General features: G+C 40.6%; 2 protein-coding genes across 2 annotated transcripts in view; both read left to right on the forward strand.

Moving 5' to 3' along the window:
• Window positions 1–957: 957 nt before the first annotated feature.
• SYNPR (synaptoporin) lies at window positions 958–110943 on the forward strand. The gene is made up of 6 exons (XM_087431683.1): window positions 958–1025; window positions 1906–1915; window positions 5643–5800; window positions 64925–65123; window positions 103813–104004; window positions 109243–110943. Exons 1-6 carry the CDS (start codon window positions 958–960, stop codon window positions 109498–109500), a joined length of 885 nt encoding a protein of 294 aa, XP_087287809.1. The 3' UTR covers window positions 109501–110943.
• A 31858-nt stretch (window positions 110944–142801) lies between these two features.
• The window catches only part of SNTN (sentan, cilia apical structure protein), a 15269-nt gene continuing 13891 nt past the window's right edge, over window positions 142802–144179 (forward strand). The window contains exon 1 of the mRNA XM_004419886.2: window positions 142802–142914. Coding sequence (XP_004419943.1) covers window positions 142817–142914 — 98 coding nt within the window. The 5' untranslated portion in view covers window positions 142802–142816. The remainder of the gene's footprint in view (window positions 142915–144179) is intronic.

The following is a 144179-nucleotide window of genomic DNA, read 5'->3' on the forward strand; positions in this document are numbered from 1 at the left end:
TTGCAGAGTCAGCCTCAGACGGAGGTCTTTCTCTCTAGTCCCTCTCTTTCATCTTTCTACACCCCACACATCCGGTCTCCTCAGGCTTTCTTCCCTCCTTAGACTTCCAGGACCCACCTCCAGTTCTCATTCCATCTTGGCTGCATAACAGAGTTTTCCCATCTTTTCCATCTTCCAGAAGGAAGTCTGTCTTAGGAATCAGCATTAGTCTTGCAGAGCCAAGCATCGACAAGACACACAAACCTTCCTCTTGCTAGGATTAACGGGCCTTAGAGCAACAGTCGTCAATCTAAGGAAGTTTGTGTCTCTCTCTCTCTCTTTTTTTATTTATTTTTTTGTGAGTGAGATCAGCCCTGAGCTAATATCCATGCTAATCCTTCTCTTTTTGCTGAGGAAGACCAGTTCTGAGCTAACATCTATTGCCAATCCTCCTCCTTTTTTTTCCCCCAAAGCCCCAGTAGATAGTTGTATGTCATAGTTGCACATCCTGCTAGTTGCTGTATGTGGGACGTGGCCTCAGCATGGCCGGAGAAGGGAGAAGCGGTGCGTCAGTGTGCGCCCGGGATCCGAACCCTGGCCGCCAGGAGCGGAGCACGCGCACTTAACCGCTAAGTCGCTGGGCTGGCCCCAGAAGTTTGTGTCTCTTTACAGCATCTTCCAAGATCCTCCTGCTAAAATCCTCCCCCCATCAAGGTGAAAAGAGGAAGGAAAGAAGGGAGGGAGGGAGGGAGGAAGGGAGGGAGGGAGAGAGAGAGAAGGAAAGAGAGAAGGAGGGAGAGAAGGAAGGGAGGAAGGAAGGAAAGGAGGGAGGATGGAAGGGAGGAAGGAAGGGGAGATTAAAGGGAGGGAGGGAGAGAGAGAAGGAAGGAGAGAGGGAGGAGAAAGAGAAAACAAAGCACCAGTCCTGCTTGGCTAGTGAGCTTGCAGGTATGTGTTTGTGAGACACTCAGGGGAAACATGGAGAACCTCAGACAACTAAAGCACCATGGTGCATTTCTGAGCGAAGAAGACTGGACCATTTGTCGGTCAGCAACTTCTACCAGGTGGTCAGAGATTGTTCTTCCTGTTGTTCTAGAGCTAATTAGAATGCTGATACAGGGAGTCTAGAGACCAGGATTCTATTTCCAATTCTGCTCTAGCTGATTTGGGGCAAGTGAATTTTCCTCTCTAGTTCCCAGTTTCTTCAATAGTGTAGTAGTGGGCCGGCCCCGTGGCCTAGTGGTTAAGTTTGGCATGCTCTACTTCAGTGGCCCAGGTTCAGTTCCCGGGCACAGGCCTACACCACTCATTGGCGGCCATGCTGTGGTGGCGACCCACATACAAAATAGAGGAAGATTGGCACAGGTGTTAGCTCAGGGCCAATCTTCCTCAGTAAAAAAAAAAAAAATAGTGTAGTAGTAATAGCAGTAATAGTACTAGCAGGAGAGGGAGAGGGAGAAGCAGACACCTGAACGTTTATTGAGGGCTGTGAGCCTGATGCTTTACATGTGTTCTCTCAGCTAATGTACGCAGAATCATGTGAGGGAAAAACTATTATTCTCAACCTCTTTCACCATCCAGCTGCCGCCTTGACCTTCCACTGGCTCCTTGAACTTGTCAAGCTTTTCTTCTCTTGGGGCTTTCACTTAAGCTGTTCCCTCAGGGCACTTCCCTCCACCCACAACCCCCCCCCTTTTGCTTCCTGTCATTCATCCTCAAGGTCTTAGCTTAAATATGACATCCTCAGGTATAACTCCCTGTCTAGAATAGCTTCCCCTCAAAACACTTAACATAATTTGTCATTATTTCATTTGTATGTTCTTTGAGTTTCTGTCTCTCCCATCCAGCCTTAAGCTCTGTAGTGGGCAGGGACCTTCTTTATCTTTGTCTTTTCTCTGACTTTTTTATGTTTCTGTTCCCCACCAGCTGGCACCTGGTAAGTACACCATTAAACATCTGCTGAATGAACCAGTGAATTAGCCCTGATTTAATAGATGTAGGAACTGCGGTTCGGAGAAGTTAAATAACTTGGTCAGTGTCAGACAGCTAGGATTGGACTCAAGCTCGGGTCTGTCTGACTCCAGAACTGCCCCGCTCTGCCACCTGGGGTGGAGCGGCTGGGCGGGCTAATGGAGGGGGATCGGTGGGAGGATTTCCAGAGTTCCCCCCCCACTCTACGTGTCTCTGCCACACCAAGAGAATTTTGACCCTCCGAAGAGCTTTCAGCCCCTCTCTCCACTGGGTCTTGATGTATTCTCATTCTAGGGCCAGGACCCTACCTGATAGACTCTGAAGGAGTTGATTTCACTGTCCCAAACATGAAATCAACCATCCCTGTGATACGTTATTCACTCAGCAGGATCTGACTCTTCCGGTGTTATACAGACGTTATCTGTTTAATTCTCATCAAACCCATACAAATTTGATATTGGTCACACAGTATGATTTCCCTTTAATCAATGAGGACTATGAGGAAGGGAGAAACTTAACCAGAAAGCCCATAAATATCATATTTAACTCGAATACAATGTCTTTTGTTTTCAGAGCTCAATAGAAGTTAGAAAAATTAGTAGTGTGTGTGGTTTCAATAGTCTAATACCTTCCTTCCATGCATCTCACATTTTGAACTAGTTATATACGTAATTACCATTCCATCTTAAGTTCATTACATGGTAGTGTTAATAATACCTTGCTGTATTTAAAGCACTTTAATATAAGATGAAAAACCAAGGGTGGTTTCTTTATAGCCGTTAAGCACCGAAATTAACAAGATTCGTCTTTATGCCCATCAACTCTAACTTTATACATTTTAATGTTTCAAGGAATTTTTTTAAATGCAACTGTTTGAAGTCATTATGCTATTCTGCCACATCTTTAATATAGGAGTAGTAAGCTTCATACACACACATATATACAAATGCACACACACACGCAACATTGTTGTCAAGAGGAGATATGATTGCATATGTTAAGTCCCTCAATACCTGGCCCACAGTAGGTACTTACTAATGGCTACAGTGGACAGTTCCTCCTTACCTTCATGTGTACAAGGGCTGATTACACACTTAGGACTCTTGCCCCAGAGAAGTGCACATGTGTAAATACCACACAAATCTCTGCAGGAATTGGGGGGGAGGGGCTACACATAAACACATACTCCATCTCATTTAATTCCCTCAATGATTCCAGAAGGTACAGAAGATATCTCTGTTTTACAGGTGAGGAAGCTTGGACAGGGGGAGGGCCATGTCCACAGCTGTAGCAAGGCTTTGGGCTCCATTACTCCATTCTTTCTTCTGGAAGAAGTCTTAGCAAAGGCGCTATCATGACATGATGCAAAGGGCCAAGACATCCAGTGTTATATAGTGAAACCTAGATTTAAGCATTGAACAATTAAAATCACTTCCTTCTGTTCCTGCCAATACTAAGAGCTGACAGAAAGAGAGCATTTGGTCATGAGTGGTGAGCAACTCCACGCCACAGGGATAAAGAGCAGGTTCCCTTCAGTCCTGGTGTTCTGTGTGCATCACCCCCAGATTGCGGAGTGGGTTGGAGTAGCTTCTGATGCCTCCTCAAGTGCCAGCAGTGAGTCAAACTAGGAGGAAAAGCAAACAAAGCAAAAAAGATCAGTTTCTCTGGAGTGCTCGGCTGTTGGGTCACTGGGGCTGATGTTCGTATAGATTTAGCTAGGGAGTAAGTCTAAATTTCCTATTTTATGGCCTGGAACATCTTACCAAGGAGCTCATCCACATCTATGTACAGTAACATTTATTCATTAACATTTATTGAGTGCTTATTCTATGCCAGGGTCTGTTCTAAATGCTTTACACACATTAACGCTTACTCTTATTACATCAACTATATCTTTTGGTCAGGCTGTTTCCATTTTTAAAATACTGGTTTTTAAAACTAATAACAAAACTGCAATACACACACAAAAATGGTCCAAAAAATATTGCTTTCCCTGTGAAGGTTTTATCATTAACCAGTCTTTTCCTATTAAAGTTAAATAGCCAATCGAGACACACAGCTCTGAGGCTCTTCTTCCACCGCTAAGACCGAGGTGGCAGGTGTTATGGATAATATTCCTTTCACCTTCTGAACTTTCTGAACGGACTTGGTGACACTGCCAGCTCCAGCCGCCTTCTTGCCCATAGCAACTCTCTGCCTCATATCTTGAATAGCAAAATGACCCAGAGGAGTTATCAACGCTATTTTCCTATAAGGAAAGCAAGGCATGGGGAAATTAAGCATCCTTCCCAAGGTCACATTCCAGAGCCCATGCACTTAACCCTTATGCAATAATTCCCCTCATTATGCAAAGTGAGCTAATGTTCCTAATAGGGACCTTAAGCTACTGCAAGAAGCTGAATTCCAAAATTAAAACAAAATAAATGGGAGTATTACAGCACGGGTTAGTGTTAAGTGCTCTTGGTTGACTTTCTTGGGAAATGAACAGGAAATTCTCTTGAATTTAGCCAAACTAAGTGGACAAAGTCTGGCGTTCGCTTACTTCCCATCTTAGGCCATCCCCATCCTCCCAGATGTATCTTCTTTCTTGAAGACTTCTCTGAATTCCTGCTCCTAATTTTCACTATCTGATTCCCACAGATCCATGTTCTACACGAGGATAGACTGTGACGTTAATTGGGAACCAGTGGAACCTTTTAATAGCTGACTTAGAAAGAGCAACTAACACAGAGATGTAACTACTAAGGGGAGTTTGAGCCTGACATATACTGAGATCTTGTGCTCTGAAATAGCATCTCTTAGATACTCACCTGTTCTTCCTCCACCGTTTAGCTCTAAAATTCTCTGACTATGCCTTTTTAAAAATCTATATTATTCCAAAAGATAAAACATGTTTATTGCAGAAAATTTGTTGTTAGGGCCGTGGAGTCCATTCTGACTCCTAGCGACCCTGTGTACAGCAGAGCGGAACCTTGCCTGGTCTTTTTGAGCCATCCTCTCACCTTCCAGCACTGTACCAGACAATGCTCTGCTGCTGTTCATAGAGTTTGCACAGCCCATTTTTTCAGAAGTGTGTGGCCAGGTCCTTCTTCCTGCTCTGTCTTAGTCTGAAGCTCTACTGAAACCTGTCCACCATGGATGACCCTGCTGGCATTTGAAATAGCAGTGGCATAACTTCCAGCATCACAGCAACATACAGCTGCCCCAGTATGACAACCCACAGACGGGTGGTGTGGTTCCCTAATTGGGAAACGAACTCGGGCCACAGCAGTGAGAGCGCCAAATCTTAACCACTAGACCACCAGGGCTAGGCATTGCAGAAAATATAGATAAACAAAAAGAAGAAAGCAAGGAGACACCCCAAATTCTTCCCACTGGGAGACATCCATCATTAATACTTTGGTGTGTAGCTTTCCAGACCCTTTGATGTGAGATTATATGTCTACCTTCTGAGGCATGGCAGCTCTTTACACACTCAAACACAGTTATTTTGTCCTTGTGTTTAATATTTCTCCAGGCATAGTTACTCCAGCTTGCCAGACACCACCTCCCTAGTCCCCACCATCATCCCAGCCTTCATCTTCCGGCCTGAACCAAATATGATGCCACATTTCAGAAGAACAATAACCTCTGTCAATCCAGACACTAAGCTCCTATAGATATATCTCATTAGATCAACATCATTCTAATAGCTGCCTTTGCTTTTGTTTCTTTGTTCTCCACAGCTTTTTGCAATCTTTGCATTTGCAACATGCGGTGGCTATTCTGGAGGCCTGCGGCTGAGTGTGGACTGTGTCAACAAGACGGAAAGTAACCTCAGCATTGACATAGCGTTCGCCTACCCATTCAGGTAGGGAATGGTGGTTCGTGCTTGCTGGCCTGACAGAGAAGGCACTTTCTTTTTCCTGTGGTTTCTCAAAAAATAATGCAGTCTCCCAGGGACTTCTGAGTAAACAGAAAGGATTCTACCTGAGCCCACAAAATACCCGAACAAGAAAAATGCCCACCTACCACTGCACCCTGGGAGGATTTATGAGTTGTACCTTCAAACCACAATTGACTTTCCTCCAAAAAAAATGCTACAAATGGCCCAGTACTGGGGGCTATCAATACAGAGACCTCAGTTATACAATTTCTTCCTCCCCATCCATATTTCCAATCTTAACGTCTCCCAAATTCTCTCTAGAATTAGTGTCACCTCTAATTTCATATCGACTATGCAATCTTGGCTGATAATGTATTTAATAGTATTATTATCTTTTTTTTTTGAGGAAGATCAGCCCTGAGCTAACATCCATGCTAATCCTCCTCTTTTTGCTGAGGAAGACCGGCTCTGAGCTAACGTCTATTGCCAATCCTCCTCCTTTCTATTCCCCAAGCCCCAGTAGATAGTTGTATGTCGTAGTTGCACAGCCTTCTAGTTGCTGTATGTGGGACGCGGCCTCAGCATGGCCAGAGAAGCGGTGGGTCGGTGTGTGCCCGGTTTCTGAACCCGGGCCGCCAGTAGCAGAGCGCGCGCACTTAACCGCTAAGTCACGGGGCTGGCCCAATAGTATTAATATCTAATATTGTTTCCATGTGCCAAATACTGTACTTGGCTGTTTACTTGTTTCATCTCATTTAGTCATCACAATGACTCTTATGAGGAGAGTACAATTACCATCACTATTTACAAAAGGGGAAACTGAGGCACTGATATGTTTGCCCACATTCCCTCAGCCAGCAAGTGGCAGAGTCAGGGTTTGAGCCCACCTGGGTTGAGCCCAGGGCTCACATCTCCAAAACTATACTTAAATTGCTTGAGATGATTCTTTCAGTCTCTTTATAAATTCACTCTGAAAGATAATACCTTATCTTTATCTGTGCCCTGTCTCTAAAATGATGACTGGATACCTACTGGGGCTTATCCCAAATCGGACATCTTGTGATTCTGATCCATATACCCAAAGAGGATTAATCAAATTTAATTTTAAAATAATTCATTTCTGTAAAACTGCCAAACACTTGGCACCAAATAACTGGTGTGATTTTTTTTTTTTTTGGTGGGGAAGATTAGCCCTGAGCTAACATCTGTGCCCATCTTCCTCTACTTTATATGTGGGACATCTGCCACAGCATGGCCTGAGGAGCGGTGCGTAGGTCCATGCGTGGGATCTGAACCCACGAACCCCAGGCCACCCAAGTGGAGTGTGCAAACTTAACCACTATGCCACCAGGCCAGCGCCTGGTGTGATTTTTGGAAATGACTTTCAACATAATGTTTGGCGTCTTATTAATATAGTCTTTTGTTCACTTCAATGTAACAAACATTTATTGAGTAATCACCTTGTGCCAGACATGGTGCTGGCTTTGGAGTTACAGAGAAAAGTAGAAATTGACCCCTAAAAACTTTACTTAAATAGGCAAGAACAGTGTTTTCCAAATCTTTCCCATGGAGTCCTAGATATTTAATATTTCTAAGAAGAAAAGAAGGAAGGAAGAAAAGAAGGAAGAAGGGAGAGAGGAAGGGAGAGAGAATTTAAAAATTATATGATCAAATAAGTTTAAGAAATACTTCTAAGCACTTTGCTCTTCTGATATACATTTTGAATCACCAAGAGAAACACAATGTTTGACCACAAAAACTCTCACTGAACATCTCAGAGGATTTGTATATCATGAAACACAGCTTTAATATATGGATTTAGCGAACTTTTCCTAGTCCAAAACAAAAGTGCCTCGGTTCATAATGAATGAATCACAGGAAAGTGGCTTTTATACTAATATACTGAAGAGTTTCTAAGTTGCAAACCCTCTGCTCAAGTAGATACTCTCCTAACTAAGTAATAAAACAGTCCAAAGCTCAGAAATATTAAGCATAGAATCCTTGGTAATTTTGTAATAAGAGCTTCCTGTGCTGGTGAAAATGGGGGTGGGGGTCCTGGGCACCACCCTTCTTCTGAAAGTTCTGGATGAACTCCTTAGCTTTAATGGAGAATGGCCAAGACAATGTGTACTCATTGATCAACATGTTGGCTCTAGGATAGGAGAGAAGAATCATCAATGGCTGGGATCTAGGATAAGAGATAAGAATTGTCAATGGCTGGGGTCTGAGGTAAGAGATAAGAATCCTCAATGGCTGGGATCTAGGATAGGAGATAAGAAATGGCAATGGCTGGGCAGCAAGGGTGGGATGCTTAGTAACATTATTCATGAAATTGTAAGGCCTGCATTGCCTTCTACAATGGTTTCCCACCAAGAGATGTGGCAGGAGCAGAGGACTTGAAGGTCAATGCCTTAAGATTTGAAGAGCAGCACGTCACTAAACATTGAGCACAAGCCTCTCTGTCTGTTTCTCAAACTGGAAGAGAGCAATCAAGAGACCTGCCTAGACAAGAAACCAGTGCGTGAGTTAGAGTGAGGATGGTGAGCAGGGTAATATTTAATTTGATGCAATCCTTGGCTAAGTGTACAATTTGAAAAGACCCTTCAAGCAAACAGTTTCCAGCATTGGGCTTCTTCATTTTCTTCCCAAGGCATATTACTGGCCCAATTAAAGGCAAGTGAAGAAATTGGATAAAACGTTTATTTCCATCTCTAAGTATAGTGGCCCGCTCATTTGAAAGATTTTTACTTGGGTTCTGAAACAAAGAGGAGCAACCACTCTTTTTTTCAGTAGCAGAACTTTTATTCCAAATATTACCTGGCTCAGAAGCTCTGCATATAAAACAGATATGAGTCATTGAGAAAGTTGAAGCAGGGGAGGAAAGGAGCTTGAAGCATCCAGCTGGTCCTCCACAGCCCTCTCCCTGCCACACACAGTGCCCATCCCCTGCTGTGCAGCCCCCATAACATCTCCTCAGAACCTTAGGTCTCCTAGAAGCAACTTAAAAACCACTGTTCTGAAAGAAAGCAAGAAAGCTCTTGCCACTCTGCTTACCACATCTATACAACATTTACTGTCTACTGTTAAGGAATCACGATTAGCCTACCCATCCCACAGAATGTCTTGCACTTTTGTCCCATTAATGTCCATCTAGGAGGACATACCACTCCAAAAAGGCTCCATTTTACTAGAGCTGCAATTTCAATGGTTCATTTGGATACTTTAAAATGTTGTGCAATTATCTTCTTGGGAAGGATTTCAATAGTAAGAAACCACATCTAGAATTTATACGGATTATTTTGAAGTCATTTGTTTTAGAAGAAGTTGGGTAAGCCAGATGTTAGTGATGTAAATCATTAAAAAGTTATTTTCTCCTAAAACTTCATAAGCCAATGCCAATGATTTGATCATAATCTTAGAAATAAAATAACTGCATTCACCAGCTTCTAACTATTCAATTTATTGCAAACACAAGGATGACAATAAACTCTAATGCCAAGTCATTTCAACAAAAACAAATAGTCTGTAAATGACAGATCAAAGAAAGCTACTTATCTTTCTTATCAGATTATAAGATGTAGGATAATGTCAATTTAGAAAATGCTAGATAATTTACAAAACATTCATGTACTGCTTCTGATAAATATGCCAAAGTGTGTAACTCCTTTACATCACCACATGTACGTATTTTTGACTCATACTTATATCAAAAGGAACTTACATTCAGTAATGTATCATTTTACTGTGGAAATAAAACATTTGTCTCCTGACCTTCCTTTTGATTTGTGATTAAAATGAACAAGTAATATTTTGCTGTTTTCTCATCTACTATAATGTGCTAATCTGGAAAAAATTTATTTGATAATTTGGGGGGGTTCTGGATTCAATATTTTTAGCACTTCTTTTATACACAGAAGTGTGAAGTAGAGTTTCTTATTTTAAGGAATTTAATATATTTGGAGAAAGCCTACTCAAAGAATGCCAGCTAACGCTTCGCATTTATACACGATGCATGTCAGATGAAAGACAGAGGAGGTCAGAGTAGAGAGTTTGGGGGCTATCAGAACAAATGTTTTCATAACAAAGGTTAGTTTTGAAGGATGAGAGTGAGGAATGAATGAATAGATATGCAAATATTTATTGCAAGCCTATAACGTGCCAAGCACTGTGCTAGCCACTTTCATGTGTATTATATCATGCAATCATTACACCAACTCTGTGAAGGTTACTATTATTCTGATTGAGAAGACTGAGCTGAGAGAAATTCAGTCAACATCACGTTGAAAATCAAATCCAGACTTTTGGATTTCATATATTCTACTAATAAATTTCATATATTCTACTAATTTGAGTAAACACTCAAGAAGGCAATGTTCAGGCAGTTTGAAACACAATGAGTAGAGCAAAAAATTATGGCGGAGAAAAGTCATAAATAAAATTAGAAAGGTGGTTTTTGGAAAGTTTTTAGAAGACTTTGCATTTACAAGTGATTGAATAGGGAAAAGAAGTTAAAGATGATAAAAAGAGACTAATAAGGAAAACCATTTTGACACAGAGAGTATAAATTTGGATTTGATGGTGCAGAGTGTGAGGTGTTTTCTATTAGGAAGTTTTATGCTAAACTCAGTGTAAGAAGAGAGAGGTGACCCTTGAATGGAGCTGTAAGAGTCATCTTCATGGAAAGAAAAGTTAAGTCCTGGAAGAAGAGAAGGTCACCAAGAGAGTGGAAGAATGGGAGCACAGGGCTAAGCTGTGGGGGAGGCCCACACTTAAAAGAAATGAAGGAGAGGAGTGACTGAGAGACCTAGAAGAACCAAATGGAGAAGAGGTGGGACAATCGGGAAAGTGTAGGCTTCACAAAAGTAAGAAAACTTCATGCATGGTACCACTCAGCACTTCAAAGAAGCAGAGGAGTGAAAACTAAGAAAAGGCCAATGGATATAAGTTAATGGTGGTTATTAAGGACTTTCGTGAGATATTTCAGTAGGAAAGAAAGCATTCCAGGCTGTTAGATAATGGGAAATAGAATTCGGTATATTTTCCCTCAGACAAGCAAAATGTAAAATTCTAAGGACTCTAACCATCTTACCTTAAGCCTGCATGAGATGATGTTTGTGGAGAAAGAAACCAAGTTTGTTAATGAGCTTCTTATAGAGAAGGTGTTCACCTCTTGCTTCTTGAAGTAAATAAACTCATTTGATGATATGGAGATAAACTTGTCACCTTGGCTAGATGATAATAAAGGTTTCCAGTATAACAGAAGATTCATAATGGAAAATAAGTTATGTCACTTCCAGGTCTTGAGACCCCCATCAGGATAAAAAATATTAAGTTTTCTGTCAATTTCAGCCATGGAATTAGTAATCACTGCTTTAGATAATTACCAAGATTGTCCCTGATTAATTTATCCTAAAGAAATAACTAGAGATATAAGAAAGAAGTGTGTACAAAGGTATTTATTATTGAATTATTTTAAATACTGCAAAATTAGAAACAACTTATATGCCCCCAAACAGGGAATTGGTTAGATAAATTGTGGTATAGCCATAAAATGAAATGCTAGGCAGCCATTAAAGGTCATTTTCTCAAATAACATTTAAAGATATGTGAAATTCTCCCAGCATTGTATTAGGTGAGAAAGAAAAAGATTATATGTATGTGATGATTCCAATTTTGTTTTATTTTATGCTACCGGGCTGTAGCAGATACTTCCGTTTCTGCCCATACATCCTAGTCCCTCACCATTCACACCTACACCTTTTACTGCAAGCCCCTATGACTGTTAAAGGACTTTCTCTAGCCACAGGAACTTGCTTGGTCAATATGCATGGCAGGCCAGAAATGCTGGGGAGTTAATGTCTCCTGGAGCAACTCGCATCCAATGACAAATGTGAGTTGGAGGATAAATATCCCAGCTTCCTCGCCGCTTACGGGTTACAACTTTAAGGCATGTTCCATACAATTTCCCATAGGTATCCAGCAGGATAACTTCACCCACAGTGGAAACCTAGTCATTAACACACCTTTTATTATCTTTACATTTCCTGCCTCAATTCTCCACTGCCCTATTGGTATTACCAGAGATGAATTCTCCAAAAGCAAATTGCACTCAAATCTTGATCTCAGGGTCTGCTTCTGGGAAATTCAACCTCAGAAGCTAGCATTGCTTGAATTACCAACATTAAAGAAAATGGATGGATGAATGCATAGGTGAATGGATGGATGGATGGATGAATGGGTGAGTGGGTGGATAGATGGATGGAAGGACACATGATAGATAGATAGATAGATAGATAGATAGATAGATAGATAGATAGATAGATGGATAGATAGATAGATGGATAGATAGATAGATAGGTGGATAGATAGATATTCCTATTCCTGTTGCTCTAAATCATGTTATATAATGTTGTGCATGTGAAAACCAGTGTGGTTGGAAATCAATACTTTCAGTTTAGAACATCTCCTCTTGTGGTTTTCAGTTTAGGTCTCATATATGAAGCCACAGTTGGTTTTCTCTATCCACGGTATTGTAGCATATGTGGTAGGTCTTTTCCAATTGACAGTCACAGTAGCATGTGCTTCAACCTTAGTTTCAGATTTTCTGAAAATAGATGATTGCTCAGATTTTGGAGACACTCTATGGGGCCTGCAAAAGAAATTTTGTGTAAGACGTGGTCTATATTTTAAGTCAGTCCATCCTAAATATATTCCTCAAATTTGGTGATTAACCATACAGCCTTTCTCATGGGATACCCAAACAACAAAAACTAAATCATATTTATAGAGATTATGTCATGCTCATTGCATCAAAATGTTAATTTATTTCTAGGTGGTGAGATTATGCATGAATCAAATATTCTTTTTTCACTTGTCCACATTTTCCAGATTTTCTAAAATAAGCTTTTAAGACGTTTTATACTGTTAATCTACTGAGGCAACATAGTGTAGTTTGAAGTCTAGAGACAGATGCCTGGGTTCAAACCCCACTTTGTTACTTACTAGCTGGGTGATGTTGGGAAAATTGCTTACCATTTCTGTTCTTTATCTGTAAAACAGAGACAATGTTACCTATTTCATAGCAGTTTTGTATTAAATGAGTCATATATGCAAAATGCTTGCAGGCCTGGCATTCAATGAGTTCTCTTTCAGTATATTATTTTTACTTTCATAATTAAGAAAGGGTAATCAAAAATAAAGAGCTAAAAAAGATAATTATCCAGGTTAATCAGAAAAATTACCCTCAAGAGAACAAAATAACCCCTTTATTATGTTATATTTTACCCAGAATGGAAGCATCCCCAACCCTCTCTATCCCAATAGGCAAACATTAAAAGGTGTGCACATATTTAACTGTCTCACATTTATTAACTTGCTTTTAGCTCTTTTCTTTAAAGAATTCGACAAGGGGTCTTCTGTATTGAGGGAAGGGCCAGCTGGAGCTGCTTAGCTGGGCACTGCTGCATGAGCACCGTTCTCCTCTTCATGACTATAGCCACTTGCTCTGCAATTCCCCCACTCCTGTTGGGCATGTGGGGACAAGCAGTGGTAGATACCAAGAAACTGTGGAGTTTGGGCCATTATCTAGTAATGCTAGCTTTGTCAGAGGGGATAGCATTTTTCCCCTACGATCCATACCCTAGAGCAGTGGTGCTAAACAATTTTATTTTTTTTTACCATAAAGGCCAATTTGGGGAAAATGAAAGTGTTAAGGGCTGCAATTTTTTATATCTTATGTTCAGGAAATGCTGCATTTGCAATTACATTTAAGCATTCATTTATTGTCTCTCATTACCTAAGGGTTTCACTCTTTTTGGCTAAAATGTCAGAAACTTTATAACTACAGTACTTCATTTTAGTGTTGTGCCTTAAAATAAATTTTGAGTGTGATGAGACCTGGTGGTTCTATGGGGCAGAGAGTTGGGAGATTTGAAGGTGGTGTAGCCAAAAGGTTAATGGTGGCTCTCCAGCCAAACCTGCAGCTTCAAATCCAAGCTCTGCCATCTAGCGGATGGGCAAGTTATAACCTTCCTGGGCCTAGGTTTCCTTATTGTAAGAAGGAAATACTTTAAGAAGGAAACGGTTGACCCTTCAATTAGGTCATACAAGTTATTTGTGTAACACAGAGTCTGGCACACATCAAGTGTTCACTGAATTGTATCATCCTTGTTTTTGATATTATTAATAGTATTATTAATAGAATCTAGTGCAAGGAACTAGCACCAAAGTACACCTATGGACCAATGACAAGGACAGCCCTCTTTGGAGATTTCTGCGATGAAGAGAGGAGCTACCATTTGTAGAGAATGTCTGCAGGGATCACAGAAAACATGGTACAATGGCTGCTGACATGAAATGGGTTAAATGAAAAAATTAGTGAATGACAAATTAACTTGCTCCACCCCCATCCCACTGTTCCCCTCCCAACCTGTATAACTGATAGATCGGAACACTTATGTTGCAGCACTTGCCCAAAAGGAGAGTGGTAGTGGGGAATTAGATAGAAGGATGTCTTAGTTTAGGTTCTCCCAGAAGCACATCCTGAGACAAGGATTTGTAGTTTCCTTGATCCCTGGAAGCACCAGTAAGGAATGGGAAGTGAGACAGGGAAGGGAAGAAAGCCAATAAAGAGTGGATTAGTGAGCAAGGTACCACCGTGGACAACTTGGGTGACTGAGACTTCTAGGAAATCGTGGATAACGTGCTTCAGAGTAATTCCATGAGGCAAGTGTGGAAGCTGGAGTAATTATCCACCAACTGCTGTTGGCCCTTGGTCAAAAGCTGCTCCTGCAGGTGTGAACCCCCTGGCACTGCATGCTGACCACACATGCACGTGCAGCCCAAGAAAGCTTTCAGGCAGAGATCTTGGATGCTTGCATTAGAAGGCCATCATTGTATACAGACGTGGTGAGTACCAGAGAGATACAGCGGGCGACCGATGGCCTCTAATACAATGGAGGGACTCTTTAATCATCTTTCATAGATCTGTGAATGACCTCATGTTGTATCATTTATTCGTTCTCTCAATAAATATTTGTTGATTACCTACAGTGTACAAGGCCCTGAACTATATAGGCATTTGGTAAGTATTAGTCAGTAAAGTGGACAGAGCCCCCTCCCTTGTAAAATTTACAGTTGTACAGGGATGGGAGGAAGACAGTAAAGAATTAGACAAAGAACACACACACACACACACACACACACTTACAGTAGTGGTAATTTCTAAGAAGTAAGTGAACATTGTACAGAGATGCAAAATAAGTGTCAGTGGGCGTAGAGAGGGTTAAAGGACACTTATTTATATGGAACAATCCAGAAGGGCCTCCCTGAGGAGATAGCATTTAAACCAGTCTAAAGAGAAGAGGAAAGAATGTTCTAGGCAAAGGGAACAGCATGGGCAATGCTGAGAGGAAATTAAGAAGATAAAGGGCTAGCGGGAGAAGCCATGCTATTTTGGGTTAGCTGGATGGGGGACTTCTCCCTGAAGAAGTGATGTTGGAGTTGCAGACCTGCAAGAATTAAGAGGAAGGGAGAGAGAGAGAGAGGGCATGCACACTGCGTACCTGAGGGGTATATTCCAGGGAAGGAGAAGAGCAAGTGCAGAGGCCTGATGTCCGAGCTTGGGGAGAGTCTGAGAACCAGCAAGGAAACCAGTGTTGCTGGGTTGGAATGAGGAGGAGGGAGGGAGGCAGGAGATGAAGTTGAAGAAGCAGGCAGAAGCTGCATCGTGCAGGGTCTTGTGGAATAATGTCAGGAATTTGGATTTTATACTGAGTGGGATAGGAAGCCATTGGAGTCTTTGAGCAGTGGAGCCGTGCAATTTATGTTTTAAAGATCTTTCTTGAGGCTGTGAAAATAGGTAGACTTAAGGGAGCATGGGGCAGGGGTAAAGTCAGAGAGGCCAGTTAGGAGACAGCTGCAGCCCTCCAGGGAATTGATGGTGGTGGCTTGGACAAAGGTGGAGGCAGTGGCGAGGGGAGGGCGGGGTATGTAGCATGTCATATTTGCATGGTCATCCACACCTCACCTCCTATGGAAATTTGCATCTACAACCCAGCCCTCTTTGTCAGCTTTTTCCATCACTTTTGCCAGTGATGTTGGGTAGCACTTGGGTAGACCTATGGCTACCTATGGGGAGCACCTTCAATATTTTAAGTTTCTTGTCCCTGACATTGGCTTTTGGGCACCCCTTGGGGCCACTAGTTTTTCAACACTGCCTGAGGGCATCAACCAGGACAATCAAAACACAGGTAGGCAGGAAGCTGACCTAACTCAAACAGAAACCTACATGATTCCATTGAGACATGTTTGTGAATGCATTTCTGAAAGCAATAAGAAATTTATGAAGTAGATCATAATTCCACTTTGTGGAATATGGTTTTAAACAAGACATTGCCAGTATCATTCAGGATCTAGTCAAGAAAAGAGAGCTCATGCCAGGTAGACAGGGGTGGGTAGACAGGGCTTGGATGATTGGAAAGGGGAGCAAGAGGCAATGCAGAGGTTAGCGACTGGGGGAAGCCACCACCATCCCTAAGGCTAGAGCAGGGGTTGGCAATATAAGGCCCTTGAGCCAAATCCAGCCAGCCCACTGCCTGTTTTTATAGGGTTCATGAGATGAGTGGTTTTTATATTTTTAAATGATTACATTTTAAATATTATATAAGTACCTACAAAATATCCTTGGTTTTGCCTATTGGCCCATAAAGCCTAAAGTATTGAGTATCTGTCCCTTTAAAGATTTTATTTATTTATTTTTTCCCCCCAAAGCCCCAGTAGACAGTTGTATGTCATAGCTGCACATCCTTCCAGTCGCTGTATGTGGGACTCGGCCTCAGGATGGACGGAGAAGTGGCGCCTCGGTGCACGCCCGGGATCCGAACCCGGGCCACCAGCATCGGAGCGCGCGCACCCAACCACCAAGCCACGGGGCCAGCCCCGTATCTGTCCCTTTAAAAAAAAAAAGTTTACTGACCCCTGAGCAAGAGGCACAAAGGGAGGAGGTGGTCTTATGAGAGCACAGGATGGGGCCTGCGAGGCAGAAGCTGGGACCATGGACAGAGGAGGCGTCCAGAAGGAGCATGGACCAAGACAGAGATGCAGCCACTGCTGGAGATGCTACCCGGGCAGCAAGGGAAAGAGGGGGAGAGGTGCCCTGGCTTCTCCCTTGCTTCTGCCCTTCAGTCTCCCACCAGAGCTTCCCATTGGCCAAACCTAACCGGAGGCCAGTTGGTAAGGAGATCAGGCCCCTGACATACAGAACAGAACAGAGGAGGCGCAGGGCATGGAATCGAAAACAAACAGGCAACGACTAGCACAGAGTTCCTCTCTGAACCTCAGTTTCCTCTTCTACAAAATGAGAAAACTGATTGAAGCTTCCCTAAGAGAGAATTAGACCTCTAATTCTATGAAAATAGAAATACATTGAATTCCTTTTCAGGGAAACAGCTGTACTTGACCTTGGCCAGGAACCCTGAAAGTGCCCCAGCCACTGCTGCTTCAGAGAGAGCAGAAGGAAAGGTAAAAATTCGATGAAGTTACTTTATACAAGTCTCTTTCTTTCAACCTCACAAGGTTTGCACTGATATTTGTCCTATTTAGGTAAAAATCTGAACAGGCTTTTAAAGACCAGGATTGGGGCATTTATTGAAAATGATTGTAGGTTGTGTAATCAAGGCTGTTGTTTCTGTTGAGCACCCATAGGGAGGTGACAAGCGGCAGAGATTAAATCAGTGTACGCTGAGGGAGCCTTTTGTGTAGTTCCCGGTCTCTCTGTGTGTAATTTTATAGAGCGGGCATGGGGGAGTGTTGTGGGCAGAACCTCATTACCTGGGAGAAGCTCTACAGTCTAGAAGAATGCAAACATTGCTTTTTTCAAAGTTATAAAAATAAGTTCTAGTTCTTCCTTTCATCTGTTTTCTTTCTTGGAATTGGAGAGAGAGAGAGAGAAACTAACTTTGAGTTGCCTAGAAAAGGACAAAGGAATTCAGCTATAATAACAGCCCAGGATGTCAAAAGGAAACATCCTACTCATCTATGTGTATGTCCTGTCCCTTGAAAATGTTAGGTGCCTGCTCCACGGTCCCATTAACCTCCATCTCTGCCTCCTTCTCTTCCGGAACCAGAGAAAGGTTAGAACATTCTTTGTGTCCCCTGGAGCTAGCAAGCAGTTGGCCAGAAGTCACACAATATACTCTACGAGGTCAAGCTGGTGTCAATTGAGTGGTGGAGACCTGTGTTGCCTCTCCTTCCCCACCCCTATCCCTGACAGGATGGCATTTAGTGAGCCACGAGATGAAACGAATTCTCTGGGGGCCACGAGGTCAAATGAAACAGAGGCGAGTGCTCAAGCTGCCTGCTTGCCAGATGCTCCACAGTCAGAACTGAACAGTAAAAGCCTCAGGGCCTGGGGCGTCAGAAGTGACAACCGTAAGGCTGAGATTCACATTCCTGATTCCCCTTGCAGGATCCAGCTGTGGGAATTCAGAGCCTGGACAAGAGTTAGGACTTTAGACTCTCTCTCAATGTGAGGTTTGGGGACCCCCTACCTGCATCCGTATCCTGTAGAAAGCTTGTAAAAAACGGAGATCCCAAGATCCTACCCCAGACCTACCTAATCAGCATTACCGCCAGTGGGGCCCAGGATTGGCATTTACTGAGTCCCCGAGTGATCCTTAGACACTCGGAAATGGGAGAACTGCTGACCTAAGGAGAAGTTGGTAGAGCTTCAATTTGCAACGGCCTGATATTTTGTGTTTGAACATTGATAGATTTTTTCTAAATATTCAAGATTATACTTTGGTTTAAGCAAACACTTGCCTTATTTTTTATACTTAACATGATAAAATAGAAAAAGTACCATGAATAAGCAAATGGGTGTTTCTATTTTCTGTTATTCCCAAATTTTCTGTTGTGTCATATATTCCTCTTAGAATGAAAAACAATAAACAATGAAAAAGCAAATGGTAATTTAAATTTGGTAGTAATGGGAAAACTGTAGCAATTTCACTACCCCCCCATAATGTACTTTTGAGCATGTCCCCCCAAAAAAGGCTGAAGGGCTAGTTGCCTTTCTCCCCTAAGCCAAGTGGAAATGAGGATAGAAATCAGAAAGTAGGATGGATATGTTAATTCTTTTATTTTATATATGTATGTGTGCGTATATACACACATACATATGTATAATATATATATAAAATCATTGACAATTATTGGTATGGTTATTATTCCCTTGATTGTTACAACAAAACTGTAACAGAGGCAGAGCTGGGATATTTCTATTCCCCTTTGCACAGATCAGCACACAAAGACTTAAACTTTATTCAAGGACACACAGCTAGTAAATGTCAAACCTGGAAACTTATCCAAATCTTCTGACTTCCATGGTTGTCTCAATGGAGTTGTTTACTGCCACCGCGAACTCACTTCTAACAGTGATGATGATGACAAGATGATGTTGAAGATGATGATGGTGATTTATTGATAATTTTATCATATAAGAGGAACTGTGCAATGCATATCACACACATTATACCCTAACATCCCTATGAGATAGTAGTCTGAACTCCACTTGACAGGTGAGAAAACTAAGGCTCATTGAGGTTGAATGACTTGCTCAGGGTCACACAGCTGATAAGTGGCAAGGGTGGACTGACTATCTGGGTTTATCTGGGTTTGGCTTACCTCGAAGACCATGCTCTTCACTATCACTGTAAAGAGCAGCACTGTAAAACGATGTTCTTGAGTAGACAAACCCCCACAATTGTAGAGCCTCCTTTTTTCACTCCTAGATTTATAGCCTGCTCCCCACAGACAGGCAAGCTGGGCAGGCGAGAGGGATTTAGGGAATGGTTCTCAGGGACACCGTGTTCCTTGGGACTCAGAATTACTGGCATTTACTTTCCAGTTGATTTCCCAAGTCCAGGAATAAACTGTGAAGAAAAAACAATTCCAGGCTGGAGCTGTAATGATCACCCTTTTTCCTTTTTGCAACTGGCTAGAATTTGAAATAAATGAGCTGTTGCTGATAAAGTTTGTAGAACTTTTTACTTTTTTATTTTGAAAGATTCTGTGCCAAAGTAGCAGCTGTCACTTGGAGGCTAAATGTGAAGGAGTCACATAAATGACAGGGTTTTCTAAGAATAAAGTTGTTCCAAAGGGCTTAGTGCTATGGCAGATTCTCATTTCCCTGGCAAAGGGGTGGATTGCGGCGGGAAGCAGGAGATGAGGAGTTGAGAGTTCCCAGATAATAATCATGGGACTTGAACATCTTTGATTACAATGAAGGATCTTTAGTTATAACATTCTCTAAGTCTAGCACTGCGATATCAGAAATAAGTGGACAGTGCAGAGAACCACTTTTCCTAAGTGCGGAGTTTGGACTTCTTCCAAGATGTACTTGATTAGCTTTTGGAATCTTTAGAAATTAGCTGAGAATTATGCTCAAAAACCTCTACATTCGTGTTTTTTTTTTTTTTTTGGCATACCTAACAGGGGTTTCGTTTTTCCATTCTTTCTTCCATCGTCTTACATACCATCATCTAAGACAGTTAAACCTTCTGTTGTTTATAACCACATCTTAAAATATCTTTTTGTTATTAGAAAAAGGAACGCATTTTCTTTTCTGTTCTATAAATACCCATTGTACAGAAGTGAATGAAGTAGAATATCAGCATCTCCCTTAATGTAACTTCTCAGAGAGAGTCGCTATCAAGAGTTTTGATGTATATCATTTCAGGCTTTTTGTTTGCGTGTACTCATTTTTTATGCAAACTGATTCTGGCATAAATATTATTTTGCAAATTAATTCTTATTTTAAATAAAAAGCAACTGTAAATATCTTTCCATGTCAGCCCTTCTAGATCTACCACATTTTTGGCCTCATAGTTCTACCGTAATTTATTAAGCCAATCACCTGTTGATGGACATTTAGGTTGTTTCAGTTTTTCACTATTACAAACAATGTTACAATTAACACAGTTTTATAACTTCATTTGTAAGGTAAGTTCCTGGGGCAAAAGGTATACAAGCCTTACATTTTTATCAATTTTGCCAAATTCCTCTCCAGAAAGCAATTTATCTGCCCACTAGGAGGATATGATTGTGTCTGGTTCTCCACATTCTTCCCAATATGGAATACTATAAGTGCACTTATTTAATTATTAGTGAGGATAAGCACATTGTTATATAATTATTAGACATTTGCATTCCTGGCAAAAATATTGGAAGAACAGTATGCTCATCTTTCTTTGTATCTGATCCCTGGCATATGTTCCTTATCACTTCCCCCCACACCAGTTGCTTTATTATATCAGCATTCTTCAGGATACTCCTATGAGATTTACTAATTAATGCAACAAACATTCAGTGTGGTGCCAGGCACTGTGCCTATCAGTAACAACAATTTAAAAGTGAAAAGAAAATAGATTCTCTTCATGGAGTTTAGTCCTTTAAAAGAATACTCGACATTGATGAAATTGAGACATGGAGAGGTTACGTGCCTCATCCAGGACCCACAGCAAATCTTCAATTACACTGGAATTTGCGCTAATGTCCCTGAAATCCTTACCCAATACGACCATCACACAGAGTCACAGTGCAGATAATTAGAGTTAAGGCCCTATTAATCTTTCCTAATAATAAGGAGGTCTATAACAAATTGCTTCAATTAACAGATTAATATTTACACAGTGTGATAGAACTTTTTAAGAATTCATATATCAAATTAATGTACATCGTGGTGCTCATCTTAACAAACCCTCATTAAATGTTGGCATTGAAAACAGTCTGCCCAATAGTGGTTGCAAAGAGAACTCGTTTACCAATCCCTGTTCCCTTACAGATATAAAAATTTCATGAAAGAGTTTGTCTTTAGGGTTCATTTTTAAGAATTTATTCTTATTTATCTCTATGTTTAGTTTATTGCTTGCCAAAATAAGAAGGGACTGGTTTCTCCTGTGTTTTCACAAGTCACCACAAGCAATTGTTTAGAGAGAGTAAATGCTACAGATAATGAACCATTAAATGTGATTTTTTTGTCTTTTTAAGCCATCATCTTAGACTGACATGAACTTCACCATTTCCAAACTTGAAAGTACTTCTCTGATTACCATGGTCTTTAGAGGTGGAATTTGGTCCCTCTGCAGAGTGAATGTTCTCTAAAGAATGATGAAGTTTAATGTTTTCTTTATGCAGATAAAAAATGTAAAGCATAAATATCTCCTATTGGAACAAACAGTGCCATTGAAGAAAATGAATGTAAATGCCTTATGTTGTGCAAGACTAAATGAAAATGTAATGTGAATTACTTTCTAGCTCAGGCTCATCACTAGTGCCCAGATGACTGTGTTTCTGTAGTTTTAAAAATCACTTCAATTTTCAACCAAATGCCGCTAGCCAAATAAACAGTGTGTCTCTAGCACTTTTTATAATGCTCTCTGGAAGGAAAATACAGACAGTATGAAAAAAAGCAAAGCACACTCAGCTCTTCTTTCAGAGTCTCACTGTACATCACCAGGAGTCCTCAGAGACTTGTTGAACTTTTGAACTTGTCCATTCACTCATTTGATCCATAAATGGGTGCCAAGCATGTAACCAGATGAGTATAGGGTGCTTGCTCTCTGCTACAGATCCAGCCCATGCTCAGCCATGTTTGGGTCCTAGAGGCCTCGCCCGTCTTAGCTGATTGGATGATGGCTAGGCACCAAATTATTAGTTGGTCAGCAATCTATGAATTGTTGCTGGCACAAAGAGAGGCTCATTTGTTCATTTAGCACATTTTTTGAATGCCTGCTCTGTGCAAGGAACTGTTCATGGTGCTGAAGATCCAGTGGAGAACAAGATAGATTGGGTCTCTGGAACTCAACAGTGTAGTGACAGAGAAAGGAAACAAGCAAAAGACCAAGGTAATGTCAGATAATAACAGGTGCAGTGACAAAAATTAAACAGTGATGTGATGGAGAATAACTGGAAAGGAGGTAGGCAAGGAAGTGCCTCTTAGGAGGGGACATTTGAGCTGTGATCTGAATGATGAGAAGGATGAACCCTGTGAAGATCTGGAGAAGAGATTCACACAGATGGAACAGCAAGTGCAAAGGGGGGAGGGGACGTGGTGCAGTAAAGGAACAGATAGAAGAACAGTGCAGTGAGGACACCGTGGATAACGAGAGAGTGGAGTGCAGTGAGGCAGGCAGGGGCCGATATCAGATAGGGCCTCATGGGCCGTGTAAGTCATTCGAGTTTTAGTCTAGATGCAATGAGAATCCTTTGCTTAAAACTAGGGAAGTGACACTATCTTATTTACATATTTTAAGAATTATTTTAGCTACTGTGTGAAAAATATATTTTTCAATGAGACAAGGAGAACTGTTAAATGACTACTAGTTAATCTAGGCAAGAGATGACGGTGGCTTAAATTAGGGTTTTAGTGATTGGGAGCGAGAAAACTGGAAAGATTTAGAATGTATTTAAAGGTTTGGTCCACAGAACTGGCTAATTGGAAGGATACATGGGAAGAAGGTAAAGCAAAGAAAGAATGGAGGTTAGGGTCCCAAGAACTGGGAGGATGGTGGTGGGAGGTCGGTGGGACGTGGATCAATTGTTCTATATTGGACATGTAAAATTGAGATACTTAGATGCAATCGTTGTTTGTTTGTTTTTTAAAACAAATGAGTGACTGACCTGTTGTAGAAAGCTATGGTAGACCAATCAGATTCCCTATTTAAGGAATTTGCTTTAAGAAGCTGGAAGAGGGAGGGAATTGCAGAAGGTCGCAGATGAGATGCAGTTAAAGCCAGAGAGGCCATGAAAAGCTCTCTATGAGCCAAAATATCCAGAAACTCTGAATCAAAAAGGAAGCCCGTTGGAGGAAGGAGAGTTTAGCCTTCGAGAAATAAAGACATCTCAAGGAGCCGTCGGGGTGCATGTCTCTGCAGGGAGATGGGAGGTAAATTGTTGATTCCTAGAGCTGCCTCTGTCTTTCTTACTTGTAGTTCTGTCCATATGTGTCCTTCCAAAAATAGGCTCTTTTCTTGATGTAACTTAAGTCGATCTCTGTTGCTTTCTAATAAACTCACCTAACTGAAATAAATACCTTGGCATACTAAGGACCACAAAAATGTGTCTTGAAGATCAATGCTTGAAGAAAAACAATTTTTAATTAGTAACTGAAAAGAAGAGTGGGAGAGACTTCCGTGGACATCCTGAAAGCTGCCTTGGGGACTTTCAGGTCAATGGCAAAGGTTCTGTATAGCATCTGATAGTATTTCTAAATGTTTGTCTTATCACTGTCGCCCACATTACTCTTACACTCAGCCGTGATGAGGCTCTTTTGTGGCTCATGTGGACAGAAGGTTGTGGTAGAAGGGATAGAAATGAGCAGGACAGCATAGGGAGATTTCTGAGATGATCAAGAAAAAGGTGAAAGATAGAAAAGGGAGATTATTAAAGAGATTGTGTGTGAGTGAAAGACAGTAACTGAACTGGGCATGGAAGGAGGAAGAGAGAATGTGCTGGACATACTCTAAATGATCAGTGATAACAGCTCCCATTTACTGAGCTCCCTCTCTGTTCCAGAACTGTGCCAAGTTCATGTGTGCTTTACACACATGTAATTTTCACAATTAAAAACACTATTAGTCCCATTTATAAATGAGAAGACCGAGACTCGGAAGTTGTGTTAGGTTGAACTATACGAAATTGCCATTTTCATAGATCAAAAGTAGGTGAATATTGACAGTATCATGTGGTTCAACCTAATACCTTGCTCAAGCGTGCAGAACTCATAAATTTTGGAATGTGGTTTCAAATGCAACTATATCTGGCTCCAAAACACTAATTCTTTCCCCTACTCTTCACACTTGTCCACAATAATACTGGAGGGAAGTAAAAAGTGTTGTGGGAGAAGCATGCATCAGACAGGACCCCATCTGGCCATGATGGTAGCCCCACGGGGAGGAATGATGGATAGCTTTTCAGAGCAACACTAATTATTTGAATGCGTAGGTTTTTTTCTATGTCTGCTATTTGTAGCTTAAAATTTGTCAACATTAAATACTTTACGTGTATATAAAAAAGTTAATCCATATACTGAAGTCCATTTCTACAATAGCATGCTTATATTGTAATGTGATTTAGATATAAGATAGGCATTTTAACCTCCCCTTACCCTACAAAAGCATGGTTTTATCAGTTATCATTAGTTGGCATCTTTATGCAAATTACTCCATCCCAATTGGCTCTAAGTTTCAGTCAACAACATTCTAACAACGAGATGAGTCAATCGATGACGTTAATGTTTTGTGAAGGGCCTTTTTTATAGATCTTTCTGTTGATTTTTATATTTTAATGTCCTTGAAGCTGAGCTGAAAGCTCTATCCATCAATAAATGTACCTCCATCTGTTGTTCTGGGCTTATTTGTCATTCTTTCTGGATATTAAGGCAGCACAGAGATTATTCCTGTACGCATTTTTGCCCTCAATCTCAGACCCTGCTTCCTCTTCCTTCCTTCTTTCCTTCCTTCCTTCCTTCCTTCCTTCTTTCCTTCCTTCCTTCTTTCCTTCCTCCCTCTTCCTTTTTTCCTCTTCCTGATTCAGCCCTGTAGAGCAAATCTGTGAGAGGAATTACTGATTGGCCATGAGCCCCAATACCCCGAATAGGCAGTGGGAAAGGCCCAAGGCTGCTGATGGAGGAGACATGCTTGTTTCCACATTTGCAACTCCCAACTCTCAGCAGTGTGCCCTCATAGCAAATATCTGTAAATTGCATACCACAAAATTTCCTGAATGTCCTTTTGCAAATATTTTAAGCAAAACTGCTTTGTCACCACTAGGTGGATAAGTTAGACCAGTGATCCCCAAAATGGTTTTTGAGAAACATTAGTCCTATGAAATGCTCTTCAAAAAAAGGATTCACACTATCTCAAAGAGATATCTGCATTCCCATGTTCATGCAGCATATTCACAATGTCTAAGGCATGGAAACATTGACAGATGAATGGATAAAGGAAATGTGCTATAAATGTATATATGTATATACACACACACACAATGGAATATTATTCATCCATAAAAAAGAAGGAAATCCTGCCATTTGCGACAACACCGATGGACCTTGAGGGCGTTATGCTAAGTGAAATAAATCAGACAGAGAAAGACAAATACTGTATGATCTCATCTATGTGTAGAATCTAAAAAAGCTGAACTTATAGAAACAGAGAGTAGAATGGTGGTTGCCAGGGGATGGGGGTGGAGTAAATGGGGACATTTTGGTACAAACTTTCAGTTATAAGATGAGTAAGTTCTTGAGATCGAATATACAGCATGGTGACTATAGTCAGCAATACCGCACTGAATACTTAAAAGGTGCTAAGTGAGTAGATCTTAAATATTCTCACCACCCACACACAAAAAAGGTAATTATGTGAGGTGATGGACGTGTTAGCTAAACTTATTGTAGTAATCATTTTGCAATATATATGTGTATCAAATCATCATGTTGTACACCTTGAACTTACACAATGTTATAAGTCAATTATATCTCAATATAGCTTGAAAAATAAATAAATAAGAAGAAATAGGAAAAAATTAAGTATTCAAATACTGTTGAGAAACACTATTTACTGGCCATCTTTACAATGTACACTGGAATAGTAAAGGCTCTGAGAACTCTTGCAGTAGAGAAATCTGTTTATCTTCATTAACCTAGTGTTTCTCAAGCTCATTTGATCATAGAACCTTTTCTTAAAATATAATATCTATTAACATCACATAACTAGTCTTCCATAGAACACACTTTGGAAATGTTGAGTTAGACGTTGGCAAATTTTCGTTCTAACTGCAATAAAAGAGCTATGTTTCTTAAAAGAATCATGTCAAAATAAAAATTAAAAGCTTCCATGCTGCTTCAGAGGCGTTTTCTTTCCAATTTGTGGATCAGTCTTTGATGGGGGTGGAAATGATGTTTTATGGGTTAACACTTTCAAATCTGTTATGTCCATTCATCAATCAATACATATATATTGATCACTAAATAGGATGGCCTGACTTAGACAATGGCAATGCTGAGAGAGATGGATAAATATCTAAGAGGTATTAAGTGACTGATGTGATAGAAGTGTTGATCAAATGGAAACGGAGGGGGAGGAAAGGGTCAAGAATGGCTCCTGGAATTTTATCTTGGGGACTAAGTAATTAGCAGATTATAAATTGGAGGTGTGTCTTAAGCATGCTCCATTTTCCTTGATTATAAATAGATCATTCATGAGTATGCAGCCAGAAAAAATTTACTAATGAGTCGCATTCCCAGTCTCATGCCCCAACACCTCACCCATGAGAAAGCACTAGGCATTGCCTGCTTTGTTTGCTCCCTTCCCCTACTCTCTGAAGAGAGAAAGTACAGAATCTGAGTGGTGACCAAGATGGTTGGGATAAAACAACATGGATGAGCTTGGGCTCTTCTGAGGCAGTCAAATAAATGTTTCCCAAGAATAAGAGAAGATTGGAAGTTGTAATAAGAGTTGCTATTGTAGAACCCATTTAATGCTTAAGATAATCTATAATGATTGGGATTCTAAGTAAGCTACACTCCATTATATACGACAGTGACGAGCACTGGGCCATGAGAACTTCAGTTTTATAGATAATGAGCCAATTCCAAGGAGGCTGCAACTCAAATGCCAACAGTGCCGTGCAAGTACCATTGATGCTGAAACAGACAGGGTATAAAAACGCCACAGTGCAAAAGGAATGAATAGACAGCCACTGCCACTCAACTCAAGGAAGAACTGGCCTCAGAAAGCATGGGACCCTCACCGACAGATGCTAAAAACAGTGCAGGAAAGTTGGAGGAGAAACTGGATATTTGCATAATTTCAAGGTATCGCTCCTAAGATATTTATAAATTACAAGGGAAAAATAATAACTTTACAATGGAGAGACCCTGCAGACACCACCTTAACCAAGTGACCAAGGCTAACACCACCAGGATTAAGACATATTGACATCATGGACCACTTGATTTGATGCTCTGAGATCACAAAATTGCTTCTGTGATCTTCTTGATACAAGTGCATAACTTCAATCTAATAATGAGAAAAATTCAGGCAAACCCAAAATGAGACATTCTGTGAAGTAATTGACTAGTACTTATCAGAAGTGCCGGGCCGGCCCTGTGGCTTGGTGGTTAAGTGCGCGCGCTGCGATGCTGGTGGCCCGGGTTCGGATCCCAGGTGCGCATCGAGGCACCACTTCTCCGTTCATCCTGAGGCCGAGTCCCACATACAGCAACTAGAAGGATGTGCAGCTACGAAGTACAACTACCCACTGGGGCTTTGGGGGGAAAAAATAAAATAAATAAAATCTTTAAAAAAAAAAAAAAAAAAAAAAAGAAGTGCCACAGTCATCAGTATAAGACCAGGAAAAACTAGGAACTGTCACAAATTGAAGGAGACTAAAGAGGCTTAGTGCAATGTGGGATCCTAGATCATATTCTGGGACAGAAAAATGACATTAAGAGGAAAGCTGTTGAAATTTGAATAAGGTCTGTAGTTCAGTTAAAAGTATTGTGAGATATTAACATTAGGGGAAGCTAGGGGAAGGATATACACGAACTCTCTATACTATTTTTTGCAAATTTTCTGTCAGTCTAAAATTAGTTTATAATAAAAAGTTAAAAAGATAAGAATAGCAGAAAAACAAAGAAAAAGAAATGATGAGATTTAGAAATTCCAACACAGCACTGACCTATAGAAATACAGTGTGAGCCATGAATATGAGTCACATATGTCATTTTAAATTTTCTAGTAGCCAAATTAAAGAAAGTAAAAAGAAATGGGTGAAATTAATTTTAATGATATCAAAAATACTATGATTTCAACATGTAATCAGTATAGAAAATTACTAATAAGCTCTTTTACATTCTTTTTTGCCCTAAGTCCTCAAAATCCACTCTCAGTTCAGACTAGCCACTTTTCAAACTCTGAATAGCCACATGTGGCTAGTGGCTACCATATTGGACAGCAAAGCTCCACCACTAAGACACATTCTCTACGCATCTTTTATGTCTGCTTCTTTCTACAAGAGTTTTGTTCTTTCCTCCTGTAGACTCCTCCTTCCTTCCTTCCTTCCCTCATTCATGAGCATTAATATATTCCAGGCATTGTTCCATGTACAAAACTGACAAAAATTCTCAACTTCCTGGAGCTCCCATTCTCAAGAGGGAGTGATTGACATGACCAGTAGCTATAGTAAATGAGTAAATTATACAGTAAGTGGGTAAGGGCTGTGGGGTTGGAGGGACAAGGCTAGGTGAGGTGACTGAGATATGCTAGGGGTAGGAAAGCTAGAAGAGGCAGGTCCAAAATTCGAACCCAGATCACTTATAGCTGGTTTATTCCATTCTTTAGTTTCAACAGACTCTTGAATGGAGAGAAAAATGGGAAAGTAAAAACAATGCCCTGCTTTTACTTATTTGGTACTTCATAGTACTTAATAGGGTCAAGTTTATCTCAGCCATAGACAATGACACTGGACTGCCATTTCAGGTGTCTGGTATAAAGGAGGTGATAGCATTCTGAACAGCCAGCCTCCAGCTAAACAAAGCAGAAATATGAATGAACTACCTTGCGAGGACAAGGATATCTCAGCAGAAAACAGAGGGATTTGAAATTATGCAACCCACTGCAATTTCTTGACTTGAATCTCAAAAGATTTGATCAATAAAGTCTGATTCTTTCTTTCCTTGAAATTTGAATAATTACCTACAGCCTGGTAAATTTAATATGTTTAAAAAGTTGATTACTTCTCTCTAGAGGTAATTTTGTTTATTCTCCTTGTAATAGAGTATGTAGTTCCTTGTTTGTTTTTTAAACCTCTGGTTAGTAATAACTACTCATTGAAATACCTCCCAATCTCAGTTCCATACACTCTTGGATATGAGAAAAGAGTGGCAGCCAGGAATAAGTGTATGTAACCCCCATCTCTGCTTTTTGGAGTCTGAAATACCTTAAACGGGTTAAAAGGCAGGAGGTGCAACAGAAAGAGAGAAAGTGTGTGTGTGTGTATGTTCGTCCTGCATCTGATTATGCGAGGTGTTTGTTGGAATGCAGATTCTTGGACCTGGCCCCAGATCTCAGATTCCAAATCTTTATGGGGTGGAGCCTGAGAATCTGGTAATTTAATAAGGTTCCTAAGTGATTCTTATGCCCTTTGGGTATTGAGAACCATGGGCCCTGGCACCAGAAAGGCCCAGATTTGCATCCTGATGCTTCTGCTCACTGGCTGGGGTGCTTAGAGGGTCTTTTCGAAGGAAGTGACACTGAACTGCCCCCTGCATATTGGTGGGTTCTCTGTCTATAAGGCCTTGTAACAAAAGAAGACAAGGGAATTCCGATCCAGCATACTACATCCCACTGTGCCGGCTCCAGCAGGAGAATTCTTCAGAGCTCTTAATTGTGATGTTTTAAGAAACTGTTCTCTTCCTATTCTTTTAATGCAGTTGGAATCGAGGCTGCTTTTGTCTTTTTGTTTTGCTAAGGGAAATGTGGGCACTTGTTTCTGTTCCTTTTCTTTTCACTTAGGTTCCTGTAATGCACATATTTATAATCCAAGGAGGCAAGAAAGAGAATTAGGACAAACTTGTGCTTTGAAGGCCTGCCATGTGGACCTGGATGGGGACATGTCAGGCCTACAAAGATGAGCCAGCAAGTCCTTTGTTTGTCGCTCTGGGTGTAGGTCTTTTATCATCTGTGGTCCCATCTAAATAGCTTTTCTTAAACCATAAAGCATGTTATCAGAGCCTAAGAAGCAATTTGTAATTATGGGCTCTTGAGTGGACTCATGTACTATTTAAAAGCACCAAATGAAAGAAACTTACGAGGTTTCTGCTGCTTAACCTAGACCTTAGAGCCCTGGATGAACTTACTTTTTATCTTATAGTCTCTTATTTTTTCTTCATTTCTAAAATTACAAAAGTAATACATGTCGTTGTACAATATTTACACAATACAATTAGTCAGAGATGAAAGCTACCCCATACTGATGACTCCACTTATATTTCTTGCTATTCTTTCTAGATATTTCTAGACATTTTCTAGACATAAACATATATGATACACATACACACGCACAGATAGGACTCTTTAAATTGTAAATGAGAGAAACCCAATTCAAAAATGTTTTAAACAAATGGCAGAAATCTCTTGGCTTACATAATCATACTGAAGTGAGGTATATTAGCTTCAGGAATGGCCAGATCCAGGGGATCCAACAGGGTAGTTTCTCTTTCTCTCATCTCTCTATTTCATGGCACTGCCTCATTTTTTCCTTCTCTGTTGGTTTTCTCCATGCGTTGGGAAGGATAGCTATCTATAGACCTGGATTTACTCCAGATTTGGGACAGAATAATGTCCCCTCATCCCCCCAAAAAATGTCCACATTGTAATTCCCAGAACCTGTAAATATGTTGCTTGACATGACAAGGAAGAATTAAGATTGCAGATGGAATTAAAGGTGTTAATCAACGGACCTTGAAGTGGGGCTATTATCCTGGATTATCTGGGTGGGCCTAAAGTAATCACAAGGGTCCTTAATAGTGAAAGAGGAAGGCAGAAGAGTTAGAGTCAGAGAAAGATGTGACGATGGAAGCAAGGTCAGAGCGATGTAACGTGGGAAAGACTCAAACTGCTGTTGCTGGATTTGAAGATGGAGGAATGGGGCCATAAGCCATAGAAAACTAATGCAGGGCCCAAAAGACAAGAGACTTTTCTCCTCAAAATCCAAATTTTAAAAATCCTTGGAAGGCTTCTCACTAGCCTAGCTTGGTTTTCAACCCAGTCTCCATCCCCATCACCGTGGTTAACAGAAGAGGATACTATAATTGTCTAGATCTGAATACTCTTTATGGCAGGGAAAGGGGAACAAGAGACTGTGAGAAATGTGGTGAGAAATATCCCAAGCAGAGAGCTAGGAATCTGATTTTTTTTTTATCAGTAAAGCACTCTCCCCCCACCTCCAAAAAAAGGCAATAAGGCATGCAGGTATAATCAAAGTACATGCTTGTGTTTTTCTCATCTGGCTTCTGACGTGTATGAATCACGTCAGAAAGTTCATTGGGCCAGAAAGTTCATGCTTGGTAATTGGCAGCTGTGTTTTAACTACAGGCTTGAATATTTTGGGGGAAAAAAAAAGAGAGCAGATGTTCAGATGCCTGTTTTCGGGATGGGTAGTGTATCACCGCACATCTTTAAACCTGCTGAAGGAGACAGAGCAAGTCATGGAAAGGCATGGAAAATGGAGCAACTCCAAGAAATCTCTGGATAGTATACCTGCTAGAGCAAAGTAGACAGCCCGTCTTTGGCTTTTGGCTTTCCAGCACCTAAAGGTCCTCGGCTCCTGCCTCTCCCTCTTGTGGATTTCCCTTGTCTCATCTAGACAGGGAGACACATTGTCTCTTGTATCCTTCAAGGATGCGCATGCCACCTCCCTTCTTTCTACCCTGGGAAGAGCCTCAAGGGAACAGATCACAGATCTTACTAAATTAGAATAATGTAGGATGAGGCTATTTGGGGCCAGTATTTGAGTGAGGAAGTAAACCAGTGTTATCAAGAATTGGATCAACCAAGAACTGCAGGTTCTCAAATTAACTTTTTTTTATTTTAGTGTTTCCTCTGAACCCCTGTTAAATAACCTTCCACTCTTAGGACGCCTGAGAGTTGCTCTTCTGATAGCCTCTGATGTGCTTGTTTTCTCAGTGCATTTAATTTGATCACGGGGCAGGAGCTGGCAATCCTCTAAGGCCTCCCCCAAGAACATATGTCTGTGATGTGTGTTTAATGTTTCCCTCTGTTACAGAGATAAATGCCATCAGTAATTCTGATTGGCAGGCCCAATGTTTAAGGCTTTTGGAATTATGTGAGTCTCAGGGTCATGGGAATTTTTCTATGTTCATAGGAATTCAAGTATTTACAAAGCATAATTAAATGGATTAATCATGTGGGGTTCTAGAAACAATATGGTTTTGTTAAATTTTCCAGCAGCTTTCCCTTCCTCCATTTCTACTAGTCTCATCATTCTTTCTTTTCTCCCTTCTCTCTCTTTTCGATTTATGATTTTTGCTTTTAGCCCTCAAAATCTCTATGAGCTTATTATATCTCAGACTTTGCACCGAATTTCCCATTTGACCGCTCTCGTTACTGCCCCTCTGTTGTTTTCATCTCCTCCGTATCTAAAGGCCCCCTCATGCTTCTTTGATTAAATGTCCCACTCTTGTCATTGTCCTCCTCACTTTGCTTAATTAGATAATATCTGAGACAGCTTTGAAGACACTAGGTGCTGTCCCAGTGCTAAATGGGATTGTTATAATTATTATCTTGAAGCCTCGCATCACCATAATCAGCTTCTTCTCGCTTATTCTTTTCTCTCTCCTAGTCGGCTGGGTATGAATAATGAAAGCAGTCTTTCCTTAAATGGAAAAATAGAAATGTAGCTGAGTTCTTTTCCCCAAGTTGCCTGTTAATGGAAATTGAGGCATATCCATGTGCTTTTGGCCTGGGAAAAGGAACAGGGAAGGTTAAGACATGACAATGTGTATTGTGAATGACCTCTGTTTTTATTATCAAGCCAATGCAAAATTGTTGTAGAGAATTTGGATAATTCAGAAAAGCACACAGATGAAAAGACATATCACATGTGTTTTCACCTTCCAAATTTTGTGTGTATGTATATAGATATTATATTCATATTAATCTATTCTCACACACAAAGAAGGGTCAACCCGAACATAATGTTTTCTAACTTACAACTTAAATAATGGTCTGCGGACATTTAAATTAAATTTTCTTCACATCATGGTGAGTACAGAATTCCTCTCACACGTATGGATCACAACTTACTTAACCAGTCCCCTATAGGTGAACAATTAGTTGGTTTCCAATCAACAATTAGTCCAACAATTAATTGGGCTGATATAAATAATGCTGCAGTCAACATCCTTTACACATAGCCATGATGGTTTTTTAAAAAAATAATTATTTCCTCAGCAGAAGTTTCTGAAGTTAAATTTGCTGTTCAAAGATAGAAATTTTAGTGAGCATTGGGTATTCAGAAAGACACCCAGAAGACTGACCTATCTCACGCTACCAATCTTGGTTTGGGTTGCATGAGGACAGCCCGCATCGGCAAGGCTCTTTCTCAGTCTTGGCGCGTCTTGGAAAACTAACAGTGAATTGGTCTTCTTTCCGTCTGGACATGCTTTGGAAATGCTGGATGGGTTCTTACAGTGGTTTGAAAGAATGTTCTGGGGTTCTCTGTGACTCATCAGCAAGGTCCTGTATCTCTGGGACATCAGTTTGTATCAGGGACAAGTTTTTCATATTAAAAGGACTGCCCACTGGAAACAGTAACCTGGGTTTTATGACAAATCAGAAGAGAAATTCTGAAGAAGGAAGAAAGAATACTAATGCTTATTGACCACCTTTAGAGTGCTGACACTGTATCCTCTTGACAATCTTGCAAGATAGGTAAGGTCGCACCTTCATTCTATTTGAGCTAGATTCAAATCCGTGTCTACCTGATGCCAAAGACCATGGCCTCTTCTTCCCTCTGGAACTCAGTTTTGCAACTTCTCAGAGCAGAGTTCCAAAAGCCACGATTAGTCTGCCTCTACCTCAGCTCTATTTACCTTCTGTCAATGTTTCTTTCTTTTTAAATATCAATTTGGAATGCACTTGCCTTGCCAAGTGTTTGAAAACAACTTTTCTCTTGTTTTACAAGTTCATGTTTGCATTAGAATCCTTGATGTATCAAAGTATTCTTCTCTCTCTTTACCTAAAAATGTAATATATATTCATGAAGCCTTTGAATAGTGTTGTATATGGGATGTCATTTAACATGCCTCACAAAGTCTGTTTTTAAAAGTGAGACCTGCTTGTTCAAGGAAGTTAACGTTCTAACTCAAAGGGAACATAACCTGTGGGCTTCAGAGTGATCTATCTCCATGTGGTATCGACCGAATGCTTAAGGAGAATTCTGACATCTCCAGATTCAGATTTTTACAAACCGAAGAGTGGACTGGCTGAGCTTATATCCACAAACTGAGGACTCTAGCAAAGATGAGGACAATACAGCAGAAGCGTTATAAGCCCTGACAGACAGCTTTAGAACCAATCTTACCTCTAGGTCTCAGTTTCCTTTTCTGTATAGTGGAGAGACACTAATGGGGGCTTACTCGGAGAATCGCTGTTATGGTTAAATGAGCTATTGTGCTTTCAAGTGCTTAGCAGAGTGTTTGGCACATGAGTTCGATCTCAGTGGATGATCATGGAGGAAAAGATATTTTAAGAAGCAGAAAAAACCATACATTAAGTGAATTTGTACTAGAAAAGCATAAAAGGGATGTAAGAACTGACTCTCTTAATGTAAAAATCAAAGATAGTATCCCCTTTTTTCCTTATTATTTAAAGTGCTAGGAAGAATCCAGAATTACTTCATAAGCTTAATTTTAATGAATTACAGCCGAAATTCTTTACTTCTTTTGGAACCATGTTCTCTCCCTCTATTTGATAATCTGCTAAGGCTTTGAATTCTCCATAAAAATATGCACATTCGCATCACATTGTGCAATTTCAGGGACTCCTGTCTATTCCAGGTTAAAACTGCCCCAAAACATAGAGGTTGTAGGACACACTTTTATTTATCTAAACAAGGTCAGAAGGGAGAGGTTATGGCCAATTCAGGGCTCCACTTGGGTATATCCAACCCCAAAGCCAGAGATCCTAATCATTGCCATCTGCTGGATACGCTTTCTGCCCTGGAGCACTCATAATGTAGAAAGGAAGACCAACAGGGAAATAAGTAAGTGTGGCAAGGGTGACAATAAGTGTGTGTACTGAAGGGAATGATTTCATGATACAGGCTGGGGAAGGAGGGCTGCCAACATCACAAGAACAACAACTATGTAGGCTGATTTCACAAGTGCAGCAGTGGCCCCAGAGTCATTCCAAATCTTGGGGGATTCTATGCACCATGTGGCATACATTATGTCCAAATCTAAGTCTCAGATCAGAGGTAATTCAAAGAATCACCCATGTCCTCTCCCACTAAGTCCATCCCCTGTCTCCATCTGAGAGTGATGGAGCAGGGGAGTGTAGGTAAATGGAAACTTATCAGGAGACATACATTGACCCTTTGCTTGGCAAGTTTTAGCTTATCTCTAATATTCTATAATACCTATGATACCCATGCCAAGCCTTGAAATTCCTGCCTTATTGATTCCAAATATTCTGAGAAGGGAACAGACACACTCCACCTCACACACACAGCCTTGTTTATGGAGGACTCAAACTGTGTCCCAGGCCTGGAGACCAAAGGGTTCTAATTGAGACAAGCAAGAAAGGGAAGGAACTAAGGAAATGGCCTGGCCATTCAGTGATGCTTGAGTGAATGTGGGAGCAAAATTAGAGCAATTTCTTCTCTTCCAAGCTCATTGCTAATTCCATTAGCATTAGACCACCACTGCTTAGTATTTTCCCTTAGATACACCTGAATTCAAATCATAGCCCAACACCTGTCAGCTTTGGGCAAGTCACCTAACCTCTGTGAATACTGAGTTAACATGTACTGAGTGCCAAATATATATATGGTACTGTCCACTAAAACTAAGTGTTTTACATATGTGGACTCAGCCCACACTCACAACAACTCTGTGAAGAAGGAATTATTATTATTACCATTGGATATTGCTCAGGGTCACAGAGCAAGTGGGTGGAACTTGAAATGGAGGCAAGCTATCCAGCCCCAAAGCCAGAACCCTCACTCACAGGCCATGGGGCTTCCAGAACAGCACGTCAATTTCAACATCTGTAAAAATGGGATGATGCTGACCATTCTGCAGGGTAATAGTAGGGTTAAACAAGATTGGATTTGGCGATCATTGAATAGTAGGGTCCCTTTCCATGAAGGAATCCTTTTGGAAGAATATACAGGTGTGGGAGAAGTCAAGTTGGCCACAGAAAGTGCATTGTCACACACCACTGACCACAGCAAGTGAATCCACCCTCTATATCAACAGTGCTTTTTATCTGTTCTTTTTCTCATCTTCCTGCCTTCTGTTTTCTTCTCTTCTATACCACTGCCTTGTGACTGTTCAAATGGGTTAGAATGATGGCATTTCATTTCCTTGTGGTCTTCATTTCTGGCTATGCTGATCACTGTTAGTCAACAAATGACTTGGCTTTTTCAAAACTGCCTGGGTTGATATGTTTCATTTCAATTGCAATATGTTCTTTTAAAGGTTAATGATCAGAAACCATTGTTGGAAAGTCAAAAATGCACTCAGAGGCAGAGAACCAATACAGTTTTGTTCATTGCTTTAATTATTGTGTGTGTGTGCTTAGGTTTTTTGGATTGCTGTTATTCTTGTTGAAAGGAATTGAATGCACAAAAGTAACTCTTCAACAAACATTGTTTGAGCCCTGGTTTTGTGCATAGTGCAGGGCTAGCACCGATCAAGGAGACAGGGACTCCCAGATAAATCAGACATGGAACTAGTCTTCAGAGTAAGGGCAGGTGGTGGAGGGAGATGATAGGCTGAGAAAGATACATAAGACAAAGAGAGCTACTGTCTGTTAGAAAGATGAAGGAATAGACTGTGGTAGTTTAGAGAGGAGAGAGGTTGCTTCCATCTGGAATGATCATGGAAAGCTTCCTGAAGGTGGTAGCAATTAAATAGGACCTTGAAGGACATAGAGAGTCTAGACTAGGGTATAGTAAACCAGAAAGGGTGAAGGACATTCTAGCTATGTAGAGCATACCTGGGAAGTAGCATATGATTAAAGAGACTTTATGAAGAAGGTTAATTTTTTTTTAAAAAATGATATCATTCACCAAGGGAATAAATAGGTAATAAATCAAATTAATATCTCTGACTTCATTTCTTACCATTCTCCCATGGTTCAAAATTCCTCCAATACAATGCTGCCTCAGGGCCTTTGCACTTGCCATTCCTTCTGATCTGAACACTTTTCCCAGATCTTTCCTGGGCTGGTTCTCTTTTGTCTTTCACATCTCAGTTCAAATAACCCTCTTAGAGAGAGTCTGACCTCTTTGATGAGGTTGGCCTCCCTCACTACCCCATTCATGACAGCCCAGACATCCACCCACACACACACACCTCCTCAGCAGTCACTTACTATGGCAGCATCCTAGCTTGTTTATTTCATAGCACTTTACATATTGTCTTATTTAATGCTCTAGGCCTAGCACAGAAAATCTCACCTCCAGTATGTTCCTATTCCCTGCCCCCCACCATGTATCTACATCACCTCAAAATACTGGTTCTCATGTGATCCTAGAATATTTCTCCTTCTGTAAAAATGGAGGTGAAAATGCTTAGTTCCCTTCAAGCAGTAGCCCTCAGTCTGGTGCACATTAGAATCACATGTGAAGCTTTTGAAACCACAGACGCCCAGGCCTTACCCCCGACCTCCATCTCTGCAGGTGGGGCCCAGGCAATGTCAATATCTTTACAGAGCTCCCCAGGTGGTTCTGGTGGACAGCTCCAACTGAGAACGGATGCTTTAGAAGGAGAATGCAAGGGCAGTAGCCTTCGCTGATGATATTTCTCTTCCCTGCTTGCTCTGTCAGGGTGGGGTGAATAACAGGATTGGGGGGCCCAGGGTTAGCCAGATCCAAAACAAAGAGACACAGTCTGAGATGCAAAAGCAATATACATTTCCTTCATTCACGAAGGATTAAGGCATGTCTACTATGTGTGAGGCACTGTACAAAAGGGGTTCAGTGCGCATGGAACCAAACAGAATGGTTGGCATTGAACCCTTTAGGTCCCCTGAAATTCTACCATCTCGTGAAGGTGAGACTGCTTGACTGCAGGGTTTGGTCATGAACCAGGGGGAGGTTCTAATTAGAAGGCCAAAGGAAACTTTCCTCAGATCGTCACTGAACCAATGGCATTATTTCCCCAAACACAATAGCCTGTTGCTGGAATTGCACCCCTTTTAGAATACGATTCGGAGTCATTGCCTTAGTCCACAAGGCTTGACATGCTCTTGTTCTTGCTTCTGTCTCTCACCTCATTTCTAGCGCTCTCCCCTCCTCGGTACACTCCAGCCACACTTGCCTCCTCACAGGTCTGGAGAGCACATTAAGAGCGAGTGCCTTCTCTGGGCCGGGATACCGGCCGGTCCCTGGGCCCCTCAGCCTCTGCTGCCACATGGTTGCATGATTGGCTCTTCCCAGTCTCTGCTCAACTATCACCTCCTCAGAGAGGCCCTCCCTGATCTCTTTATCTAAACAGTACCCTAATTCCTCTCTATCTCTTTGCCCTGCTTCATTTGCTTTATAGCATTTATTATGTTTGTTGTTTACCTGTTCATTTTCCGTTTTCCCTAATAGAGTGTAAGCCCAAAGAGAGCTGGGGTCATGTCCTTCTTGTTCATTGTCATGGCTTCACCACCTAGCGCAGCGCCTGGGACATAGTAGATGCTCCATAAATATGTTGAATGAATGACTTCAATAAGGTTTTATTCTCATTCTGTTTGGGTGTATGTTCATCTTCCATTAAGAGCTAGTGATACTACATTTCTGGTTAGAGGTAAATGGTCTGCTTTTTAAATGAGCTAGTGTAAGGAAAAAGGGAATCAATTTAAAGAAAAATATTAAAAAAAGGGAAGTGTAAGTGGCTCACAGATGTGACATACTTGCGAGAGTGATGAAAGGATGATTGACCTTTGGGAAACACTGGTCTAGAAGCAGATCAGGAAACAAAGATGGAATAACAGGCCCGGAAGGAAGGGGAGTACCATCTGGTCATCCAAATCAGGACGCTGAATGATAAATGTCGTCTGCTCCCCGTCTCAATCTTTTGCAATGTTGAGGCACAATTCATCTGACATTTACTGAGGATCAGCTATGTGCTCAGTGCGGTCGGGGGACGGGGTAAGTGTGATTTAGAATCCAATCCCATCTTCAAGGGTGAACCTCAGAGAGAGCCATGGGTACCACAATAGTAGAAATCAAAATGTGGTCAATGCTATAAGAAAGGCTCACACAAGCCGTAGAGGAGCCGCACTTGTGTCTCCAGAGGCAATCAGGAAATCCTTCTTGGAAGAGGAGAAGTTTGAAGAGGCCTTGATGAATGGGTCAGATTTCAATATGCAGAAATGGGGGCCAAGGCATTCCAGACAGAGGGGGGAGCCTGGAGCAAAGCCAGGCAGAATAGTGGCAGCAAATAACGTGGGGAAATGAGATCACAGGGCACTACGAGAAAAATACGTATATAGACTTTAGTGGAAAGCTCATGAGGCACTCCCTGTTTGCCTGCTTTCATGTCTCTTTGTAGAACGTATTTCACATGCATCATGCACAAGGCATTTCAGATGACTGTGTCCATGTTCTCAGAGAGAGGAGCTTCAGGAAGGTGTCTCTGCTTCCAAATAACCAACCTCAAGTCCTCCTTTTTCTTTTTGTAAAGAAAATATCTGGAAAACCCTATCCTGTCATTTACATTGTAAACATGCAGGCAGCAATTAACCGCTGCCTTCTATTTGCATTAAAGGGATGCTCGGCTTCAATAAAAACTCCGGAGAATGGTGGCATTGCTTGCCAGAGCCCTGAGAAGCTCTGTGGACAGAGAGCTGCTCTCCATTAGCACCAGGAATCCAAATAAATCTACCCTCAGAGCTGTCAAGAGTCCAGCCCAAGATAAAAGGCTCTTGATGAAGTCCTTCATCTCAAGGGGGAAAAGTATCCTTGAAAAGAGATTTCCTCTAACAGCCGAGCACATAAGCCTCCCAGCTTCCTCTCCCCAGCAACCCCCTGATGGGTAATTAATGTCCTTAGCATGGCTGTATCCTGCTACTTTGCAATACTATGCCCCCCATGTGTCAAGCTCATGACCTCGGTTTCCATTTCTTAAAGTTAGTATGATTTAATGTGGCACTTTATCTTCCCAATGTGCTTCAGAGTTAACATGCTACTTAATTTTATCAAAGGTCTTTCTTTGTCTCGAGTTACAGCATGGAGCAGAAGATTCTAGGGAGGACTTTCTGATATTAAATAATGCATAGAGAAATGAGCCATGCTTTCCAGTGGTTCAGAAGCTCATGCTGGTCCCCAGCTCCCTTCCCACCTGCTAATACTTGATTTTGAGAAAACTTCCACTTGGAAGATAACTACAGGAGAGAGATATTCTCTCTCTCTCTCTTTCTCTCTCTGAATTAAAAAACAATCCATGAAGTGAGTCTCCCTCTTGATCTCCCTTTGTCATTAACATCTTATTTTAAACCAAAGTGTGTTTCACAGAATGTTAATAGCTGTTATACAACCTTAATTTAGAGTCAAATAAACTTCAGGGAAAACTGAGTTAACAAAGTTAAGTAGGTATATTTACTGAGGTCATGGAATGAAGCCTTTAATAGGTGACTCTGCACTGCTAATATTCAAGAGGGCTGTGTAATTTGCAGCATTTCCTAAATTTAGTGTTTCCATGGAATCTTTTTTGATATAGTATCTGGAGACACATGAGTTTATCAGCTAAGTGTTAAAGCAGCAAAAAGAGGCCTATCTCTGCAACAGATGCTCAAATGTCCTCCTGAAATTGCAACTCCCTGGCATTACCATTGTTGCCTGAAAAACCACTAGGTTGGCGAGTCACAGGAGTTGTATTGAACTGGGAGGAGAGATGGGAGTACTGCTTGCGTTTTCCAATCTAGCTTCACTTCAATTTTCTCATTTGTATAATGGGGAGTAATAATACTTACCTCACAGAATTGTTAATAGAATTGTTGAGATGACTAATTTGGAATATAAGTAAAAGGGCTCAGCAAAGTAGCAGATGCGAAGCATGCATTCAAGTAATAGTAGCTGGTATGTCAAGGTCCTCTAGGGGTTGCTTCTCAAGTTTTACTGGGTATATCATGTCACAAGAGCTTGTTGCAATGCAGATTTGAAGGTCTGGGATGGAGACTGAGATTTTGTGATCTTATGCTCCCAGTTTGAGGACTGCACTTTGAGAAGTAAGCCACTCAGAGATACAAAATGAACAAAACACAATCTCCACTTTTAAAGAGTTATAATTTTTGGAGAGAAACTAAACATGCAGTCAGCTAGCTAAATGGGAAGCAGAGTGCTGGTACAAGCAAACCACTTTGGAGAACAAAGTCATTCTCTCTCACCCAGGCTTTATCTACTCTTTTTTTTTTTTTTTTTTTTTTTTAATTTTTAAATTTTTTTATTTTTTTGTGAGGAAGATCAGCCCTGAGCTAACATCCATGCTAATCCTCCTCTTTTTGCCGAGGAAGACTGGCCCTGAGCTAACATCTATTGCCAATCCTCCTCCTTTTTTTCCCCCAAAGCCCCAGCAGATAGTTGTATGTCATAGTTGCACATCCTTCTAGTTGCTGTATGTGGGACGCGGCCTCAGCATGGCCGGAGAAGTGGTGCGTCGGTGCGCGCCCAGGATCCGAACCCAGGCCGCCAGCAGCGGAGCGCGCACACTTAACCACTAAGCCACGGGGCTGGCCCCTCACCCAGGCTTTATGGAGGTTTTCACACTGAGCTGACTTTGACTTTGAGTGAGCCTGGAATTCTGGGTTCTGCCTGTGCCAGGAGGGAAACAATTCACAGAGATGGGAAAGCACAGAGAAACTTAGGAGATGCTCAAAGTCCTAGGGAGCCCAGAGCAAAAGATGTGATGACGAGGAGGAGGTAGGTATAAAGTGGACCTTGAACTTGGACATCTGTGTCACAGGTGTCAACAAAGCACAGTCTAAGAGAGTTTTAAGCAAATGTATGAGTTTCCCAGGGTTGCCGTAACAAAGTACTACAAATTGGGTGGCTTAAAACAACAGAAATTTATTGTCTCAGAGTTCTGGAGGCTAGAAGTCTGAGATCAAAGTGTCAGCAGGGCTATGCTCCCCCTGAAAATTGTAGAGGAATCCTTCCTTGCCTCTTCCTAGTTTCTGGTGGTTGCCAGCAATCTTTGACATTCCTTAGCTTGCAGCTGCATGACTCTAGTCTCTGTCCTTGACATCACTTGGTGCTCTCCCTGTGTGTTTCTGTCTTCACGTGGCCATTTGCTTATAAGAGTACCAGTCACATTGGATTAGGGGCCCACCCTACTCCAGCATGACCTCAATTTAACTAATTACATCTACAATGACCCTATTTTCAAATAAGGTTGCATTCTGAGCAACTGAGGGTTAGGACTTCAACATATCTTTTTTGGAGGACATAATTTAACCCATAACAGCCAATCTGTATGCACTCATTAGGCCCAATCAATCTCCTGTGCCTTATCAGATAAACTTCAAAAGTGGCCTTTTCCCAATAAGCACTGGGAACAAATGAAGGGCCGTTGGTCTGAAGACCCTCTGCCTTCTCTATATTCACCCCTTCCCAAGTACGAAAAGGATCTTTAGGACATCCTAGGGGTCATTGGACTGAGCTGGAAATTCAGGACACTGATGCGGGGAAAATCTGGGCAGCATTAGAACTCCCACTGAAGCCGTCTTTCCTTTCTCTGCCTGCTTCTATAGGAATGTTGTGTCGTTCCCAAAGAGCTTCTGGGAATGTGAGCCCAGCAACAGCTTCCTCCCTCATGTGTTCACACAGCAGGGGTCGATGAAATAATGACCTACCCTGTCTTTCTCCCCCAGACTCTATTAGAAATGGTGGCCTTCCATTCTTTCCCTTTGCTCTTGCCCAGTGGAAGACTAATGTAAACACTGTCCAGAATGTGAATTTTGTAGGTGGGTGGAGGGGGGTACTGAGTTATTTGTTTTATCAAATTAAAACATCCTCTTGAAAAACTGGAACTTTAAAAAAATAAGTGGCTTGCTCTCTTTCAATTATATGCTCTCTGGCTAGATAGATGAATTCATTGTCACTCAGGTACACACCATTTTGTGTTCCAAATAACACTGCTTCCTAGTGTCTTAGAGGTTACCAGCATGAAAGAAGCATTTCACACAAAACCCCTGCCAGTATCGCCATGAGCAATAATAAGATTTTCCAAGCATGTTCTGTCAGACTGATTGTCCATTGCAGATTTAATTCAGAGCATCCATTCTCTGCTAAAAGGAAGAAGAAAATTGGCCGCACTATGTGGGCAGAAGAAAGGAAGATGTGGAAATAAAAGAACGTGAAATGAGCGCCTGTTTTCAAGGCAGCTGAGAACAAGTTGCGGGCTTTGTGCTTGCTGTTGTCTCCATTTGGAAAAAATAAGCCCAAGTGGCTAGTTGGAGCTGGTAGTTAATTTTAAACCATATTTAAAAACTGCTAAGAAACCCACTGGCCCCCATCCAGGCCACAGTCAGTCGTCACTTAGTCCCACTGACTAAACAGATGCAAACACCAGGCCCCAGGCATACCAGGCACAGACCAGCAAGACATCCTTATTTCCTCAGTCCTGTCCTAAGCAATTTAGTACATTGCCCAAGAAGGTATAAACTTTGGAAACTGTAATATGCCATGCTAAGAGAAAATAAACTGTCCCCTACAGGTCAGGCTTAATTTTGCAAACTCCATTTCCTGGAGATAATTGGCCACTGGGCACTTACAGGAGGATTAGTCAGCTTGAAGTTTCATATCCTCTCCTGAAATCTTCCTCAATCCTTCCAGCCTGAATTAATCTTTCCTCCTCTGTGCTCCTATAGCACTTGATCTGTACCTCAATTACAGCTCTTATCACAGTCTCTGTGGCATTACCGTTATTTCTGTGTGCCTTATCTCCCCTACTAGACTCCGGACTCTCTAAGGACAAGACTTAGTCCTAGGCATTTTTGTATTTCTAGCATCTAGGACAGGGCGTCGTATGTCCTCGATAGATATTTATTGAAGAACTGAAGGGTGGAAATAAAAGAAGGATTTTGTGGTTTTCTTTGTCATTATCAAATGTCACTTTCTCCTATCACACGAGGTCTCAGTCAAATCCTTTGAAGGAGAGTTCTGGAACACTTAGATTCTGGAACTTAAAAGAAATAGGAGAATTTCAAGGGAATTTAGGGGTGAGTTTTTTGGAGATTAAAGGCATTAACAAACAAGTCATATGGAAAACTCAGTTCAAGTAGCCCTATGTCTCTTGGAGGTTCAGGGAATGGGCAGGGATGAAGGAAAACTTTGTATCACTAAGAGTTCTTGATATTGGAAGTAACAGAAATTGTCTTTGGGTAACAAAAGTGAAGTAATTTATTGAAAGAATATAGGGAAGTTCACATAATGAAAGGGAAGGCTGAAAACCAGGCTTCAAAAAATACAGAAAATGGGGCAGATCAAGGCACATACACAGTAGAAATTAAGGAATGGCTTCAATTCATAATTCAGTCCATGCATTGCTGTAGGCATGATTCAACTCAGCCCCTCGTCCCATCTTTACATCACGCCACTTAAGGTGCAAAATCCAGAAAAATAATCTAGTTGGTCTAAACTGGGTCATAGACCTACCACTTGGCCTCACGAATGTCCCTTCCATAGAAGAGATGCAATCCCACGAGAGATGTGCTTCCCCAAAAGACAATCAAGGTGCTATTAACAAAAGAAGGGAAAAAATGAGTGCTTGGGAACTAAAACACAGCTAATGTCCATTCCAGTACTACCTTGGAAAATATCCAAATTAGAAAGCTACTTTAAGGAGTAAAACTCCCTTATAGCTAATAAGAAATATGAGACATTAGAAAACTTTTATTTATTAAGTAGATTAGACTTGAAGTTCAAGTACAACGTATTTGGACAAGTGCTGTCAAATAGTTTTTCTACCATTCACATTGCCCACATATTTCAGGAGCTTTTTCCCCTGTTAAATTGCTTAGAAAGCCATCTTTTTTATAGAAAGATGAAAGGACAGACCTTGGAAGAAATCATCAAATAGTGACTAAATCATTGAATTAGAATTGATGAGAACATTAAGGTAACTGAATTTCTGTCCATCCTTTTGCACTTTCTCCTGTGGGGAGTACAGGATACGGGACCAAGTTACAGCTAGGAGGGAAGATGAACAAACTGAATTGACTTAGTGAAGTAGAACTCTAGGAATTACATTATTGTCCATTTCCAGTTTCTCATTTTAATTAACACATGAAAATGATGTTTTGTCAACACTCATTGCACATCTCTTAGTAATACTAATATTGTAAGCTTTTTAAGTGCCTCTCTGTATCAGACATTGCAAAGATCTTTACATGTGTTTCTCATTTAATATTTATAAGAACCCAATATGAGTAGGTACTCTCAGTGTTAGGAAACTAGGAGTCAGAGAAATTAAGTAACTTGCCCAAGGTTGCACAGCTAGTAAGTGGCAGAACTAAAGTAAAATACAGAAAATACTGATGTGGAAAATGAATACACTACACATACACACATGCATCTAGTTACAGACATGGTTATTAACTTCAGAAATTATTTTCTGAAGCATTTAGATTACCTGTCCTTACAAAAGGCAGGTTCTCAATAAATGCATACTAAAGGCAGGAATTTATTATGTGATTCTAAAAATACAACTTCCAGGAAATTTTTTGTGGATAAGGAAAAAGATCCATCAGCATGAAAGAGCCTTTTATATAGAACATAATGACCTGTTATTCCTTCTACTGACTCTGAAAAAGGTTTTCAGTTGTTATGTTAGGACTAAATCCAGAGGAAAAAAATAATTGATTAATTTTTTTTGACTCTTGGATCTGTTTGCCTTTTGAATAGCTTATTAAAAGCAGTGGTAAAATGTATTCCTCTGACATTGTTTTAAAAATCAGAGTAATCAAGAAAATGTCTTGACATAAAGATAAACATACAGACCAATGGAATAAATTGAGAGTCCAGAAATAAACCTTTCTGTTTATGGTCAGTTGATTTTCAACAAGGGTGCCAGGTATATGAGTGGAGAAAAAAATTGTCTTGTCAACAAATGTTCAGGGACAGCTGAATATCCACAAGCAAAAGAATGAAGGTGGACCCCTACCTCACACTACATACAAAAATTAACTAAAGATGGATCCGAGACCATGTAAAAGCCAAAACTATAAAACTCTTAGAAGAAAACATAGAAGTAAACCGTTATGATCTTGAGCAGGCGATAGTTTCTTAGATATGACACGAAAAGCATAAGCAAAAAAAGAAAAAAATAGCTAAATTAGATTGCATCAAAATTAAAAAATAAACTTTTATATTTCAAACGACACTATCAAGAAAGTGAAAAGACAACCTACAGAATGGGAGAAAAAATTTTCAAATCATATATCCAAAAAGGGATTTGTATCCAGAATGTATAAATAACTCTTACAACTTAACAATAAGAAGACAATTCAATTTTAAAATGAGCAAAGGATTTGAATAAACGTTTATCCAAAGAACACATACAAATAGCCAATAAGCACATGAAATTATGCTCAATATCACTCATCATAGAGTAATGCAGATCAAAACTACAATGAGATACCACTTCAACTCCTCTTGTATGGCTAAAATACAACAGTATTTTAGACAGTAACAAGTATTGACAAGGATGTGGAAAAACTGGATCTCTCCTGCTTTGCTAGTGGAATTTTAAAAATGGTGCAGCCAGGTTGGAAGTTTCTCCATATGTTAAATATATGATTATGTTAATGTTGAACCACATGATCCAGCAATTCCACTCCTAGTTATACACCTAAGAGAAATGAAAACATACGTCCACACAAAAACCTGTATACAAATGTTCCTGGCAGCATTATTTATAGTGGCCAAAAGTGGAAACAACCCAAATATCCATCAACTGATGAATGGATAAACAAAATGTGATATATCCATACAGTGGAATATTATTCAGCAACATAAAAAGAATGAAGTACTGACACATTCAACAACATGGATGAACCTTGAAAACATTATGCCAAATAAAAGAAGCAGTCACAAAATGCCACGTATTGTATGATGCTGCTTATATGAAATGTCTAGAATATGAAATTCATGGAAACAAAGTAGATTAGTAGTATCCAGGGGTTAAGGGATGGGGGAATGGAGTGTGACCGCTAATGGGTATGAGACTTCTTTTGGGGGTGATAAGAATGTTCTGAAATTAGATAGTGGTGTAGGTGGCTCTGTGAATATACTAAAACTCTGTGAATGTACCCCAAACCACTGAACTGTACACTTTAAAAGGATGAATTTTATGACATGATAATTATATTTCAATAAAGCTGTTGTTTACAAGAAAAACTGTGGTCAGTCATTATCTGTCTGAGATGGTAAATTTGTGGAATGACTTGTAGTTCCCCAAACTTGCTATTTTCAGACATTTCTATAACTATCCACATACTCTACCCTTTGTCTACAAACTTCTACCCACTTTCCCATCCCCACAGTAACCTCTTGCCTGCCTTGCCAATTTCTTATTCCTCCTTCATGAATTAGCCTAAACTTCATCTCTACTAGGAAATCTCCGTGAAACTTTGAGCTGCATTTATCTGATTTACCTTATACACATCTTCATTCCAGCACAGATCATACTCCGTGGTAACTATCTGTTTATATGTCTGTTGCCCCACTAGTATATAAGCTCCTTGAGTCATTTGTCTTTGTGTTTTGAGGTCTGGCACAGTGTCTGGAGTATAGTAGACACTTAGAAATGTTTACTGAATGAATGAATGAATGCTTAAAGGCAGAAAACTAAACAAAAGCATATCTCCTAGTTGAAGGATTCTTTGATGTCAGGGTATTTTCTGATCATAGAAAGTGTCTTGGATTCAAGCTTTAAATATTTTTGTGTGTTGAATTCAAATTACCTGTGGAAATCAATACTATGATGAATAAATATTTGCCTTCTAAATGTGAGATGCTCAGTTCTCAAATGTCCCAGGATAAGTTGAGCTTCCTAAGAGAGACAAGGAATTCTTCTTGCCATGTGGAATACTCTTGTACAGTTAAGCAGCTATATTGCAAGATCCTAAAACATTTCATTGGAGCATCTAGCCTTGGTTGCAGTAAACTCAAGATATTTTACGAGTTGAATCATGAGTCTATTGTGGTGAAAAATAGAGCCCCTGGTGAATAAATTTTATCCAGATTACTGTCCTTCCAAAACAATATCTCCCAGCTCTACTACTTAAGCACACTGTGGTTTGAAACATCTGAACAAGATTATCACATACAAAAGGATTAAGAATTTACAATGAATTTTGTTCAGTAAGACTTTTTCAATGCATAAATCCCAATATTTAAGCAGCTGATGGCATCCGAGAGATAAGAAACCACCATCAGTAAACAAAATAGACCCCGAAAAAATGCCTTTACAGAGTTTACATTGTAGATGGGGAAGAGATATAAGAGGAAATAATTCCAAGCAGAGAGAATAATTAGTATAAAGGCGAGAATATGTCTGGTGAATTGAAGGAGGCCAGTATGGCTGGGGCAAAATGAACATTAGACGGCAGTATGATCATTAATATTATTCCTGTGGTAGACAGACTTATTGGCTACAATTCTTCATCCCCTTCTCCCAACTAGTATTTTGCAAAGCCCCCTTTATCATGGTGTCACAGAGACAGAGTATATATACTTCCTTGCTCCATTGATGTTGGGATTGGCAGGTGACTTGCTTTGGTCAATGGAAAGTGGGCAGAAGTGATGGCATGTCATTTCCCAGAGGAGGCCTTAATGGGCATGGCTTGTTCCTTCTTGCCTTTCCTGTGCCTCTGTCATCAGCATGAGAAGGCCTCCTTCATGTTGATGTGCCGCTCTTCATCCTGAGCCCCAGAATGAACATGCATGAAGCAGACCTCCTCCAGCCAACTCTAGACACAAGTACAAGAGTAGATGGTGGTTGTTTTAAGCCGCTGAGTTTGGAGGTGGTTTATTATGCAGCTTTATCGTGGCAATAGTTAACTGATATAGTCTTCAATACTAATCTTACACATTATTACTATACTTTTCTTTCTGTTTTTCACTTTTTTAAACATTATTTCATTATTCATATAATCTACAATTGCCAAATTATTTCTGGAAATGGCAGGTTGTTTGTAAATCATAAATAAAACAAACATGAGTCTAGCTATCTATATTTGGAGAGAGTAAACCTCATCTGACCAGATTCCTGATTTGTTCTAGCCATTTGTTTAGTAGAAGGAAAGCAAAGGCCCTTTCTGTCTTCTCCACTTGTGTTTCCACGTCTGCACTAGGACACCTGTTTTTCCAGTTTCATAATTTGAAGTTTTTGCTTTACTGAAAAATAATATACAACTCTACAGCTTGTAGTTTATATTTTGGCATCTTCATGCATTAGTACTAGTCATTCAATAGGTGGGTGATTCCTCAACAAAGTAAAATCCACCAAGCAAAGTGTGAAGTTATTTTTATAAATAAATCCAATTTATGGCTTATTTTCGCAAGTTACAGTTCCTAGGCTAAATTTTCCAAAAAGGGTTCAGGCTTTCATGCATGTGTATCCCAAACTTGAACCTAATAGGAAAACAAATAGAAAATTAAGCTCATCAGCTGTGGTGAGAAGTATCATAGGACTTTCTTCTCTTGCATCTAAATACTGCAAATTTTCTCAAATTATATCAGTTATTCAGCAAGAAGTTATTGGGTGTACGTCCACATAACATGCCAAGCAATACAGAGCTACCAAAAAAGATGAGAGGCGAGGGATGGGGGATGGGCAAAATGAGTGAAGGGGGTCAAAAGATACAAACTTCCAGTTATAAGATAAACAAGTCCTGGGGATGTAATGTATAGCCTGGTGACTACAGTTAACGGTACCATGTCGTATATTTGAAATTGGCTAAGACAGTGGATCTTAAAAGTTCTCGTCACAAGAGAAAGAAATTTGTGACTGTGTGGTGATGGATGTTAACTAAACTTATTGTGATAGTAATTTTGCAGTATATATGTTGTACACCTAAAAGTAATACGTATTATGTTGTACACCTGAAAGTAATACAGTGTTATGTGTCATTTATATCTCAATTAAAAAGAAAAAGAGTGTGATCCGTGCCTTAAGTAAATGTATCCTGAGAAGTGACTTTAACAGTGGAAACTGCTGGGAGCTATCTTAATTTGAGTTCCCCCCAAGGCAGACCTTGAGACAAAGACTTGGGCACAGGGGACTCATATGTGAGGTGATCCCAAGAGGCACAGCTAAAAAGTGGAGGGAGCGAGACAGAGAAGAGAGAAAAGCCAATGAAGTTTGCGTTAATGAGCAGTTCACCACTGTGGGTGACTGGAGCACACTCCTACTGGGATCCTCTGAGAAACTGTGTGGAACACACCCAAGAATCCTAAGACCAAAGGGCAGACAGGCTGGGGCATTTGCCCACTGACTTTCATCCCCCAGTGTTTGAAGTCAACCAAGAGGTTGACTTCCCCACACTCCCAGCTGTGCCTACTTGAAGTCGAGGAGCTCGCTTGGGTCGAGGAAGGCACTCAGACAAAGAGGAAAGCCTAAGGTGGGAGGTTTATCAACGTCTACAGCAGCTGCCTAGACTCCGGTGGGCCAAGGAAATATGGTGCAGAATATCACCTGTGTCTGCTACAGGGGCTCAGCTATTTATTCCATCAGGTATAACAGTAGTCAATATTTACTGAGCGCTTACTCTGTACCAGGCACAATGCTAAGCTTTTGACAGATATCATATCATTTGCAACAATCCTGTAAGGTAGATACTATTCTTATCATCCTCTATAGACAGGAAATTAAGAAATTTGCTAAGGTGACAAAGCAAGTAAGTGGTGGAGATTTGAACGTGAGTAGTCTGACTATAGAGCCATGGTCTAAACCACACGTTACTCATGAAGGGCTGGGTGCAGAAAACAAAGGCACCAGTGACTCAAAGATGGGGAAAATCATGAAGCATGTAATCCTCAGGGAAGGCTTTATGGAAGAAGTATGCTTGAGTATTACTTTAAGATTGATTTAGTAGAAAAGTGCAGAAAAAGAAATGAGCCTATGCATAAGGATGGGGAAAGAGGAAAGTGGAAGGGGGATGAAATAATTGGCAGGAATTCAGCAAAATATCCACACTGGAGAATACACAGAGTTGGTCCTTGTTATGGAGTAAGACGTATATACTATTGTATGTAACTCTGTGTTCATTCAACAAATACGTATTGAGCATCTACTTCATACTTGGCATTGGAGGCACAGAGATATTTGTAAAACCCAGACATGATCTGCTAGGGAAAGACCCATACAGTAGATATGTGCTGTTTCTGTGTTCTAGTGCTGGAACTCTTGCTTTCAATGACAGAAGTCTCATCCTCTACACACACACACACACACGCGCGCACACACACACACACACACACACACACACACTGGGCACCTGACCGCAGCCTGGCCAATTAAAGCACCCAGCCTCATGCCTTCAGTGATTGTTTTAGATGTGGACATGTGACCCAATTTGGATTTTTTTACTGCAGCTGGGAGGGAAACGATCAGGGCTACTGAACTGATTAGACGTGGGTGTGAGGCTGCCATCTTGCCCACCACTTAGAGAAAGAGTAAAGCCAAGTAGAGGCAAGCAGATTTGAGGAATGGACAGTGAGTGTCCTGCCAACTTTTCTTGAGCTCTTGAGCTCAGTCTTGACAGCAAACAAGAGGTAAATCTTATCTCAGACTTCTCAGAAGAAGCCCCTTTAATTGTACATGGAGGAAGGGAGGTTGGTTAGGTAAGCTTTCTTAACATGGCTTCTTATAAAACTCGACTAACCAAAGATGCAGAGTTACAATCTATTGGCCTAGTCGATCTACAGTCCACTAGAATGAACTGAGTCATCACAGGCCATCAGACCCACGGAATATTTGTGTAGATGGGATTCTGGGATAGCTGTGTACATTTCAGATAGAAATCTGAACTTCTCGTTAATTTTTCCTTGATTGAAGGAGCCAAATCTATTGAGTACTAAATGCTGCTAATTATAATCCTCCTTTTGTAAAACCCTTTCTCTTCTCATTCAGTCTTCTAATCCACTTTGGTTCATGTTCCTCGGTTCGATATCCAGACTATGAATGTTGGTATAAGTTGGCCACGTGAAATTTCTTTCACAAGATTTAGGAGCCCAGAGAAACTAAACATAGAAATGCAAAGCTAAAAATACTTTCAGAAAAGAATGTTTTTGAAGCATGCAACTCATCCAGTGTCCTGATATAAAACAACTACCTTCTCAAGAGGGCACTTAGAATGAAAATAAAAAGCTAGAGAAGTGGTACAAGGTAGCAGCAAAGAGAAAGGGTAAATAGAAGAGAGAAAAAGAAATGAATTTTATCAAACTTTGAGGTGCCCATGGGTATTTCTGCAGCTGATGCCTGTGGAGCTAACGGATTAAATGGGCCTCTGTTTTTATCTGAGATGCTCTAGTCACTTGTAGAGAAGCTAGATTAAAGTCAATTGAATCAATAAGTACTTTTGAGCACCTGCTGTGTGCCAGGCACTGTGCTAGATGCTAGGGACACAAGGAACTAGAATCTCTTTCTCTCTCTTTCTCCACATGTTTTCTTCTGTATTGACCTCATTGTCCTAGAGTAGGATCCAATATGCCTATCTTAGATCTTTAAGCCTAGGGGATGAAATAAGACAATGGATCAGGTCTAGATCTGTTGTTCAAACCTGAAAATGAAGGAACTGTTCAGAAAAGGAAGAATAAGTGCCAAGTAAGCAAAAACATCAGATGCCCCCTACATGGGGATACTAAGATAAATAACACTTGCTTTCATGTTGCAAATGTCCCCAACTTTAGGCCTCAGTCTGTGACTCCCTTTTGGGGATAAGATAAAGGATGGAGAGGTATTAAGTATATTGGATAATCATTGCAATGGAACATCTAAGCCTCATCTCTCTTTTCCTACCTCCAGCCTTTAGAGGCCTTGAGAAACGAAATGTCAAAGACCAGAAAACATTCATAACCTGAGATAAAGGCTTATCTTTTCTGGCAGGCACGGACAATCAGCTGAATAGAGAAAATCTAGGTCGTGCCCTCTACAGTTCTGATACAAGAGTCCTTTATTCATATTTGCCAAGGACAGGGAGCTGATACACACTCTTTGATGACAATAAAAACTATTGCTTAGTGTGATAACTTGCATGTGATAGGTGCTCAATACATATCTGTTGAATGAAAGGAAAGCCTGTGTAAGATGGTGAATCAGGCCATGCCCAAAAATGGGCATTAGAAAAATCACGTAATATGGGAGGAGTAAAAATCATCATCTAGAGCAGCAGTTCTCAAACATTAAGTCCCAAGACCCCTCTACATTCTTAAACATGATTGAGGACCCCAAAGAACTTTTCATTTATGTGGATTATGTCTATGAATATCTACCATATTAGAATTCAAAACTGAGAAATTTATAAAATATAAGAATATGCAAGTACACATTCCATTAGCCATCAGAACAATGGCTGCATCCCACAACATGTAGCTTCTGGAAAATTCCACTGTACGCTTGTGGGAGAACGAGAGTGAAAATGACATCTTAGTATTTGTATGAAAATTGTTTTGATCCCATGGCTCCTTGGGAGGGTTTCACATATCCTCAGGGGTCTCTGAATCAGTCTGAGGAGCTCTGATCTAGAGTTTTCAGGAACATTTAGTGTTTCTAGGAAGCTAAACAAAATTATTGAATATAAAATTACTTGCAAGACTTATTTGTAGTATATGTTCACATGGTTAGACCTTGATTTTTAATTATCAGGGGAGGAAGCTGAATTTAGCTTCTGTTCTCTTCCACTGAAACATTCTGTGAATCAAGAGGAAAAATCATCATAGAAGGGTTTTTCGCTTTTGTTTTGTTTAAAATCTTTCCAATGTCGGTCTTTGAGGGCCATGGTAAGGGGTTTGGATTGGCCCCGGGTGCAAGGGGAAGCACTGGAGGAGAGTTTTATGCAGGGGAGTAACATGCTCTGATTTATGTTTTTAAGAGATTTATGTTTTTAAGTGCAGAAAATGAATTCTTACATGTCACATTCCAAATGCAACTGGAAAATAGTATGGTTAATCCCTGGTTGCTGGCAAAGCATCAGAAATATGAGTGACAGTATATTTGCTGACAATAAAGGGCAGTTTTTCCATCTCAAGCTGATCAATATGTTGAACAAGCTATTCCTAGTTAACTAAAATGAACGGTGTTTCCTTGTGTCTTAGACATTTTTGTCCAAAGAGGATTTGTGTATTTATGGTGATACTAACAACTGAAAAATTGGAAATTTACAATTCCATAGCCACTTGAAAGGGCAATAGCTTTTTGGTGGTTTAAAGGAGATTGCATTTTGTTCTATATGTATAAGCGATTACTGCTTATTTCATTATAATCTGGCAGATATATTGAATTTCCTACCCAGCAGGAATTCTGTTAGGTTTCCTATCCCAAACATTCAGTGAGGCCAGTCATTATATGAAGAATGAAATGACAGCAAGCAACAACAGAAAATGACAAAAAAAAAAACCCTGCTTGATAAGGTGGCTTTTTGACAGAGCAATATAGTAATAGAACATGCTGTTTTAAGGTCTTTAAAATCTACTTTTTAAAAGCACTTGGATTTTTAAAGTCAACTTTAGTTATTAGACTTACACCTTGAATTTTGAACTTTGGAAGCTGTTTTCAGTTCACCTAATAATAGTAACTGTAATTATCAGTTACATGCAAGCACTACAATAAATGAGATGTATTCCATCATTTTATAATGTGTGTGGGCCCCATCCAATCAGTTGAAGATCTGATGAACAAAACCTGAGGTTTCCTGTAAAAGAAGGCATTCTGCCTTCAGACTGCAACATAGAAATTCTGGTTTTCCAGGCTTTGGACTCAAGACTATAACATCAACTCTTACCTGAATCTCCAGCCTGCTGGCTTGCCCTGTGTATTTCAGATTTGCCAGCCCCCACAGTCACGTGAGTCAATTCCTTAAAATAAATTCCTTAAAATATATATACTTTAGTTCTATTTCTCTGAAGAACACTGACTAATACACTCCTTTACCTAGCAGTTCTCCTTCTAGAAATTTATCCAAAGAAAGTTATCATACAAATATCTAAAGATACATGTTCAAGGCGTTGTTTTAACTGTTAAAGATTGGAAACAATCAAAATGCCCACCATGGGGGGACCATTTAGGAAATTATTGTGCAACCTTTTCTTGTAGCCACGCAGAACATTCCTCACAGTATGATAATTCATATATCCTGTAGATCTATCATATGACTGTTAAACAGAATAAGGTAGATCTTCCTAAAAAAATAAGGTATGTATTGATCATATTATTAGGTAATAAACAGTGGATTAAAGACCCTGTTTGATTTCCATTTTTTAAATTGTTAATACTGGGGATGCTATTGTGAGAAACTTTGCATTTTCTTCCTTTAAACATTTCTTTATGGATTGAATTTTTACAAACAGCATATTTTTACTGAATTAATAAATCACATCAATTTGACTTAAATTCTAAACAAAAGCTCGGCTTGGACAGATTTCTGCTGCCCTCTCCCATGCTACCTGTGTGTGTTTCTAAATGCTTATAAATATTTTTTAGTCAAATCCTTTAAATTATTTATTCATGAAGCATTTCTATGAATAATGAACCAAGTAAAATGGACAGATAGGCACATATTTGGACATTCAAGTTTAAAAAAAAAAGCTCTGGGGCTGTTTGTGTTTCATAATTCCCTGGCGTCCAGTACACAGTTCAGGGAAGACACACAGGAGAGGAAAAAAGGATTTTCCCTGAAATACACCGATAATGACCTCATCATCTATTTTACTTTGACAATGTAGAGGCAATTCTCTATGACTCAAATTCTGTTTGAAGAAACTAAAATTAATAACTCATAGCTTAATGAGAATGGCAGTGCCTCTTTGCAAGCCATTATAGGGGTTTTAGAGCGTTTTACTTCTCTCAGTCCCACTCCAGGCCATGTTCTGGCCTCCACCGACTCATTTCTTTTTAATCACCTTGGAGTCTACCTTTTTATTTTGAAATGTTTATCTATATAAATACAAACTTGGGGGGGGGTGAAACTTGAAAAGATCCTTCTAGCATAATACACTTTTGATAAATTGGATAAATATCTTCCTGGCCCATGGAAATCAAAGCCCCATGCTGAGGGAGAGACAGTCATTTTGCAGCCTTATCCTCATGTGAACAAGCATAGTGAGTTGTGTAGAAAAGAGTATTGTCTGCAGTAACCTTGATTGCATTTTCCAATGTCTAGCTCAGTTCCCTCTGCTCAGTATTTATTATTACTCTCCCTAAAATAAATTATCTTCTCTCATGGTAAAGTGGAGGGCACAAGAAGTAATGGAAAGTTCCTCCTATGGAGACAATAAACTTTAATACAGTTAATACATAATCATATCAGGGAGACATGCCTCTATTGTGTTTAAGAGCAGAAGTACAGCATTTGGTCTTTCCTTTAGTTTTGGTTTTTGCTTTTAAGAAAATATTTTTAGTGAATACATGCCGTTGTTGCAAAAAATGAAGCTGGTTTTGATTCAACCAAGATTAGGACGAAAATGTCTGGCAAAATTATTCTGGCTGCCTAAACAATGCTATTTACCTGAACATAAGGGAGCTGGAGGTCAACTCTTGGGTCTAGCAGACGGGAGTGCAGGTATGATCTCCAAGTCCACTGACCTTCCTGGAACAAACAGCACCATTCGAATCCCCCAGTGCTCCTAGAAGGATGTTCGTGAATGGAGTTGTTTTATATTTCTGCTTGCTTTGACCTTGGATAGAGCCTAGGAGTGACCCTTTTGGTCAACAGAGGCATCCCAGGTATACTGATCCTTGTTAGCTGCCTGCATCTCGGAAGTCAGTGAGTCCTGCATCTCGGACAAACTCTCTCCATTCTCCTTTGCAAGCTGGAGACTTCAAACTTGTTTCCAACTTGAGCAACCTGAGTGCAATTACTGGAGCCTTCTCTCAGTTTCCACTTCATCCCCATCTTCTGCTTTTTCTGCCCCAAAGATCCTATACCCGAGGCTCTGTGAAGTCAAACTCTCCCCAGATTTTGATCATAGCATAAAAATATGTCTTATGAGGTGCTGGTGGCATGAAGGAAAATCTTGCTCTAATCAATATGTGAGTCTTTAGAACCGGTTTGAAATCACCCATGAGCCAGGGGAGGGGTGGAACAAATGGCCACAGACCCCATACATTCATCCCATGGTCACTCTGCTGTTGAAAAATGACTGAAAGTGGAAAGAGAGAGAGCTGGCTACAAGAAAGCTATTAGGAAAGGCAGTAATGATGTAAGAAGTCAGTAAATATGTGTTTGGTAAAAACAATAGCATTGTATTTTCTTCATATGGGAGGTAAATAGTAAGCACTTTGGCGTCAGATAGATGCCATTTCAAGGCTCTTCCTTCAATAAGTCACTTAACCACTCTGCTCCTCAGTTTCCTCATCCCTAAAATAAGGGTAATAGTACCCACTTCATCAAATTTGAAAATTTAAGTGAGATAACATGTGAAAGTATTTGGCATGGCGCCTGTCCTCGATTGTGCTCAATAAACATCAATTGGTGATCGGCATCCAGTAATAGTAGAAGTGGAATCACTATCATTATCCTAAACAGCATCACCAAATGCCAAGTGTCAGGTACAGTAAGAAAACCAGGGGAGGGGCCGGCCTGGTGGCATAGTGGTTAAGTTCACCTACTCTGCTTCGGCAGCCTTGGGTTCACAGGTTCGGATCCCGGCACAGACCTACGCACCGCTCATCAAGCCATGCTATGGTGGCATCCCACATACAAAATAGAGGAAGATAGGCATGGATGTTAGCTCAGGGCCAATCTTCCTCATCCAAAGGAGGAAGACTGGCAACAGATGTTAGCTCAGAGCCAATCTTCCTCAACAACAAAAAAAGAAAACCAGGGGAAATGATCGACAGTAGGGGCTTGTCCTCTTCAACCTCCTAGATAATCTCCACTCCCATTCCTCACAACTCGTTGCCGTCCCATCTTAGCTTCTCTAATGGCTGGCACACGGGGCTCAATAAATCCCTGTTGAGTGAATGAAAGACTTGAGCATAATGGAGAATTCGATGGTTTGGTAAACTTAGAAATGGAATTTGGGTCATAAGTAAAAAAAACTTCGAGCTGGGTACCAGAAAGCCTGGGTTCCAAGTTGACCTCTTCTCTGTGCTGCTTGGTTGACCTTTGATGATTCTTTCAAGATGACTGAGCTCCAACTTCCTCGTCTGTAAAATAGGGAAGGTTGCTGGGGAGAAAAAAATGAGACATAGTGTGTGAAAGTATCTGTAAACTCTCAGGATTTTGTAGTGATTTATGCTGTGAGTCATATAGGCTGAGCAAGTAGGGATGTGTGTGAGTGCGTAAATGCATACACAAACGCACTCATTATACATACACACACATATGGCTAGCAAAAGAAAAGTCAATCTAAAACCAGATAAATGCCAATATTTCATATTGAGAAGAGAAAAAAAAAACGGAGAAAGAGGATTAAAGTCTCTATCAACTGGTAAAAGGATTGAAACGGGCTGTAGGAAATGATCAAGTAAAGAGAAAACGTGCTCAGCACCACAATCTGCCAGTTGCCTTCTGATCTCCCCATGGCCACTTTAACTCCAGCTATCGGAAATTCAGTGACAGCAGCTTGCTCCCAAACACCCTTAATACTTCCCACATTTGCTCCTGGGTGGGATCACCACCCTTGAGACATGTCATTACTGTCTTGCACTGAGCCACCCCCAGATGTATTGTTAGGAGCTTTTGCCCTATCTTCTTCCACACCTGCAGACAGATACTGTCGATAATTTCCAAAATCTTATTACCAGATGCCCATAATGGTACAGTGCTACCTAAAGATGAATCTGAGCTGTCCTTTAAAGAGCCACGCATGCTGTGATGATCACAATTTCAGTACCTGATGCAGTCAGGTTCATTTGGCCTCTGCTTGCTTCTGAGACAAATGTTAGAAAAACGAGGACACAATTTGGAAACTAGGAAATTTTTAATGACTTCCTATTGGTTGGTCTACAGAGATTCACCTCTGTCATTGCTGAGTGCCTTGTGCAATGCCTAATTCACAAACTTCAAGGTGGAAGCAGAAAGAACGTTGGTTTAGAATCCTATTAGATGAATGACCAGTCTACCATTAGATTAGATGGCATGGGGAAGCTGGTGTGGTCGTTTTTATACAAACATTCAGCTGGAAATCTAAGGCTGCTATAACTTTTGAAGCAGAGAGGCAGAAATGTGCAGTGGTTACTAGCATAGGCTCCCCTTAAATCTGCTTGCATCTGAGGCTAATCTCTGCCCTCCACTAGCCACTTGACCACAGGCAAGCTCACTACCTACTCTGAGCCTCAGTTGCCTCATCTGTAAAATGGTGATAGTAGTAGTACCTACTTAAGAAAGTCCTTATGAGCATTAAGTGAGACATAAGTCAGTGAAGAACTTAGCACAATCCCTGGAGGTTGAAAAATGTGGGTGGTTGTTCTCAAAAATATTTTTTATTGGGTCTGGCCCTGTGGCGTAGTGGTTAGGTTCGGCACCCTCCATTTAGGTGGCCCAGGTTCACCAGTTCGGATCCCCAGTGCGGATCTACACTACTCATCACCCATGCTGTGGCAGCGACCCACGTATAAAGTGGAGGAAGATTGGCACAAATGTTAGCTGAGGGCAGATCTTCCTCAGCAAAAAAAAAAGTATATATTTTTATTAATAAAGCAATAACAACTTGCTTAATATTTTTTCATACCCTACAGACAGAACTAAAAACTGTGGGTGTCCAGTAGTTCCTTTAGTTCAATTGAAGCAGCAGTGAAATGCTTCAAAGGCTGTATTTCAGCATTGGTAAAATTTAAAAAAAAAAAAAAAACTACTCTAACATGGAACCTTTTTGTTGATAGACACAATGCAGTAAAACCAATGAAATTCAATTGCCCCTTGATGGAGTCAGGCCAACCAAGAAGGGAATTATACATTTGAAATCAACGGATTGGATTTGGTCCCTTTTGCAGGCTCAGCAATTGCTCCCTGATTAGTTCCTCACAAGATCAGAACCGGCCCCATCGGCTCCCAGATTCCATCAACTGATGCTCGCTATCTGTACAGAACAGATTTTCCTTGTTTAGGTTCTAAGTGAATGATATTTGCCTCCCAAGTTATTACAGCTGTTAAACACGTGCTGACTATAAAATCTTTCCCTTCAAAATAAAACATAAATATGTATTTATGCATCTATATAACTGTTGCTTAAAAGAATCTTTCTGTTAAATATATATATATGCTTAGTAATCTATACCATCATATAGCATTCAAAATGTTCAGTGATATGAATTATTATGCTCAGACTATTTTCAGCTGACATGTTCTTCCTTTATAAATGATCCCTGCTCCTTTCCACGGAATGGGCACTAGCTTAGAGCTTCACTCCCATTTCCTCTCTTCCTCCTGATTTCACCCCAGTGTGGCTTGGACTAAATACCAAGCTATAGATCATTGGCATTAATAAGCACAGCAGATTTGTTAGTGATTTTTTTTTGCTTCATGCAGATAAGCACAATTAATATTTACTGTAAATCAATACAACAAGTTAGCAATGGGGGAAATGTTGATATTCAGCTGATTGCAGAGAATAAAAACAAGTATTTTATTCTCCTCCTCCCCACTGCCCCCACCGCTCACAGATTGCAAACCTAGTCTGTGCGTGTTAGCCAAGGGAGCCAGCATGTTGGAAGCATTGCTGAGCTTGCCACCTGGAAAGCAAGTGTGCATGTCTCTAAATAGTTGCAGCAGGTGACACGGCCTTGCCTATTTTTGTTTTGCAAGTTGTTTCTTATAAGAAAATCTTTCCAATCTCTGTCTGAAGATAAAGACCCAAATCTCTAACCTGGCCCACAAGACTCTGCAGTGAAGACCCCTGGCTACTCCATCTCATCCTGTACCACTCACCCCCTTTCCTGCCATATCCCAGTTTCCCAAGCCATATTTCATCTTCTCCCGTGTGCCATACTCCTTGCCTATGCAAGATCTTGGTACATGCTCTTCCCTACCTATTTTTTAACAGCTTTATTGAGATATAATTCACATTCCATATAATTCACTCATTTAAAATGTACAGTTCGATGGCTTTTAGTATAATCACAAAGTTGTGTATCTGTCACCACAATCAAGTCTAGAACATTTTCATTACCCCAAAAAGAAATCCTGTACCACTTAGCCATCATCCCCAATTCTCTCATCCTCTTCCCCCACCCTAGGCAATCACTACCTTACTTTTTGTTTCCATAAATTTGCCTATTCTGAACGTTTCATATACATGGAATCATACAATGTGTGGTCCTTTGTGACTGGCTTCTTTCACTTAGCATAATGTTTTCAAGGTTCATCTATGTTGTAGCATGGATCAATACTTCATTCCTTCTTATTGACAAATAATATTCCATCCTATGGATATACCACATTTTATTTATCCAGTCATCAACTGACAGACATTTGGGTTGTTTCCACTTTGGGGCTATTATGAATAATGCTGCTGTGAACATTCTTATAAAAGTTTTTGTGCAGACCAATGTTATCATTTCTCTTGGATACATATCTAGGAGTGGAATTGCTAGATCATATGATAACTCTATGTTTAACCATCTGAAGAACTACCAGACTGTTTTCCAAAGTGGCTGCACCATTTCACATTTCCACCAGCAATGTAGGAAAGTTGCAGTTTTCCTGATTGGAACTTATTATTCCAATCTTGTCTTGTTATTCCAATCCAATCTTGCCAACACTTGTTATTCCTATCTTATAATCTTTTTGATTATAGCCATCCTAGTGGATGTGAAGTCGTATTTCATTGTGCTTTCTTTCTTGACTTCTGATCTGGATAATTTCTACTCATTTTTCAAGCTGCAGCTTAAAAATTCCTTCCATAGGGAATCTTAGGTTGCCCACCCCACCCCCGGACTAGCCTAGGGCTCCTCTCAGAAAACTTCTCTTTTCCCTCCAACCTTGAAGTGCAGCATGGGCGGGGACCATCCCATCTCATCTTTGTTCTCGCTCTATCCCCAGCCTCTAGCCATTACGTGAACCACAGAGTTGCTTGTTAAAAATCTGCTGAATGAATATTACAAAATAATGAGGAAAAAGTGTACATTTTATGAAAATCACCTGTGTCGGAATAATTGGCATGATTACTTTTTAAATCTATTTCATTTTTCAGCATTCCCACAGACTAAACTATTGAGAAATATTTTAATATCTCTGGCAAGGGGAGGAAGGGGTCTCTACCTATAACCATGACCACTGCTTCTGTTTTCCTGAATTTTACTGAAGCTGGACACCTGTCTGGTTGATAAGAAACGGGATGAGCTCAGTCTACACAAGCAAAATCAAGTGGACTGTGTAAACAGCTATCTCTTAAGTCAAGCAGTAAATGAAAAAGAATGGGTTTCTGAGGGACAAGGGACCCAGAGGGACTGGCCTTTCCTGCCTTGGCTGTCAACTGGGCTGCGCTCCTAGAGATGTCGATTCAGCAGGTCTGGGACAAGGCCCTGGAATACACGTTTTTAACAGGGCCCCTAGTGATTCTGATGCTAGTGGTCCATGGGCTTCACTTTGAAAAAACATTCATCCTCATTAACGTTCTCATTATTTAACAGAACAGGTTAATGAAGCAGCTCTGGAGTCAGACACAGATTTAAATCCCTGGCCCAATTTACTAGCAATGTGGCTTAGGACAAATTACTTAATCGTTTTAAGCCTATTTCTTCACCTGTAAAGGAGGAGGGGGTAAGAAAGTCCCTACGTTATAGGGTTGCTATTGGCATTAGGTTAAATATTGCATACAAAACGCAATATCTGGCACATAAGAAATGCTCCAATATGTTAGTTGCTGCTGTTATTATTAACTTATCATTCTATTATTATCTAAACTGTGGGAGATATGCACAACAAATTTGTTTTAAAAGATCAAGTTTTGCTTAGTAAGAAAAATACTTCCTAAGCATAAGTTGAGAATTGACCAGGTTCATCATGGCTTTATTATCGTTGTTACTTTTGTAGATAATTTTCCAAATGGTACCTTACTGATGTCACTAAGCCTCATTCTTGTCTATTTCCGAGTGCCTCCCCAATCCTCGAGGAATGATACACTCCTTTGTGAAGAAGTAGAATTTTGGCTCCTATGTTGAATTACAGTTCACCAGCTAGTTCACAGCATGAGCTACTGTACTGGATATAACATATCTTCCTTAAGTGTCATTCACTGAGCAGAAAGTATTGCTGCCCAAATCTTATTTTTCTCTATTATGTAATATATTGAGCCTGGATGCTGTCCTGATAGAACTTACTCTCTAAAATAGAAGTTATAAAAGTTCAGTCAAGTTAGAATCTATCAGTCATCTTACAGAATCAAGAATGTTCTTTGACTTTCCTAAGTCCTGTTTACTGAGTGCCTACCATGTTTCAGCCATTCAGGATACACAGAGAAGAAGAAAATCAAGATCTCCATGATCATGAAGGGGGCAGTGGAGACAGAAGAAGCAAGTACTCAAATATATTATCAAGACAGATTTGGCTGGTTGATGAGTGCTATGAATGACATTAAACAGGGTGATGTGATAGAAATGTCTAAGGGAGAGGAGCTATTTTACACTCATGGTCAGGAAAAGGCTCTCCCAGGAGATGACGTCTCAGGGGACACCTGAATGCCAAGAAGGAGCCAGCCATGGGAAATGTCAGGGGACAGGGTGATTTAGGAAAAGGGAACAATCAATGAGAAGACTCTAAGCCAGGACTATGATATAAGGACCTAATGTAAGACCTAGTGGGTCATATTAAGGAGTTAGGGTTTGAATCCAAGTACGATGAGAAAGCACTAGAGAATTTAAGCAGGAGGATGTCCAAGTCTAATTTATCATCATTTCAGGTTCCCTTTCACCTTCCTTCCTCCTCTCTAGAGTGACTAGCTATTGTGAAACCCAATGGAATGATGTTTAACTGCAGTATTTTTTTCCACATTTCCAGCTGTAATCTCTGTAATTTAATGAACTTGTCACAGAAGCATGCCATGACACTCCCGAATCTCATCTCACTTTGCTTTAGAACATGTAGACATATGGTATCTGGTTGTCCCTCCATAGTGTATTAAAGAGTCTCCTTAAATCTGGCGCTTTAGGTTGCACCAGGTGACGTTTGAGGTGCCCACCTGCGAGGGGAAGGAGCGGCAGAAGCTGGCACTGATTGGTGACTCCTCATCTTCAGCAGAGTTCTTCGTCACCGTCGCTGTCTTTGCCTTCCTCTATTCCTTGGCCGCCACAGTCGTTTACATTTTCTTCCAGAACAAGTATCGGGAAAACAATCGGGGTCCGCTCATTGTAAGTGGTTTGCTTTTTGAAATTACTTTTACTGTCCCTTCTAATTTCTTTTTCCAGTGCTTGAAGGGCTTTGGAGTTACCTGAGCCCTCAGGGCAGGTATTTGAAAGGAAATCACATTGTTTTTCACCCAAATCTCTTGGATCTAAAACAAAAACATGATGTCTGTCCTTCTTTTGTGCCCCTGCATATCACAAGGCTTGCTAGAAACCCCTCTGAAATAAATGATTGGAAGTCTCATGAAATCAAGGAAAGAGTAGTGAGGCCTGCTGCAGATTTATTTATAATTCCAGCGTTATGGAGTTAGTTGATCAATTTTCTCACTGGTTTTTTAGACAGTGTGACCTATGCTTATTTGAAATGCATTATCCCCATAGTACATGACAGACTGGACATAGAACGGTTTAGTTTTTAGATGGAGTTCTCCATCTCTCCATTCCTTTCTCTCTCTCTTTCCACCACCAACCCTCCTCCCACTTTCTTTTTCCTTATAACAGTGGTTCAAGGGCTCACATGGGTGAAACCAGCATAGCCCAGCATATCCCAATAGGGACACACATACACCTAAGTGAGGCACAGCAACTCTCAAGAGGTACAGGGGCGTGGGTAATTTTAAGGAAATAGATTTCAAATTTCTCAACCTTTACATGTACATTTGCCTAAAATTTATCTTACTGAGAATGCCCTGCATCTGAAAATATTTTGCTGTCTTTCTCTCTTAATCACCTAGTCCCATTTTATAAAAGAAAAGCATCCTTCTTTTCCATCCCAAATATTACTGCACAGTGTTGCTAGCATGCAAAACCTTTGAGGTGCTAAAAAAAGGGACCATTTGAAATGTTGGTGTTGGTATTGACAAAAGTGAGTGATTCTAATACCTGGGTAATGTACTCTTTTGCACAGAAGGAGGTTTCCAATTTCTTTCTTTCAATAAAATGTAAAGTCCTAATCTACTCGTCAGCAGATAGATCATTAAAAAATAATTTTTGATGACAGATCATTATGTAATCTGGGGCATATAACTCAGAAGGAATTCAAAGAAATTAATGACATTGCTATAACAAAACTCCATCCATTTTCATCTGCTCATTTATGCGAGCAAGCTTTCTCAACACATCTATAAAACTAAAAATGGGAATAGAATTTATGCTGAATCATGTCCCATTCTAGAAATAAGCAATATTTGTCCTCAAAAATATATAAACTCACTGAAGAAAAAAACAGCCTCATACATTTCTAATAAAACTTTTACTTTTTAAATTTAATAAATATTAAAATTTATAATACATTTATGTTGTTTTGGACAATTGTGCATTAATATTTATAATGATTACACAACCCAAAAGAAATCTTTGATACTTAAAGCATTAAATGGGTCATGGGTAATTAAAAAGTCATTTAAATTTATATACATTTTTTTGTTGTGAAGAAATATAATAGGGTGATCAATAAAATTCTTTCCAGTATTAAAAATATTATATTAGGCTATAATTCTGTGAGGGAAATATAATATAACTTGTATAAATACAAGTTCAAAGAGAACAAAAGGAATATGTAAAATTTCCAGCTGTTAAAAAGGAACATTTTTGTTAATTTTTTCAGTGGAAGATGGAGAGTATCACATAATTATTCCATTGGATTCATTTACAAATGGAAACCAGGGGTCTATTTTAAAATATCAAGACTTATGCCAGAAATTATATTCTTTGCAATGACTTATACTTTTAATAAAAACAAAATTAGATGTCAACTTTATAAAAGTAGGAACACAGTTTTTCAAAGTTCTCTTAGGGAGTTTGTGAGTAAAATAAATTTTATGCATCTTTAATCTGATCTCTATATTATAGAGACCTGAATCTTAAAATAAACACATTTTGAAGGGTAACTGGGAGAAATCCCTGTTTGTAGAACCTTGTGATTAACTTGAAGGAACCTGAAAAAAATTCAAATTTGTAGCACTTTAATATGTTATCTTGGACAAACAAGAGTAATGGAGCAGAACTTGAACCTTTGAACAGGTGTCTTTTATTTCTCCCAAATTGGGGCTAGTAGTCTTAATGGTTTTAAAATATCTTTAACAAGGTCAGCCCTGGTGGCCTATTGGTTAAGTTCGGCATGCTCCGCTTTGCCGGCCCAGGTTTGGTTTCCGGGCGTGGACCACACCACTCGTCTGTCAGTGGCCATGCTGTGGCAGCAGCTCATGTACAAAAAAAAGAGGAAGATTGGCACAGATGTTAGCTCAAAAATAAAGCATCTTTAAAAGAGTCACCTAAAACTTGGGCTCCTCCCTCCCATGATGTGCAGACAGATATACAGAAGAGATTGCTATATATGTGTATACCATAAAACCAACATGCGTGCATCCATTGCTGGGTACCTGTGGACATGCTCAAAGAATTCTAAAGTCTGAGGAAATACCCTGACTTCCAGAGAGAAGAATTTGACTCAGCTAGTTTGCCCATAAGACAGGAAAAGATTTCTTTTGTTGCATAAAACTACATTCTCCTCATATGACATAATCTTGTGAAGGCATGCTACTTCATCTCTGTGTAAATAGTCTTTCCCATCAAGGAGGATATAATGAAATCCTGAATTGTGTATCACACTGGGTAGGTTTTGTTTTATTACATCGTGGATGAAGGCGTCGGGGCGGCAGGTGAGATAATTCTAGTAATAAAAAAGGAAAGGCTCCTAGATGAAACTTCTGTGATATTAAACAAGTGATGTGCTCATCACTTAGCAGATAAAAGTTAATTTAAAAATGAGCCCAAGGGGCCAGCCCATGGCTTAGCGGTTAAGTGCACGCACTCCGCCGCTGGCGGCCCAGGTTCGGATCCCGGGCGCGCACTGACGCACTGCTTGTCCGGCCATGCTGAGGCGGCATTCCACATACAGCAACTAGAAGGATGTGCAACTATGACATACAAATATCTACTGGGGCTTTGGGGAGAAAAAGGGAAAAAAAGGAGGAGGATTAGCAATAGATGTTAGCTCAGGGCCAGTCTTCCTCAGCAAAAAGAGGAGGATTGGCATGGATGTTAGCTCAGGGCTGATCTTCCTCACAAAAAAAAAAAAAAATGAGCCCGAGTCCTAAGTGTCACAGAGGCAGAATGAATGTGGAGGAAAAACGTGACGCCATTGCAGCTGCCAATGGCAAACCTTATCAATTTGAATCCCACTAAGATGAGGCCATGACTGGAGGAGGAAGGGTGGGCTGTTATACCCAACTTTAATTGTGAGTTAGCAGGTTAGAACAAATCCACAGTGGGAGCAAGATCTCAAGAAGGTGGTTCATCCCTAAGAATACTTTCAAATACCATGTCAATAATTGTACTCATTTTAAGCCAGTACTATTTATTCAGAAAGATGGATACTGATCATTACTTGGGCATCTCTGTTCTTGTTACCATCTGGTCTTCTTTGTTGTTGTTGTTGCTTTGTTTTTTAAAAAAACACAATTTTCTTTATTCTGTAATTCAGGATTCTCCAAGTCAAATAAACTTTTAGTCTGAAATAACGAAGTTACTATATTATGCTGACACGAACTAATTCAAGCAGTTTAAAGAAGTCAGGCATCCTTCTAAGTTAGTTCACATCCAAAAATTACCAGTTTCCCTTCTTGCTCTCTAATCCTCTGGGACATGACATTAAACATCATACATAGATAAGATCAATGGTAGGAAAGTGTTGAGGATGGTGGTGGTGTTGGTAAGAACAACAGCAATAATCTTGACTGGTATTGGTTGAGTTTCCACTGTGTGTCAAGCTGGTTTAATACTCACAACGACCCCAGCCTATGTAATTATTCACATTTACAGATGAAGAAAGGTAGGCTCAGAGAGGTTACCCAACTCTCCCAGGTCACATCACTATTAGTCAGAGGGTAGAGAGTTCAAACCCAGGTCTTTTGAATTCGGGGCCCAAATTTATAGCCACCGTGCAAGAGGGTCCAAAATCCTGATAGGCAATGTGTTACGAAGTTAGAGTGGAGTGGGTAAGACAGATTGCTTTATACACCTGGACAGCTCCTATGTTGTCTTACTCTGGATATAGAGAAACCAAACCCTATAACCTCTAGACTTTTCTGCTCATTTGACTGTCATAGAGCGTTTTTTATTTTCCTTCAAAATACATTTGGAGCTATGGAATGACTGCCATGGAAATATGGTGCCAGAATAACTAGAGGGTTCTACTTGTGCTGCCGTTTATCTCTGTTGCACGTGGAAGACGTCGGTTATAGAAAAGAAGCTTTCAAAATGCCCAAGATCAATGTGTATTATAAATCAGAGATTACCAGGACTGATTCCTATACATTTGCAAGCAGTTGTGAGCAATTTCAGACAGACTGGGGCCAAGCTTATCAATGGCTATTTTTTTAAATATCTTTTTCTACTGAATATGCTTGACCAGACTACACACCTTTAAGTAAAAATGAGAATCTGAATGTCTTTAGAAGTAACATAATTGTTAATTATGCTGAATGACACAATAAGGAGAAAATCGGGCCAAAGGAATCGGCCAGCTACTGTACATCACTACAGTAAGTGCTTTCTGGTACAGATGAATAAAAATCAGTTCTCAGAAAGCAGAAATGGCCACCTGAATGGTGCATGATTGTGGAATTGAAATGTCACATTTGGTTATATCATTTTGTCATGTTCCTTAGAGTACAGTTTTAAAGCCAATCTCCTTCCTGGATTTCTGTGGCAGGATGTTCTGAGCGATTTTCAGATCTCATGTCAAATAGTGACACTGTGAGGCTTTATAGTTTTTTCATATTAATGTAAAGTAGGTTTTAAAAAAATAACATCTTACAGGGCTGACAGAGTGCTCTAAGAATGAATATATAATAAACACCATCCACATTTTGGTGAATCCTTGTCATGAGAGATTTGGTTTAAAGTAACTACTCTAGGAGCTGAAGGAGAATCAATAGCCGCCTTAAGATTTTATGGAAAAGGAAGGGGCTGTGCTGTTCAAACTCTCCTTTTCCCGTAAAGAAGACCAGGTTGACTGAAGGTGGTTTATGGGACTAGAAGTGTACCCATTGCAGGCACGCGGTGATATCATGGCTCACATTTTTTTTATACCCAGTGCCTTCCAAATATTTTCATATTTCCCATCTAGCTTCAAAATAATCCTGAGAAAGAAGTAGAGCAATTAAAATCAACCTCAGTCTACAGATTCAATTTAACTCCTCTTTATTGAGCACCAGGCATTGGAAAATGAGTACCTGGGAGATTAGAAACCTTGCCTGTGGTGAGAGAAGAAGTTAATGGCAGAACAAGGACTCAAATTCTTAGTCGAATGATCTGAAGGGTCGTGGCTAAACTACAGAGTCCTGGATGACCCTTTAATCCCTCCGTATGACCTATTATTTAACATTTGAAAGCCTGTTACTTTAGCTGTAGAATGAAGCTAATAATAATACACATGTCACAGGGCTGCTGTAAGGAAAGGAAGGGTTAATGCCTGCAAAGCGCTTTGCACAGGGAAAGGCACACAGTAAGTGATCAATTAATGGTATCTAATTGTAACACTGTTATTGTCATTCATTTTCATTGTTCTCTTGCCCATCACTAGATAGTACCTTAACCCTGTAAAGGGAAATTGCAGGCACCTTCCTTTAATTGCCTGCAGCCCTCACAATTCCACTTTCTTCCAGGCCCTCTACCCCAGGCACTGTCTTCTCCTCCAAGTCCCCAAGGATAGAGCTTGACTCAAAACTACTTCGAAGATCACAATTGCTAGGTCGACCCATCCATTTGACCTTTCTGTTTCTGGAACCCCACTCCATTAAATGACTGGAAGGTGGATTTTTAACCCCCAGAACTAAATAAGGTTCCTCCTTCTGAAGTACAAGCTAAGGCCATCACTAAGGGAGGAAAACAGGAGGCAGGCACAGAGTTGGATGCTCAGAGAATCAAACACTAGTTCCTAACCATCAGCTCCATCTTTCTTGGCTGTAATCAGAGATGGAAATCAGAATTATTGTCTCCGAGCTATTCGGAAATTGCTGAGAAATCTCTTGCTCTCCTTCCTGCTTTCCTCTCCCTCCCTTCCCCTCCTCTCCTTTCCGCTTCTCTCCTCTCCTTTCTCCCTTTTCTTCTCTCTCTTCTCTCTCACATCATGTCAATTCCACTTCACATCTAAGTGTATTTCGTTTTAATAGGTAATAAATAACTTCCACAGGCCAAGCAAAATGTATATATGGGTGGATTAAAAGCATCAGGTCTGGTGAGGAAAATTATTTAATAATTATGACTCTCCTACAAATGACCTGCTGGAGGTTTGTAGATGGGCTTTGGTGACCTAGAGGAGGAAGGGTACCTCCGCCTAGAAGCCAGGGCATTCCCTCCCCAGAATCCAGTGGGGTGGACTAATACTAAAGACAGCACCAGAGCATCTGGTATTTGGTGAGAGGATAAGTGGAGGATATTATTTTTGAAGTTCTGCCCCAGGTACAGTGTATTTGATGCTAAAAAGAATAACATCATTTGAAGCCACCAACCTATGCATCTTGTTAGTTATGGGCAAGCCTGTCAGAATTGTACATTTTGGCTTGTGATGTGTGTGTGTCTGTGTATGTGTGCGTGTTTTCCACCTCCCCTCTTTGAAACAAGAATTGTTGACATTACCAAAGGGTATGGACCTAACCTGAAATGAACTCTTAATCTAAACTACTATACATTTTGCATCAACAAACACATTTTTCCAGAATTGGCACCACAGATGAAGGCAAATAAATTAATCCATTTAGAATGTTCCCAGAACACCATCTACATGTTTTATCAGATTTTACATCCTCAGCTCTTTTCTAGCTCCTTTATGATTAGCAGATTCTTAATTACAATTTAAGTGACGATTAATTCCCACTGTATTTGGTACCATGTTTCTCCAATTAAGTAGTTAAGCGAAGAAATGAGCTGTAGTCCAGTAACTTTAATAAAGGGAGTGAACTACTTATAGAATTAGGGGGTTTTGGGGCCAACCCCGTGGCTTAGTGGTTAAGCGTGCGCGCTCTGCTACTGGCGGCCTGGGTTCGGATCCCGGGCACGCACCGACACACTGCTTCTCCGGCCATGCTGAGGCGGCGTCCCACATACAACAACTGGAAGGATGTGCAACTATCACATACAACTATCTATTGGGGCTTTGCGGAGAAAAAGGGAAAAAAAAGGAAGAAGATTGGCAATAGATGTTAGCTCAGGGCCGGTCTTCCTCAGCAAAAAGAGTTGGATTGGCATGGATGTTAGCTCAGGGCTGATTTTCCTCAAAAAAAAAAAAAAAAAGAATTAGGGGCTTTTTCAGGAGCCCAGAGCTCTTCCCATCCTGTGTTGGAGTCAGTCCCTTCGGAAGGCTAGCAGAGAATATCTGTCTGAACCCCAATCCATTTTTGTCAGATTTCCTCTCATTCCAGGGAACTCATCATTCAGTTAGACGATCAGGACTTAGTGGAAACTTGGCAGAGCCCCAAATGTGTCTTTGTTGTGTGTCTTTTTTTTTTCATTTAAAACAACATGAAATGTGAAATGTGTCTACTCCGTGGCCCGGGACACCCGGAGGAAACCGTGCGCCCTTTCTCAAATAGACCAGCGGCCCTCAACTAGTGGGGAGACGTTTGGCAAGGTCTGGAGACGTGTTTGATTGCCGCTACTTGGGGGCATATTGCTGGCACCTAGTGTAGAGGCCAGGGATGCTACCAAACATTCCACAGTGCACAGGACAACTCGCCACAGCAAAGAATCATCCCGCTCACAGTGTGAACAGTGCTGAGGTTGAGAAACCCTGATTTACAGCAACAGTCAGCCACTACTGAGCACCTACTGTGTGGCAGGCGCTGCACAGCACTTTGCAGTTGTCTTCTCTTCAAATTTTTAAGCTAATCTTTTGAGTTTGGTATTTTAATTTCCATTATTGAGATGCAACAACTGAGGCTGAGGAAGTGTGACTCCCCTCAGGTTACTTGCCCCAGAGGCAATTCAGGTCTATCTGGCCTCAGCTCCGAAGTTGCTTCATTTTTATCTGAATTCTCCCACAAATGGAGAACTCTTTACCCCTCACTGTGTTCATTTCTCTTGGTCTACAGAATTTATTTCTGGCTCTTGGCTACCCCTGGCCCTCTGTCTTCCTGTGTTCCCTCTCTTAGCTACCCCCAACAGACACAAACACACATGCACACACACACTTACCTCCAATCCAAACGTTTCAGCTTTGTAGCCTTTTTCTCCAAAGCTTTGCCTTCTGATCTAGCTGACATACTAGAGGGGAAAATGCCAACCCTAATTCTTTTACCAATTTTAGATGTTACCCCTGAAAGAACTCTTCTATTTTCCCAGAAGAGTTCGAGAGCTTTTATACTGCCTCTGATTCCATCTCTAATTATGAAATTTGAATGTTTCCAAGCAACTCAGGGCACTAGTTTAAACTCAGGGCTACACGTCATTTCAGCAAGACTCCCAAAATCATATTAAGTTGGGAAGGAAGGGAGCAAAGATATTTCCCTATTCAATTAATAGCTATCCACAATTTTTTAAAAATAATTTTTCTTATATTGGTTTTTCCTTATAGTACCCCCCTTAGACACTGTTAGCTTTTAGTTTTTGTTTTTCAGTCCAACAAAAGTTCATGTAATCACATAAACTTTTTGATTTCAAGACAAAGCTCTTTCTTGGATTCAAGAGTAGTGATCATGGCTGCTTAAGTCCTGCTGGGTCCCAGGCCCTGTGCTAGGCACCAGAGACACAGAGCAGAATAAGACCTAGCTCCTGGCCTCAAGCTACCTGCTTTATTCCTATTACCCTTGAGGGCAAAATCTATCATAGGGAGACAGTAGGGGCCAGTGGCTAAAAATTCAGGTTCTGTCCAGACAGCGTGGGCCCAAATCTCAGTACTACCACCGTCTGTCATCTGTGTGACTTTGGACAGGTTGAGCATCTCTCTGTGCTTTCGTTTCTTCACCTGTGAAATAGAGATAACAATGGTTGCTAACCTATAAAGTTGTTGGTCAGTTTAAATGAGTTACTCCACATAAAGCAGTTAGAACACCACCAGGCACACAGCAGGTGCTCATTAATGCAAGCCCTTATTTTCATCAGCCTTGTATTATCATCTACCCTGGTGTCCATACGATGCTTTCTGTTTAGCTGGTGTTTATTCAACCTCAGTGGACTGATTGGCTGAAAAACAAGTGGATAAGTACAAACTCCACTGACTTTCTCATCTTGAGAAATGCTTTGGAAGGCTTCGTTTTGCACTGTTGACATCAAACGCTCTTTTTTTATTATTATTTTTTATTCTTTGAGCCTCCAAATTCAGCATAAGCTGCCGTCATTCCAGACAAATGCAATCAGCCCTAAGGTGCGGTTTCACACTGGCCCCCCTCACTCGGCTCCCCTTCCTTCAGTTCTTCCACCCGCACCCTGACACGAAGCTCTCATACTTTAGGGAAGGAGGGGAAAGAACACAGCTCCATTAAATTAACCCTGCTTCAGAGAACAGGAGCTTGAATCCCTTATCAGCTGGCAAGTCTGAAAATAGCAGGCGAGTATGAAGAGCACAATTGTGTAACAGGAAGGAACTTGGAAAATTTGAGTATTTGGGGGCATCCAACTGAGAAACTAGGTTCAGACTTTCGCCCTCCTCCTATCATGTTTTGAAAGTGGTGCAATATCTCCCACCCCAACCCCATGCCACGATGGCAAAAATAGCCTTACTCTTTGCTAAGTTTATTTCTTTGATTCCAGAACAAGCAGACACTCCCACACGCAGCTTTGGGTTCACTGGGGCTCTCAGCAGTTTGAGAACGTCTTGCACTAATACCCACAGTTCATTAAACTTTCAAATAATTGGCACAAAGTCCAGAGCTTGGATTTTTCTAGCCCTCTTCGCCCTTTCTCCCAGCTGGTCATCTTCATTTCCATTGCTTATTAGCAGGACTCTAATCAAAGCCACAGAGCTTTACAAGTGCTTCAGAATTTGCCCTGGGAACACGGAGAACGTGACTCAAGGTAAAACTGGCTTGGATCTCTTAGGAGGGATGTGGTTTTTGAAAATACCTGAGAGCTTGGCCAAGACGTGATCTTATCTTCACTCAAACACCTACCTGTCTGAGGCCTGCAACTTCAAATCTGCCTCCATGTTATTCTGAAACATCTAACAAATATCTAATGAATTCATATAGTGCTCAAGAAAGAAACAGCTAAGCCTGAACTGCAATGAGTTTTATTTGTGGCCTAGTGGGTCCACTACCCAATTGACCTGCCACGCCTATGTGCAGAAAAGTATGTAGCTATTGACAACCTAGAAATTATAAGACCAAATATATATATATATAATGGTGGAAAAAGAACTTAGAAAAATTGCTGTTGAGGGAAAAGTGGGCTAAAATGCCATTGTTTGAGCCGCCATTTACTCTTAAGCACTTTCTATAGGCCAGAAATTAAATAAGATAGAAGTTATCTTAATTCTCCAAATGCCTTTCAGGCAGGTATTAGTGTGCCCGTTTTACAGATGAGGAATCAGATTTACAGAGGTTAAGTAACTTGTAGAGTGATGCATAGTGAGTGAGGCTCTTTACCAGGGTGCTGTACTGCCCCCCATTTTTACCTGGAAGTAGGAAAATGCAAACCCAAGAATGTCTGTCAGCTTATTCAGCACCTGCTGTGTGCAAAACGTATGGGGGCTGCACTGGCATGAAATACACAAGTCCTCACCATGCCGGAGCTAGCAGTCAAGTCAATAAGGTGACAAAAACACATGACAAAAGCACAAAAGAAGTGTGTTTTATTATTATCAGTGATAGAGACATCAGGTAGGAATCAACAGGGAAGAGCGTGTGCTGTTTATTGGCTTGAGTGGTCAAGAAGGTTTATGGAGTCCGTGAGACTTGACAAAGAATAGAGACTAGCTGGTTGGAAGGGAGGGCTTTTTGAAGAATGGAATGGCTTGAGCAAGAATCTAGGGGGAAATGATATAATAGTAGATACATTTTTGGCCTGCCAGCTTCCTTCTTTGGGACAACAAGTCCCCTCCCACTCATACAATCAGGCAGGACTATCAATCATGGTGCCTCACCAGATAACGTAAGATGGGCAAGTGACTCAAGCCAGGCAATCAAAGTCTCCTCTGGGATTTATCTATGGAGTGAAGTTCCTCTTCTCTGGAATTGCTAGCTAGGAAGATGTGAGTCTAGTCGATGGTGGCCGCATTGCCCACGATGTGGAGGGAGTCTGTGTAAAGAATGAAGCTGATCAGGGATAAGCAGATCCTAGATATGGAGAGAATGAAAGGTGCAGAGAGACATAGAGATGTGACCAAAAAAAAGAGCACCTGGATTTGGCCATACCTGAAGCCAGACATACTCTAGACTTTCCAGTTATGTAAGGTGCTGAATTTTCCTTTGTGCTTGCTCATTTGATTTGGGTTTTTGATGCTTGCCAAATGCAATGATCTTGACCTATACATAATTCCTACCTCCTCTGTATAAAAGTTATAAGAATCCATACGTCAAAAGATAATTATTAAGATTAAATAACAAATGTCTAATATGATGGTTAGGTGTAAGCACACAGGAGATGCTTAATAACAGTTTATTTCTTTGTTCCAAGAAAGAATAAGGTGGAATAACTCTAGTAGTACTTTTATATTCATTATTACTTAACTCTGTTTCCATTTGTAATAGCTGCATAATATTTCATTATAGTGAGATAACATGAACTATTTAACCAATTTCTTATTGTTGGACTTTGAATTTTGTGTGGCTTTGAATTTTTCTCCCCTGTAAGCAATGCTATAATGATCACCCTTGCACTTCAATCTTGACGCAAATTTTAAATCATTTCTTTAGGATAAAAACCCAGAAATTGATTTTCTCCTGATTTTATAGCAGAAGTTTCTATTTTTAAGTCCATATAAAACATATCCTTAACAAATTACCTCTGATCTGAGTGAAAAATGTGGATTCTAGCTTGACTCTACCCTAGACTCTGCAATCTTATGCTATTGGAGCAGAGATCTCCCAAAAAGATCTACAAAGAGAATATTCTTCTCAGAGAGGAAACAAATAAAACAGCTTGTTCTAAGGAGGCTGCCACTGAAACATTGGCTTTGAAACTTGAGATACTAGGGGTACATCAAAAATTCAATTCAAGCCGTGTTTAAGTATGCAGAAGCTCAGGCTTCAATTACCAGGGAGAAATCCCCAAGACGGGCATTGACCTGCACAGCAGTGTAAGCCTCGCCCCAGCGCTGGGCCCTGCATACCTTTAGCTTTGGCAGTATCTTGTCTCACCAAGGCTCAGTAAGTGAAGTTCAAGACCATTAACTGCTCTTCTGGCCACAAACGGAAGAAGAAAACAAACATACAGAAATTCCATGTGATGATTTTTTAAAATAGTGGAGTGCTTTATAAATTTCTTCCTGGGGTGTTTCCAATGCCTGCAGTTGTGTGTGTGGCAAGCCAGCAGATGGTCGGGGAGCAGCAGGATCCGGAGGAGTCTTTGTTCAGCCCTGCCTGCTGCAGCCGGCCTCCCAAGAGCTTCTGCATAGATCTGGTGGCTCCTTTCAAACCCCCAATTAAGCTATGTCCCACAGCCTTCCTTGGCTTTTTTTTTTAACTCGTTCTGTAAATTGTTGATTCAGGATCAGAAAAATCAAGACCAAACTACATGGGATTAATGTCCCTGATTAGAAGATCTGGCTGCTGGAGACCCCCATTCTGGGCTTTATGAAACCCTCATGCCTTAAGGATTGGCAAAGTTATAAGGACCAGGCTGAGTGAGGGGCTGTGGAAAGGAAAGAATTGATACATATTAGGTAATATTTATGGAGACTCTTGATGGAGTGGTCTCCTACCTCCTGTCTTCCGTTCTTCCAACCATCACTCCAAATTTTATGCCATTGGCCATCTCTGGCTTATAGAAAGAAAGACTCACTCCTCGCTTCAGCATTTAATGCCCTCCTAAGCCATGACCTACTCTCCAGAGCCATCTGCTACCATTTCCTACATCCCATGTCTTAGCCAAACTGGACTACTTACCATTCTCTAAACATGCTGTGTGCATTCCTATTTCTGCATAGTTATTGAGCGTCTGCCACCTGGAAGGTCTGCCTCCCCTCCCCCATCTCAGCCTATCAAAATTTGACTCATCTTCAAAGACCCGTCTCAAATGATAGCTGTTCCATGAGGTATTTCTTCACCATCCACATCCTTACTCCTGAAGATACATGAATTCTCCCTCCTCAAACCTCCATATCACTGTGTGGAAATCTTTCTTTGTGCAAAAACCATTACTGCTTTGTACTTTAGTCAGGTGTGATGTTGTCTGAGTCCACCACTAAATATTAAATATCTGAAGGCAAGGACTATTTCTAACACAGCTAGAGTTCCCTAAAGTCATTATTAAAAGCGAGATTAATGACCTTCCAAGCTGGTCATCAAGGATAGGGTCTGTTACATTCAACACGTATTCGTTGAGTTCCTACTGTGTACCAGGAACTGTGGTTAGCACTGGCTGCACACAGCAAATGTATATTCCAAGAGAAACACAGGAAGAACTCTCAAAAATATAGAATATATTCTAGCCAGATCTGGATCTAGAGAAATTGGAGGTATCTATTGGGACTGCTGTACTTTAAGCATCAGGATTTCGAAAATCCCAATAAGCATCATAGTTATTAAAACAATGCCTCATCTCAGAAGAAATTGAGCTTGCTATTTCAAAGTGTTGAGCCCCAATTCTTCTCAAATACTACCAACAACATGCTTGCTACTATGTACAGGGAGTCTGCCCAGATGAAGGATCTTGTGGTATCTCTGTCATACACTTGTTCTGATTAATCATTTTGTAAAAGGGAAATAGAATCAAATTGTAGTACACACAGCATCCCTACAGTCTTTACTTCTCTCTGGGAATGTGAAATTTGGCCTTACTTCATACCTTTCATTTAAAAGAGGTATTTATAATTTGCTTCATCAAGGCGAATTCAAAATTATAAACTTCTGAAGCATCATTTCAGCCCCTGGTTACTGATGCCTGTTTTCTGGTTGTGGGAGGTAATTTGGTCAATGTGTAATCAGAAAACTAAAAAATTATTCTTGAATAAGAGCCATCCTCTTAAAGACTCAGATATGAATTTCCCCCAAAGAGAAGTAGAGAACTGGTAATATTCTGTTTTCAAAATTCAGATAATTTCCAAATGCTTGTAAAAGAAGAAAAATCTCTTTTCTGCTATGCCTAATAAAATAAAGCTAATTCACTAAGGCTATACACTCTTGCTGATATAAAGTAATTTGGTGATAGACTATATATGAATGGATTCCTGGAAATTAAGTCAACTTATTTCTCTAAAACAAATGAAATTTTCCTGGAAGAAAAAATTTTTCTAGCTGGAAAAGGTGATGACTTTGCCCACATCTGTGATCCTAGGACAATGCCACATTTTTAGTTTTCTGCTTATGTGTCAGTTTCCTTTGCTAAAAAATGAGCTTCTTGGAGGTAGGACTGGGTTTGCTATTTCTGAAGAACCAGCACTAACTAGGACAGAGCAGAAATTCAGTAAGTGCTTATCAAAGGAACGAACTCCAAGCTCCAATTTGTGTGTACATGGCTCTTTAACTAGAATTCAGACCCCCACATCCACTTGACTTTCAGTTTAAGCCAATCATGTGTCTATCTGAGAGTTCTTCACGCTGTCATACGTCCTGGGATAGCAAAACAAGTGGCACTTTCAGTTGTAATTCAACTGTAAATCTTTCCTGTCCATTCTTTCTACCTCTTGAACCAAATTGCTCTAACAGGCCTTCATTTTCATAAAAATTCCACTTGTAGCTATGCATTTTTGGTATGCCCTCTTAACTACCTCTTTTGCTATGAGATTATTCAGAGTCTTCTCTCCTGTCTTAAGCATTGTTCTTGCAACAAAGATTGATGCCTGTTGACTTTTGTGAGGCTTTATTGTAGGCACCGCCACCTAAGCCTGCCTCTTGCCATCCCCTTTTGCCCTCTCATTTAATAGTTTCTCTCTCCAAAGCAGAACTACTTTCCTTCCCCAAAGCTCTTGAATTAGGAAAAGAGGTCAGAAATTAAATGCTATCTCCTCATTCTTGTTTAGAAATACAGAATCCTTATTGGCTTGCGAAAGTGAGAAATAGGAACCCATTTTTCCCATCCGGAATAGAAAGACAGCTAGGTAGAAGTGAAGGGAGAGATGTAAATTGGGAAGGCTATATTAAAATCAGCCCAAATCAAAGCTGATTTCACTCCAGGAACTGTATGCATGAAAAGGTATAATTATAAAAACTGGATATTCTGCTGCCTTTATGCATATTCACTTTATGAACTTAGACCTCCAGAAGCCTCCGAGGACTGCTTCCCCATTTTTAATAAGTATTGAGAATGAGGCATTTCCTCAAGGAATTAAAGGAGGGAGGAGATTTTTTTTTTAAGCTTAGCAGCAACATTAAAACAAAGCAGCAGCTATTCTACGGGGGTTTGTGTGTGCTTTAAGAGTGCTACAAATAAAATGAACCCCTGGGGAGTCAGCAAAGAAATTATGGTTTGGCAATTAGGGGGACAACTGTTCCATCAGGGAAAAAAATTATTATTAAGTGCAACTTCTAAATAACATTAGTGGGTCTCTGTGCAGTTGCTGGGAATATTTATCTTGGGAAAAGGAAGAGGTTTCAGAGAATTCTCAGCAGATTTGGTAACCTAAAGCCCAGCCTGAGACTACCAGCTGGATCATGTTCCAGTCGATGTGACGCTGTAATGGTCAACACAAAACCAGCCAGGTAAGGGGAGAGCTGGGAATTAGCTTAGACTAAGCAAATAATTATGTCCGTTCATTCTATGTGGCTGCCAAGCTCAGAACTCTGCTCTGTGAGGTTTCATCACACTTTAGGAAGCCTACTAAGGAAGGATGTCAGGACTGTTGAGAGGCTGATTTTTGTATGCATTTCCCCCACCCCAAAAATAAGAATTAATGCTGTGAACCCTCAATTCCATGAATCTTTAAGGATGTAAAATGACAGAAAAGGCCCAGAGAAGTTGTCACTTGCGCAAAGTCACATAGCTTGTTCCAGAAAGTTCCATTATTGCTAGCCTGTGCAAGTCTGCAAAGAAAGGCCAACATGTGGATCAAGTTCATCTTGCCATTCAGCCCTGCTGTCCCGTTATTCCATGTCAGTCTAGTTCAGGGCAGAGGATGTGTAAAAGGAATGTGTGGGTTGTGCTGTGAATTTTCTTGTCCTCATTTACATCAAAACAATAGCCAACTTGGGGACAGGATGCCTCCACTAAAGTTGGGACAGATTTAACTCTATTTTGCAAAGCATATTTACTTCCAAGATGCACTAGGTTTCAAGCTACCAGGTGGGTGCATCAGTTGGTAAAGCCGTTAGTTGAATGTCAGGGCTTTTTTTTCCCATCTTAGAATCTGGGCTCTTTTCTTTCCCTGCTGTGGATGATGAAATCTTAAAATATTTATGTGGCTTTATAATGACTATTTAGCATTTAATGCACCTGATATTTACCAAAGTGCTTGACAATCAGTGTTTATTAACAGGAAAATAACTGCTGGAAAATAACTGCTGTGACATTTAGTGAGCAAGTCCCTTTGAGGCCACATAGGGTGTTTCTGGGAAGTATGTTGGGGCCAATGATTCAGAGTGAAATTCGTTGGCCAAATTCTGCCTAAGACCTCATAATTAAACGTCCCTCTAGTTTACTAAACTTCGTTCCAAGAATCCTGGAGGGTAGCATGATACTATGCATTCCGTTCACTCATCAAGCACTTACTAAGGATTCACTAGGTGTTGAGGATTAAGAATTAACAAGACTCTATCCAAGTCTAGGTTAGGTGCTCCTCCCATGATGCCTTGGGTCTAGCCTAACAGAACTACTGGTTCTCAATGGAGGGGGCTTGGGGGAGGGAAGGTGTGAAATCTGGCAATGTCTGGAGACATTTTTGGTTGTCACTACTGGAGGGGGTGCTACTGGCATCTCATGGTAGAGGCTCGGGGAGCTGCTAAACATCCTAGGGTACACAGGACACCCTAGCACAGCAAAGAATTACCCAGTCTAGAATGTCAATAGTGCCAAGGTGGAGCAAGTCTGTCATAAGCCTTATCTCTCTGTCTTATGATTGTTGGTTACATATCAGCCTCCCTCACCATATTGTAAGATCTTTAAGTGCAGAGACCATTTCTTATCTTTTGTTGTATCCCAGCACCTAACACATATAATACAGAAATCAGTATATAGTGTTGAGTGAGTTAATGAAGACGGTATCCTATGGTCTCAGGGGTGGAGATTGATGAACAGGCGTTTAGGTATAAAATGTGTCTGGTCTTCAAAGTACAGTCAGATAAGAGCTATTTTGTGTGACCTTATAATTTATCATCCAAACAGAAACATTTTTGAAAATGAAAGTGAGCACTTTCAGATAATTAAGGCAAGGCAACAGGGAAAACCCCGCAACAGGCCTATCCTACACAAATCGGGGCACATTTGTGGTAAATCCTGGCTGTAGCCCACACGTTTCTGAGCACCCACCATGAAGCAGGAGCAGTGCTTCATGGAATCCACCACCATGCACATAGCTGGGTATTAGAAGATTTTGTGAGGAGCTAGAGGAGTTTACATTGCATGTTACAATGTAAAAAGTTAATAAAAAGAAATAAATAAAACCTTCTTAGAGGCTTATTCTTCATTCCAGGCCTTCATTTCATGCCCAACCTCTGCCAAGTGCTCTGAGGCTGGGAACTTGGTCCTCTGCGTCTTGAACCTCCCCCACCAACCTCTCTAGCCTTCCAGACTTTTCCTTCTTTCATGATCCTCCTGCTCCCCTACTTTATCACACAGGTGCAACACTCTTTCACCTTGCATCTCCACACCCATTAGCCTTGCTCAGTCACCAAGGGGCCCTCGCTGTTTAGGAAGGAGTTAGAGACTGTAAATAAAAATAACCTTTCTGAGTTAATGGTTCTCGCAGCTCCAAGCTACAGTTGGGTTTCTGCGATGCTGTGGCTCCAGACAGAAGGGCAAGGTGAACCCTACCTGGGATTGTGGGGAAAAGCTTTACAGAGGAAAGACCCTGTTGTCAGTTTACTCAAAGAAAATTTAATCATCAAGCCCATGGAAACACGACAGAAGGTCTGGGCCTCATGTTTCTGGGTGGGTAGAATTATCTTCAGCAATAGGCCTGCTTTGGTGGGGGATTAGAAAGATCTTATGCAGAAACTTGCTCAAGAGTGAAGTAAATAATAAGAGTGTGGTTTGTGACTTCTCCAAGCCTAGAGTTTTGAAGAAAGACACTGAGGCTTCAAGTCAACTTTTTATTTTCCTTTTTTACTAAGCTCTATATCAGTAAACACCAATTGTTTATAATCTTGAGTGTAGTTATTGTGAAAATAAATGCCTGCCACTTTACGATCCAAAGCGTCATGGTTTTATTATTTATTAGGGACAATAAAGTTATTATCTTTAACCTTAGGTAAAATAACTTCCTTTATTCTCTAGTCCCATTTGACACACTACTGCAGCAGAGAAATCCCCAGCTGAAACTGTAATCTACTGTCTCTTCCTAAACTACATTAAGAAGATCCTGCTCTATACAGGATCAAGAGCATCCATCACCCTTGGATAGATTTAGAGATTTCACAACCTTGTATGTGAGTTTGATATCAAGTGGACCTTTCAGAATAAAATGTCACTGGTAATTGACCTACTCCAATCCAGTTGGCTTTCTGTGAATACATGAAACAAACACCAGATGGTAATTTGTATAAAGTTAAGGGAACTGGTGCTAATTTTAGAAAGATCTTGGCCATTTCCCTTGCCCAGAGTTAGGAAGGGAATTCTCAGTTGGAATGACTTTCCAAGTTTCAAGAAGCAGCTGTCTGATTTTCTTAAAACTGTGCCATCATTCTGCTTAACAGTATGTCAAGCCAGACCGCAGTATTCTATGCATACAAAACATGTTATCTAAATCTTCTTCCCAATCATTGGTAAACATATTGACCAGGACAAAGGTGGGCCTCAGAAACCCACCCATTGACAGTCTATTTCCACATTCGCTCTACCCCTAAACCACTCTAACCATTTTTAGCTAGTCAAACTGGTTGAACCAGTTTTTAATCTCTGGTCTACAAGGTCAGGTGGCAAATCTCACTGAAAACGCTCACTGGTGAGGAGAACTAAGCATAAGGTGTAGTAATGCAAAGACTGGGCAAATCCGGGCCTCTTGACAATTTGTAAGACAGATGGCTATGCAAATACAATTCTCACACTCAGTTGTAAGGTAAACTGTGAACCAGGGAGCAGCAGGTGGCTGGGTAAACGCAATGCTTAAATGCTGTCTGCATGTTTACATTTAGCTCTTAGAGACGGAAATCTTCCTAATTGAATTCAACAAACAGTGATTGAGAAATCATCATGTGCAAAACACTATGCTAGGCTCGGAGGCCACAAGAAAGTGGAATTATAGAGAGCCCTAGCTTTAGGGCTGTTTGGTTCACTGTGCCAAGGGCTATAATGAGGGAAAAGCAAATCATTGTATAGGAAGAAAGGTAGAACAAGGGATTGATTCCAACCAGAGAAACTTGGGAATTTTTTTTGAGGAGCAGAAAGTCAAATGTGAGAACAAAAGTTGCTTTGTTTGTGCTTCTACGAGCAAATATGGTGGGACACTTCTTCCATGAGGAGAGAAGTGGAGTGAGGGACCAGACACAGAAGAGGGCAGAAGGGAGTGTGTATTTCTGTGAATGAGGGTGTGTGAATGAGGGTAAGTGTTTTTAAAGGTGGAGGACTCAGTAGGAGAGGAGACTATTAAAAGTGAGATGAGCTTAATTGTGGGCACAGATTTACATTCTGTGAAAGATCTCTGACCCCTCCTCCACCAAAAAAAAAAAAGTTCCCAAGGGAGGATGAACTCTAAAGCATTGACCTGTGTAATTGGAAGTTGTCCATTGGAGAGGGGTATTAGCAAATCTGTGTTTTTAAAAGTTTATGGTAACAATGAAATAATATGCTGGTAATAGAGGTAAGGGGGCTGATTAGCAGATCGTTGCAGTAGTCTAAAGAGAGAACATGAGTCTAATCATAACATCAACTCTTTCTTGAACACTTACTATGTGCCAGGCATGAAACCAAGTGCTTTTCATACATTATCTCATTTAAAGCTCACAGAAATCCTATGAGCTAAGTGTTTTTATTCCCTTGAGTGAGGCCCAAGGTCAGCCATTAACACAGCTGGTGAATGGCTGAGCCAGAAGTGAAACCAGATCTGTCTGGTCCAGGACCTGGGCTGGCAGTCACTACCTTACACTATCCCAAAGGAAGGCAGTAGGGGAGGGGTAGGGAGGAGGAGCTTAATAAGGTCTCCCCCATGTAACATGAGATTTGTCTTCAGCCAATCTGCTACCTGCAGATGAAGAAGTAAGTTTAGAAGGAGAGACATGGAGTTCTTTGCCAAACAAGTTAAATTGGAGGAGTGTAGGACACTATGTGGGGATGGCAGCAAAGCGGTGGGGTGTGGATCTGAAATTCAGATGAGGTTGTGAGAATGGATGAGAATGCAGAGAGAGAGAAGGAATGAAAAGAGAAGTTATGACTTTATAAACTCCCATATTTTAGGGATAACCAGGAAAAGGGATCTCAAAGAGAACTCTCAAGAACTTAAGGTGATAGTACTGATCAGAAGATCTTCCATCTAAAACATTTTGAGATGAATAAATGAGAGATTTCCCTTAACCATCCCCAGCCAAAGAGAGGATTTAGAAATACATTTTTTTCATGTGTATAATTTTAATGGGGTACAGAGAGCCCAAAACTGTATTTTGATGAAACAACCATCCAAGAGCCTGACTCACTTGCACCCCTGAACTTCTTGAGTTCAGCAGGGCGAGTCCACCAAGCCAGCATGCTGAGCTGGTAGACTTTGCTCCTATTAGATATGCTGGAATTACAGATTCTCAGAGCTGGGTCCCCAGTAAATGGAACTACCATCTTCCCAGCCAGAAACCTGGGTGTTTTCTATGACACCTTCTCTCCACCTCTAAATCAAATCCCTCACTAAACTCCATCAAATCCATCTCATTATCTCTTCCTTGATTCCAGCTGCCACTTCACTTCCCTAATGCAGACTGTTGACACCTCTTGTTGGAAGTACCACCACAATCTCCTAGTCCTCTTGTCATCCTTCTCCCAAATCCAATTTCCCTGGACCAGGGTATTGGTACATTTGTTGTCACATCCTGTGAAGGGTCTCTGACCCTAAAAAGGTAAAGAACTACTGATCAAGTCATTTTAAGCAAGCAGTTAATTTAGCAATTCTAGATTGATAAACCCACTAGACTCTCTCCCATCTCAGAGCCCTTGTACCTACTCTTCCCTCTGCCTAGAAGGCTCTATCCAGATATCCACATGGCTGGTTCCCCTATTTTCTTCAGGTCTTTACTCAAAACCTACCTTCTTAATAAGGTTTCCCTGACCACCCTACCTGGAATTTCTGCACCCACTTCCCCATCATATCAGTTCCTTTCCTTCTTCCCCGCATGATTTTTTCTCCATAACACTTACCACTATCCAAACCACTACCTCCTTCACTCATTTACCTCGTTTGTTGTCTGTTTCCTCAGCAAGGAAGTACATTCTTCAGGGGCAGGAGTTTTTGTCTGCTTTTATCCACTATATTCCCAGTGTCTAGAAGCTCACTTGACAAATGATGGAAAGTGAATGAATGATCAATGATGTTTACTGATTTTTTGTTTCTTTTGGTATTTTTTATTGTCCTGGATTATCTAGCTAATTTTCCTAGTTCTCACTCAAAGTGCATAAATAATTTCAGATTCTTTTTAAGGTTGGTTCCTCCTATCTAGCTACAAAAGCAAACAAACAAACAACTTATCTGTCATTTTAAGGAAGAGCATTCTGGTATTTCTCCTTAGTTTTGAATGCCACACATGGTGGGGGTTGGGTGAGGTGGAGGACTGTTCCATTTTTAAATTATTAAAAATGAATTATGAATTTTCATTTGAAAGGTCTTTTCATCCATGCTTACACGTAGCTATTATATGACCTAGTTAAGGTAAGAGCTCTCTAATGGCTAAGGTGAAATTAGTTCTCACATCCATTTTGTATTTAGAAACAAAGAAGTTGGTGAATATTAGGAAAAGAAAGCGATTTCATTACTTTTTTTATGAGCGAAGTTCATCAAAAGCTCTTTAGAATAGAACTCATAGTTTTGAGAAAGTCCAGCTTGTCATGTGAAAAATATATGTGTATTGACAAAATGCAGGTGATTTAGCAAACATAACAGTATCTGTGGGGAAGATTGCATTTCTTTCCCGAATTCATGGAATTAAGTGCCCTGGAGCAACTAAAAAACGTGACTCAGAAAAATATTTTAATAACTATTCTTAGCTTGTAGCAATACAAATCCTAAGTCAGATATGGCCTGTGGGGAGTTAATGTCAGTGTAGATCTTACAATAAGGTGGAAAGAAATACTCACAAAAGCCAGGCACTCGGTGCAGTACACGTGCCTCAAAGGGAGAAATTCAGCTGGGCAGCTGCTGCTTAGCTTCCAAGAAGCCAAAGCATTAACCTAATGCAAATGTCAGCCTTTTAATTAACATGGTGTCAAAACTAGTTAGATTTAGTTACCACTCAGTCAGTCTCTGGTCCTGAAAGCCAATGGGTTGTCCTCATTCTAGTCAAGTGGGTTGGCATCCAGCACACACAGACTCACTTCCAGGAAGGTTTCACCTGTGCCACCAGTGATCTGCTTTGGGAATTTATTCTTGACAAGTAAGTCTCCTTGTTAAACAATTCTGGCCCATGTCTAGTGCACCTGGAAATAATAATGCTAACAGTTAGTATTTATTGAGTGTTGACCATATGAATATTTCATATGTTACATCTCATTTAATCCTCACAAAACTTTTGTGAAAGGTATTATCCCCCATTTTACAGATGGGGAAACTGAAGTTGAGAGGGTTTTAAGGATCTTGGCTAAAGTCACACAATGAGTCAGAGATGAAGAATCCAGAACTGACTTCAGAACTATAGCAATTAACCTCTATGCTCTACTGCCCTCCTAAAGAATGAAAACCAAAGGGATGGGGAAATGGCAAAGACGTTATCTCCAAGGAGTGTGTTTCTCCCACTGTCCTGAGTACGGTCAGAAAAGCTAAATATTAAGCCAGAAAAAAGACTCATCCAGTCTCTATTCCAAATTGACACTTCATAAATTGCTTCCAGGGATTGCTAGGTTGAGAACAATCCTTTTGAAGGTAGGGGTGGTGAGTTTGTCACTAAAACAAAACCAAACAAAAACACCTCATGGCCATTCCAAGCCAACAACATAGTGGAGTGTACTGTATGTGTATTTGACATGTGATTATTCAACAATATGTGTTTATCAAAAAAAAAAAAAGGCAAAAACTAACAAAACACACACATACATATAAGAAAGATGTAAAGGAAAAAAACCCATTTCCAACCTGCAGGCTTCTGTCTGCCATCCCATCAGAAAGCATCAACACAGCAGTCTGCTCCATCTCAGCTCACTTGTGGTTTGCGCAGTGGGAGCATCTCCCTGAACTGAAGTAGTTCTAGTGTTCAAAGATACGCATTTTTCATGCATGGCCCGTGAACACAAGCCCAAAACCTTATGCCTGCGCTAAAGCAAGGACACCACTCGCCATGGGCGACTTCAAAGGTTTACTAAAGATTATTTCAATTCTTGGTGATTTTCTCATTAATTATAATCTCATTAAAAAGATTTTAGCCCCCATCTCCACTGGTGTGTGATTCAACTCTCATATTTCCAACACATTTTAAAAGGTTACCATTGTTGCAACTGTGGATTTCTTTTTAACTTATAAAAACAATTACCTTAACAGGTACCACAATTTGGCTTTCACATTCTCTAAAAATTATCAAAACAAAGTACTTGCAAAACATGTATTTCCCAGGTGTTTTCCAAATAGGTTCAATACTGTTTGCCACGGTGCATAAACGGAGTGGGGGTGGTTCCTGAAATATGGAACCAGGATGTTGCATACTTACCTCCAGAGCGGGTGCAGCTTTCTTCGTGCTCTAAAAAAAAAATCTTTCTATTTGGTTTCATTTTGGTAATAGCAAAAATATTTTTTTTTAAAAAAAGGAATGATATTATGAGCAGCACTTAACAGAGACAGCTCTGCAAACTGGTACCAGATTGTTACATCTTCAGATCATTTCTGCAAATTTGTGTGGAATCAGGATCTTCTTTGTGACTAAGAATATCTTATGTAGAACCTTCACTTTTTTAATAGCTAATTTCTTCTTCTCATCAACAGGATATAATATGGCATATAATGAGATCTCATTATAACAGATTTTAATATACCATAGGTCAAATGGTGTCCACATAGCGTAACCACTCAAGACCAGGTTCTAATAATGTGCAGTTTAGCTCAGTGCATATTATGGGACTTTTGTCTAATAATGTTAGTGATAATCCCCTGATACTCAGCTCCGCAGGTTTCATTAAGCAGCCAGTGTGAAAAAAAAAAAAGAAAGAAAGAAAGAGAGAGAATAAAAAACCCCAGCATATATGTATTTCTTCTTTATTTGTATAAGAGATTTTTACTCTATCGGCTTATATCTATCAAATATAACACTGCAATAGGTGCTGCAGTAATTATAAAGATATATTTGACACAGTTCCAGTGAGGCACAATCTTAGCAAAGCCTTAATGATTGAGGGCCCAGGGTCTGAAGTCAAACTGTGTTTGTGTCCAGACTTGCTAGCTGGGTGACCTTGGGTAATTTACTTAACCTCTCTGTACTTCTATATCCTCACTGGTTAATTGGTGTTAATAATAGTGCCTACCTTATCACTGACAATGAAATGAGGTTAACTCTTAGCATAGTACCTGGTATATAGAAATTACTCAATAAATGTTAGAAGAGAGAAAGTAAGGAGAAAGTTGTCTTAAAGTTGTATTGGGAAAATGAGAACTACCTATATGAAAATGAAACAGAATGGCCATGTATGCAAAATGGTGTGGGAAAGCTCTTTGAAAGTGGGGCCACGGAGAGCAGCGGATGCTGGAGTAGACTGGGGAATTTTTATGGAGGAAGTTTCCTCATCAGCTAGGACCTTGCGTCTCAAAGTTTGCCCATGGACCAGCAGCCCTGGCATCACTTGGAGGCTTGTTAGAAATGCGGCCTTCCAGACCTCCTCCAGACCTGCTGAATCAGAATCTGCATTTCAACAAGATGCCCGGGAGATTGGTGACACGAAGTTGAGAAGCTTTGCTCTAGGTCACATCTTGCTTCTCAAAGCTTTCCGGCCTGCCGTTATCGCTTATCACACACAGCAGCGCTTGTAAAAGATTAACACTGGGGAGAGGGAGACTGTACTCCCCAAAACTCTCACTGCAAAAAATTTGCAAATGTTAAATTCTAACAGTTCTGTGTTGGAAATATGATAGAACTGACAAAAATAAATGGAATCAGCTAAATAAAGCATGAAACATAAGTTATGATTCAATTAATATTTATGCCTAGACAGGGTAAAAATCACAAATATTTATTTCATCCAGACTGAAAATGAAAACCAAGAAAACATATGATCGCTCTCTTTGGGAGGGTTTGGGCGTGAGTCCGCAGTACCCTCAGGCTTGCAAAAAACTTGTATTCCCCTAGAGTGCAATGAAATTTCAATGCCATGTGTCTCCCCATTCATTCTCCTCACACACACACCAAACAACAACCCAACGTTTCAATGAGTTACTCTGTGTACATAACACACATTACAGACAGACACACATACACAGACTCATCCACACCTTGCCACTTTTTCATGTCTGCTTTCCTTCTGTCCTGAGGCACCCGCTCAAATCTTGCCTGCCAGAGACACAGAATCTTTGATCTGGAATAAACTTATAGGAAATGGGTAAGAATAGAAGGAGAGAACAGAAGGGGAAAATAGGAGAATAGAGGAGAAATAGCAGAATAGAAGGAGAAAATAATCTCTCTCATTTATCAGGTGCCTAGTTGTGTAAGATATTGTCCCACAGATTATCCATTCTTTTTTCACTCTGGAAATAATTCTTTAAGACAGGCTATTAATTCTCTACTATTTCAACTGAGGAAATAAAGACCTTCAAGGTCAAATAAATTGCCAAAAGTGGCTACGAAGCAGCATCACTGAGACTTGAACCCAGGTCTGTCTTCTCTCCAACTGACAGAGTAAAGTCAACATCTGTGAATCCAACAGCCATCTTTCTGAGGAATGGCTTCTAATTTGTAATTCAAATGTAATATTTTTCCTCACTTCGTTTCATGAGTGGGGAAATGCAAAGGAATTTCTGAAGTCAGAGTGAATTTAAGCTGTGGATGGTGAAGTGCAGCATAATTTCCTCCTTGGTATTTTAGAAGTTCTTCATTTTAACCATCTGTTGCAGGCTGACAGATGGGTTGGTGTATGACAGAATAATGGGCCTTCAATTCTAGAAAGGCATGAGGAATGCTTGAAAAATAGCAGCTCTTTACATGAACCTAACTGTGCTAACACTGCTTGCTCACTTGCAAAAAAAAAAAAAAAAAAAAGTCAGTGGGAGGAAAGTGTGAAATATAATCACAATCATTCCCCTAAACAGAAAACTTCTCACAATTGCCAAAGGTCAAATCCAGTAAAATATGCCTATTCTAAAATTATGCTAAATTTTAAAATCCAGCCATTTAAAAGGGTATACGGTGGGTGGGGGGAGTATACATAAATAAAAATAATAAAAACAAACCTCCAAAAGCCTTCTTCCATCCCTATCTTTCAGCCATTTAATTTTCTTTTTTTATAGGCAGCCAGTATTGAGTTTCTTATATCCTCAAAACAATTTAGGAAACGTGCAGATTTTTGAAATCCAAATGATTTTCCCTCTAAGTGACTCTGCCAAATGTGAAGTCTCTTTCCTTTCTTCTTGCATTCAGTGGATATATACAAGAAGTCATGCCAGACATTTGGCTAGGCACAGGGACACAGGTGGTTAAGACTGTCCCATCCCCAAGGAACTTACAGCTCAGTGAATGAGACCAACATGTGAACAGAATTTAAATAGCACACACTATGTGCTTTCTGAGAATGTAGCAATGAGCAAAGCATTCACTTGTCATAGCAGTGGCTCATTCTCCCAGGCAGAACTTCTTCCAATGGCCTTACATGTCTTAACACAATGATCCCAGCTCTTTTCCAATCACGTATTGCAACCAGATAAAATATATACACACATACATGCACATGCACACATGCGTGCCTGGTTGTTGCCAAATAGGTTTGAAGCTCTGCCCACAAAGAACCATTGGCTCAAACTTTAGACTGTATTAGCAAAATTTTGGCTGTATGAATTTAACCTCAGCAGAGTGAATCTCTTTTCAAAAGAACATCAGAATACAGATTGGAAAAAAAAAATCAAGTCATTACAGCTGAATTCATGGTCAGATGTCATTGACCATGACAAAATCAGGCCATGTCACTTGAAGATTACATCGTCTTCACCACCATCATCATCCCAGCCATTGATGCAACATTTAAGATTTTCCAGTCTCCATTCTTAATATTTTTATTTAATTTTAATCCTTACAACAATCCTGTAAGGTAGGCACTCCTATTCCGTATTACAGATGTGAACACTTCAAATTCATGATTGGTTTTGCTTTATTGCATTATTTCCAACCATGCATATCCCCTCTTCCATGTCCTATCTTGGAGATATCAGTAGTGTAGAATAGTAAGTTAATAGTAGGATTATGTTTTCAAAGGAATATTTGACAGCCTGGATTTATCTTGGCAGTTCCTTCCCACTCTAGGATTGTGTAATTCCAGAGAAGGAAGAGGTGCATTTCTCCAGTTTCAGAGAAGGCGATGGCAAGAGAACACAGAGCAGTGTTCAAAGAGGAGCTGAACTCGTTCAGAGAGTGGCACCAGAAAGGTCTGCCAGCATCTTCTGAGTCAGAGTTTCTCAGTGTAGCTTACTTGAAGTGATTTCCTATAAAATGCATCCATTTTTAAACATAGGTTGGTATGGGGTGCTGGTGGGGGGTACTTAAAAATATTTAGACAAATCAAGAGATTACTTTGGATTATCTGATATTTAATTATCCATGTCTCTACTGTTTGCCACTGTATGCAGGAAGAAAAGTAGTTGTGTCAACTGTTTTTTAAAAAGTATGTGTGTGTATGATATATCACATATACATACACAGATGATGTGTGTATGATCATCACATATGGTGGTCACATTTATCACGTGTGTATGATATATCACACACATAACATATAACGTTTTATATATATATATATATATATATGACATATGTGATGGAGTAGTTTTGTTCACACAGTGAGAGAACCTTGTAGCCCAGAGTACGTGTGAGTTCAAATCTGGCTGCTTTTGACTTCAAGCCTCCCACCATGTCTCCTGGATGCTATACTTCTTCCAGATGTTTCATCTATACACTGCCTGACATCTGGTATTTTCCAGATATATTTACAATGCCCAGATGTTTGATGTCAAGTAGACAAAGCTGGTGGTTAATTGCATAAATCTTAGCATTTTCATCTAGCTGATTCAACGGCAGCCTCCAGAATCATTGGAGGTGCTAAAAAAAATACATGAAAATTTGAAAGATTGATAAGATGTCCAAGAAGCATCCCCAAATTTCCAGATTCATCCTTAACCAACTCTACAAATGTGATTTTTTTCCCGTAGTTAAGACATTTAAACTGGTTTCAACAGTAGCCTCACCTCTGGTCTAGGACTTTGGACAACTCACTTGTTTCTGTCCTTTTTGGTAGATGTGTCAAAACCAATAACTGACTATTTGGAGAGAGTGCTATTTTCTGTATAAGCCAGCAACTCACCTGGAAACACTTAACAACCCTGGTTGTTTCCCTAGACTTACAAACTTCTAGAGTGCTAGGATCTAGAAAGGCAAGAATACTCTTCTGCCAACATTTAGATATGTAAACAGATCCACACTGGACCTCTTTACCCCTGGGGCCCACCTGTTTATTGCTTGGCTTTCTAAGAGGGAGAGGATTGCAGGAGGCAAGTGCAGAGAGCCAATAGCCTCAGCAGCCAAGTGGGCCACCAACATTTCCAATAAACAAGCAATCTTTCCCTCCTCACACTTAAACCTCCCTCTGCTAGCAGCCTGGCTCAGTAAATCTTGGTCCTGACCAATGTCAGCGTGCAACCTTCTTGAGCATGGAGGAAGAAGGTAGTAGAGAAAAGCCCAAAGCTCCATCTAGATGCCAATTCTTGGCCTTCCAGATACGCCATTTTGTGGTGTATTTGTTATTCAACATGAGTCTGCTTTGAGAACCACCCAAGGGACAAACCTAAAAGGAATCCTGGACACAACCAGATATGTGCAGCTTTCCCTGTCCCGCTAGACTAGCCAGTGCCCCACATGCATTTGTCTGTTTGTTTGTTTTCAAAACACCCAGTTCTTTTCCTGCAAAGCCATCATCACCATTTGCAATTACACATTCTTCTATGATTATTTGAGTAAGGTGTCTCTCCTCCAACAGAATAAATACTGGGACCATGTCTGGTTTTGTTAACTTCTATATTTCTAAGACCTGGCTCCTAGTCAGTTCTTGCCAGAGATTTGTTGAATAAATGAATGAACCCATCTGATTTATTTGACCAACAAAACCCAGTGAATAATATCAATACACTTTTCTTTACTGTTGTATATTCAATTATTATATATGGAATTTTCCTATATCCATACGTGTGTGTGTGTGTGTGTGTGAAAATTCATTGAGGGCTTACTGTGTGTCAGGCACTGAGCTAAGCACTTTGTTGAATTAACTCATTTGTCATTGGTAAAACCCTGTGAAAATATATGTCATTATTGCCCTTTTTTACAGTAGGAAAATTGAGGCTTAATTGGGTCCAAGAGCTAGTTAGTAAGAGTTAAGATTTGAACCCAGGACTGTCTGATTCCAAAGACTGTAGACTTAACCATTCCGAGATACTTGCTTTTCTAAAAACCTATATGTAATAAGACCTACCTCACAAATTCTTGATAAAGATTAAATGGAACAATGTATATAAAGGTCCTGGCACAGTGCCTGGCTCATTGTAAGCACTGAATCAATAGCAGCTATTACTAATAATACTACTACTGTTTCTATTAATTTATTTTGAACAGTTATTAACTTTCTAATATTACTTGGAGCTTGTTTTGAAAGGTTTGTGCTATTTCTAATGAAAATATTAGGCAGGATCAATTGGAAATCAAATCAGGTTATAAAGAGTGTTTTTACCCTATGATTTCCAACAGCATTGCAGCAAGCTAGTGAAGAATTTGCATCTACTCTGAGATCACCGAACAGCCAAGAATAACTCCCTCTTGCAGGGAGATTATGAAATCAATTGTCTATGACTGAGCTAAAGGGGGAGATGCAGAGGATCTTTTTAAAAGTCTTCTTAAAAACAAGAAACAGGAGGCCTCAGTTCCACAGCTGAGCAACCACAAATCAATTGATAAAGTTGTCTGGGAACAGACTCGGAAAGAAAAAGTGCAGTATGTCAATCATAATCAAATTTAACTTACGAGAAAAAGAAATGAAGTCCTACATTGATTCTCAAGCATAAGCCAGATTCTTCACACATGAACCATGATGATTGATTATTCCCCAGCCCTTGTGACAGAAGAACATCAGCATCTGCTACATCTCTCTTTTTGCAAAATCCTGATTAACTGACAGTGTGACAATAGTGTATCTTGCAGTAATAGCATAAATCCCAGACAGTGCAGAGATAGGAAAGATGTAAACCACTTGAGGGCTGAGAACAGACCTCCTTTGGCCTGGTATCCATCCCTTGTGCATACTCCATTTTTAGAGCAGTATCCAGCCTATAGTGGGAAGATGGCAAACATTGGACAGATGATTGGGAAAAGGGACTGCTAGAATTATGGACAAATGAACAAATCAGTGGGATTTGGAGTCAAAAGATCTGAGTTTCGTACCCAATTCCTCTACTTCCCCCTTCTTCATCTGTAAAATAGAAAAACTCATAGCTACTTTGTAGGATTGTGGTAAGGCTGAACTGAGGCGAAATATGTAAGGCACTTTGACATTATGCTTGACACCCCATTAAAGCTGGTTTCGAGTCTGATGAGGTTCACCTTCTGGTGGGGGACGCAGACTTTGGAGCTCAGCAAACCTTGGTTGCAAACAAAGCTTAGCAACTCAGTGACTCTCAGTCTTTCTGAACCTTGATTCTTCTCATCTGTAAAGTGAGACCAATAATAGCTATCTCAAAATGGTATTATCAGAATTAAGTGAATCATGTATGGAATATACAGTGTCTGGTGCATAGTAACTGCTCCATGAGTGATACCCATAAATGATAGCCACAGGTACTAGTATTGCAACTTAATTTTTAGTATGAGCCAATAAAATCATGGACCTCTATTTTAATTTTTAGTATGAGCCAATAAAATCATGGGCCTCTAAAAGCAATAGAGTGCTTTTATAATAAATTAAGAACACAGCTTCTGGAGCCAAACTCCCTGGGTCCAAATGCTGGCTCTGCATCTTTCAAGCTGGAGTTAAGTAATTTATCCCATCTGTAAAATGGGACCACATATTACATCCCATTCCACCAGCCACCATCTTGGCACATGTCCTGAAAATAGAGGGGTCAAGTCAGACTTTCCCCTACATCTAGTCTAAAATGCACCTCCTACTTGGCAGGGCTGTTTCTGTGGGCCAATCTCCTCCCTTGGGCTGCCAATACAGAAGGCCCAAGCCTCCCTTTCATCATTGATCTGCCTTCCAACCTCCGCCAGACCACTGGGGCAATGTATTGGCCTACCATATCAACCCACGTATGGGAATCTACAGACCAGGGGGGTTGTGAGAGGCATGCTGGCCTTGTAAAAGCTAAGCTAAGGGATGGCTGCTGGGGCCATCTCAGACTCGAGTACCAAGAGAAATCATGACAGCAATGACCTGAAACAGGAGAAGGGGCATTGCTCTCACTTCACCATGGAGGTAAATGTGCTTCCATTTGTTAGTTGTGGATTAGAGGTGCACTGTCATGTGCTACTGGACACTTGAAATGTGGCTGATACAAATTAACATGTGCTGTAGGTATAAAATACACACCAGATTTCAAAGACAGTGCAAAAAAAAAAGTAAAATATCTTATTAATAATTTTATATTGATTATGTGAAATAATATTTTATATAATGGGTTTTATTATATAAATACATATAATGTATTACTATAATTGATTTCACCAGTTTCTTTTTGCTTTTTTCTAATGTGGCTACTATAAAACTTAAAATTACATATGTGATTCACATCTCTGGCTCACATTCTATGTCTATTAGATAGCACTAGGTGAGAGTCTCAGCATTCCCAGCCCAGGATGGAGCCATGTAGTCTTTCCAAACCTCAGGCATTCTCTGCCTGGCTTCTGTCGCCTGCGCCATGAATTATTTACTATTGTTTTTACATTAAATTATTTTCTTAAACTTAAATAAAATGTAATTTTGAAGAAAACTCTGCACCACTGCTGGATATAGAAATCCAGCATTATTTGACATAATTAAAAGATAAACATAAATATGAACTAATGGAAAATAAAGAGTACTGTATTCCAGCCAGGTACCATTGCTTGCCTGAAGGCTCTGAGCCTGGGACCAATTTTCTTTGATAAATGGGTGTTAAATATTTGTTAAATAGGTGTTAGAGACAGACTAGCACCCAGCTGAGACTTCACTACTCAGATTGAAAGAGAATTCTGAAGGAGAATGCCTTTCTTCCCATGTAGCTCAATGTTATTTGTTGCTGTGTCTGTGTTCCCACAATGGTAGGTAACCCAGACTTGAGAAGACCTGGGCATGATGGAAAACCACTCACTAAATATGGAGCCTGGTGTCCTGAATTCAAATTTCAGTTACTTGTGACAACATGAACACTTTACTTAACTTCCCTGAATCTGTAAAATGGGTACAATTATCTTCACCCTCATGCAGTTTTGTGAAGATGAAATGATCTTCTGTGACAGCCTGTTAAAAACTGTAGACATTCTCCAGAAGTCAGATGTCATTGTCATTCATCCTTCAAATGAAATAATGAAATAAACCTGTGAGTGGACAGAAAGTTGTTCCATCCAGCCACTGCTTAGCTCTTCTCTCTTCCCAGACAAGTCCAAAGCCGAGCTTCTTTCTTGCAGTTTGATTTCTGTTTTTCCTGGTTCATGATTCATTCTGGTTCAGGAATCATGAACCAGGTTCATCCTGGTTCATGATTCCTGACAGCTGACTTAGCAAACTGGATCCAGTTGCAGTGAGGGTGAGGGGGACTCATTGGACTGCCCAGTTTCTGGTATAGCTTCTTGGTATAGGGTCAGCCACAGAAAAAACAGCAAAGCCATCAAGTAGGCAAACAGATAATAAAGTCGCTGGAGTTGAAATGCTGGGAATATTGGCTAATAGATGGAAATAGGAGGATTGACTATGTTTACCAATATCCAGTGGAGCTGTGAGGTGCCACTATCAGGGAGAGATGGAGACAGGTTTACCTGGTTCTAAACTAGTAAGTTTTCTGTCTCCAAAGATGACTCCTTCTTGTATGCCCCAGAGTGCTCCAGGACAGGCATCTTTAATGTATTAAATTACATTCTAGTAAAAATGAGTTTGCTAACAGCAAATTAGGAGAAGTGGGGGCAAGAAAACACACCCAACAAACGAAATGGGAACAAACCACCCAGCCAGCATTAAGCCAGGCTGCTCCCTCTGCTGAGGAAGCCGTTTCCTTGGATCACTGAACAGATACTTGAAACATACTGCAGAAACACAACCGGATAGCAGGTCAGTGTTCCCTTGGTACAGAGTGAGACCAATACCTCAGGGCAGGTTTTATAAATCACTTAATGAGCCATAGGCAAATCACTTAGCCCTACTGGCTGCAGTTTCTTTATCTGTAATATGTGGCTAATAACACCTCCTCTGACTACTTCTTGGGGTTTTATGGACATCACACAGATTTCAAGTGTGAGAGTGTTTTGGAAGCAGTGAAGCACCTTCTGAATGGCAGCTTCTCCACTCCATGGGAGTAAATAACACAAGCAAAGCTAGCAGAAGATATCTTCAAAGGGTTGATATATGCACCATGATAACCTAGCAGGAAATGTTACAAATTTATGTCTTGAATTTCTTCCATGTGCACTCTATCTCTGTTAGATAGACAAGGGGTAGTATTTATAAGCAACTGGATTTTTGCCTGCACCATCAGAAGAAAGTCACTTCTCAAGTGCGAGGCATTTACCTCTCCTGGTATAGGAGATGGTTTTAGGCGGACCATTAACATGGCATTTAATAATATGAGTGAGAAAGTGGGTCCATGTTCAATTCAAGTCTTCTAATTAGGTCATGCTAGTAAGTCCTTAGTATCCCTCTAACACTCATTAATCTCCCTTTTAACAAAGATCCTAGGCTCCAAAGCCTTGTGCAAACACCCCAGCTACAATTTAAGGTATTTTGTTTTCACTGTATAGCATTTATGTTTGCAGTTTTCTTCGAACTAGGGCAAGTTGTATTGGTTTAACATTTATAGTACACAGATAATTTCCTTCTGAGATAACCTTATTTATGTGAAAAAGGTCGTTTAAATGAAATATTAAACAATAACACAGGAGGTATGTGGATAAAATTAAAATTGTTTGGGTAGTACCAAAATGAATAAAACTTAGAGAACATCAACTAAGGTAATTACTTACATAAAATACCCCAAAGAGCATCTTTTCTCCTAACTTTTCTGAAAGCTCATGATACACTATAGTAGTCAAGCCAGGCATTAATTGTAAGTAAAGTATTTGACCAATTTCTCATATAAAAAGCAGGGCTAATGTAATTACCTATGTTGTAAGGTTAATGATGTCTCTAAGTGCTTAGCAGAATTCCCGGCAGCTAGGAAGCACTCAGTAAATATAGATGGCAGCCACCATTGCTGCTGCTCCTAAGACAACCACTACTTGGAGACAGCTTCTTACGGATGCTCTGCCCTTCTCCACCATGCTCTGTGCCAGGGAGGTGACCTGCATGAATCACATCAGTGGGCTCCCTGCCCTTGGGGTTTCAGTGGGGTTTGGCCAATGGGAGCCTCTGCAGGAGATTGGATGGGAGGAAAGTGGGGTCAAGGATTTGCTCCATGTCTCACTCCCTGTAAGTGGCTTTGAACTCAGGCTTACACTTGAAGCCAAAAAATAAAAAAGTTCGGGTTAATATATTCTTTAGCTAGAAGTTTTGACATAGTCTCCCCATCTACACATTTTGCTTAGTTATAGAAAACCTGGCTTGAGGTTTTTTGACCTATTTTTTGAAACCGTTTGATGCAAAAACTCTCAATTCTAATGACATGTATTGTTTGGTCTAATTATAAATCCTGATGCTGCTGTAAGGACAAATAGGGTGGTGTGAAGTCTCTGTCTGGGAGAGCCGCTGATATAATCAATCTGTGGCTTGATCACGTTGCCACATTGTTTTGATTTGGCCTAAATATGAAATATGTTTAAAAACATACAAGCTTATATAAAACAAAATAAAAATCATCTCTAATCCTAGCAGTACCACTTCATAAACTCTTGTGTAATGTTGTGTACATAAGTATAAATTTTTTAACAAAATTGGGACCATTTTGTATATTCATTCATTCTTTCTTTCATTCTCTGACTCAACAAATGTTGATGGCACCTCTTCTGCCCAGACCCAGCAATGAGTAAGGTTGACAAAGTCCCTGCCCTCATGGAGCTGACGTTTATTGGGAGAAATAGGCAAACAGACATATTTTCACTCCTCAGAACCATCCTATGAGACAGATACTGTTATTATCCCAATTTACAGAGAGCTAAACTGAGGCTTCACGTAGTCTAGCAAATTACCTAAGGACACACAGCTAGTAAGTAGCAGAGTCAGGCTTCAACCCCCGGCCTATGTGACGACAGACTCTGAGCTTTAAATTCATGTAAGACATACTTTAGCATGCTTTACTGGTCCCTCTTTACAAAATGGTGCTAGGGAGTAAACAACATATTTACTCCAAGGACATAGATCCTTGACTTCAGTCATGAAGTTTGTTTACGGAAAATGATTTGTTACTATTTTGTCATATTTAAATTAAGCAGGACCTCAAGTCGAACTTTTTAACTTTTTTAGTGTATTTGTTTTAAATAAGAAGATCAATATTCCTTAAAGCAGACCTGAGAGGCGGTAGAGAATAGTCAAGCTCACAGGTCCTGGAAGCAGACGGCCACACTTAGAATCCTGGCTCCCCCACTTACTAACTCATGACTCTGAGCAATTTTATTTTACCTCTTTATGCCTCAGCCTCCTCAACTGTAGAATGGGGACAGGGTTAGTATCTGTTTTACAGTGCTATTGTCAGCATTAAATGAGTTAATACAGGTAACTTGAAATAATACTTCACATATAATAAGTGCTCAGTAAATGTTAGATATTATTACTAGCATTATTTTAACAAATAAGTCTAGAAGTTTTGGTATTATTTTTTCCAATTTCTAATTGAGAGGTTTTCACATGACTCTATTCTTTTCTTAAGTGTTTTCCCATCCTAATGGCCTTTTAATAAGCCTAGTTTTAATTATAATGAGTATAAATAATGAGAGCTACTATCTCATAATTGGAATTACAGGATATCTATGGTCCCTAACACATATGTAATATCAAGAGAGCAGAGTCCATATTTTGCATTTTTTTAAATCTCCCATAAGAACTCACTGCTCACTACCTGGCACATTGCTCAAAACTCATTGTTTGCATAAACATGAATGAAATAGGTACCAGATTGAACATGAGCAGAGAGTTGTATTTGCCACAGTCAACCTGGCTTAATTATTTGTAACCATTCCTCCAATTTCTAATTCAAACTCAAACACTGAATCTCTTTATTCCAAATGTTCTTATTGATGTTGAAATGGCTGTAGATATGGTATTTGTTTGCTTGTTTGTTTATACCTCCATCTCATTCCAGAAATGACTGAAGATGGCTTACAAGGATATATGAAACTCAAGATGGATTTAATTAAAAACAGGAAGGAAAGAACAAGAGAAAAGAAGGATGGTATACAAAACAAAGTTAGGAATAGGGTTAAAATACTCATGCCATAAAAACCCTAAGAGTGGGTCAGAAATTGGCCCTAAATTTTCTGAGCCCACATGAAAAGGTCAACCGATGAGTTTACATAAATCACAACAAGCGCTGGATGAAAAGAGACCAGTTGCTCAGAAGATTCAGCCACTCTTAGTAGTGGACCCTCTAGAACATTCTCCACGAAAGTCACACCTAACAAGCATCATTCACAGCAGCATCTTTAGAGCATAAGAGTTCCCTCAGTGTAGCTCATGGAATCTGATGAAAAGTAATTCAGTCACGCTGTGAGGAAAGGCTAACCAGAGTAACTTAGACGGGCCATGCCCTTGGGGAGGAAAGAAACACAGACTAAGTTTTTTTCTTGAAGGGCTTATCATTTAGAATGAAAAAGAAGTCTATTTCTGTTGGTGTATCGAATTTACTATTTTCCTTTCTGGGTCAGTGTTTTTAATACTCTAGGTAAGCAGTATGAAACATTTTTATAGTAGTGAAACATAGATACAGTAAATCTGAAAAATTGTCCTGTTAGAACACAGTCTCCTTAAGTTTTGGACAGTGACTCCCACCCCCACCTCCTCTGAGTCACGAGGGAGGATATGAGAAGTAGGCCTCCATCATCAGAAAGTTGGAGATATTTCTTTAAAATATTCACCTCCTGATATCACAGAGATTTTGCTTGATATATGAATAAAGAAGCTTCTTCCCCCTGCACTCATAGCAGATGGTTTTCTAAGTCAGACAGATCTGAATTTGAATTCTGGCTCTGCCATTGTCTATGTGTTTACTTTATATCTCTGGGCCTCAGTTTCTTCATCTTTAAAATCGGCATTAAAAATACTGTTTAACATGATATTCGTAAGGATAATTTTATATAAAACCTCTCACCCGTAAAAGGCACTCCAAACATTATAGCTATTTTTGTCTCCCTCTTAACACAGTCCCAAGCATACTGTACATAATGCATAGGTTTGTTAAATAAACACATGTATGAATGAATGAATGTTGCCGTCCAGGAGTCTGTAACAATCAGCAAATCTCTCTAAATATTTGAACTCATCATAACATGATGGTTAAGAGCATGGGCTCAGGAGGTGGGCTGCCCCTGTTTGAATCCTGACAGCATCACTGATTTTCTGTTTAGGGACCTCAGACAAGCTCTTCAACCATTCTCTGAGTTTTGTCATCTGCAAATGGGATAACAACAGTGACTTCCTTGCAGGGGTGTAATAGGAATAGTTACAGGAGGGTTATAAGTACTTAGCATCATTCCTGGGACATAGTAAGCATTCAATAAATATTACTATTATTATTTATTTTATATACATATAAATACAATAGCACAAAAATTTCTTTTATTTGTTTTTCAACTTTTCCCTGGTTCCAATATTATGAGATCTTGGAATTTTCCAACAGGCAAACCAAATAGTTGTATAAACTAATCAATGTGTTTCTAGAATTCACATTTCTTTTACTGTTTTATCTTTCTGTTTGTTTCTGTAGGACTTCATCATCACTGTAGTCTTTTCGTTCTTGTGGTTGGTGGGTTCATCAGCTTGGGCAAAAGGACTGTCTGATGTCAAGGTCGCAACGGATCCCAAGGAAGTGTTGTTACTGATGTCAGCTTGCAAACAGCCGGCCAACAAATGCACGGCGGTCCACAGCCCTGTAATGTCCAGCTTAAACACTTCTGTGGTATGTTTTCATCTATGCTTTCCCTCCCACTTCTTTATTTGCCAGGCAAGTGAATGAGAAAAATATCTCAGAAGCCATCTTGGAAATTTCTGCCTCCATAACTAGGCCAATCTAAAAGGTGATATTCCACACCATTTGCAAGATGATCCTCTGGCCTTCAAGTTTTCTATTGTCAGAACCCACAGACTTTAATGCTGCCAATTACAGAGTTCTTAATAAGAAGCCAGCAGGTATTGGCAACTGCAGCTTGGATGACAGTCAAGTCAAAATTCTAAGCCAGAAGCAGATATAGAATCTGAACTTTAAGGCTGAGGCCTGCCAGAAGTTAAAAGGAATATTTGATGGCATAGAGGTTTCCTGGGAAGACAACATTGTTCAAGACACACATAGTTAGAATATATCCAATTGATTGTCTGGCGAAAAATATGCAGACCTAGTAGGGTGCAGAAAGAAATGCATTATGTAAAAAAGTACTTATAATAGTTATGGTAATTTTTTTATCTTCTCCATGCTCCTGGTTTAGTTGCTTGATAATTTCAGAAAAACTGAACTATATTAGGTGAACAAAGTCAAATATTATCATCAAGTATATAGCTCTTGCAGGAAGACAGAAAATCTGACAGATAGCAGGGTCGCTAAATTGGATTCTTATTGTATGAGTGTAAGAACTTGTGTTATTTCAAAGAAAGAAACTGTGTCTGAGAGAGAGAAGCTATAATGGCAGGAAAAAGCAGTAGTTACCAAAGGATAGAAGACTCAGCAGTGTTTGCTGAAGGAACGACGTTCTTTAGCAACCCCTAAGAATAATTATCTGTGCTTCAAGGTTAACTTACATTGCTACAGTTTTCTGAAATTTAATCTGAGAAGGCATTTAAGAAGGGAAACAGGGTTGCTAATTGGCTCCTGATGATTTGATTGTGAATCTTGCCTTGGTAAGACAGTAAACACAGAAACAAGCCATGTATTAGGATCTCACAGTCATTTTTATTCATTGCTGTCCACACCTGTAGATGAACACTTGCGAGGTGTACATAAAAATATATTCCACTGCTTCTGTAGTTTGTTTATAAGCAGTGCCTAATGAAAGTTATTGTAACCCTGACCTCAAAGTCTAAGAGAACAAAGATAAAATCATTTGATTTATTTGTTAGTTTAATGATCCATCTTCTATATAAATTATGACATCCTGCATAATCCATTTAATTCCACTTCTGAGGTCTCTAAGAAGTTTTAGACTAGGAGATAGGAATTTTGAATGAGAAACAATGTGACATATCTCTTAAAACTAAAAAGAAGACTGGAGGGAAACTGAATAATAGGGTGTGTGTGAAAGGACAGGAGTAGTTCTGTTATAGTTATGGATCCATATCAGTTAAGGGTCTTCCAGTGTCTAGTGTCAGAAAACAAGGTTCAAACCGGCCAATGCAAAAACAATCCTTGTATCCCTAACATCTGTTCTTTGCACCCCACTTCTGATACCAATGTCCGTATGCATTAGAATATTTGGTTTGCAAGTTAACAAAAACTGACTCTGACTAATTTCATCAGGAAAAAAAATCTTTGGAAGGATATCAAGTAGCTCAGAAATTCGATGAGACATGAAGAAACAGGCTCTGAAAAAAGCAGAATCTAGAGCAGGACCAAGGTTCTAGATGTCAGATACCAAAAAATGGTCTCAAGTTGCTAATAATGGCAAGTCATACCTAATCTTGCATTACTCTGCTCAAGACTCAAAGTTCCAGAAGAGAGTTCAGGCCCCTTGACTGTAACTTGGCTCTGCAAAGGAAATCAAATTTCTATTACCAAAAGCAGTGGAAAAGGATATTAATCTGTCAAAACACCACAATTTTTTTCATTACAAACTCATTAGATTTCAAATCATATTGAGCTAGCTTTTCACAAAAAGTGAAAACAACCAGAAAGACACCAGAAATGTGTCTTCCAAGAGAAGAACCTAGGGCCAGGAGCTGGAAGACTGTCAAGAAACTGGATATTTCTCATCCTCCATCCCTCATCTCTGTTCCTTCTGCATGTCTATTACATTATTCTCTCTTTTGGGATGGAATTTTTTCTCTTTTTCCTGTTTACACAGCAGAAGATAGCCACTCTATAGTTTCTGAGTTTATATTTCTTTTTAAAGAAACATCTTGGACTGAACTAAAATCACTCAGGTCCAATTCCAAATTTCTGGCAGAGAAAATCTTGTTAGCCCATCTTGGGTCAGGTATCCACCTTGGTCTCATTAGTTATGGTTGGGGGGTTTGGTAGTAGAAACATGACTCAAAAGACCCATCCTCCTGGGCAAGTGTAGGTTTTGGAGAAGGAGCCAGACACATACCACAAGAGATGACTTCTACAAGTAAGTGGTTCAGGCAATAACAATGATATTTTCTACTGAGGTAACAGATTTGCTTTCTTCAAAACACTTTGGCATCTATGATTTCTCAGTAACACTAATGGGTAGGTGAGCTATCCAGATATTACAAATGCAGGGAGCTGAGGACTTGCATAAGATTTCCCAAGTAGTTACAGCAACGCCAGACTAGAGCCAAATTTTCCCAATGCTGTTGCCACGCGAAATGGTTAAGGGTGCAGTTCTGGAATGAGTCTACCAGGATTTGAATCCTGGCTCCACTACTCAATAATTGACTACCCTTGGACAAAGTAATTAAGCTCTCTAAACTTAGTTTCATCCTCTGTAAAATGAGGATATTACAGAACAGACCTCACAGGCCTGTTGAAAGGATTCGATGACATGATACATAAGCACGTAGCACAGTACATAAGTACCAGCCTATGGCAAACGTTCAATACATGCAACTGAAAGCTGCTACTAAAGTGCATTCCTTTTCTTAATTGTCACGTAGTGTTTGAGCCCAAAGAAGGGAAAAAAGAATGTTTTTTATTCTCTTAATTTTTCTTTTTTTTTTTTTTGTGAGGAGATCAGCCCTGTGCCAACATCCGCCAATCCTCCTCTTCTTTTTTTTTTTTTTTGCTGAGGAAGACGGCCCTGGGCCAACATCTGTGCCCATCTTCCTCCACCCTACATGGGACGCCGCCACAGCATGGCCTGCCAAGCAGTGCGTCGGTGCGCGCCGGGATCCAAACCAGCGAACCCCGGGCCGCCGCAGCGGAGCGCACGCACCCAACCGCTTGCGCCACTGGGCCGGCCCCTCTTAATTTTTCTTTTAAAGGTTCACAGAGCATAACTGTTCTATCCATAATTTCTACTTCTGTTTCTCCGGCTTCCCTGTAGGTAATCTTGATATGTCTTCTCGGATCATCTAGATTTCATCTCCTCATTCTTTCTCAGGCTATGTGCAGTCTCTTTCAGTCTCTCATTCTGTTGGCCCACATCTGAGCATGAATCAATCCTTACTCCCATTTCAGTTGCAACAAAAGGGCAAGAAAAAATTCAAGGGCCTGTGTGCCCCTAAAATGTTCTAGCCAAGAGATCTGAATACCTCTGTGATGACAATAGAGGAAGACATCACTGCTCCTTACATAGGAAGGAAAGAGGATGGAACAGCAGAGAAGGAAGAAGGGAGGGAGGGAGGGAGGTCTAGATAAACCAGTCTTGAATTCGATCAATTAGGGGCCTAGACAATCAGTTTTAGCTATGGATATCTCCCAAGAATATGGCCTCACTGTCAAAGCCCCACTTCAGTTTATGCTGCAGTGAAAGAGTCAACTGAATACGATCCATGGAAATATTTTAGGAAGTGATTCAGAGCGTAATTTACCAATCTGTAAGCGTTTACTGCTGTGTCCAGCACTGTCTAGCTGCATTATGTACATCCTCTTTAATCCTCACAACTATCCCCCAAGGAAGGAATATTTGTCTTCATTTCATAGAAGAAAACAAAAAGCTGAGGTCCAGAGGCTAACTGCCTTGTCCAAGGTCATAGAGCAAAAACTTGCAGAGCCCAGGTCCCACAGATTCCAAAGCCAGTGGGGTGACTCCAAGACTGGCCTTCAGTTAGTGTGTCCTGATCCACGTGTTGCTAAAATATTGAAATACTTGGAGCGCCCTGCTCCAAGCTCCCAAGGCCCCTCATCTTGACTACTCTAGCCTCCCACTCCCACCCCCAGGGCGCTCTGGACCACACCACCATCTAGCAACCAATGAATAAATTGCCCAGCAAGGGACTTCCAGCTCCACACTCCAAAACTATAGCCTCTCTCCAAGTCCATTGTGATTGGTCAGTGTCGTGCTGGAATGGTTTCTGATTATACTTTAACGTCTTCCCAGCTTTGTGTCATACTATTGTTGTCTGTCTCCAATAAGAGATGTCAAAATTGACTGTCTGTGGTTAATTTCCAGGTCAACCAATCTGGCGTGGAAAAGGCTGCGGAACGACTGTTCTGTTTGGGCCTCTTACAGTGACAAACAGTCCTGCTTCCATCCCTTAGGCCCTGGGGGAAGTAACACCTGGTCCTCTGACTCACCACTACACCCTTCTGGAGTAGAAGAGGAATTTCCATAGGAAAGTCTCTCACACTAGTTTTGAGAAAACATTCCATAGCTCTCTGAAACCTGCACTTTATTCACAGTCTGGTTTCAGCGTTCACTTCTGAATGTGAGAGACAACAGCAAGTACAACTATTCAGGGTCAACAACCTCTGTGAACTCCATCACACGTGGTTACCTGCATACTGCCCATACCATTGCTTAACGCCATAGTTTTTCTTTAAGTTGACTCATTTTCTTTATATCATTACAATAAATGGAAAAGTAGTATCCCTAGCCATAAAGTGAAGATAACCTTATAAATTAATGCACTATTATTAAAATGAAAATATTGAACCCTGTCCCCCCTGAAGATACTTTACACACTATGAGGAATACCTCATTTTGGGAGATCGTGATAGCTTAGGTAATGGTTCAGCCTATGGAGTCAGACAGAACAGAACTTGAAGCCCAGGTCTCTTACTTACCAAGTCATGTGACCTTGAACAAGATTCTGATCCTTGCTGAACCTCAGTTTTCACACCTTTAATATGGGTATAATAATAGCACCTTCCTCTCAAACTAAGTGAATCGATACACATAAAGCCCTTTAGTCAATAAAAGTCAGATACTCTACATGAAATAGTAGAATGAAATGAAAAATTGGAAGAGGCCTCAATATTGAAGTGACAAGTGACCTTTCATATTGTGAAGGATTTTTCTGAAATTGAGATTTTTCTTGGATTTCTCTCCAGTCTATCAATTTATTTGTTTTGATTTTCCTTCAGGTTTTTGGATTCTTGAACTTTATCCTCTGGGCTGGAAACATCTGGTTTGTTTTCAAGGAGACCGGCTGGCATTCCTCAGGACAGAGGTACCTTTCAGACTCAATGGAGAAGCACTCAAGCAGCTATAACCAAGGCGGGTACAACCAAGAGAGCTATGGGTCAAGTGGTGGGTACAACCAGCAGGCGAGTTTGGGGCCGTCTTCAGATGAGTTTGGCCAACAGCCCAGTGGCCCTGCTTCCTTTACCAATCAGATTTAACAGGGTAGTATTTGCATTCTTCTGGAGATAGCCTCACCACCTTACATTTCAGTGGCGGAAGAATTTTTTAAGAGTTTCAGTCAATTATTAATGCAGAGAGGGTTGAATGTAAATCAGACATCTGTAGTCCTCATTAAGGCAGAAAAGCCCGGGTTGTGATAAATGATACTTAGAGATGAGATGACTTGAGGAGATATATTATTCATCATAGATGGCTAATTGGAGAGTACCTTGTTATATACACAGATACTTTTATGGTCATTTTGTATGTGTGTTACGATAGTAGAAGCATTTTGTAGCTTAAAGTCTCTAGTATGTATATGCGTAAAGTAAATTAAATCGCATTGAGTTTTCCTATGCGTTTTAATGCAAAAGACGTTTAAATGATTTCTATAAGACAATTTGGTGTATCACAACGTGCATGTATTATTATTTTTTAGTTGCAGACCCTATAGGATTGTGAGTCTCCAACTATTTGTTTCAGACAATTACTCTGGTATTTTTTAATTTGGTGAATCAATGCTCATATGATTTAGTGCATGAATAAGCATTTTCTTACAAAATGAACATTTGAACTGTACTTATGAAAATTTTCCAGTTTGCACCATATAGATTGTTAAATGGACGTTTAAAGAAATATATTTACAACTTTGTATACTTGCAAATTTGTGTCTCTGGCTTTACCCAATTCTGAATGCATTGTACCTAAGATTTGGGCTTTATTTTCCCCTATTAGTAGATATTCAGTGTTACATATGGTAATTGCCCGATATTTATTCTATTTATTTAGCTAAATATTTACTTCTTGTAATTTCCTATGGTGTTTTGTGGTGTTATCCAATGGACCATGAACAATGAGCCCAATAACTGTTTGTGTTTATGGAGTGTTGTTTTCTTAGAATAATGGAGATGCAGATATCAGACACCATAGTTAAGAAGCTATTTGCTGACATATTAATTTATAAAGGATATTCTGTAGAACCTACACTACCAGCTAAACTTTTAAATCCTGTTTATTTGTAAAGTTAATATATTCCTTGATCCAATTATTAAGAATTCTCAAGTCTCAGTTCAACTTACTAATTACTAATTTTGATTTGAATGTTACCCGTAAATTAAAAATGACTTCCATGAGCCACTCTATATTCCAAAGAGGATTCTCATGAAATATTCCCCAGAATGTATTCTTTATCAAGAAAATGCCAATCTTTGCCTCTTTGTTTTAACTCAGTTGAAACACCAGAGCCCAACAGTGAGGGCAAGCTGAGCATCTGTATTTCCAGATAAAGTTGTTATTGATGTATAAACTCATTTTGTGATCTGTGATGTTGGAAGCATTTTAGCACAAAACAGCCTTGTGACTTAGATGATATGTATAGCCAGTTTCTGGATCCTGTTGGATAAATCTGTATTGTGATATCTATTTGACCTTAATAAAGTTATTGCATACACTGCTGGCTGGATAATGGAGAATTACACTAGAACCTGGTTAGCTTTAACAACGAAAGAACAAGGTGTAAGTGCACAGTGTTTCCAGTCTCTCACCCTTTCCTTGTTTCATGAGCTCAGGGTTGTTCATTCATTGATTCCACCATCCTAGGACCGCCTGTGTACCCATTGCTATGTAAGGCACTATGGATGTGTTATTGAGCAAAAGCAGAAACATGTCCTACCTCAAGAAGCTTACACTCTATTGGGGGGACAGTCATTATAATAATCACACCACAATTATGCTGTGTGCGACAGAGAGAGGCACAGGATTCCACGAGAACATTTATCAGAGGGACTTGAGCTAGTTAGGGAGACGTCAGAGGGCTTCAGACCTGAAGACTGCACAAGGTTTCACAAGGACAGGGTGAGAGGGAGAGTATGCCAGGCCGAGAGCAGCCTTGCAAAGCTCTCAGCTGGTAGGAGGCAGGATGGATATGTAGAGTTGCCAGAGTGCAATGAGTGAGGGGGGTTTTGTGGGAGTGTGGCTGCTGATGGGTGCATGGGTGAAACCCTGCTTGGAGGCCATGATCAGGAATTCTGTCTTTATCCTTAAAAAGCTAAGGAAAAGCACTGAAGGATTTTTAGTGGAGGAGGGAAACGATGAGAAGAGCATTTCGAAAAGATCTCAGTGACTGCAGGGTGGAGAGTGGACTGAAGGATGACAAAAGTGAAGGACATCCTGGGGATAGCAAATAAGCCTTGGTTCCTAACACCCATTAGGCAGCGGGCTGGGGGTGGGAGGAGAGGACCTGACATGAGTTCTCCCCCAACCACCCTCATTTCCTGGGAGAGTGGCTGGATTTGACTGCTTCCTTCAGCACTGCCGAGGAGGAGAGAGCGGCCTCTGCTTCATATGCTATCATGAACTCTCCAAAGCCAAGAAATCCTCCTAACCAGCAGTTCTTTCTACCAGACTTAGCAGTTCCAAAGTACGGTGAGGCTCTGATAAATGGAGAGCGCTACCTGCCCTGTCGAGATAGAGACATGCTTCCACAGTCCACTGCAGATTCCCAGTAAAATGCTGCTGTGATCCAACGGGGATTTCGCTAAGCTGATTTTATTCCTTCTGGTCTCAAGAAAAGAGCAGAGATCTGGCCTTTTATTTTTTGTTTATTTATTTATTTATTTTTTGCTGAGGATGATTCGCCCTGAGCTAACATCTGTTGCCAATCTTCCTCTTTTTACTTGAGGAAGATTGTCCCTGAACTAACATCTGTGCTAGTCTTCCTCTATTTTGTACGTGGGTCACCACTGCAGCATGGCTGCTGCCAAAGAGTGGTGTAGGTCCGCGTCCAGGAACCAAACCTGGCCCGCTAAAGTGGAGTGCGTGGAACTTAACCACTAGGCCATGGGGCTGGCCCCCAATATGGCCTTTTAAAAAGGGGAGTAAGCAGTGTAGCAGGAGAGTCTGGCACTATGTGTCCAATAGACCTAATTTGGAATCGCAGCTTCGCTGCTCCCTAGCTGCATTTCAGGGTGTGACTTCACTTGCTGGCCCTTTGTTTCCTTGGGAGGAGGTAAAGCATACAAGTAAAACGAGTGGGCTCTGAGATCCCACAGCCTGGGTTAGAATCCCTGTGCTGCCCTTTGCCTGACTCTCCTTTTTCTTCCTCAATCCCTTCTCCAAAGCCCTGGGACTTTTCTGAAGCCACAGCCTGAAGGCAAGGGCAGCCTGGAAATGTAGGGGAATTCACACCCAGGGACCACACTCAGTCACTGGGGGGTGTGGGCAGGTCAGTAAATGCCGTTGGCAAGATGCTTAACTTCTCATTGACTCAGTTGCCGCATCTCTACAATGGGGATAATGGTAATGTCTGTCTCACAGGACAGACTTCGAGATGAAAAAGGTAAGCCATGTAAAGGTATTAGAACAGCTTCTGGCACACAGTGGGCACTGTCTGAACTTGGGTTCCCCTGAAAGCAGGGGAAGGTGATTCCAGGAGATGGGAGTGAGGGAGGAGGGAGAGTGAGACCCAGAAGGAGGGAAATCCGATGAAAGGGAGCGTTAGTGGTGTTGCTGGTGGAGGCAGTAGGAGCCCGGTTCCATCAGGATCTCTGAGTAGGGTTCAGAATGGCTCCAGTCATTCGCCATCAAGGGACAGGGGCTGGAGTATTTATCTACCAACTCCAGCCCCTACTGGTTGAGAGTTGCCCACAGGGGTGGTAATTTTCCCTCATTTCCAGGTTTTACTTGCCTGTAGACCTTGCAGGCTCCTGCGACTTCAGAGAAATAAGCCTTGAGTCCGAACAACTATGAGCAGGGGTCGGGGCTGGGAGGAGAGGAACTAGCCTGAGTGCTATCACTGCCGTCCTCTCCCCCATTTCTGGAGACAATGGCCTTGAGGAAGGATAAAGGGGGAGCTCTGGAAGGTGCCTGCATGAAGGGGGTCACGGTCAACATGAGCAGGAACTATCCTTCACAGCTGTGGCTGAAATTAGAAGTTGTCCAGGGAAAGCAACATAGGGCATCAAAATCACCTTCTCCAGTGATCAACGAATGTTACTATTATCACTTAATGTGTAAAATGGAGATGCAGATAATCCCACCTCATGGGGTAGTGACCTGGTCGTGCGTGGAAAGGTTGATGAACTGTACCGCACTCCACAGATGTTAGTTGGCTATCGAATGATGAGATATAAATCTGCTCCACACTTACATCAGCCTGAGTTTTTATAAGTCAAACTTCAAATTGTGCCGAGGTGAGCAAAATACAGCTCCTGGCATCTTGGAGCTTACACTCAAGATTGAAAAACTCAAATAACAGACAAGTAAGCAAACTAAATATGTAAGAATAAATTATGATTAATGCTATGAGGGAAAGAAATGAGGCACAAGGGTGGGGAGAAGTGGAATAGGGTGGTCAGCAAAACCTCCCTGAGAAGGTGACATTGAAACTGAGACATGCAGAATAGGAAGGAGTGGGTCATGGGGAGAACATGTCAGGCAGACAAGAGAGCATGTCCAGGACCTAAGGTGGGAGAGCGCCCAGTGCCTTAGAAGGACAGAGGAGAGCAAGCCTAGTGGGGCTGGGACTTGCAAGGTAAGGGGAGAGTCAGGAGCTGGGGCTGCAGAGTTTGGGGGAGGCACATCATAGAGCACCTTGTAGGACGCAGGAAACAGGTTGCATTCTAAGTGAAGTGGGAAGCCACTAGGCGGGTAAACAGAGCAATGACATGATTCCATTCTCGGTTTGAAAAGATCCTCTATCAATTTCCTGGCTTTGATACTGTACTAGAGTTATATAAGAGGTTGGCACTGAGGGAAGCTGAGTGAAGGGTTTGTGGGACTGTACATACTATTTGTGCAATGTCCGGTAAATGGGGATGCTGAGAATGGATTAATTAATTCACCAATTCATTCAACAGCTATTTACTGAGTACCCACATGTGCTATGCTCTGTTCTAGGTTGCTGGGACTCAGATTTGAAGGAGATAGACATTCTCCCTGTGCTCATGGAGTTTACAGCCCAGTTGTGGGCACAGAGGAAATATATAGCTAAAGAAATCAGATAAATTCAAATTGTCATAAATGCCAAGGAGGAAATAGAAGTGGATGACATGAAGGAGAGCAACAGAGCTGGAGGAGGATGGACACAGTATTAGATGCCAGGAGCCCTCAAATGAGAAAATGGAAGCCTGAGTTAGGATTGTGGCTCTGTCAGTGCTCAGCAACAGCTTACGCTGGTTCTGTATTAATCTTGTTATTATTATTTTTTTTTTTTGGTGAGAAAGATCAGCCCTGTGCTAACATCTGCCAATCCTCCTCTTTTTTTTGCTGAGGAAGACTGGCCCTGGCTAACATCCATGCCCATCTTCCTCCACTTTATATGGGACACCGCCACAGCATGGCTTGCCAAGCGGTGCATCGGTGCGCGCCTGGGATCCAAACCAGTGAACCCCGAGCCGCCAAAGCGGAGCAGGTGCACTTAACTGCCTGAGCCACCGGGCCGGCCCCCTGTATTGGTCTCAAGTATTGGTGTGGAGAAATCTTCAATCTTGGCAGAAGAATAAAAAGTCTTCTCTTACACACAGCACTTGTAGTTTGTTGTTCAAAGGTCATAACACCTAGGATTTCATTTGATCTTGCCAATAACCCAGTGAAAACGTGGATCCCATTGTCCCCATTGGAAAATGAGTGGCCTAAATTGAGTTCTCCTAGAAGTAGACTCTGAGACAAGAATTCAAACACAAGTAGCGGGTGGGGAAGTGAACCAAGGAAGGGAGGCAAGCCAATAAATCTTGCATTATGGAGAAGGTTACAGTTGTGAGCAACTGGAACTCACGCCCCCAGAGAACATGAGACCAGAGCAGAACACCTCTCACAGTTAGCCCAACCAAGGGGCGAAGCCCTGTATATTTACCCACCAACTCCTGTCTGCCATTGAATGGCTACTTTGGGAGAGTGATCATTCCCCAGCATTTTAGACCCTGTGCATGGGCTGAGTGGCTCTAGCAGATGGGGAGAGCTTTGGGCAGCGTAGCAGGTGCTGGTAGTCGGGTGTGGTTAGTTCAGCATGCATGGTGAGTTCCAGAGGATATGAGTGGGCCACTGAGAGTGTCTGCCACACTGAGGTTTGGCTGTATTAAGTAGCCCCACCAACTTAATGCCAGGAAAAAGACTAGAACAAGTCCCTCTCCTTTTAGTCCTAAGAGATTTCTTTCCCATTAATTCCCCAGTCTACCCAGTAAATAAATACGACTTTAACCTCAATATGCCATGGGATTTTATCTAGCTGTCCAAAGACAACAATTTTTAATAACAACTATAAAGCAATAATTAACCTTTATTGTGCACTGACAACATGCCAGCCACTGAGCTAAGCACTTTGCATATAACCGTAACAGCACTGTGAGATGGGTGCTAATATTCCTCCTATATAACAGGTTAGAAAACCAAAGTTCACAGAAGTTAGACAATGACAAAATCCTTGTGATCACCTTTACTAATAAAAATAGTTCTTAATTGCTACTATCTACCGAGTGTCTACTCTGCACAGAGAACTATGCTGTAGCATAGTGTACGCTTTATATCCTTTTTCCTATTTAATGGCCACAGGAAAGGCAAGATAAAATACTGTTTTCATACCCATTGAGCAGATGAGAAAACTGAGATTCGTAAACATTAGGTAACCTGGTAGCTCACTGTTACTGAGCTGGAAGTGGGCAGACCCCAAATTCAGATCCAGGTCTCTCTGTGTCCAAAACTCCTTGCTCTAAGCCGCCTTGCTGGAGCCTCACAGCGCTGCCCCACTGTTCTGTTGCATTTTAAGCCACAAGTGCTTTGTCTGTTCCACTGGGGTGAATTTAACAAAGACCCAGATCAAGTGCTTCATTGGACCTTCCATGAGGATACTGAGTCCCTAACAGTTAGAAGGATAGCTTTTGTCAGAATCATTTGCCAACGTGAATAAAATCCCTGAATAAGTTACTTAAGTTATTAAGACTGCTAAAGGTCCAGTAGAACTAAGAATGATTTCCTAACATGCTTCACTTGGAGCCTGAGGCGTTGCTGGGTTTTAGGGCTCAGCTGAATGCTCTTCGGAACCTGTTGGCGACAAGTGCTTCCAAGAATGGCCCTGCCTCCCCCAGTCCCCCTGGACCTCCATGAATAATGTACACTGGACGTAAAAAGCCAAAATGAGAATAGAGGAAGATTTCCTAGAAGTCCTGTGTTTAGGTGGAAAATATTTTGTCTAGTTGAGTATTTTCATGAAAGGGGCAGGTCTCTTGGTTTATTGAACAAAACACTTGAAGGAGGTTCTAATAAGTCTAATAGGTTTCCTGGTGGCTGAGAAAGGGCTTGCCTTTGAGCCTCTGCTGGTTTATTCATATTTTGATTGCCTGACCTCTTGTAGCTTAAGAGGGTCTAATTGGCTTGTGCTGTGAACTAGACTCACTGGCTCATAGGAACTTCAAGGCATCTCCCTACTTACTAGAAACAATCTCACGTGACATGTTACTTGCTTTCACGCCACTTTGGTGAACACGAGAAAAACAAAATACAAACTCAAATCGTTTTTCTTATTTCAAATATTTTCCCTTCTTTCCTGGGAACTGACATTCCTCCTGGATATTTTCTCCTCTGATCTCTTCAGACAGTCGAGTCTATTCTGACTGATCTCCACTGTCATGTTACTTCTAGCATTTGATACCTTCTGTAGCTTGCACATGGCTCTCAGCATTGCTGCCCTTTTTACAAGTCCTTTATTGATTGATTGATTGATTGATTGGATTGATTTTTGTGAGTGAGATCAGCCCTGAGCTAACATCCATGCTAATCCTCCTCTTTTTGCTGAGGGAGACCGGCCCTGAGCTAACATCTATTGCCAATCCTCCTCCTTTTTTTCTTCCCCAAAGCCCCAGTAGGTAGTCGTATGTCATAGCTGCATATCCTTCTAGTTGCTGTATGTGGGACGCAGCCTCAGCATGGCCGGAGAAGCGGTGCGTCGGTGCGCACCTGGGATCAGAACCCAGGCCGTCAGTAGCAGAGCACGTGCACTTAACTGCTAAGCCACAGGGCTGGCCCTACAAGTCCTTTATTGATCTTGCTCTCTCAAAGCCCCTAGAGCTTCTATTAAAATTTTACATTTAGTAATGGTATATGTGTCCACAGAACTTAGCAGCATGACACCACATGCACTCATGAGGAATGCATTTTTCAGCACAGATGAGACCTGAGGTCCAGATCTATGTCTTGGGAGCTGCGAGCTAGGTTGCATCCTTAGGCATTGGTAGAAGTTGTCATTAGCTTTATCAATGTAAATTGATCATGTAAATTCCTAGCAGAAGAGTGTAAGCATCGGCTTGTAGTCAGATAGACCTGGATTCAAATCTTGATTCTATCATTGAAACCAGGCTGTGTGATCCCGGGAAAGTGCCTCAACATCTCTGAGCCTCAAATGCTTCATCTATACAATGGGAGATAATGACATCTACCTCTATTAGTTTCCTCTGACTACTGAAAAAAATTACCACAAACTTAGTGTCTTAAACAACATAAATTCATTATCTTACAGTTCTGGAGGAGAGAAGTCTAACATAGGTCTCACTGGGCTAAAATCAAGGAGTTGGCAGGGCTGTATTCCCTTCTGGAGGCTCTAGGGGAGAATCCATTTCCTTGTCATTTCCAGCTTTTAGAAGCCACCTGTATTCCTTGGCTCAGGGCCCGCTTTCTCCATCTTCAAAGCCAGCAACAGCAAGTCAAGTTCTTCTCGCAGTGCATCACTCTGACCTCCTCTTCTGCCCGCCTCTTCCACTTTTAAGGACTTTTATGATCACACTGGGCTGACCTGGATAATCCAAGATAATTCTCTGACTTTCAGGTTAACTGATTACCAATCTTACTTCCATCAGCATTTTTATTTCCCCTTTACCATGTAACCTAACATATCCGTAGGTGCTGAGGATTAGGATGTGGGCATTTGCAGGTGGGGGGGGGGGTGCATTATTCTGCCTACCACACTATCCTATCAGAAAAGGACAAAATGATATAATGTAAGTAAATTTCTTAGCAGATTTGCCTAGTCAGAGTGCTGAGTAGCTAAAAATGATTATTAAAATTAATAGTTGTTCCAATCAATAGTATTAACTTTTCTGTTAGAAAATGACCTGGCCTATAGCAGTAATGTGTGAAAACTAATGGCTTTTCAGTGATCATATATTAAGATACCAACTTTGAAATGGTTCCAGTCAGGTGGCCAATGTTTACCACATTCCCTGCTGAATTGCTCTGGTAAATTAAGATGCATTGTTTACAGGTGGGATTTTTGAGGTACCACGCATTCATTCAGCCCAGCACATGGCTAGAAAAACAGCAGGATAAACACAACTCTTGCCTCAATGTTCTTACAGTCCAATGGGAGAGATTACATATAGACCTGAAATTACATTAGGTGTTCATTCGTTTACTCGTCCTTTATATCTCTCCCCCTCAAATATAAATTCCATGGAAGGCTGGGACTTTACTAGACTGTGCACACAGGCATCCTCAGCACCTGGAATATACTAGAATATACTAGATAATAAATATTTGTGGAACAAATACAATGTGATACATTATACAAGGTATTATGTGAGTGGTTGTTAATAAAATATGCAAACTATTGTAATATAGGTGATGTGACATATTGACTAGCCAGAGAGGAAAATCATCTTAACTCTCCTTTGGAAAGTTTCCAGCGTCTTTGCAAATAGCTCACAGTGTGGCCACACAGAAAGGGCTTCCTGCGCTGCGGGGCCTGCACATCTTGGCCCTCATTGACGCATCTCCAGTGTACTCTTTCTTGTTATGCTGTTTGCAAACTGCACCATCCCGGGTCATAATACAGGCATCACCTGAAGCCCTTACCTGTGCAGCATGTTAAGATGCATCCATTGTATCCACCCTCCCCCTCGGCACCCCTACGCCCCCTAATAAGTAATAAATAAGCAAATTTCGGATATTGATACACTATGGAGGATATAGAAAAGAGGGATAGAAATGAAGATGCCTGGAGGGGTGAGCATTTATACAGAAGCTACAGGTGATCACACAAGGCTCAGCCAAAGCACTAGGGTCATCTCTTCATAGCACGGGCACTCTTAAAAATGCATACATTTCAAACATGCCCCAGTACACACAGAGCACTAAACTCAAAGCTTCACAAAGCAAGTCTTACCTTTACCACATGGGACACACTCTGTTTTCTACTAGATTCAATTCTGTTTCATTCCGTCATATTTCCTTTGTTTTTTAATGCTTGTCTCCACTCTCTCAATTGATTCACATGCACTAAGGGGTCACTAATGGTTTGATCCAGATTATTAGGGGGCCCAGTTTTCCATGACACACACACAGTTTTGACGCCAGATCAGAGATGTGGTTTAGGGAATAAGAGCAAGAATCTAAAAAGAAGATTCGTACCAGTTCTCTCTGCCGTCACTCCTTTTTTCCCAAAAAATGTACTATTGTGTCCAGCAGAATCTTCATTTGTTGAGAAACAGAGAATAAATGGGAAATGTATTTTGTTGTAATGACCTCAGAGGGGATTTCTGGGGTCCAAGAGAGATGAAGGCAGGGCTAGGTACATTCTAACAAGAGGTTAAAGAACTCACTAAAAATCTATTTCTTTCTTCCAATTTGGAGTTGTTCATGGGGAACAAAGAATTCCGAAAGCCTCTTGGGTGGAAAAGGGAAGGAGAGGCTGTCAACTGAACCACTGAAGTCAGGCAAACAGATCCTCCCCAAGATGTACGAGTCGGCCGCCCTCCTCCAATCAAGGACTTCCTGGGGACTCAGAGGCCTCATTAGCGCTCCTGAACCACAGCCAGCCCGGGACAAACGAGGAGGCCTCAGCAGGCATTCCCTTGTGGGACCTCTCCCTCCTCCACAACGCGGTTATTTGTTTTGGCAACTCAGGGGCCTTTCTTTATTTTCTCCTCATTTTTTGTAGAAAGTCATATAATCAGAGGTCTCCTACTTCTGACCCTCCCGGACTGTGCCTCCAGAAGCAACCATTGTTCTCAATTTCTTATAGATCCTTCCAGAGGTGGTCCCTGAAGATGTAAGTACACATATAATCCATTCCTTCTCAACGGGGGCAGTATTGCCCCAAAGGGGGGAAAATTGGTTTGGGGGAGAGGGAGGGCAGAAAAACCCTACTCTATGTATAAAGCACAGGTAATACAGTATATAAACAGATATACTGTATATATGCGATGCTAAAATTACATTGAGGGGCCGTCAGGACAAAAGTGTCTAAAAAGTTTCCTTAGAGGAGATGCTAATGAAAAATAGATTGAGAAATGCTGATACAATCCTACTTTTTATATACACAGAAGGTAGCCCACTGTCCTGGTACGTCCTTTTCTAGGAGGCAGCATGTGGTAGGGGGAGAGCTTGGTCTTGGGTTTCAAATCGTGGTTTGAATCCTGGATCCACCACTTATTAAATGTGGGAAGTTGACCAAGTTTCTCAATGTGCCCCTGCTTTTGTTTTCTCATCTGTAAAATGGGGGTAATAGTAGTAGCTGCCTCAAAGGGTAACTGTGAATAGTAAAGAGTTAATGCATGTAAAGCACTTAGAATAGTGCCTGGCACATGGGAGACACTCTACAGGTGCTTGCTATGTCATGATTTTTCCACTTAATTGCATATCTTAGAGATTGTTCTATATTGCTTTTAATGGCTGTATAGTATTCCCTAGTATGAATGTACCATAATTTATTTAGACCAGGAGTGAGCAAATGACAACCCACAAGCCAAAAACAGTCAGCCACCTATTTTTGTAAATCAGGTTTTTTTGAAACACAGCCATGGCCATTCGTTTGTTTATTGTCTACGGCTGCTTTCACACTATAACGACTGAGACCATGTGGCCCCAAAAGCCTAAAATATGTGCTCTCTGCCCCTTTATAGAAAAATTTTACTGACCCCTGGTTTAGTCAGTTCTCTACTGAAGGACACAGACTGTTAGATCAACCTTCCGCTACAGCAAACATCACAGCAATGAATATTCCTGAACATCGATCTTTGAGCACATTAGCAAATATATCTAAAAGATAAATTCCTAGGAGTGGTCCAAAGATATATATATTCTTAATTTTCATAGATATTGCCAATTCCTTCCTTAGAGATTATATCCATTATACCCCCACCAACAGTGTACAGGAGTATCTCTTCCCCTCCCCTGCCACCAAATTAGGATGTTACCTAATTTTTGGTTTTTGCCAATCTGATAGGTAAAAGAAAAACATTACAGCTTTGTAGTTTAAATGTATTTATTTTATGCTAAGATTGAGTTTTTTAAAATTTTCTTAATGAATGCCTTTCTTTAAAAGTAAACAAATCCAGTGATAGCTGGCTTATTAGATAAAGAGCTTTACCTTTACAACTCATATGAACTAGGTAACATTATCCCTATTTTACAGAGGAGGAAATTGAGGCACAGAGAAATTAAGTCAACTTGGCAAAGATCAGAGGTATGGGAGTACCATGGTTAGGAAACCTGACCTCAGAGTCAGACTACCTGGATTTGAAGCACAACTCCACCAAAATTATTAGCTGTGTGACCTTGGGAAAGTAATTTAACTCCTCCCTGCCTCGGTTTCCTTTTTTTTTTTTTTTAATGAGAATAACAATAGAACTCATCTCATTGTGTGATAATGGGAAACAAATGAGGGCTTCGATGCTATTGGTTTTAAGTGGTGAAACCACAGTTTGAATCCAGATTTTTCTGATCTGGAATAGAAACACTTAAGCTATTTCCCTTGGTGACAATGTGTGATTGCTAAGCATTTTATATTTGTCCGGGGTGAATAGCTATGCCTTTCCTCATTCTCGGAGTCTTTTAGGAAGACTACTAACTCTACCCATTGCTGCAAACATCCAAGTACAGAACCACGGCCCCCAAGCCTGAGCATGTCTCAACTTGCTTAGTCACAATTGTTTGGAAATTCTGGAACATGAAACCATTCAGGGTAAAGACTGCCAAAGAAACATGAAAACTATTTAATCTTTCAAGTGTTTCAGATCATTTCCATCTGAAATAACACAGACAGAACAGAATTAGCTTTGGAAAGACACATATAAAATAGATTTTTTAAATGTTTTGTATCTACACATAAAAATACTGTGAGTTCATTTTTTTTTTTAACATAAATTTGTTTGACTTTATTATCATATATTTAACAGTAATTTAATACATAGGTCTACCCATCCCTTATTTTATCTCTTCTTAATGGTCACTTGGGGGGCATATTTATTATTAAGGTTTAATATTTTAACCTACTGTACCATATCAATCTAAAAAAGAATCAGGATTTGTACCTCCCTTAATGATTTGATGATTAAATGAAAATCTATCACTTTGTTACATTTGGCAAATTTTTTGAAGAATTTTTTTAATCCTCCTATGTATAATTCATAATCTCTCTCTCTCTCTTTTCCAATCCAGGCAGAGTGATGTAGTTACTGCTCTGCTGACTTGTTATTTTTTTTATTTTTATTTTTTTAATTTTTGTTTATTATGTAACGTTGGTTTATAACATTGTAAAAATTTCAGGTGTACATCATTGTACTTCTATTTCTGCATGGACTACATCATGTTCACCACCAAAATACTAATTACAACCCATCACCACACACATGTACCGAATTATCCCTTTCACCCTCCTCCCTCCCCCCTTCCCCTCTGGTAACCACCAATCCAATCTCTGTCCCTATGGGTTTGTTTATTGTTGTTATTATCTACTACTTAATGAAGGAAATCATACGGTATTTGACCTTCTTCCTCTGACTTATTTCACTTTGCATTATACCCTCAATGTCCATCCATGTTGTCACAAATGGCTGGATTTCGTCGTTTCTTATGGCTGAATGGTATTCCATTGTGTATATATACCACAGCTTCTTTATCCATTCGTCCCTTGATGGGCACTTAGGTTGCTTCCAAGTCTTGGCTATCGTGAATAAGGCTGCAATGAACACAGGGGTGCATGTACCTTTACAAATTGGTGTTTTCAAGTTCTTTGGATAAATACCCAACAGTGGAATAGCTGGATCATATGGTAGTTCTATCGTTGATTTTTTGAGGAATCTCCATACTGTTTTCCATAGTGGCTGCACCAGTTTGCACTCCCACCAGCAGTGTATGAGAGTTCCCTTCTCTCCACATCCTCTCCAACACATGTTGTTTCCTGTCTTGTTAATTATAGCCATTCTGACGGGCGTGAGGTGATATCTCATTGTAGTTTTGATTTGCATTTCCCTGATAGTGATTTTGAACATCTTTTCATGTGTCTGTTGGCCATCTGTATATCTTCTTTGGAGAAATGTCTGTTCAGGTCTTTAGCCCATTTTTTAATTGGGTTGGTAGTTTTTTTGTTGTTGAGATGCATGAGTTCTTTATATATTTTGGAGATTAAGCCCTTATCAGATGTATGGTTTGCAAATATCTTCTCCCAATTGTTAGGTTGTCTTTTCGTTTTGTTGATGGTTTCCTTTGCTGTGCAGAAGCTTTTTAGTTTGATGTAGTCCCATTTGTTTATTTTTTCTATTGTTTCTCTTGCCCGGTCAGACGTGGTGTTTGAAAAGATGTTGCTAAGACCGATGTCGAAGAGCCTACTGCCTATGTTTTCTTCTAGAAGTTTCACAGTTTCAGGTCTTACATTCAAGTCTTTAATCCATTTGGAGTTAATTTTTGTGTATGGTGTAAGGTAAGGGTCTACTTTCATTTTTTTGCATATGGCTATCCAGTTTTCCCAACACCATTTGTTGAAGACACTTTCTTTTCCCCAATCTATGGTCTTGGCTCCTTTGTCAAAGATTAGCTGTCCATAGATGTGTGGGTTTATTTCGGGGCTTTCGATTCTATTCCATTGATCTGTGTGTCTGTTTTTGTGCCAGTACCATGCTGTTTTGGTTACTATAGCTTTGTAGTATATTTTGAAATCAGGGAGTGTGATACCTCCAGCTTTGTTCTTTTTTCTCAGGATTCCTTTAGCTATTCGGGGTCTTCTGCTGTTCCATATAAATTTTAGGATTCTTTGTTCTATTTCTGTGAAAAATGTTGTTGGAACTTTGATAGGGATTGCATTGAATCTATAGATGGCTTTAGGAAGTATGGACATCTTAACTATGTTAATTCTTCCAATCCAAGAGCATGGAATATCTTTCCATTTCTTTGTGTCTTCTTCAATTTCTTTCAGAAATGTTTTATAGTTTTCGGTGTACAGATCTTTTACCTCTTTGGTTAAGTTTATTCCTAGGTATTTTATTCTTTTTGTTGCAATTGTAAATGGGATGGTATTCTTAATTTCTCTTTCTGCTACTTCGTTGTTAGTGTACAGAAATGCAACTGATTTTTGTATGTTGATTTTGTATCCTGCAACTTTACCATATTCGTTTATTACTTCTAAAAGTTTTCTGGTGGATTCTGTAGGGTTTTCTATATATAAAATCATGTCATCTGCAAATAGTGACAGTTTCACTTCTTCCTTTCCAATTTGGATCCCTTTTATTTCTTTCTCTTGCCTGATTGCTCTGGCTAGGACTTCCAATACTATGTTAAATAGGAGTGGTGACAGTGGGCATCCTTGTCTGGTTCCTGTTCTTAGAGGGATAGCTTTCAGTTTTTCACCATTGAGGATGATATTAGCTGTGGGTTTCTCATATATGGTCTTTATTATGTTGAGGTACTTTCCTTCTATACCCATTTTATTCAGAGTTTTTATCATAAATGGATGCTGGATCTTGTCAAATGCTTTCTCTGCATCTATTGAGATGATCATGTGATTTTTGTTCTTCATTTTATTAATGTGGTGTATTACGTTGATTGATTTGCGAATGTTAAACCATCCCTGCATACCTGGAATAAATCCCACTTGATCATGGTGTATAATCTTTTTAACGTATTGTTGTATGCGATTTGCTAGTATTTTGTTGAGGATTTTCGCATTGATGTTCATCAGTGATATTGGCCTGTAATTTTCTTTTTTTGTGTTGTCCTTGTCTGGTTTTGGTATCAGGGTAATGTCAGCTTCGTAGAATGAGTTAGGGAGCTTCCCCCCCTCCTCAATTTTTTGGAAGAGTTTGAGAAGGATAGGTATTAAGTCTTCTTTGAATGTTTGGTAGAATTCACCAGGGAAGCCGTCTGGTCCTGGACTTTTATTTTTGGGGAGGTTTTTGATTACTGTTTCGATCTCCTTACTGGTGATTGGTCTATTCAAATTCTCTACTTCTTCTTGATCCAGTTTTGGAAGGTTGTATGATTCTAAGAATTTATCCATTTCTTCCAGATTGTCGAATTGGTTGGCATATAGTTTTTCATAGTATTCTCTTATAATCTTTTGTATTTCTGAGGTGTCTGTTGTAACCTCTCCTCTTTCATTTCTGATTTTACTTATTTGTGCCTTCTCTCTTTTTTTCTTGGTGAGTCTAGCTAAAGGTTTGTCTATTTTGTTGATCTTTTCAAAGAACCAGCTCTTGGTTTTATTAATTTTTCTATTGTTTTTTGGTCTCTATTTCATTTATTTCTGCTCTGATTTTTATTATTTCCCTTCTTCTACTGATTTTGGGCTTGGTTTGTTCTTCTTTTTCCAGTTCCTTTAGGTGCATTGTTAGATTGTTTATTTGAGATTTTTCTTGTTTGTTGAGATAGGCCTGTATCGCTATAAACTTCCCTCTTAGAACCGCTTTTGCTGTATCCCATAAATTCTGGCATGTCGTATTTTCATTTTCATTTGTCTCTAGGTATTTTTTGAGTTCTTCTTTGATTTCTTCGTTAACCCAGTCGTTGTTCAGTAGCATTTTGTTTAATCTCCATGTATTTGTGGCTTTTCTGATTTTCTTCCTATAGTTGATTTCTAGTTTCATACCATTGTGGTCAGAAAAGATGCTTGGTATTATTTCAATCTTCTTAAATTTATGGAGACTTGTTTTGTGGCCTAATATGTGATCAATCCTGGAGAATGTTCCATGTGCATTTGAAAAGAACGTGTATTCTTCGGTTTTTGGATGGAATGCTCTGTATATATCTACTAGGTCCATCTGTTCTAGTGTGTCGTTTAAGGCCAACGTTTCCTTATTGATCTTCTGTTTGGATGATCTATCCGTTGATGTAAGTGGAGTGTTAAAGTCCCCTACTATTATTGTGTTACTGTCTATTTCTGTTTTTATGTCTGTTAATAATTGCTTTATATATTTAGGTGCACCTACCTTGGGTGCGTAGATATTTACAAGTGTTATATCCTCTTGTTGGATTGTTCCCTTGATCATTATGTAATGCCCTTCTTTGTCTCTTTTTACAGTTTTTGTTTTAAAGTCTATTTTGTCTGATATGAGTACTGCTACCCCAGCTTTCTTTTCATTGCCATTTGCGTGGAGTATCTTTTTCCATCCCTTCACTTTCAGTTTGTGAGTGTCTTTAGGTCTGAAGTGTGTCTCTTGTATGCAGCATATATATGGGTCTTGTTTTTTTATCCAGTCAGCCACCCTATGCCTTTTAATTGGAGCATTTAGTCCATTGACGTTTAAAGTAGCTATTGATAAGTATGTACTTACTGCCATTTTTTAACTTTTTTTTTTTTCTCAGTGTTTTAGTAGTCCTTCTCTGTTCCTTACTTCTTCTATACAGAATTGATGGTCACTTTAGTTTGACCTCTGTCTGAAACCTGTACTCTTTAACTACCCTCCTCCCTCCTTTTATGTTTTTGATATCATATCTAACCTCTTTTTTGTGCATTTGTGTCCATTACGATCTTATCGTGGAAATAGATAATTTTTCCTATTTGTGGTCTTCTCTTTTCCCCTTAAATCAGTCCCTTTAACATTTCTTGTAACACTGGTTTCTTGGTGACAAACTCTAATTTTTGTTTATCTGGGAAAATTTTGATCTCTCCTTCCATTTTGAACGATAACCTTGCTGGGTAGAGTATTCTTGGCTGTAAGTTTTTTCCTTTTAGCACTTTAAATATATCGTGCCATTCTCTTCTAGCCTGTAAGGTTTCTGCTGAGAAGTCAGCTGATAGCCTTATGGGGTTTCCTTTGTATGTAACTTGACATTCTCTTGCGGCTTTTAGGATTCTCTCTTTATCTTTAATTCTGGACATTTTGATTATGATGTGTCTTGGTGTGGGCCTCTTTGGGTTTATCTTGTTTGGGGCTCTCTGTGACTCCTGTACCTGGATGTCTGTTTCCTTCCTTAGGTTAGGGAAGTTTTCATCTATTATTTCTTGAAATAAATTCTCTGCCCCCTTGTCTCGCTCTTCTCCTTCCGGGACACCTATAACACGGATGTTAGTGCGCTTGATGTTGTCCCAGAGGTCCCTTAGACTGTCCTCACTCTTTTTAATTCTTTTCTCTTTTACCTGTTCACCTTGGGTAATTTCTTCTAGTCTTTCTTCCAGCTCACTGATCCGTTCTTCTGTATCCTCTACTCTGCTTTTGAGACCCTCTAATGAATTTTTCATTTCCAGTATTGTATTCTTCATTTCTGATTGGTTCTTTTTTATATCTTCCATTTCTTTGTTGACATTCTCACTGAGTTCATCTATTCTTCTCCCCAGATCAGTGAGCATCCTTAACACTCTTAGTTTGAACTCTCTGTCAGGTAGGTTGCTCATTTCTGTTTCACTTAGTTCCTTTTCTGGGGTTTTGTCCTGTTCCCTTACTTGGAATGTATTCTTTTGCCTCCTCATTTTGCCTCTTTCGCTGTGCTTGTGTCTACGTATTAGGTAGGTCAGCTACGTCTCCTGCTCTTGGATAGGTGACCTTATGTAAGTGATGCCTTAGGAGGCTTCCAGTATGCTTTCCTCAGTTCTCAATGTTCCAGGGGTGACCCCTATGTGGGCTACGTGTGTCCTTCTATTGTGGCCTGTTAGCTCTCCCTATAGGCGCCCAGGGAGGCTGAGTTATGCTCCTGGCCAGCTGTTGTAATGCTCAGCTGCTTGTAGTTGTTGTGGGCCCTTCAGTCTCTTTATCAGGTGTGGGGAGCCCCAGCACAGTTGGCTGTAAGTTCTAATACCACATTTGTGTTGCAGTATTTCTTTTAAGTGAGTAGGCCCCCAGCGTGGCAGGTTGTTAGGCTCAGGGCCTTACAATTGCTGTAAGCCTCTAGCCTATTAGGTCTCTTGTCAGCTCTCTGAGGATTGCAGCTGGGTGGGGCTGGCCTCAGGCACAGGAGCACCCAATTGTTTCAGGCTTTGGAAGGTGGGGCAAACCTCCTATGTGGGTCTTTGAGAAGCACAAGTCTTCTGCAGCTGACAAGCCCTGTTGCCCACAGGTCCACACACACAGTCAACACACTCCTGCCCCGTGTGAGCGCCCCGACCACCAAGTGGACCCAGTCTCTCCAGGGCGGGAGCCCCACACACTCCGCCACCACCCCACACTCTCCACCCACTCCTTGTGCACACCCTGCCCTGCTCAAGTCAGCTCAGTTGCCAGGCTGCAGAGAATCCAGTCACCAATCTATGCAAGCCCACACGTTGCCTGAGGGCTTGTTGTTGGGTGGGGCCAGTCTCTAGGGTGGGCTGCCTGCCCTGGCTGAGCTGGATTAAATCGGTGCTCTAGCGGGTGGAGCAGACCCTGGGCTAGCAGGCCTCAGGGAGAACTCCAATGGCGTCTGTGTCAGCACACTCACACCAGGCCACAACAATGGCCGCCGCCAATGTCCCAGTCCCCGGAGAGGTCTCACCCCTCACCGAGATGCACTCAGGGCCTATTAGGTGAGTCTCTTGTCACCGAAGCACTGTGCACCTTTCTTTCTGGTGATTTTAGGATGCTTTCTGGAACGGGTGGGTTTGTGCGCGGGCCCTTTAAGAGCCAGTTTTAGTTTCTTTGTGAACCGGGTTTTCTGGGGATGCTCCCCAATGTTTTAGTAGCAGGCAAAGTCAGATATTATGCCGCTGGTCTCGATTGTGCTGGGTCCACAAAATGCCCACAGCGGGGGCGCTCCCCGGCTCAGGGCCCCGCGCCTCCAGGGAGGCTGCGTACCTGTGAGCTGCTCCCGGCGGCCGTGCCGCTGGCGGCTTGTGAAGGCGGCGTTTTTCCCCTCCAGAAGGGAGTCTCTGCCTCTTCTACCCCAGTTAGGATTGTCCGTTGTTGCAGGAGTTCCTCTTATCCAGTTTTCAGTTCTGTCTCAGGGGTAATTTTTCCACGAGTAGTTGTAAATTGGCTGTGTCCACGGGAGGAGGTGAGTTCAGAGTCTGTCTACGCCTCCATCTTGACTCCAGTCGTGAGTTCATTTTTTGAATGAAGCTGGCTCTCCTGACAGAACAGCATCACAACCAATTAAACAATCACCTAAAATCTAGTACAGCACTGTCCAATAGGAATTTCTACAATGATAAAAACGTTCAATATCTATACTGTGCAAATCGGTATCCACTAGCCACAGGTGGCTCTTAAGCACTAGAAATGTGACCAGTATGACTAAGAAACTGAATTTTTTACTTTTAGTTAATTTTAGTTCATTTAAATTGAAATTTAAATAGCCACATGGCTAGTGGCTACCATATTGGGCAGTGCAGCTCTAATGGATCACCCTAGATTTTGTGCACATTTTCAAGAGTTGAGAAAGAACACCACTGAGTACACAGTAGGTATTCACTTAACAACTGGGGAAATAAATTGCTGGACACTGGAAGTGTTACTTGGTAACCCAGTAGCTTAGTCCATGAATGTAACCAGGCTATAACTACTTCTACACTGCCCTGCTGAGGAAGCACAGAACGGAATCAAAGCAACCCCTTTATCAATAATGCATATGTTGCTAAGACCGATGTCAAAGAGCGTACTGCCTATGTTTTCTTCTGGAAGTTTCGTAGTTTCAGGTCTTACATTCAAGTCTTTAATCCATTTGGAGTTAATTTTTGTGTATGGTGTAAGGTAAGGGTGTACTTTCATTTTTTTGCATGTGGCTATCCAGTTTTCCCAACACCTTATGATTTCCTTCATTAAGTAGTAGATAATAACAACAATAAACAAACACATAGAGACAGAGATTGGAGTGGTGGTTACCAGAGGGGAAGGGGGGAGGGAGGAGGGCAAAAGGGATAATTCGGCACATGTGTGTGGTGATGGGTTGTAATTAGTATTTGGGTGGAGAACATGATGTAATCTATGCAGAAATAGAAGTATAATGATGTACACCTGAAAGTTATACAATGTTATAAACCAACGTTACTGCAATAAACAAAAAATTAAAAATAATAATAATAAAAAAATAATAATAAAAATAAAAATTAAAAAAAAAATAGTGCATATGTACAATCATTGGCCCACAGCCCCACCCAGCTCACAGAAGTATTTCATTTGGCCCACATAGTGTTTTAGAATTACTTTGAATTAATGATCAACATTTAAAATTCAAGAGATTTTACATTTCAGACTTTAGAAGATTAAGAAGTCCTGACATTTCCCCCTGGCAGCAGTTGGCTGGAGCTGGGAAGCTTCTGCTCGCTTTAGAGGAGACCTGTACTCTCCAAGTTGACAAAGTCCCCGCCATTCCCTATCGTCTTCCCTCCAGCTTCCTTCACTCATTCATCCAGTGCCTGCCTGGCCCCAGGAACCATGTGAGCTTATAATAACTACTCTAGGGCTGTGCTCCATCTCCAGCCATTTCCCTGGGACTTTCTCAGATGGTTGTGCACACACACACACACACACACACATGCACACAGCCCTCCTATAGTTTATCTGCATGCCTTACACCCATCGCACCTTCCACTTCTGTATCCCTACGCCTTTGCAAATACTGCTCCTCTTATTTGGAATGCTTTTCTCTGTCTGGTTCACCCTGACTCCTCTTTTGAGGTCCAGCAGAAAGAGTTCCTCTTCCACAAAGAGGACCTCCCAGGAGAGCAAGCTGCTTGTCCTTTTGAATGAACTTTGTACATTCCACAGACTGCTGTCATTTATTTCCCTCTGTCCTCTGCTCTAGACAAGGATTTCCTGAAGGGAAAGGCCAGTGTCTCATTCACCTTAGTATCCCTGAACCCCAGCACGGGTCTGCTGACTGAATTCTGAAATCTCAGTCTCCAGCCCAGACTCCTACATGGAACAGGAGAAACTGCCAAGAGGTTTTTAGTCTGCTGCCTTCTGGTGTCCTCACAAAAGTGCCTGAGGCCTTCCAGTCACCACTTGCCTACCCTCCTCTTGCCCTTCACCTCCCGGCCTCTCACCAAACCTGTGACTCCTCCTGTCTCCTCTGCCCCTAGAAATGGCAGAAAACCTCAAACAATTCCACAGTTATCCAAGCCAACAACCTGCGGGTCACTTTAGTCCCTTCTTTAGGAGGGACGTCCTCACATCCTGTGGGGTCTCCCTGGAAGGTATGAAATTTGTCCCCATGGTATCCCCTACTCTCCCATCGTCTCTGGTACAAATGCCTCCTTTCTGATCTTTAGCACAGGTCAACTATTTCAACACACTCGGACCTAACTCTCCACCTGTTCTCACATCACCCTGATCCATCCTTCATCATAACCATTCTCTACTTTCTAAACATCTGAAATATTTTCATAACTCCCCATTGCCCTCAGAATAAACTCCAGTCCACCAAGCACAGCAGAGAAGGCCACCCTTCAGTTTCTCAGTTACTGTGCTCCAGCCCCAACGGCCTCTTTTCCATACCTCAAAATTTTGCACATGCTGATCCCTCTTCCTGAAAGGCTGCTCCCTTAGCACTTCATATGGCTGACTGTTTCATTGTTCAGGATTCAGCTCAAATTTCAGAGATGCCATCCCTGATCCCCAACATAAAGTTGTCCCTACCTAAACTTGTCACCCCATGTTACTCCATAATGATGTGTCAGATTCCCTTATCAAAATCAATAACTTCCATATTTGTTTATTGTCTGCGCCACTAAAACGTAAGCACCATGAAGGGGACGACCCTGTCTGTAGCCCCAAGCCCTTGGCACGGTGCCTGGTATACAGTTGGCAGCCAACCTGTGTTGGTTACTGAATGTCAAATGTTGAATGACTCTGTGAATGAATGGATGGATGGAAGTGAAAAACAGGAATCTATTGTAACTCATGTAACTATGAAGAAATGGTTCCAAAATGTGTTCCAGTATGTTCTTTCCAAAAGTAACACTTGTCCTAAATTAGATATTCGAAAAGAAGGAATCTCCGAGTATGTGAAGAGAAGAATTCTTGCTGATCAGTGCTGTCAATGATAGTCAGGTGGAGGTAACTGTAGTGTCAGCTAATTTTTACCTGGGTGTTATTTTTAGGTACTCTGTGCTCCCTGAAACCAACAAAGGGCTTAGCAACTCAAAATTGGTAGTGGGATTTGCTCAAGCAGACGTGCCATGTAACAATTTATCATCATGACAGGTACTGAAGAGTTCAAGGCAACTTGCTGATGCCTGCTTTCCTAATTCAGAGCTCAGGAGGAAATACATTCTGTTAGGGAAATTAGAATCCTCCAAATAGCTTCTTCAGTGTATTAATATCTCTGCTGGGCTCAAGAATGGATTGTCTGTTTACAACTTGGTTATCTTTATTTGTATCTGTCCAATTTCAAACATGCCACTAGGAAGACATATTGCCAGCTGTTTTAAGTTTTAAAAGGACAATTTTATCAACACAGTATTTTTTTAAACCCCATCTGCACACTATGGTGAGAATGTGATCTAAAATAGAGTAAAACAAAAGTGCTAAAAAAAAATAGATCTTGCTAGTATCCTGGGAATCCAAGTCTTTCCAGGTTAAATCATATCCCCTTTAACACAGAAGCACCAGTGGAGATTTATATCAGGTTGTATTTTACTTCTTCGGTGCAGATTAGTCTCAAACTCCGACACCGGCATAGAAACAGCTTCCAGTGGGTTTGAAAAGTTGTGTGCTGGAGACATAAACTGAGAACAATAAGGGTGTGAGTGAAGGCTGAGCGCTCCAGTTCCCTGGGGGAAGGCAGGAGGAGCTAAGAGTGGAGAAACAGCAACCAGGAAAGGACTAATCATGGGGACAGCCAAGAACTCCACCAAGACAATAGTGGAGGCTCAGAACACTCCCAATTAGTAACCTAAACAGTGCTATGACTTCTCCCACTCTCAGAAACACAGAGATGGCTCATTAGAAATCAGGCAGCAGGTACACAGCTTCGGAAGGATCCACAGTAAGGAGAGAGAGAGCGAAACCATCTCTCCATCATATCTCTGGTGGATACCTGGTTTTATAGCTAGGGATTTATGTCTTCATTTATTCTGTGCCTGGTCCCCTAAAGGACTTAGACAATTTTGATTCTATTTGAACACTATGCCTGGGATTTTCTTGAGAAAAATAATTCAGACTTTATAGCTAATTCAGACTAATGTGGTTTTAACTGGGGGAAGAAAGAAGCTGGGCAGATGGGGCACAGAAATAGGAAGGAAATTTTTCACTATATGCCTTTTATATGTGTGGTTTAAAGCAAGAGAATGTGTTATTTATTCAAAAATAAATTAAAAGTTTGAATGTATACAGTTAAACACTTTCAGATGACTTGAAAGCAAGCTTTTTCCCCACATAAGCTACCATTTCGGGAAAATGCAAGTGAGCATTTCCTTGCCAGGGTGAACAATTCTTCAATCTTGCAGTCAAACCTCTTTAAGCATATTTTATGGAGCTGAGCATTCTCGCCTGATTTCTTCACCCTGTGGGCATTAAAATCCTAAAAGTAAGAACCGATGGATTAACCAAAGAGATTCCGGACCCTCTTAGTGAGTGGTGGATTACTGATAGTTACAAAGCCTAAAATCTTGCTTAGTTTTCTGTGTTAATTGATGGGATAATAAGCATCACCCTACATTTATGTGTGTTGGCTGCAACACGGCAATTACATGACATGTTTTATTCACGAGAGAGGCCCCAGAGTGCTCCAGTAATCGTCAGAACCAGTTTCTCTCTTTCAAATGAGCATCAGAAAGGTCTGCATAATGACAGTCACCAATGGAAAATTAAAGGTTCTCGCTTTTTCTCCCATTCCATTGTAAAATAATTAAAGCCCAGACCAATAAAACGTTGAGCATTCTTATTCTGAAATTTAATTCCCACTACATCAGAGAGGTGGCTAAATGCTGTAGGTCATCTGCTGGCAACACACTGGGTGGGCCCACGGCAAAGCCAAAGACTTTCCAAGTGGTTTCGCCAGTGCCCAACCAAAGAGAGGAAAAGGGCCAACAGGCGGATCCTCTGCATTGTGGACACATTGGGGCCCCAGTGCCTGCTGGCTTCTGGGTTACAAATCCAAGAGAACTATTGCATTAAAAACAGACAACCAAGGGAAGATGTTGCATAAAACATGTAGGGTCGAATTCTGCTGTGTACTAACATAGGGTCGAATTCTGCTATGTACTAACCGTATTTCCTTGAAGCCTGAATCTCTACCCATCTGTGGAGTGTGCTAGCTGTCAGCAGAGGGATTTAACAGCAAGGTCCCATTGTAAAGACGACACCATCCCAGTGCAGACCATTACGAGATCACACCAGCGTGGGCATAAAGAAAGAGGTCCACAAAATGTAGATATAAAACTTATTAGAGAGAGAGAATAAATAAATAAATAAATAAGGACCGACTACACAGTATGTGAAGGGAACCGGGATAGTGACAGGGATGCAGTGGCGTTCCAAAACTGTGGGTACTGATATTATCAAAGAAACACGGTGAAGTCATATAAATCATACGGTATCAGATCAGAATACAGGCTCTCTGTTCATGAATATATAGCAAGTATTTAAATAAGCTAATTTTCGGGGCCGGCCCCGTGGCTTGGTGGTTAAGTGAGCGCGCTCCACTGCTGGCGACCCGGGTTCGGATCCCGGGCACGCACCGACGCGCTGCTTCTCCGGCCATGCTGAGGCCGTGTCCCACATACAGCAACTAGAAGGATGTGCAGCTATGATACACAACTATCTACTGGGCCTTTGGGGGAAAAAAATAAATAAATAAAATAAAAAAATCTTAAAAAAAAAAAAAATAAAAAATAAATAAATAAATAAATAAGCTAATTTTCTAAAATTACAGAGGGACTTCCATTTCAGGGAAGATGGAGTAGATATATTTCCCCTAATCCTCCTGCTAAGTATAACTAAAAACCCTGGACATTATACATAAAACAAAGATAAGTCTAAAAGATGGAGAAAAAGAAGACAGAGTGTGAGGAAGCTCGGGACTGAAAGAACGTGGCAGTGAGTTCCCTGGGGTTTCTTTTTGCCTCATATATCCCAGACTGGGTGCTAGGGAAGCCACCCAGCTGAAACACCAAAGGGCACAGACAAAAGAAGAGTCCCAACAAAAGCCTCTTCTCTTTAGCCAAAGGAACAGAAAAGGGGCAGCCTAGCAGAACCAAAGACTTTTAGAAAAATAGCTGCTCTACTCCAGCCAAACACCATTACAGGCAACTGTGCCCCACCCCCGCCCCCACCAGCAAAGACCAAGTGATGAGTCTAGACTCCCACCCTCTCCAGGCTGTAATGAGGGCTCCAACCACCACACCAGGATGATGTCAGGGAAGGCTGAGCAGGAGGCCTGGACTTTCATCCTCCAAGGATGGTAATGAGTCCAACCTGCTGTGGCGTCAGCTGAGACCGTGTGGGGAGCCTGGACTTCTACCGCCACCTGGTAGTAATGAGGCACCCCCACTCCCTGCTAAGAGAATTTGTTGCCAGCAGATCTACTCTAAAAAAATGGGTAAGGGGGGCCGGCCCGTGGCTTAGCGGTTAAGTGTGCATGCTCCGCTCCTGGCGCCCGGGTTCAGATCCCTGGTGCGCACCAATGCACCGCTTCTCCGGCCATGCTGAGGCGGCGTCCCACATGCAGCAACTAGAAGGATGTGCAACTGTGATGTACAACTATCTACTGGGGCTTTGGGGAAAAAAAAAAAAGGAGGAGGATTGGCAATGGATGTTAGCTCTGGGCTGATCTTCCTCACACACACACACAAAAAAATGGGTAAGGGAAGTTCTCTAAACATACTGTATTCTATATTTTATGCATTTATCTTGTTTATTGTGTGTCTCCCTACTACAATGTGTGCTGCAGCAAGACAAGGCTCTTTGTCCATTTTGTTTCACTGATGTATCCTCATTGCTTTTAATAGTGTCAGACTCATAGTGGGTGCCCAATAAATATTTGTTTAGGGAATAAATTGCACGTTCATTTGTCTATGTGTATTGCAGTCCTTAGCTGTAAAGTTGAGTTAATGATACTTCTATTCCATATTATTATGAGGATTAAATGAGGTGATGTTCAAAAACACAACTTACGATATATAAGAACTCTTACAATTCAACAACCAAAAAACAAATAACCTGATTAAAAAATGAGCAAAAGACTGCAATAGACATTTCTCCAAAGAAGATATACAAATGATCAATAGGCACAAGAAAAGATGCTCAACATCACTAATCCTTAGGGAAATGCAAATCAAAACTGCAATGAGATACCACCTCATTAGAATGGCTACTATCAAGAAAAGGAAAAACAGAAAATAAGCGTCGGCAAGGATGTGGAGAAATAGAAACCCTGTGTACTGTTGATAGGAATGTAAAATGGTACAGCTGCTATGGAAAACAGTATGGTAGTTCCTCAAAAAATTAAAATAGAATTACCATATGTTCCAGAAATTCCACTTCTGGGTATATACCCAAAAAAATTGAAAGCAAGGACTCGAACGGATATTTGTACACCCATATTCATAGCAGCATTATTCACAATAGCCAAAAAGTGGAAGCAACCCAAGTGTCCATCCATGGATAAATGGATAAACAAAACGTGGCAAATACGTACAATTGGGAGAGGTGGAAATGAGACAGTATTGTTTTAATGGGTACAGTGTTTCAATTTGCAAAATGAAAATAGTTCTGGAGATGGATGGTGATGATGGTTCACAACAATGTGAATGTACTTAATGCCACTAAACTGTACTTAAAAATGGTTAAGATGGTAAATTTTATGTTATGTATGTTTTATCATAATTTTTCAAAAATTAAAAAAAAAATAACTTGCACCATATCAACAATGTAGTAGAGATTCTTTAAATCATAGATTACAGAGATGAGTATAAAATTTATATGAGAACAACCTTGTGTTCTTGCCTATAATTATGGCTAAGAAAAGAAGATCTAGCTATATAAATAGGTTTCATTGTCCTTTTGCACCAGCTTCCCACCTTGGCAAGATCAATCAAGGAAAAGGAAAGTGACAGGGAAGGGCCAGTGCCAGTGGCTGCAATGACACTGCCACCTAAAAATTAGAGTGCCATTGCTTGGCTACTTAAGATACTGTCTCAGCAGGAAAGAAAGTAAGTTTCTGGTCTCCTTTACTGCAGAAAAAGAACAGAGCTGGATATAGAGTAACAGAATTAGATTAGGTCTTGGAAAAAAAATCAGTACAAGTTATCCCAATACCTGGAGGCCAGCTTTGTAGTTTATTCCACAGAGTTTGTGGCAACAAAATTGAAAAAGAACTCAATAAACTAAATTATTTCTATTAAGTTCCCACTGGAAAGGAAAGGAGCATCTTTACTAATAGAATTGAAGACATATTTAGTTGGAGAAGTATGTTCCTGAGACTAAGGGGCATCTTGCCTAATGGAAGAAAGGACAGTGCTCAAAGACAAGAGCTGAGCATTAGTGGGCCAAAGAGCGGAGCGGTATTTTTCCCTTAGCTGGGGGACCACAGTGGTGTTTGGTGGGAGAGTATGATCGATGCCTTCCTTGACAGCAGCCTCAAACTGAGGAGATCCAAGCTTCCTTAACTTCATTCTTCAAGTGAATTCATTTGGCAAAATTTTAATAAGCTTTATTGAAGCAAAATTTTCATATATACGTATAGACAGTCCCCGACTTACAATGGTTCAACTTGATTTTTCAACTTTACGATGGTGCAAAAGCAATACACATTCAGTAGAAACCATACTTTGAATTTTGAATTTCGATATTTTTCCCAGGTGGGGATATGTGGTATGACACTCTCCCCTGATGCTGGGCAGCAGACAGCGGGCTGCAGCTCCCAGTCAGCCACATGATCACGAGGGTGAACCACGAATACACTTAGTACCATTCTGTACCCATCCAGCCATTCTGATTTTCCCTTTCAGTACAGTATTCAATAAATTACATGGGATAGTCTACACTGTATTATAAATTAGGCTTCATGTTAGATGATTTTGCCCAACTGTAGGCTAATGTAAGTGTTCTGAGCACATTTAAGGTAAGCTAGGCTAAGCTACGATGTTCGGTAGGTTAGGTGTATTAAATGGATTTTTGACTTACGATATTTTCAACTTACATTAGGGTTATCAGGATGTAACTCCATCATAAGTTGAGGAAGATCTGTATACACCCATGTGACCACTTCCCAGATCAAGATATGAACCATTGTGATTATCCCCAAAAGTCCCCTCATGCTGTTTCCAGAGGTAACCACTATTTTAACTTCTGTCACCATAGATTAGTTTTTCGTGTTCTTGAACTTCATATAAATGGAATCATACAGCATGTATATTCTTTTTGTGTCTAGCTTCTTTATTCAACATGTTGGGTTTGCAGTCTATTCATGTTTTGGGGTGTATTTGTAGTTTCTTCTCTTTTATTGATGAGTGGTATTCCATAGGAGATAACCAAACAGCCAGTAAGCATATGAAAAGCTACTCACTATCATTAGTCATCAAGGAAATGCAAATTAAGGCCACATTGTGATACCAGAATAAATAAAGCTTAAAAAAGACTGGCAATGCCAACTGTTGTTGAGGATGTGGAATATATTCCATACTCTCATATATTATTGGTGGAAGTGTAAAATGGAACAGTCTCTTTGGAAAAGTATTTGGCAGTTTCCAAGAAAATTAAACAATATCTGCCCTATGACCCATCAGTTCCACTCCTAGATATATATCCAAGGGAAATGAGTGCATATTACGCAAAAATACTTGTAGAAAAATGTTCATAGCAGCCTTATTTGTAATAGTCCAAAACTGGAAACAACTCAAATATCCATCAACAGGACAATGCATACATGAACTGTAGTATATTCAAATGAATAGTTTTTGAGGGTTTACTGTGTGCAAAACACACTCTTCCTCCTTGTCATCTCTTCCTTTAGTGGACATGACACCCTTTTTTGTGGGATTCCATTTCCTTCTCAGGCTCCTCTGAAAGCAGGGAGGGAGCACTGAATACTATGTATCTCCCAGCAGCAGATATATGCCGAGCTTTCCCCAGTGGGTATCACACTCCAGATCCTCTGATCCTGGGTCACACAGTTGTCAACAAACATCCCCTTTCATAAACATTTCCTGAGTATGATGCTAGATCCTGAGAAGAAGATGCAGAGATAATTAAAACATTAGTCCCTGCTGAGGAGATAGTGGTTGAAAGCTTGAATCTTGCAGTCAGAAAGACCTGTGCCTGAATCCCAACTCTTACTAGCTGGGGGCTCTTGGTCCAGCCCTGATCTCCTCATCTGTGTAAGGCATCTGCACAATGCAAACAATAACCATAGTGCCACCAAAAGAGCGTTCTAAGAACTGAATGAGAGGCGGCATGTGAAGTGCATAGCACAATGTCTGGCACTTAGGAGGTTTCAATCAATGTATTTATTATTATTATCCTTATTCACAACCTACTGAGAAGAAAAAACAAATCATAACTAATTAAGAATATTAAGCAGACAATCAGAGGTATTAGAAAGAAGTAAAATCAGCTTTGGGGATATGGAGAGGAAGAAGAGGTTAATTTGGGCTAGAATATGCTGGTAAGATTTCTCATAGGATTTACAGAGAGTTGGTTGTCAGCTGAGGAAACAAGACCTGCAGCTCTCGTTTTAATGATCAAACAGTGCATTCAGAGGCAACAAGGTGTAATGAAGGTGGTCTTGTGTGCTTGTCGATAAGTCCACATGGAATCATTTCTCAAACCTCTGCTTGTCATCCACGCATTTCCTTTCCCCAAACTGATATCTAGCTCAGTACACTCAAGTGTCCCCCTCGTTTTGCCAAAGGACCAGGTTGACTGAGGGATTTTTTTTAATGTTTTTTCCAGATGGTTTAATGCTGTGTGTAAACAGCCTAAATGTTCCACGATATTATTAGATTCTGGTATAGGAAAAAAATGATGTATTATCAGCTGAAATGTCTGTAGATGCTGCTATGTTTTTTTGAGAATGCCAGCTTTGATTCAATCCTGACGAGGTGGTTATCAATAAACTTGATTCCTAGTATTTTGCATCCATCTTCATCACTATCATCATCAGCATCATCGTCATCATGCTGTTTCTCGCCCATTTGTTCGTCCCTCTCTCCTATTCCATGCTCTGCCCTTCTCTATGCCCTAGAAGGCTGATTCTTACAGACTCCACCTCCCAGGCTCCCTTGCTGCACTGGCTAGAGATCAGAGTGTGGGGTATTTCTTCTCTACTCCCTGCCTGCTTTGCCTGATTTCTAGCTGTGGCTGCCTCCCTTCAACCACCGCTCTGTCAAGTGGTCCCCGCTTCAAGAATCCAGCTCTCACTGGGCTCCATAGTACAATTTCCTCTCCTTGCCCCTTCAGGACTGAGGGTGGTAAGTCTCCCAATGTTGCTAGTCTCCGGGTGCCTCAACATCCACGTTTACTTTCCTAACCCTGCCCACTGACTAATCCTGTCATAGGTGTCTCAAGTGCCATCTGAGTTAGATTCTGTGTCCTGTCAGGACCCTGATGACACAGTCATCTCTAACATCATCTTCTCTATGACTGTTATTTATTGATTGTTCCTCATGTATCAGACACTGTGCTGAGTGCTTCAACAACATTAACTCATCCAGTCTTCATAATAACTCCATGAGGAAAGTATTGTTTTACAGGTGAGAAAGTAGACTTGGCAGTTTTAAATATCTTTTATCTCAGGTAACACAACTAGTAAGTGGCAGAGTCAGAATTCAAACTCAGATCTTTCTACTCCAGAGCCTCTTGTGAACACCACCAACAGTTCTCCAATACAGTCCATGCCAGAATCATCTGGAGTGTTTGTTACAAATCCAGATTCTGGGAAACCTACTCAGAGCCCTCTGCTGAGGAAACCAGCTCTAGGTTTTAACTTGAGCAGTGAAGTTGTCTCAGGGTCATCACCTGATCTAAGGGAGATAACTGTATAGGCTAACTGACAACCTACAGGGTGGGTCAGCATTTAAACTCTGACCAGTATGAACAACAGTAATTAGCAAGGCCCATCAAACTCTCTCTCCCTCCCAAATTTAAATGAAAACTGCTAAGGAAATTAGTCAGGAGGTAGAGGGAGAAGAGAAAAGAAAACCCATAAAGAGAAGCAAGCAATGAGACAGTGACCTGGCCATATGGTGGAACAATGACCAGTGATGCAGTAATAAGATAGCAAGGTCCCTGGAGCTAACTTGAAGCCTGAATAACGACTATTCTTAGCTTCTCTTGAGATCTATCTCCTCTCCCCCATCAACTGACCAGTGATCTAAGTAATTGTTGGTCGTGTTTCCCCTGAACCATACTCATTTGACTGAGTTGACACATTCCCCGGGTTTTACAGAAGGAGCTCTAAACTAACACAAATGAAATAGCCTCCCCACTGGTCTTCCTGAATTTACTCTGTCCATCTCTCTAAACCATTATTCACACTGAAGCCAGAGTGATTTTTCCAAAATGTAAATCTAACTTTATTTATTAACCTCTTTGCTTAAAACTCACAAATGGTTTCTTATTCTTTTGACATAGAGTGAAAATCCCCTACCATGGCCTACAAGTTTCTGATGGTCTAGCCATCTTGCCTTCTCTTCAGCCTCAACTGGAGCCTGACCCCCCCTTGGCCTCTCTGGTCCCACCACACTGAACTTCTTTCAGTCCCTCCTGATCACCACACTCCTTCCTGCCACTGGGCTTAGCACAGGCTATTCTTCCTGCCTACAATGTGGATCACTTGCCCTTTCACCTACTTAACTCCTACTCATCATCAAATATCATGTCCCCAGGGATGCCTCCCTGACCTCCCTGACCGACGCCAATCTCATGGCATCCCCTTGCATGGTATTGTTCGCAGGTGCAACTTTTTGTGTGATTACTTGATTAATATCAGTCTTCCCCACTCAGCACTCTGAGATTAGAGTCCATGTCTAATTTCGGTCACTGTTGTGTACCCAGCACCTTGTAGAGTGCCTGGCTCACAGTAGGCACTCAAATATTTTTTGAACGCATGAATGGTTTAATGTCTACATACAATAACACTAGGGAAAAGCTCTTCTAAAACTGCCATTGTATAGTTGTCATGGAGTGAATGACAATAGTAACAGTGGGCAAGTGACTGTTGCTTAGAAAGGGCCAACACACAACGGGAGACGAGAGGATCTGTGGCTGTATGCACAGCACCCAGGACCAAGCACTCCACTTGGAAGGGGAGCCCAATCCTTCTGCAGCCCCAACATCCACTTTAGCACCTAGGAAAATGCCCAAAAGGTCAGTGGCACTTGGCTCTCCTTTACTGAGTTTCATTTAAGCTTGCAGGTGTATTTCTGAAGAGTTCATGTCAACAATTTGATGCCAAGATATTGCAAGTTTTGTGCCTATTACCCACCCCAGTCCAGCTTTAAATTGAGTTTGAAAAACAAAGAGAAAAAACTTAGAGCTTTGATTGCAAACTGAAAAGATGATACAATTAACACAAATATCTTTGATTGTCTCTTGAGAAACATTTGTGAATAAAAATTGATAATGATTTTAACTATATAGCATATTCTCTCAAATTATCCGTGACAGAGGGAAATTGTTTCATATCATTCAAATGTGTAAAATTATGGGTAATAAAAGAAAACTATTCTTTCTCATGTAATTCCATTTAGGGGACTTACTTTAGTTCAAAAAGCTTTCTTGAACACTTAACAAGTGCTAGGTAGTCTGCTAGGCTGGGGGTGAAAGATACAGAGATAAAACTGTATAGCTCTTGCTCTAAAGAGCCTCATAGACCAGTGGAGGAAATCACGACAATAGAAAATAACACAAGCCACGTTGCAAGTGCACGTTATGCAACGTGAAAAGATGGCACATCCTTTGTTCTAAGAAGGAGATAGTAATGGTGCAGAATTTTTAGAAAATCAAGTGGAGCTCCCCAAAAAGACGATAAAAGGTCCAAGATATCACGGAGTCCAGCTTCCTAATTTTACAAGTTAGAAAAATGAGGCCCCCAAAGGTGATGATCTCTTGACTAATTACTGCCAGAACCAGATCTTGAATCCAAAAGTTCTCTTTAAGGAGTTGTCAAAGATACAACCAAGGTCTGTTGTTCGTATTGGGTTTCTTAAAAACCACTCCAGCCATTAAGGGTTGAAATATCAAGCAAACTTTGATTTGCTGTTTATGAGAGAGCAAGATTCATCTTCTTGCCTCCCATCTGGCCCCTTTCCAATCTCCTTTGGACATATCAGGTGAAATAACTTCCCAAAACTCAATTTTGATCATGTCATTCCCCTCCTTCCCATTGTTATCTTAGGATAACAACCTGCGTCCTTCACAAGGCTCAGCATGCTCCGGCCCCTGCCCTTGATTGCAGCCTCACCTTCCACCACTACCTCCTCCCTTCTCCAGGATCCAGCCACACATACCTCCTTTGGTTCTTTAATCATGCCATGCTTTCTTCCACTTCCGGGCCTCAGGACATAATGTTCCCTCTCCTTGGAACACTCTTCCTCCTCCTTCACCTACTAATTCATCAGGTTCAGGTAAAA

Source organism: Ceratotherium simum, chromosome 5 (genome assembly GCF_057802395.1).
Source record: "Ceratotherium simum simum isolate JZ-2026a chromosome 5, ASM5780239v1, whole genome shotgun sequence".
Classification (NCBI taxonomy): domain Eukaryota; kingdom Metazoa; phylum Chordata; class Mammalia; order Perissodactyla; family Rhinocerotidae; genus Ceratotherium; species Ceratotherium simum.

Coding starts and splice junctions, on each gene's coding strand:
- SYNPR (XM_087431683.1), top strand. CDS start 958: ATGGAGAACCTCAGACAACTAAAGCACCATGGTGCATTTCTGAGCGAA. Junction 5,801..64,924: donor GCGTTCGCCTACCCATTCAG/GTAGGGAATGGT, acceptor CTGGCGCTTTAG/GTTGCACCAGGTGACGTTTG. Junction 65,124..103,812: donor ACAATCGGGGTCCGCTCATT/GTAAGTGGTTTG, acceptor TTGTTTCTGTAG/GACTTCATCATCACTGTAGT.